General features: G+C 54.3%; 3 protein-coding genes across 5 annotated transcripts; all 3 read left to right on the top strand.

Annotated features, from left to right (window-relative positions):
• Positions 1-1,862: 1,862 nt before the first annotated feature.
• On the top strand, positions 1,863-3,060 carry Prr19 (proline rich 19). Its single transcript, XM_004670388.2, has 2 exons — positions 1,863-2,481; positions 2,562-3,060. The coding sequence occupies exons 1-2, from the start codon at positions 1,863-1,865 to the stop codon at positions 3,029-3,031; spliced, it is 1,089 nt and encodes a 362-aa protein (XP_004670445.2). The 3' UTR covers positions 3,032-3,060.
• Positions 3,061-8,705: 5,645 nt separating this feature from the next.
• Positions 8,706-25,145, top strand: Tmem145 (transmembrane protein 145). 3 transcript variants are annotated; one of them, XM_045134513.1, is made up of 16 exons: positions 8,706-8,825; positions 9,834-9,908; positions 10,038-10,115; positions 10,207-10,293; positions 10,397-10,498; positions 10,600-10,684; positions 10,812-10,883; positions 11,002-11,070; positions 11,821-11,901; positions 12,019-12,097; positions 12,225-12,318; positions 14,226-14,398; positions 16,353-16,473; positions 22,502-22,711; positions 23,911-24,052; positions 24,265-24,287. In XM_045134513.1, the coding sequence occupies exons 1-15, from the start codon at positions 8,706-8,708 to the stop codon at positions 24,046-24,048; spliced, it is 1,584 nt and encodes a 527-aa protein (XP_044990448.1). In that variant the 3' UTR covers positions 24,049-24,052; positions 24,265-24,287. The 3 variants fall into 3 exon arrangements, with proteins under 3 accessions (XP_044990448.1, XP_044990449.1, XP_044990447.1); XM_045134514.1 differs by lacking the exons at positions 23,911-24,052; positions 24,265-24,287 and adding an exon at positions 24,775-25,145; XM_045134512.1 differs by lacking the exon at positions 23,911-24,052 and having other exon boundaries at positions 24,265-25,145.
• Positions 25,146-29,831: 4,686 nt separating this feature from the next.
• Positions 29,832-101,916, top strand: Megf8 (multiple EGF like domains 8). Its single transcript, XM_045134472.1, is given in 43 exon segments — positions 29,832-29,911; positions 30,173-30,669; positions 50,667-50,830; positions 52,010-52,216; positions 52,937-53,117; positions 53,200-53,288; positions 53,966-54,381; positions 55,008-55,153; positions 55,283-55,405; positions 59,824-59,978; positions 60,162-60,281; positions 60,616-60,760; positions 60,841-61,004; positions 63,692-63,892; positions 64,228-64,428; positions 65,974-66,210; positions 67,945-68,063; positions 68,152-68,283; positions 68,379-68,492; positions 68,909-69,157; positions 69,578-69,777; positions 70,019-70,229; positions 70,336-70,585; positions 71,382-71,514; positions 74,516-74,763; positions 74,867-74,977; positions 75,120-75,238; positions 76,709-76,916; positions 77,918-78,098; positions 78,599-78,762; positions 79,265-79,409; positions 82,377-82,608; positions 83,612-83,735; positions 83,922-84,135; positions 85,266-85,480; positions 90,249-90,456; positions 90,633-90,792; positions 91,887-92,079; positions 94,345-94,515; positions 94,754-94,884; positions 95,208-95,340; positions 99,049-100,239; positions 100,241-101,916. Coding segments are annotated over 42 exon segments (8,376 nt in total). The 5' UTR covers positions 29,832-29,911; positions 30,173-30,476; the 3' UTR covers positions 100,319-101,916.
• The last annotated feature ends 5,956 nt before the right edge of the window (positions 101,917-107,872 follow it).

The raw sequence follows: 107,872 nt of genomic DNA, 5'->3' as shown, positions 1-107,872 counted from the left end.
TTTAGTCCGGGCTTGGCCTGAAACTCATGATCCTCCTGCCTCAGTTTCCCAAATGGGGTTACAGGCAGAGAAGGGGGTAACACAAATGCTGGGCCTCAGCCTCCCAAACGCTAGGATAAAAGGTTGTGTCACCACCTTCTTCTCCTTCTCTTCATCTTCCTCTTGCCCCCCCCCCTCACTGTAGCCCAGGCTGACCTGGAATTCACTTATGTAGGTGGCCTTGAACCCATGACAGTCTTCCTACCTTGGCTTCTCAAATGCTGAGATTAAAGGCGTGCACTACCACGTAAGGTCTCACTCTAGCCCAGGCTGACATGGAATTCACTCTGTATTCTCAGGGTGCCTTCACACCTGAGAACTCACATCCTCCTACCTCTGCCTCCCGAGTGCTGGGATTAAAGGTGTGCGCCACCACACCTGGCTATTAATGATATTTTTATTTATTTATTTGCAAGCAGAAAGACAGACAGGATGGGCACGCCAGGGCCTGCAATCACTGCAAACAGACTCCAGATGCTTGTGCTACTTTGTGCATCTGGTTTTACATGGGTACTAGGGAATTGAACTTGGGCTGTTTGGGTCTGCAGGCAAGCACTGTAACTGCTGAGCCATCTCTCCAGCCCATTTTCACATATTTAAAAAATATTATCTATTTATTTATATGAGAGAGAGGACGAAGCAGAGAGAGAGAGAGAGAGAGAGAGAGAGAGAATGGGTGTGCCAGGGCTTTCAGCTACTGCAAAGGAACTCCGGACACATGCGCCCCCTTGTGTATCTGGCTTACATGGGTCCTGGGAAATGGAACCAGGGTCTTTAGGCTTTGCAGGCAATTACCTTAAACACTAAGCCATTTCCCCAACCCCATTTTCACTTTTTTTTTATATCCTTGTTCCCAGTTTTTCTGTCCCCATTCCCTGACATCTTTTTTTTTTTAATATTTTTTTAATTAATTAATTTATTTGAGAGCGACAGACACAGAGAGACAGATAGAGGGAGAGAGAGAGAATGGGCGTGCCAGGGTTTCCAGCCTCTGCAAACGAACTCCAGACGCGTGCGCCCCCTTGTGCATCTGGCTAACGTGGGACCTGGGGAACCGAGCCTCGAACCAGGGTCCTTAGGCTTCACAGGCAAGCGCTTAACCGCTAAGCCATCTCTCCAGCCCCCCTTTTTTTTTTTAAGATTTTATTTTCATGTATTTATTTACTTGAGAGAGGGAGAGAATGGGCACGCCATGCCCTTTAGCCACTGCAAATGAACTTCAGATACATGTGCCACCATGTACATCTGGCTTACATGGGACCTGGAGCATCAAACCTGGGTCCTTGGGCTTCACAGGCAAGCGCCTTAACTGCTAAGCCATATCTCCAGCCCCCTGACATCTCTTCCAATTAGCCATCACTAACCTCATCTGGGACTCTTTGAATGGCCAAGCGTTTCCCAGTTGCTCACTGCCTACTTCCTTTCTCTCATTCTCACTTCATCTGTCATCCTTTTCTTCTTTTAATTTTTAATTTTTGTTTATTTATGTACTTTTGGTTTTTCAAAGTATGGTCTCACTCTAGCCCAGGTTGACTTGAAATTCACTACATAGTCTCAGGGTGGCCTTGAACTCATGGCGATCTTCCTACCTCTGCCTCCCGAGTGCTGGGATTAAAGGCGTCCGCTACCATTCCCAGCTCCTCTTTTTTTCAAGGTGGGGTCTTGTAGCCCAGGCTGACCTTGAACTCACAGCGATCCTCCTACTTCCATCTCCCAAGTGCCAGGATTAAAGGTGTGCGCCACCACACCTGGCTCATTCATCTTGTTTTGCTGTTCACCCTGACTTGCCTGAATTTAGTGACCACTTTTCCTTTCAGAACACCATGGATCCCCGGGGGCCAGCCCCTCAGCCTTTCCAGAAACCTGAGAAACATGGCCGCATCCGCCGTCGGAAGACCAGGCGGGAACGGAACAAGGCCCTGGTGGGCAGCCACCGATCATTGGCCCGTGAGGATGCTCTCATGTCCAGTCGGGAACAATCCATGGCCCTCCAGAATTCTGTGGCTCCTAAAGCTCCTAAGCTTGTGGTCATAACCCAGGGCAGGCTGAGCCGTGAGCACCGGGGTCTCTTCAACCATGAAGTGAAATCTCTGGATGTGACCCGACTGCTTAACAGTGGCTCCCTGGAACCAGGCACCCCTCTGCTGCCCACCAATTCCTCCCACAGCCCAGGCAGGGTCCAGGAACCAGCCTCCCAGCCAAGGGGCAAGGAAAACCAGGTGCGTGGAGGCTCAGGCCCAGACCCACCAAATTCCCTGGAGCCCCCTGTGTTGGGGCAATTGCTGGGGGATTTCCAGCACCAACTGATTCTGCCACAAGCCTTTCCCAGAAGGAACCTGGTACAGGAGGCCAGGGATGCCATCGTGGGGACATTGCAGGCTTGCCATGGTTGCGTGCCTGACCTTTCCCTGGTGCTCCGGGGCTACCAGCCACCCATGCCAGGTGAGCCTATCTCCTGACCCCTTTACCTACCTTCTTCTTCTCTTATGAGATGACTCCCACGTTTCTTTCCTGTGTACTAGAGACCAAGTCTAGCGTTCCCGGGAGACTAAGGATGACGCCCTCTTGGGTCACTAGTCCTGAGCAGGTTTCAAGCCAGGGGAAACAGACGCAGCAGGAGACACGGGAGCTCCCCTTCGCTCTGATGAATACCTCCAGCACTTCCCCTGCACACAGGGTTGGCCTGGTGCCACCTACGGGTCCCAGACCACCCCCGTTGCCCTCATTGCCTTCACCCCCTGGGACAACTTGGGGTCCCCCAACAGCCTTTGACCTGCTAAAAAGCATTTGGCTCATAGCCACTCCACCCCCTTCCCGGCCCTGGGATGTCTTTCCACCCCAGCCCCCGCCTCAGCCACTGTCACCCTTGTTGTCCCGAACAGCTGCCTTGGACTGGAGCCCCAGCTCCCCTGCCCCCCTGCCCAGCCTCTCCTGGATGGTGGCTCAGAACAGTCCGGAGGCCTGGTCCTTTCCCCCCATGAGACTGTACTGAGGGGACTGCGGCTAGGGCCGAGGGCAGATGTCCCCCACTCCCAGACACCCTAATAAAGTATTTTCTTCATGATTCTCTTAACTTTCACTGAGTGACTGGTTCAGAAGAGCAGCTCTCCTCAGGTCTGAGTCCTAGGGCAAAGGAGTACTGTCCCTTGTCACCCTCCTGGAGCCAGAGGAGGACCAGCAGGATGTGAAGTCTCACAGGTAACACCCGCTGTGGCAGCCCCAGGACGAGCGAGCGACCTGGAAGCCAGCCCAGCTGAAGGCACACAGGACCCGGCTGCAGGGTTCCATCAGGAACAGAGGAAGGGGTGGCGAGTCCTGGGGGTCGGGGAGTAATGACTTCATGGAAGAGCTGGCACAGAGCTTACTGTTTTCAGCTTGCTAGTGGGAGAATATTTAAGATGAGGGGAGCTGCGGGTGCAAGGTCTAACGAGGGATGACTCTACAGGGACGGTTCTCTTTCTCTGTCTTTGGTTTGTCAAGGTAGGGTTTCACTCTAGCCCTGGCTGACCTGGAATGCACTATTCACTATGGAGTCTCAGGGTGGCCTCAAACTCACAGTGATCCTCATGCCTCTGCTTCCTGAATGCTGGGATTAAAGGTGTGTGCCACCACCACACCTGGCTTACTTATATTTGAGAGGGAGGAAAATGGACCTCCTGCCCCTGTGAATGAACTCTAGATTCATGCACTGTTTTGTGCATCTGACTTTTCATGGGTACTGCGGAATCGAACCTGGGCCCACAGACTTTGTAAGCAAGTGCCTTTAACCACTGAGCCATCTTTCCAGCCCGTTTTTATTTTTGGTTTTAATTGCTTTTCTGGGGTTGGGGATGTAGCTCATTTGTTACAATGTTGGTCTAGTGTACAGAAAACCCTGGGTTCAATCCTCCACACCACATAAACCAGGCAATGTGGCACATGCCTATAATTACAGCACTTGGGAAATAAAGGCAGGAAAATCAAGAGTTAAAGCCTAGCTTTGGGGCTGGAAAGATTGCTTAGTGGTTAAGGTTAAGGTGCTTGCCTGGGAAGCCTAAGGACCCAGGTTCAATTCTCCAATACCCACATAAGCCAGATGCACATGGTGGCACATGTATTTGGAGTTTGTTTGCAGTGACTGGAGGCCCTTGCACGTCCATTCTCTCCCCGCCCCCACCTCTCAAATAAACAAAAATAAAATCCAGAGCTGGAGAGATTGCTTAGTGGTTAAGGTACTTGCCTGCAAAGCCTAAGGACCCAGGTTTGATTCCCCAGTACCCACGTAAACCAGATACACAAGGTGGTGCATGCATGCATGCATCTGCAGTTCATTTGCAGTGGCTAAAGACCTTGGTGTGCCCATTCTGTCTCTATCTATGTATCTGCCTCTCTCTCTCTCTCTCAAATAAATAAAATATAAAAATAAAATAAAATCCAGCTTCACTGTGGGTATGGTGGTGCACACTTTTATTCCCAATACTTGGGAGGCAGATATAGGAGGATCACTGTGAGTTCAAGGCCAGCCTTGGAGCTACAGAGTTCCAGGTCAGCTTGGGCTAGAGTGAGACCATATCTTGAAAAAAAAAAAAAATCCAAGTTGGACTACATAAGACCTTGTCTTAAAAGCAAAACACCTAAGCAAACAAATAAAATCAATCATTAAGCCACACATGGTGACACATGCCTAAATTCCCGGAACTCAGGAGGCAGAGGTTAAGAGGATTACCATGAATTCAAGGCCATCCTGAGACTACATAGTAAATTCCAGATCAGCCTGGACCAGAGTAAAACCCTACCTTGAAAAACAAAAACAAAAACAAATCAATCAAAAACAAAACACCTCCACATAAACATAAATAGGTAGATCTCCAACCAACCTTCCTGATAACAGACCCTGTGCTCTCCATTGTAAAGCTTTACATCTGCATTTATTTTTATTTATTTACTTACCTTTATTTATTTATTTATTTATTTTTTTTTGAGGTAGGGGCCCACTCTAGCTCCAGGCTGGCCTCGAACTCACAGTGATCCTCCTATCTCTGCTTCCCAAGTGCTGGGATTGAAGGCGTGCACCACCATGATAGTCCTGGTGCATTTATTGTTATTATTTATTTAGTTAGTTTTTTTGAAGTAGGGTTTCACTCTAGCCCAGGCTAACCTGGATTAAAGGTGTGCGCCACCATGCCCAGCTTCGTGCATTTAGTTTTAGACATTATTTTTTATACTTTTTTTATTTTAGAGAGAGAGAGAGAGAGAGAGAGAATTGGTGTGCCAAGGCCTCAGCCACTGAAATCAAACACCAGACACTTGTGCCTCCTAGTGGGCATGTGTGACCTTGCACTTGCCTCACCTTTGTGCGTCTAGCTTACATGGAATCTGGAGAGTCAAACATGGGTCCTTAGGCTTCACAGGCAAGCACCTTAACCACTAAGCAATCTCTCCAGCCCCTCCTGCATTTATTTTTTTAACAATATTGCTGGGTGTAGTGGCACACACCTTTAATTCCAGCACTTGGGAGGCAGAGGTAGGAGGATCGCTGTGAGTTTGAGGCCACCCTGAGACTACATAGTGAATTCCATTGTCAGTCTGCGGTAGAGTGAGACCCTACCTCAAAAAACCAAACTAACTCCAGATACATGAGCTACTTTGTCTATCTGGCTTTGTGTGGGTGCTGGAGTATCGAACTCAGGCCATTAGGCTTTGCAAACAAGTGTCTTCAAGCACTGAGTCATCTCTCAAGCCCTTTTTAACATATTTTATTTTTTTGTATATATATATATATATATATATATATATTTTTTTTTTTTTTTAATGAGAGAAAGAGGGAAAGAGAAAGAGAGAGAATGAATTGGTGTGCCAGGGCCTCCAGCCACTGCAACTGAACTACAAACTCATGCGCTCCCCTGTGTTCATGTGCGAACTTGCACGCGCATCACCTTTGTGTGTCTGGCTTACATGGGACTTGGAGCGTCAAACATGGGTCCTTAGGCTTCACAGGCAAGCGCCATAACCCCTAAGCCATCTCTCCAGTCCTAAATATTATTTATTTATTTATTTATTTGAGAGAGAGAAAGAGAGAAAAAGGGGAAGAGAACATGCACTCCAATGCAAATGAACTCCAGATGCGTGCGCCACCTTGTGCATCTGGCTCACGTGGCTAATGGGAAATCAAACCTGAGTCCTTTGGCTTTGCAGGCAAGCGCCTTAACTGCTAAGCCACCTCTCCAGCCCTACAGCCCTTTTTTCATGCATTTATATTTCCTTCTCAAAAGAAAAAAAAATAATTGGGGGAGGGGATGGGGCGAGGGATTTGAGGCAGCATTGTCCCTGTGGTAACCCTGGCTGACTTGGAACTAGCTATGCTGATCAGAATGCCCTCAAATTTGCAGAGATCCTCCTATCTCTGCCTCCTAAGTTCTGGGGTTTCTGGGGCAGCCTGCCACATTTGCCTTGCCTCGGGAAGTTGGTTTGTTTATGTTCTGGGGATTGATCCCCAGGGCCTAGAACATACTAGGTAAGCACAGCCCCACCCCCAGCTACATCCCTAGCCAAGGAAATTGTTTTATTTTTATTTTTAAATTATATATATATTTGTTTTCCTTACTTTTTGTTTCCTTTTTTTTTTTTTTTTGCTTTTCGAGGTAGGGTCTCATTCTGGCTCAGGCTGACCTGGAATTCACTGTGTAGTCTCAGGGTGGCCTTGAACTGACAGTGGTCCTCCTACCTCTGCCTCCTGAGTGCTGGGATTAAAAGTGTGCGTCATCACTCCCGGATTTCCTTAAAATTTTTTAAATTTATTTTTATTTGAGACAGAAAGGAGGGGGGGGAGAATGGGCACACCAGGGCCTCTAGCTGCTGCAAACAAACTCCAGACACATGTAGCTTATAACTGGAGAACCAAACCTGGGTCCTTAGATTTCACAGGCAAGCGCCTTAACTGCTAAACCATCTCTCCAGGTCCTGTTTATTTGTTTTCGAGCAGAGAAAGACAGAGATGACATGTCAGGGCTTCCTGCCCCTGCAAAGGAACTCCAGACACATGCACCACTTTATGTGTCTGGCTTTACATGGGTACTGGATAATCGAACCCTGTCATCAGGCTTTGCAAGCAAGCGCCTTTAACTGCTGAGCCACCTTCCCAGCCTAAGGAAATTGTTTTAAATGTGGTTTGGCGGAGGGCCTGGAGAGATGACTTAGCAGTTAAAGCACTTGCCTGAGAAGTCCAAGGACCCAGGTTCCATTTCGCATAGCCCCCTATGCAAGACAGATGCACAAAGTGGCACATATATCTGGAGTTCATTTCCAGTGGCTAGAGAGGACTGGTGAGATGGCTTAGTGATTAGCCCTGGTGTGCCCACTCTCTTTGTCTCTCTCAACTAACTAACTAAATAAATAAAAATAAAATAAAATAGTTGGGCATGGTGGCACACACCTTTAATCCCAGCACTTGGGAGGTAGGAGGATCACTGTGAGTTCAAGGCCTGCCTGAGATTACGAAGTGAATTCCACCCCAGCCTAGACTACAGACACCCTGCCTCAAAAAATAAAATAAAATTTGTTATTTGGGGAGTGGAGGTGAAGAGTGGAACTAGAAACGTTTGTTGAAGTCTGATTAGGTAAGAGGCTCAGTGACCCTGCCTGGGCCTCATGGTGGGGAATGGCAACGTGGGATTTGAACCCTGGAAGCTTAAGTCTGTGCTTCTGGGTATCCCACATCTCACAGCAACCCCGGTTTATACTCTGCTAGCAAGTGGGCCGGAAGGGAGCAGGCAGCTGGGTGTGGTGGCCATGGCCCACAGGGCTTTGTCACATCTGTGTGGTTGCACGACCTAGAACGAGTGTCTTGCCAGTTGCACGTGGTGGCGCAGCCTTTAAGCCCGGCACTCAGGAGGCAGAGAAAGGAGGACCAAACTGTGAGTTCGATGCCAGCCTGGGACTACGGTGTGAGTTCTAGGTCAGCCTGGGTTAAAGTGAGACCCTACCTTGAAAAACACTGAAAAAAAAAAAAAGGGGGTGGTGTTGGGAGGGATGGCTTAGCTGTTAAGGTGTTTGCCTGCAAAGCCAAAGGACTCGGGTTGGATTCCCCAGGACCCACATAAGCCAGATGCACAAGGGGGCGCATGCGTCCGGTGTTCTTTTGCAGTGGCTAGAGGCCTTGGCACGCCCATTCTCTCTCTCCCTCTGTCTTTCTCTGTCAAATAAATAAATATTAAAAAAAAAAGAAAGAAAGAGAAAAGAAAAATTAAAAACAAGCATCTTGCCCTTTGCCTACAGAATGTGCGGTGTCCGGAATGCTGACAACAGAGCGATGGGGAATGGAAGAACAATTTGGGGGCTAGATATGGGGGGGCCAGATGGGGGACGACGACGGTCAGGACAGGGCTCAGGATCTGGGGATTGTGGGGGAGGTCAGAGGTGGCCCCGCTTGGGGGCGAGGCGTGCTTGGGGCGTGGCGACCAGAAGACGATGGGTAAGGAAGGTTCCCTCCCCGGTGGGGAAGGGTCGGGGCGCCAGGTTGGTGGGTGCGGAGGAGGCGGAGGAGGAGGAGGCGGCGGGGGCGGGGACCGCAGCGGCCCCTTTAATCGGGGGCGCGCTCTGGCCAGCCCGCGCGCTCTCGCCCGCCGCCGTCTCCCGGGCCGAGCGGGGATCGGGAGCCGGAGCGGGGCCGGGGCCGGGGCCGGGGCGCCATGGAGCCCCCGCGCGCGCCCGCGCTGCGCCTCCTGCTGCCGCCGCTGCTGCTGCTGCTGCTGCCTCTGCCGCCCCGCGCCCGGGCCAAGTACGTGCGGGGCAACCTCAGCTCCAAGGAGGTGAGCGAGCCCTGCAGCCCCGGGGCCTCCCCAGCATCCCTCCCCACTCCCCACTCCCCCACACCGGGAGGATGCCGCCCCGCCTCCCTGCGCCCCCTCCAAGGCGGGGAGGGCCCCGCGGGCCACTTGGGGGTGGGGTGGGGGACATGGAGGAGCCGGGCCAGGCTCCAGGATGCAGGCTTGCTGGGGGATGGGGGCGGAGGATGGTGGTGGCATGATGGACGTCCAAGTCAGGGCTGGGTGGGGAGGGGTCGGTGGGGAGAATCGGAGTTGAGGGGGGGGCTGCTGCTGCTGGTGGTGGATAAATCGAGCAGAGGTGGTGCTGAAAAGGATAGCACCCTGTTCAACTCCACCCCCAGAGGCCAGGTCACCCCCCCCCCAAGCCTGCTCAGGGCCCCGCAGGAAGGTGAGGGAAGGAGGATGGGTCTCTGAGACCACCGCCAAGGGGTAGGATGCGGTGGGGTGGGGAGGGGGCTGCGATGGACAGGGTGTCTATATAATATAACCAGGGGGAGGTGGCCGAGTTGTGCGCATAGCCCTGCAGGGTCTTTCTCAGGGTGTATGGGAGACCTGGAGGAAGATGGGTATGAGAGGAAGGGGAGAAACTTGGGGGACATTTGAGAGAGACGGGGGGGGGAAGCACGCTAGGGTGTCCGGAGTCTTGGACACACACTGAAGGACTCTGGAAAGAATTCTGGAGGTGACTTGGTCACCTTGGGCCATTAGAGAAGCCGGGCACCCGAGGGCAGGGGAAAAAACGTTGAGGGTCTGTGGAGTCAAGGAGAGTCCTTGAAGGACTAAAAAGAAGGTCCAAGCCAGGCAAGGTGGCAAAAACCTTTAATCCCAGCACTCGGGAGGCAGAGGTAGGAGGATCGCTGTGAGTTTGAGGCCATCCCGAGACTACATAGTGAATTCCAGGTCAGCCTGGACCAGAGTGAGTCCCTACCTTGAAACACACACACACAAAAAAAAACCAACAAAAAGTCCAACTGGGGGTCCTTTTGCCAGGACTGGGTGTTCCTGACAAGATTTTGTTTCCTTTCGGATTATGGCCGACTGGACTTCCGTTTTCGCTACCCGGAGGTGAGTCTTCCTCTAAGCGCTGTCCAAGGGGAGGCTGGACACTCCCTTGCACACCGAACCCCCCCCCCCCCAAAGCAGAACCTACTTAGTTTCCCTTCCTTCTTCCCCCACAATTCCCTGGGTCTGCAGGTCAAGTGCTGTCAGAACATTTTGCTCTATTTTGACGACCCATCCCAGTGGCCGGCTGTGTACAAGGCAAAAGACAAGGTGAGGGCTTGGGAGGAGAGCTGAGGGCAAGGGACAGAGAGTTAGGGCTGGCCTGGCCGGAGAGGGACCCTTGTGCCCACCTTTGCCTTAGGACTGCATGGCCAAGGAGTCGGTGATCCGGCCGGAGAACAACCAAGTGATCAATCTCACCACCCAGTACGCCTGGTCAGGCTGTCAGGTGCGGCGGGGGGGGGGTGGGGGGGAAGCGGGCAGGGTGCTGCCAGCCCAGGGCCTGGAGGGCATGGAGGACGAGGCTCTTCAGTGTCCTGGCTCCTCCCCAGGTGGTGTCAGAGGAGGGGACCCGCTACCTGAGCTGCTCCAGCGGCCGCAGCTTCCGCTCCGTGCGCGAAAGGTGGTGGTACATAGCGCTCAGCAAGTGTGGGGTAAGGGGCTGGGGCGGCCGCCTGGGCCTTTTCCTCCTTGCCTTGCCGCTGACTCCCTGCCTGCCCCCCAGAGACCCCTTAGGCCTCCCCACTGTCCACAGGGAGATGGGTTGCAACTGGAGTACGAAATGGTGCTCACCAACGGCAAGTCCTTCTGGACGCGGCACTTCTCGGCCGATGAGTTCGGTGAGCAGAGGATATCTGGGGGCCCCGAGGGAGAGGCCTGGACCGCGCTGAGAGCCCAGAGTGGGTCGTGACCCAGGGACACCCCCACCCACACCAACAACTCTCTTTGTCCTCCGCGGAATCCTAGGAATTCTGGAGACAGATGTCACCTTCCTCCTCATCTTCATCCTCATCTTCTTCCTCTCCTGTTACTTTGGATGTGAGTCCAGTACATATGAGGGGCCGGGGGGGGGGTGTGTGGGTAGGAGAAGTTGGGGAACAGGGGTAGGGAAATGTCCCACCCCCAGCCTGTGAACAAACAGCCTTTGCCTTCACAGATTTGCTGAAAGGTCGTCAGTTGCTCCACACAACTTATAAAATGTTCATGGCTGCGGCGGGAGTGGAGGGTGAGCTTTGCGGTGTCCCAGCTGTTAGGTGTTTTGGTGCGGGAAGAGGGCCTTGGGGCTCAGAGCCTTGGGCAATGGAGGAGGGCTGGGCCTGGAGCCCTGGGTCTGAGGGAGGAGGGCTGGGCCTGGACCCCTGGGTCTGAGGGAGGAGGGCTGAGTCTGGACTTCTGGGTCTGAAGGAGGAGGGCTGGGTCTGGACCCCTGGGTCTGAGGGAGGAGGGCTGGGCCTGGAGCCCTGGGTCTGAGGGAGGAGGGCTGGGCCTGGACCCCTGGGTCTGAGGGAGGAGGGCTGAGTCTGGACTTCTGGGTCTGAAGGAGGAGGGCTGGGTCTGGACCCCTGGGTCTGAGGGAAGAGGGCTGGGCCTGGACCCCTGGGTCTGAGGGAGGAGGGCTGAGTCTGGACTTCTGGGTCTGAAGGAGGAGGGCTGGGTCTGGACCCCTGGGTCTGAGGGAGGAGGGCTGGGCCTGGAGCCCTGGGTCTGAGGGAGGAGGGCTGGGCCTGGACCCCTGGGTCTGAGGGAGGAGGGCTGGGCCTGGACCTTTGGGTCTGAGGGAGGAGGGCTGGTCCTGTGGGTCAGAGGAGCTCAGGCCTGAGAATTTGGTAGTACAGTGGGTGGTGTGAGCAGCCGGTCTGGATTCCTGACCGGGGATGGTGGCCCAGGTTTCAGTCCACCTGGATCCTGTTGCTAGCAGCCAGGACGTCCCAAAGTTGGCTTTTGTATCCTCTCTACCCTTCCTTCCCACCCCTAGTCCTGAGCCTCCTGTTTTTCTGCATCTACTGGGGCCAGTATGCCACGGACGGCATCGGCAACGAGAGCGTGAAGATCCTGGGTGAGGATGGGCTGAGGCCAGGGGAGGGGACGGGCCTGGGCTGGTGGCTGGCGGCCCCCCCCCCACCCCGCAGGAGCCCGGGCTTGAGCCGCCCTCTCTCCTCCTCCTCCTTCCCAGCCAAGCTGCTCTTCTCCTCCAGTTTCCTCATCTTCCTGCTCACGCTCATCCTTCTGGGGAAGGGATTCACGGTGACACGGTGCCCGGGCGGGTTGGGTTGGGCAGCTGGGCTGGGCCACCCCCGGGGAGGGGAGGTGGTGGCCATCCTGTCCCCTCCTCCTTGACGGGCCCCTACCCTGCTGTCTCCCCTCACGGCCGGCCGCCAGGGGCCGCATCAGCCACTCGGGCTCCGTGAAGCTGTCCGTGTACATGACCCTGTACACCCTCACCCACGTGGTGCTGCTCATCTACGAGGCCGAGGTGAGCGCCGGAGGCCCCCAGCCACCGTGCGCGGCCTGCATGCTCTCCCCCTTCTGTCCCACCTGTCCCAGGTGAGGGCGCCGGCCTTCTCTGAGCAGCGCTCCTCCTCCCCGCCTCAAGCTGTAAGCATCTGGTCCTGCTCCGGGTCCCCCGCTTCCTCACTGGTCACCCTGGACCCGTGTCCTCTTGGGGGAAAACTCAGGAGGGTCTGGCCTGTCTCCAGGTGCCCCTCAAAGGCTTTCCTGCCATGGATGTGACTTTGATCAAAAGAGTCTTCCCGGTCAGCCTTAGTTTCATTCTCTGTCATAGAAGGCCTCCCTCTCTTTCTCTTTTCTTTCTTTCCTTTTATTTATTTATTTAATTTATTTGAGAGCGACAGACACAGAGAGAAGGACAGATAGAGGGAGAGAGAGAGAATGGGCGCGCCAGGGCTTCCAGCCTCTGCAAAGGAACTCCAGACGCGTGCGCCCCCTTGTGCATCTGGCTAACGTGGGACCTGGGGAACCGAGCCTCGAACCGGGGTCCTTAGGCTTCACAGGCAAGCGCTTAACTGCTAAGCCATCTCTCCAGCCCTCTTTCTTTCTTTTTAAAAATATTTTTATTTACTTATTTATTTGACAGAGAAAGAGAAAGAGAGAGGGAGAGAATGGGCGCGCCAGGGCCTCCAGCCACTGCACACGAACTCCAGACGCGTGCACACTCTTTTGTATCTGGCTAACGTGGGTCCTGGGAAATCAAGCCCGCTAAGCCATTCCTCCAGCCCTCTTTGTCTTTTCTTTAACATCTTACCTATTTATTTCCAAGGAGAGAGAGAGATAGATAGGGGGAGAGAGAGATTGAGAGAGTATGGGTGCACCAGGGCCTCCAGCCACTGCAAACAAACTCCAGATGCATGCACTATTTTGTGCATCTGGCTTACATGGGTGCTGGGAAATCAAGCCCGAGTTGTTGTTAGGTTTTGCAGGCAAGTGCTTTAACTGTGGAGCCATCCCTCCAGCCCCCCCCCCCCCCGAAAAAATAGAGGCAGGGAATTACCATGGGAAATTGAAATTGTTTATAATCATGGAAATATATAGATAGATAGATATGTGTGTGTGTGTGTGTGTGTGTGCACACACACACACACACACACGTCTATATATATATAATGTTTATTCGAGTAGGTCCTAGTTGTAACCTAGGCTGACCTGGAATTCACTATGTAGTCTCAGGGTAGCCTGGAATTCATGGCAATCCTCCTACTTCTGCCTCCTGAGTGCTGGGATTAAAGACGTGTGCCACCATACCCAACTTAAAAAATATTTTTTTGTTTTTTTTGAGGTAGAGTCTTGCTGTAGTCCAGACTGACCTGGAATTCACTGTATAGTCTCAGGTTGGACTTAAACTCATGGCAATCCTCCTACCTTTGCCTCCCGAGTGCTGGGATTAAAGGCATGTGCCATCACACCCAGCTTAAAAAATATTTTTATTTCTTTATTTTCAAGGAGAGAGAAAGGGGGAGAGAGAGAGAAAGGGAATGGATGCGCCTGGGCCTCTTGCCACTGCAAATGAACTCCAGATGCATGCACCACTTTCTGCATCTGACTTTACGTGGGTACTAGGGATTTGAGCCTGGATTGCTAGGCTTTGCAAGCGGGCTCCTTTAACCACCGAGCCGTCTCTCTAGCCCAGGAAGGCATTGATGCATTGGGAAAAAGTCACATTCTGGGCACAGGGTGGCTGGTGTCATCTCTTGCTGTCTTTCACCTTCTCTGCCTCTACATGCCGCTGGCCCGTGGCTGACTGTCTGCCCTACTGCTTCTGTCCTGGCCCTGTTGTCCCTGCCCGCCCCTCGTGTGGGTACCTCGGGGGTGGGGTCCAGGGCGAGAGGCCAGAACGATGCTACAAACCCTGTCTTGTGGGTCCAGTTCTTTGATCCAGGCCAGGTGCTGTATACATACGAATCTCCGGCTGGTTACGGGCTCATTGGGCTCCAGGTGGCGGCCTACGTGTGGTTCTGCTATGCGGTGCTGGTCTCCCTGCGTCACTTCCCCGAGAAGCAGCCCTTTTACGTGCCCTTCTTTGCCGCCTACACTCTCTGGTGAGACGCGGCGGGGTCCCCAACCCGTCTGCTGCCCGCCTGCGCACAACCCAGGCCCCTCCTCAGCGAGGAAGATGGGCTTTCTAGTCAGGTGGCTGTCACCTGGAATCTGCCTCTTCCTAGCGTCACTATCGTGAAAATATTTAGTTGTTTATTTTTAATATTTTACTTATTTATTATTATTTATTTAAAAGAGAGAGAGAGAGAATGAATGGGTGTGTCAGGGCCTCCAGCCACTGTAAACAAACCCCGGATGTATGCGCCACCTTGTGCATCTGGCTTATGTGGGTCCTGGGGAATGGAACCTGGATCCTAAGATTTTGCAGGCAAGTGCCTTAACTGTTAAGCCAGTCCTCTTTTTTTTTTTAAATTTTTTTGTTTATTTTTATTTATTTATTTGAGAGCAACAGACAGAGAGAGAAAGAGGCAGATAGAGAGAGAGAGAGAGAGAAAATGGGCGCGCCAGGGCCTCCAGCCACTGAAAACCAACTCCAGACGCGTGCGCCCCCTTGTGCATCTGGCTAACATGGGACCTGGAGAATGGAGCCTCGAACCGTGGTCCTTAGGCTTCACAGGCAAGCGCTTAACCGCTAAGCCATCTCTCCAGCCCTCTTTTTTTTTTTTATCCAAAATTTATTTTTTTAATTGACAGCTTCCATAATTGTAGACAATAACCCATGGTAATGCCCTTCCTCCCACTTTCCCCTTTAAACTCCACTCGCCATCATATCCCCTCCCCCTCTCAATCAGTCTCTCTTTTATTTTGATGTCATGATCTTTTTCTCCTATTATGATGGTCTTGTGTAGGTAGTGTCAGGCACTGTGAGGTCATGGATATCCAGGCTAGCTTGTGTCTGGGAGGAGCACATTGTAAGGAGTCCTACCCTTCCTTTGGCTCTTACATTCTTTCCGTCACCTCTTCCACATTAGACCCTGAGCCTTGGAAGGTGTGATAGAGATGTTTCCTTGCTGAGCACTCGTCTGTCATTCTTCTCAGCACCATGGTGCCTTTTGAGTCACCCCAAGGTCACTGCCATCTGAAAAGAGAAGCTTTTCTAACCAGGCTGGAGAGATGGTTCAGTGGTCAAGGCGCTTGCCTGCAAAGCCAAAGGACCCAAGCTTGATTCCCCAGGACCCATGTAAGCCACATGCACAAGGTGGCACATGCGTCTGGAGTTTGTTTGCCATGGCTAGAGGCCCTGGTGCGCCCATTCTCTCTCAAGCAAATAAACTATAAGAATATGTACACACACACACACACACACACACACACACATATCCCTCAGTTGGGAGGGCTGGAGAGATGGGTCAGCTGTTAAAGGCACTTGCTTGCAAAGCCTGAAGGCCTGGGTTCAAGTCTCCAGTACCCACGCAAAGCCATATGCACAAAGTGGTGCATGCCTCTGGATTCATCTGCAGTGTCAAGAGGCCTTGGTACACACATTCATTCTCTTTCCTTTGCAAATAGATAAACACAAAGAAGCCTCAGTTAACAGTGTTCAACAATGTAACAGTAAAGTTGGCAGCTTCCAGGTCCAGATCTATAAATGGTGTGACCCCAGACAGGTCCACTGAGCTGCCTCTGCCCTGGCTGTCCTCGCCTGTTCATGGCGATGACATGGGGACTGCTTCCTGTTTCCGCTGTGAGAGACTTAAATGGGCTCCTGTTTGTCAGCTGTTCAGAAACAGACGTGGCATGCAATACATTCTTAATTGTTGTTACTATCTTTTTATTAATTCAGTCAGGGAACATCTGTCGATAGCCTATCAGATGCCAAAACTTGCAAGGGTGGGGTGGAACTGAGATAAATTTAACCCAGTGCCCTGTCCCCTCTCAACCTCTGGCTTGCTGAAGGTTCTAGTGCGTGGGCCTTGGGTGCGCGGGGAGGTGAGGTCACGGGGCAGGGCGGAGGGCAGAGGCAGCCGTCTATCTACCTCGTTCCTTCCCTTCCAGGTTCTTCGCAGTTCCCGTCATGGCCCTCATTGCCAACTTTGGGATCCCCAAGTGGGCGCGGGAGAAGATCGTCAATGGGATCCAGCTGGGGATCCACCTGTACGCCCACGGCGTGTTTCTGGTGAGAACGGCTGTGGAAATGGAGTGGGGTGGAGTGTGTAGGAAACTGAAGGCTGGAAGGCAGTTGAGGTTCCCATCCCCAAAGTATGCTGTTCAGAGGTTTTTTTTTTTTTTAAATATATTTTATTTATTTGAGAGCGAGAAAGAGACAAAAAGAGAGAGAGAAAATGGGTGTACCAGGGCCTCTTGCCACTGCAACTGAACTCCAGATGCATGTGCGACCTTGTGCGTCTGGCTTACATGGGTCCTGGGGAGTCGAACCGGGCCTTTGGCTTTGCAGGCAAACCCCTTAACCGCTAAGCCATCCCTCCAGTCTTGTCTTTTCTTTTTTTTTTTTTTTTTTTGAGGTAGGGTCTCAGATCAGCCTAGGCGGATCTGGAACTCACTATGGAGTCTCAGGGTGGCCCCAAGCCCACGGCAATCTTCCTACTTCTGCCTCCCGACCGCTGGGATTAAAGGCGTGCACCACCATGCCCTACTCAGAGTTCTTCTTTAAAATTACTTTTTACTTATTTGAAAGAGAGACAGGCAGATAGAGAATGGGTGCACCAGGGCCTCCAGCCACTGCAAACCAACTCCAGACGCATGTGCCACCTTGTGCGTCTGGCTTATGTGGGTCCAGGGGAATCAAATGGAGGAGGTCCTTTGGCATGGCAGGCAGACACCTGAACCACTAAGCCATCTCTCCAGCCCCTGTTCTGAGCTCTTGACACACGCCCCCTTTATTTTCATTTATTTAGGCAGGGTTGGCTGTGAACTAGTAGACTCCTGCCTCAGGAGGCTCCCAGGGCTGGGATTGGAGCCCTGCACCGCCATGCTTGGTTCTGTTTCCCCTTCATCGACTCCTTAGTCAATGGAAAGACAGGAACTGTCGGCCTGCTGGGTGCTCACCTCACTGTGTCCCCCAGTGCCCACCCTCTTCTGTCCATCTCCTGGCCTCTGTCCCCCAGCCCAGGTCTTCCCCTTGCTCTCTCCCACCCCATTGCCATCCTATCTCCTCTTTCCTTGTTTTTCTTCTTGGTTATTCGAGGTTAGGTTTTGCTCTAGCCTAGGTTGACCTGGAATTCACTATGTAGTCTCAGCCTGTCCTCGAACTCACGGTGATCCTCCTACCTCTGCCTCCTGGGCCCTGAGATTAAAGGCGTGTGCCAACACGCCCGGCTTCCATCACATTTCTTGTTAGCAACATCAGTTTTTGTTTGTTCCTGTTTCTCTCATTTAATTGCAGAGAGCAGCCCCAATAGTCGATACACAGAGGGGACGCTAAGGCCTAGACCAGGGAAGATGAAATGCCAGGTGCTCCATAGCCTCTGGGTGGCGGGGCAGGCACGCTGGAGCCCATCCTTCTTTTGCAGACCATCAGGTCTCATGTGGGAAGCAGAAGGGAGAAATAGGCATTACAAAGCCAGGTGTGCTGGTGCGTGCCTGTAATCCTAGCCCTTGGGAGGTGGTGCCAGGAGGATCAGGCATTCAAGGTCATCCTCACCTACATAGCCACTGGAGGCCAGCCTGGGGTATGTGAGACCCTGTCTCAAAAAAAAAAAAAAAAAAAAAAAGCCGGGCGTGGTGGCGCACGCCTTTAATCCCAGCACTCGGGAGGCAGAGGTAGAAGGATCGCCGTGAGTTCGAGGCCACCCTGAGACTACAGAGTTAATTCCAGGTCAGCCTGGGCTAGAGTGAGACCCTACCTCAAAAATACAACCCCCCCCCCCAAAAAAAAGCCAGGCGTGGCGGCACATGCCTTTCATCCCAGCACTCAGGAGGCACAGGTAGGAGGATCACTGTGAGTTCGAGGCTGCCCTGAGACTCCCTAGTGAGTTCCAGGTCAGCCTGGGCCAGAGTCAGACCCTACCTCAAAAAAACAAACAAAAAAAAAGGGCTAGGGAGATGGTTCACTTACTTGCAAAGCCTGCCAGGATTTGATTCCTTAGTGCCCATGTAAAGCCAGATGCACAAGTAAGGTATGTGTCTAGGTATCTGCAGTGGCAAGGGGCCCAGAGTGTCCACCCTCTCTCTTTCCCTCTCTCTCAATTCAAATAAAGAAATAAAAATTTAAAAATAAATAAATAAAGCCAGGTGTGTGGTACATGCCTTTAATCCCAGTACTCGGAAGGTAGACGTAGGAGGATTGTTCGAAGCCAGCCTGAGACTCCAGAGTGAATTCTGGGTCAGCCTGGGCTACAGCGGGACCCTATATTGAAAAACCAAAAAAGCAAAAAACAAGGCGGGGGCTGGAGAGATGTCTCAGTGGTAAATGATACTTGCTTGAGAAGCCTGACAGCCCTGGGTTCGATTCCCGAGTACCCACGTAAAGCCAGACGCACAAAGTGATGCATGCATCTGGAGTTTTTTTTTTTTTTTTTTTTTTTTTTTTTTTTTGCAGTGGCAGAAGACCCTGGTGTGCCTATACTTGAGCTCTCTGTCTCTTAAATAAATAAATAAATAAATAAATAAATAAATAAATAAATAAATAAATAAATAAAATATATTGCCAGGAGTGGTGGCGCACATTTTAAATCCCAGCACTCAGGAGGCAGAGGGAGGAGGAGGATCACTGTGAGTTCAAGGTCAGTCTGAGACTACCTAGTGAATTCCACGTCAGCCTGGGCTGGAGCAAGACCCTACCTCGGAAAACAAATAAACAAAACAACACACACACACACACACACACACACAAACCTGTACGTGGGGTGCCTGTGAGCAGGCAGGCCCCGTGAACTGCTTGGCCACCTCAGCAGCCTCGGGAGGCTGTCTGTACCAGGTTTTTGTTTCTAGCCTCTCATCTTTCCAGATAGGCAACTGTAATCCTTTTAGGCTGGTGAGGCTCGGGTGGTTTAATCAACGTGTCCCAGATCCTACACTTGGTGAGCGATGGAGCCAAGAGGTGTGCCACGGGCTCAAGGTGCCAGGCAAGGCGCCCTTGCAGGCAGTTTACCTTTAGCTCCTAACCCCAAAACGCTTAGCTCAGCTCAGCTCAGCGCTGCCGTGGTACCCCATTGTTCACTGCTTTGGGCTCCCTGTCTGCAAGCTGGCAGGCACCACTAACCACTCGGCTGCACGTTCACACACTTTCAGCAAAACCTCAGAGAGGCTGCTCTGGGTTTCTGGCTTCTGTCCTCATGGCCTACCAGGGACAGCCCCTCCCCCCACATTCAATACATCTATACGCACACTATATGTACACACACATACATATACACACATACATATCTGTCTGTCTTTCTTTTCGAGGTAGAGTCTCACTCTAGCCCAGGCTTACCTGGCACTCATCTGTAGTCTCAGGGTGGCCTTGAACTCACAGGGATCCTCTTACATCTGCCTCTGCTGGGATGAAAGACATGTGTCACCAAGCTCAGCTTCTCTCTCTCTCTCTCTTTTATTTATTTGAGACAGACAGAAAGCGGCAGAGAGTGAGAGAGATAGGAGAATGGGCGTGCAAGGGCCTCCGGCCACTGCAAACAAACTCCATATGCATGCACCACCTTGTGCATCTGGCTTACGTGGGTCCTGGGGAATTGAGCCTCGAACTGGGGTCCTTAGGCTTCACAGGCAAGCACTTAACTGCTAAGCCATCTCTCCAACCCCCTTCCTTCTTCCTTCCTCCTCCCTCCCTCCCTCCTTCCCTCCCTTTCTTTCTTTTGAAAGAGGGAGAGAGAGAGAGAGAGAGAGAGAGAGAGAGAATGGGCACACCAGGACCTCTAGCTACTGCAAACGAAATCCAGAGGCATGTGCCACCATGTGCATCTGGCTTATGTGGGTACTGGGGAATTGAACCTGGATCTTTTGGCTTCACAGGCAAGCACCTTACTGCTAAGCCGTCTCTCTGGCCCATGCTTTTCTTTTTTTTTTGAGTAGGTCTTGCTCCAGAGCAGGCTGACCTGAAATTCACTATGTAGTTCCAGGGTGGCCTCAAACTCACAGTGATTCTCCTATCTTTCAACCAATATTTATTGGGGGTCAGGCGATCCTCAAGATTCTCCAGGGAAAAAAAAAGTCAAAATCTTGCCAGGTGTGGCGGTGCACATCTTTAATCCTAGCACTCGGGAGACAGAGGTAGGAGGGTAGGAGGATCACCATGAGTTCGAGGCCACCCTGAAACTACATAGTGATTATTCCAAGTCAGCCTGACTAGAGTGAGACATTACTTCGAAAAACCAAAAAAAAAAAAAAAAAAAACCAAAAAAGCTAAAGAAAAAAAAAAGTAATCTTTTAATAATGTGTGCTTTCCAATATGTTTATGAATGATTGAACATGCATGGTTAGGGGAGTGTGCCTAAGAAATTGAAATTGAATTGAAGCCACATGTGGCTGCCTAGTAGCCATCATATTGGACAGCATGGGACACTGAAATTTAGTATTTATTAGAGAGACAGACACAGAGAGAGAGAATGGGTGCATGCACCACCATGTGCATCTGGCTTGCGTGGGTTAACTGAACCTGGGTTCTTAGGCTTCGTAGGCAAGTGTCATAACCACTAAGCTGTTTCCCCAGCTGAACACTGACCTTCTTTATAAAATATTTTTATTGGGCTGGAGTTGTTTTTTTTTTTTTTTTTTATCGCAGTGGCTGTATTCACTAGTGTGCTCATTCTGTTTCTCTTTGCTCGCAAATAAGACTTATAGAAAAAAATAGACATATATATGTATGTGTATATATATAAATATATATATATTTATATATATAAATATAAATATATATATGTGTGTGTGTATGTATACATATACATACATACATACATACATATATATATATATATATATATATATATATATATATATATATATAGGTTTTCGAGGTAGGGTCTCATTCTGTCTTCGGCTGACCTGGAATTCACAACGTAGTCTCAGGGTGGCCTCAAACTCATGGCAATCCTCCTACCTCGGCCTCTCAAGTGCTGGGATTAAAGGTGTGCGCCCCCACCCCTGGCTTAGAAAATATTTTTAAATTTAATTTTCATTTATTTGAGCAAGGGAGAGGTAGATAGATAGAGAAAGAATGGGTATGCCAGGGCCTCCAGCCACTGCAAATGAACTCGAGACACATGCATCACCTGTGCATCTGGCTTACTTGGGGAGTCCTGGGGAATTGAACCAAGGTCCCTTTGGCTTTGTAGGCAGACACCTTAACCGCTAAGCCATCTCTCCAGCCCTAAACAAGTCTTTAGGCGCACGCCTTTAATCCCAGCACTCGGGAGGCAGAGGTAGGAGGACTGCCATGAGTTCGAGGCCACCCTGAGACTACATAGTGAATGCCAGGTCAGCCCTACCTCGAAAAACAAACAAACAAATTTTATTTATTTATTGACTTGTGAGGAGACAGGCAGAGACAGACAGATTGTAGATATGGAGTGCCAGGACCTCCAGCCACCGCAAAGGAACTTGTGCAGCACTTTTGTGCATCTGGCTTTCCGTGGGTGCAGGGGAATTGAACCCAGGTCGTGAGGGTTGGCAAAGCAAGCATCTTTAATCGCTGAGTCATCTCCTCAGCCCAGGACACTGGCCTTCACCCATCAGTGACAGCCCAGTGGTCAGGGGTTACGGAGAGGCAGAGGAATGAAAATGAGGTGGTGGGGGGGGGAGGGAAAGGTCAGAACCCTGGGAGGCCACGCTGCCCACTTTTACCTACCTCTGAATGGCTTGGTTGCAGGGAAGCGCGTGGGTGGAGGGAAGTCAAATGTATGGGGCTCGCTTGGGGCCTGGGCATTGCCTCTCTAACCTGTCCGAGGTCTCCTGACCACACGCTGCCCACCTTTACCTACCTCTGAATGGCTTGGTTGCAGGGAAGCGCGTGGGTGGAGGGAAGTCAAATGTATGGGGCCCGCTTGGGGCCTGGGCATTGCCTCTCTGACCTGTCCGAGGTCTCCTGACCACACGCTGCCCACCTTTACCTACCTCTGAATGGCTTGGTTGCAGGGAAGCGTGTGGGTGGAGGGAAGCCCAATGCATGGGGCCCGCTTGGGGCCTGGGCATTGCCTCTCTGACCAGTCCGAGGTCTCCTGACCGCCACCTCCCCCCCACCCCACCCCAAGATCATGACCCGCCCATCTGCGGCCAACAAGAACTTCCCTTACCACGTGCGCACGTCGCAGATCGCCTCCGCGGGGGTCCCGGGAGGACCCGGCGGGAGCCAGCCCAGCGACAAGGCGTTCCCGCAGCACGTCTACGGAAACGTGACGTTCATCAGCGACTCGGTGCCCAACTTCACGGAGCTCTTCTCCATCCCCCCGCCCAGCTCCTCCGTAAGCCCCGAGGCCCCGGCACCCGAGGAGCTGCTGGCGCCGCCCTTGGAGTACTTGACCCCGGTCCCCGCTCCTCCTCCTCCTCCTCCTCCTCCTCCTCCACCATCATCACCACCATCATCATCTCCAGCCCACGGGACCCCCGGGAACCTCAGCCCACCCCCGGCCTTCCGCACGCCCCGCGCCCGTGCCCCGCCGCCCGCGCCCACCTGGCCCGCCTGGGTCACGGCGCTGCTGCGTACCCCGCCGCCGACACCCCGCGCCGTGCCCCCGCCGCCCGCCTTCCGCAGCCCGCCCGGCCCGGCTCCCCGGCCGCCGCCGCCGCCGCCGCCGCCACCACCGCCCGAATTTGCCCCGCGCACCCCGACGCCTCCCCTTGAGTACCTGGCCCCGCTGCCCAGGCGCCCCATCACCCACTCCTTCCCTGATTGACACGTGCGTCCATCCCTTAGGGTGCTGGGGGGGGGGTCCTGTGGAGGGAGGGAGGAAGGACCCCCCCACAACAGGGTCTCACGATGGCCTCTGACCCTGACCCCATTCTTCCCATCTCTAGTGTGTGTGTGTGTGTGGTGGGGGGTCCTCTGGAGGGAGGGGGAAGGGCCCCCCATCAGGGTCCCCATGGCTTGTGACCTTGACCCCACTCTTCCCATCGCTAGTGTGTATGGGGGTCCTCTGGAGGGAGGGGGAAGGGCCCCCCATCAGGGTCCCCATGGCTTGTGACCTTGACCCCACTCTTCCCATCGCTAGTGTGTATGGGGGTCCTCTGGAGGGAGGGGGAAGGGCCCCCCATCAGGGTCCCCATGGCTTCTGACCTTGACCCCACTCTTCCCATCGCTAGTGTGTATGGGGGTCCTCTGGAGGGAGGGGGAAGGGCCCCCCATCAGGGTCCCCATGGCTTCTGACCTTGACCCCACTCTTCCCATCGCTAGTGTATGGGGGGGTTCCTCCGGAGGGAGGGGGAAAGACCCCCACCAGGGTCCCCATGGCCTCTGACCCTGACCCCAATCTTCCCATCTCTAGGGTGGGGGTGGGCGTCCTCTGGAGGGAGGGAGGAAGGAAGGACCCCCCACACACACACACCAGGGTGCCATGATGGCCTCTGACCCTGACCCCACTCTGCCCATCGCTAGTGTGGGGGTGGGGGTCCTCTGGAGGGAGGGGGAAAGGCTTTCGTGGTCGCATCTTAAACCCCTCCCCAGGGTACTGGAAGCCTTCTGACCCTCACCACCCAGCAGGTCCTCTGGAGGGAGGGGGAAGAACCTTTGGGGTCGCATCTGTCTCCCCCCTCCCACGCCCGAGGATCCACGATGGCTTCTGACCCTGACGTCCCCCCTTAGGGTGGTGGGTGGTGGACCTCTGGAGGGAGGGAAGAAGGGCCTTCGGGGTCACATCCCCTGTTCCACCCCCCACTCCCTCCCCAGAGTCCCAGATGGTCTCTGATCCTGTCGTCCTCCCTTAGGGTGGTGGAGGGGGAGGGGGAAAGGGCCTTCGGGGTCACATACCCCTTAGGGCTCCGGATGGCCACTGACTGACCCTGACCCCCCGTCTCCCAGGCCGGGAAGCAGATGGAGGAGACCGCGGCGGCGGCGGCGGCGGCGGCCCCGAGGGGCCGCGTGGTGACCACGTCCGAGCCGGGCGCAGCCTCCCAGGCCCCTCCGCCCTACCAGCCTCTCGTGCCCGCGACGGCGGCTCCGCACCCGGGCTTCACGGAATACTTCAGCATGCACACGGCCGGGGGCCCCGTGCCCCGGCTCTGAGCATCCTGGCCCGCGACCCCCTCCTCCTCCTCCTCCTCCTCCTGCTGCTGCTGCCCACTAAAATGGGCAGCGCACTGGGCCTGGGCCCCCGCTGGGCTCCAGAAGCGCCCCATCACCCATCACCCCAGCTCTGGTCCCGGCCTTTAAGGCTCGGGCCGTGCCAGTCAGCACCCCCAATGTCCCTCCTACATCCCCCCCCCACACAAGGTGGGGTGCGCTGCGACCCTCCCCACCACCCCGCCCCCGTCCCCTCTCTCGTGCCAAATGGGGCCCGCTGGAGCCGCTCTCCCCATGCCCCCCCTTCAGCCCCTGCCCCGAAGGTCGCCGGAATCTGGGCTCCCGCTGTTCCGTGATCTCCGCCCCCCTGACCCCCTCCGGGACCTCTGACTCTTCCGGACCAGGAGAAGACCGATGGGAAGCCCCAAGGCAGCCGGGGGACTGACTCTGCAGGACTCCCAGACCCTCCTCGAGCCTTGGCTCTCCCCGATGGACGATCCCATCTGGAAGCTTGGTCAACACTCTGGAAACTTCCTCCCTTCCTGTGATCTCGAACCTGCGTCTCCGTCCGCCACCTCCCCTCCTCCCCGTCTCTGCATCCCAGGGGGCCTACTCTCGGGTCCCTGGCACAAAGACATTTTCTCCTCTTGCCAAAATAAAGAGGATTCCTTCGGTTTTTATTTAAGATATTTTTATTTGTTTGCAAGGAGAGGGAGACAGGACAGAATGGGTGCTCCTGGCTGGGCCTCTAGCTGCAGATGAACGCCAGATGCACGCACCACTTTGTGCATCCAGCTTTATGGTGACTTGAATACTGGTCTTTAGGCTTTTGTAGGCTAGTGCCTTAACTGCTAAGCCATCTCTCCAGCCCCTATATAATGTGATTTTTTTTTGGTAAATTTTTTAAAGATTTATTTATTAGAGGCAAAGAGAAGAAGAGAGAGATAAAGACTGAATGAGAATGGGTGCACCAGGGCCTCTAGCCACTGCAGATAAACTCCAGTCGCATGCACCACCATGTGCATCTGGCTTACATGGGAACTGGAGAATCGAACCTGGGTCCTTAAGCTTCGCAGTCATGCGCCTCAGCCACTAAGCCATTTCTGTAGCCCTAATGTGACTTTTAAAGACGTCTTATTTTGGATTTTCCTTAAATATTTATATTTATTTGCAAGAAGAAAAAGAGAATTCTTTTTTAAAAAATAATTTTTACTTTAAAAAAATTTTTTTTAATTTAATTCATTTTTTTATTAACAACTTCCATGATTATAAACAATATCCCATGGCAATGCCCTCTCTCCCCCCACTTTCCCCTTTGAAACTCCATTCTCCATCATATCCCCTCCCCCTCTCAATCAGTCTCCAGAGAGAAAATTCTTGCCACTGCAAAGAAACTCCAGATGCATGCATCACCTTGTGCACCTGGCTTTACGTGGGTACTGGAGAATGAAACCAGGCTGTTTAGGCTTTACAAGCAAGTGCCTTTAACCGCTGAGTCATCTCTTCAGCCCCCCCCCCCCTTTTTTTAGATTTTTTATTTTTTTGGTTTTTTGAGGCAGGGTCTCACTCCAGCCCAGGCTGACCTGGAATTCACTATGTATTCTCAGGGTGGCCTCGAACTCACGGCGATCCTCCTACCTCTGCCTCCTGAGTGCTGGGATTAAAGGCGTGTGCGCCACCACACCTGGCTATGGCTTTTACATTCTTTCTGCCACCTCTTCCACAATGGTCCCTGAGCCTTGGAAGGTGTGATAGAGATGTTTCAGTGCTGAGCACTCCTCTGTCACTTCTTCTCAGCACTATGGTGCCTTTTAGTTTTTATTTTTTTTATTTTTAGAGAGAGACAGAGAGAGAGAGAGGGAGAGAATGGGCACACCAGGGCCTCAGCCACTGCCGTTGAACTCCAGATGGTTGCGCCATGTAGTGAGTATGTGCAATCTTGCACTTGCCTCACCTTTATGCGTCTGGTTTACATGGGATCTGGAGAGTTGAACCTGGGTCTTTTGGCTTCATAGGCAAGCACCTTAACTGCTAAGCCATCTCTCCAGCCCTATGGTGGTGCCTTTTGAGTCATCCCAGAGGTCACCAACATCTGAAAAGAGAAGCTTCTCTAACAAAAAGTGAGAGTAGCATTAATATATGGTTATGAACATTAAGAGAAGCGCTTACCAGGCAGTTTGGTGAGCACAGTATATACATTTAGCCAGAAGCAAGCAGGTGTTATACCCCTAGGGCTCATGACCTCCTCCATCATGGGTTTTCAGTATCAGGCATGTATTGCCCCCTGTGGAGTAGGGTTCCAGTCCAATTAGAGAACAGTTGCTTTCTCCCGTAACAGACATGCCACTATTGCACCCATTGGCTCATTTGGCCTGGCTGGCCACACTTATGGCTTGCAGTGTCCATTGAGGTTTAGCTCCAGTGATGACTTCTCTCTCCCATAGAGCTACATGCAGCATAGCATTTCTGTTTGTTTGTTTTGTTTTTCTAGGCAGGGTTTCACTCTAACTTAGGCTGGCCTGGAATTCACTCTGCATTCTCAGGGTGGCCTCGAACTCTTGGCAATCCTCCTACCTCTGCCTCCCAAGTGCTGGGACTAAAGGCGTGCGCCACCATGCCTGGTGTAGGATAGCTTTTTCCAGCTTTCTTTCAGCTGGTGCATAGGGAGGAGGCTTTCAGCTTAGCTCCAGCAAGATTTCTCAGTGACCTTTCAGACCAAGTCTGTGGCAAGCCTGTAGAGTCTTCAGCAATAGGGTCTTACTATCTAGTCCTGGTGGGAAACCAAGAGCCTTGGCAGTAGCCTATAATGTTTTCGGGGCATCAGGGACCTCCCTGACCAACAACTTACTGGAAGGTATCCCATCCCTGGCAATGTAATTTTTCTAGTAACAACCTGTGGCTTCTGAGTGTGCCATTGTCCAAACAAGAACGTTTCCTTATGGTTTATTTATACCCTCTTAGATTTTGATTAACCCTCCCTCTGCCCTTCCTTTACTCAGTCTCTTCCCCTGCCCACTCTTCTTTTCTAGGCAGCCCTGTGGGCTTCTCTGTGGAGTCTATGAGTTTCCTGACGATGGGCTCTGACTTGGGTTCCAGTACCAGATAGGAGTTCTCCCCCACTGAGCAGGCCTAATGTCCAATCAGAGAACAGCTGGTTATCCACAGAGGCTGTGTGCCACTATTGCATGAATTGGTACTTGACCGTCTGGTTGATTTCCTATGTAGTCTGCAGGCTCCCCTGCTTATTCATTGCTGTTGGTGACCACTGTCCTCCAGTGGCCCCCACAGGACTTTCCAGCACCATGAGGACTAGCCAGGAGGGAAGGTCGTTTCTCTTTTGGATCCAGCATGATATTCTCATGTGCTGTGACCACAGCCAGTTGTGTCTTCAGCCACAGGGTCTTACCTTTTAGCTCTGGCAGGTAATCAAGTGTTTTGGCAATGGCCTGCATTGTTTTGGGGACCTCACGGGTCTCCCTGTCCAACAGCTCCCTGTGTGCGGCAGCCCAATTCCAGGCCTGGGGATTTACCAGCCAGAGTTCACGGTTTTAAAGTTGAACTTTCTCCATCTTCTGTCTGGACTGTCTCACCTCCCTCTTTGCTGGTGGTTATATCTTGTAGAATGCTAGTCAGAGTGAGTTTCTGTGGAACCAATTCATGTTGTCTCAATTTTTAGGTAGTCCCAGCCACAACCACCCTATCCCCTATCCTGCTAAGCAACCCCCCCCCCAAGTTCTGTCTCTCCCTTAACCTTCAAGTAACTCCTCCTCTCCCTTTATTTCTTCTCTCTCCTGGCCTCATTCTCGTTTTTTAAAAGATATATTTTTATTTATTTATTTGAGAGAGAAATAGGCAGGGAGAGAGAGGAGAGAGAAAGGAAAGAGAGAAAATAGGTGCCAGCCACTGCAAAGGAACTCCAGATGCGTGTCCCCCCCCCACCCCACATCTGGCTTATGTGGGTACTGGGAAACCAAATCTGGGTCCTTTGGCTTTACAGGAAAGTACCGTAACCTTTAAGCCATCTCTCTAGTCCCTCATTCTGGTTTTATGTTCCTTACCATCATTTACAGTCATCTACATCTGATCCCAGTTAGGAACCACAGAGGACAGAGTACATGCCCGTCCAAGTCCCTCCCCTTCCCCCACCTGTTTTTTTTTTTTTTTTTTTGAGGTAACCTCTCACTCTAGCTCAGGCTGATCTGGAATTCACTATGTAGTCCCAGACTGGCCTTGAACTCACAGTCATTCTTCTACCTCTGGGATTAAAGGCGTGCGCCACCATGCCCGGCTTGAGTTTTATTTTCCTTAAATATTTTATTATTTATTGAGAGAGAGAGACCGAGAATGTGCACATCAGGGCATCCAGCCACTGCATATGAACTCCAGGTGTATCTGCATGTGTATCTGGTTTACATGGGATCTGGAGATTGGAACCTGGGTCCTTAAGTCTTCATAGGCAAGTGCCTTAACTGTTAAACCATCTCTCCAGTCCTCCCCCTCCCTTTTTATTCTTTTATTTCCGAGGTAGGGTCTTGCCCTAGCTCAGTTAACCTGGACTTCACGCTGTAGTATCAGGCTGGCCTCAAACTCATCCTCCTGCGTGCTGGGATTAAAGGTGTGTGCCACCACACCTGCCTGGAAATTTTTTTTCCTATTTTATTTATTTGTTTTGAGACAGAGGGAGAGAGAGAGAGAGAAAGAGAGAGAGATACGGAATGGGCGCCCCAGGGCCTCTAGCCACTGCAAACGAACTCCAGACGCATGTGCCACCATGTGCATCTGCCTTATGTGGGACCTGGAGAATTGTACTTGGGTCCTTAGGCTTCGCAGGCATACGCCTTAACCACTAAGCCATCTCTCCACCCCCCTTTAAAAAATTTCAATTTACTTACTCATTTATTACAGACAGAGTGAGGGAAAGAGGGAGAAAGAGAATGGGAGCACCAGGGCCTGTAGCCACTACAAATGAACTCCAGATACATGCACCACCTTGCGCAGCTGGCTTACATGGGTCCTGGGGAATCGAACCTGGGTCATTAGGCTTTACAGATAAGACTTCTCTCCAGCCCCAGAACTAGCTTTCTTTATCGTCCTCACTAAACCCTCCGGCCCAACCAACCACCATGAACTCAGCACTGCGCACGCGCCATCCTCCCAGGCGCCCGCTATGCGCTTCACCGCTGCGCATGCGTCTGGGGAAGCCGACAGAGCGGAAGTCTCCCTTGGCGGAGGGGGCGGGGTCGCGCGCCGCGCAGTACTCCCGGGGCCGCTCTGGCCCGCCGCTCCGCCGCGTCTCGCCTCCTCCCGGCCGCTCTTCCTGGAAGGAGGCTGCGCGGCTTCGCGCGCGGGGCGCATGACCCTCCGCAGACCCCGTCCCTTTCAGGCCTCTCTGGCCCGGGGAGCGCCCTGGTCTCTATGGTCCATCCGGCCTGGAAGCGAGGCTCGGGTGCGTGCGAGAGCAGCTCGGGCCCGAGAACCTTGAAGACAGGCCCCGCCCCCGGCACCCGCTCGCGCCCCGCCCCCGGCTGGGGAGGTGGTGGTGGTGGTGGTGTTGGGGGGAGGTGTCTCCCCGGGAGTATCCGGGGCCTGAAGGGTCTCCCCCACACACCGGCCTGCACCCCTTACTGGGCGCCCCTGAGAACCCATCCATCCATCTGCCAGATCTGGTTTTGTGTTTTTTTGTTATTGTTTTGTTTTTGGCTTGCAGGGGCCACGAGTGTAGCAACTGGCCACACCATTGATGGGGTCGACCCCTCGCTGGGGAACTGTGTCTGTAGGGGACCCCTACGGTCCCCTGGAGGCCGGCCTCATCTCTAACCATCCCATACACAGGGCCTTGCATGGGTCGATGAGGCCCTGCCCTCGGCGTCCAGGGTCCACCGGCGGCCGCGGGGGCTGCGAGGCCATGCCGCGGCTCCCTTAGGGGTCGTCTGTGCGAGGCCCTCAGCCCCGGGGAGAGGGTCCCCCCCCAGACGGGTCTTCAAGGCCCTGTCCCGCAGAGAGACGCTGCGATGGCTTCGTACCGGGGTCCGGCCGGGGCCCTGGCTCTGGCTCTGGCCTGGGCAGTCCTGGGGCCGCTGTCCATCAGGGTCCAGGCTGGGGACTGCAAGGGGCAGCGGCAGGTGCTGCGGGAGGCGCCGGGCTTCGTGACGGATGGTGCGGGCAACTACAGCGTCAATGGCAACTGCGAGTGGCTGATCGAGGGTGAGTTGGGGCCGCCTGCGGGTCGCTCCGCCGCTTCATTCATTTGCGCACGCATCCGACTGGGGCCCTTTCCCAGGTTTTTGCTTCTCCGACGTTGGACAACCCTGGGTCGCAGTCAGCCCCGGGGTTCTCTGCCTTGGGAGGACGTCTGGTGGGAGAGATGCGTGCCGTCTGATTGACAGGAGCGTCATAGCCTGAGCAACTTAGAAACTCGGGCACAGAGGCCAGTCGTCTCGCTTAGAATTTAGGCTCTGCCAGCTTTGTGACTTCGGGCAGGCAGGTGACTCTCTCCTCCTGAGGTTGTCTCCCTAACTCCAGGATGGGGACTTGCAGTGGTACTTACCTCCTAGCTAAAATTAAAGGGCAGATAGTTCCCATGCCTGATGCCCCATATAGTGCATAAATGGCATGAGGGTTTCTACTGTTGTGTTTACTTCAGTAAAAGCATTTTAAAAAATGTTTTATTCATTTATTTGAGAAAGAGGCAGATAGATAGGAAGAGAGAGACAGCAAGAGAGAGAGGGAGAATGGGTGCACCAGAGCCTCTAGCCCTGCAAATGAAATCCAGACACATGCGCCCCTCGTGCATCTGGCTTACGTGGGTCCTGGGGAATTGAACCTGGGTCCATAGGCTTCAGGGACAAGTGCCTTAACCGCTGAGCCATCTCTCCAGCCCAGTTAAAAGCATCTTTTAAGTCATTCTTGTGCAAGGTGTTATACATTCCATCATGACACAGCAGAAGACCGCCCTCCCCCCCCCCCCAGCAGTCCCTAATGATTTAGGACTTAAAGACCAGTGGGAAAGACAGACAGATTGACAGGGACAGGTCAGAGTGGTCCCCAGGGAGAATCTAGAGGGCTCAAGGCATTCAGGGAGTTAGGTCAAGGAACCAATAGGAATCAAGCAGGACTGGATGAGAAGGGGGAGGGAGGCGAAGAACATTCCAGAAAGAGGGAACAGCCTGTGCAAAGGTCCCAGCCTTGTCCTTATGGGCTCCGAGGGAGTAGAGAAGCCCAGAGAAGACTTCTGACTGGGCCTGGGGTCTGGCCGAGGCTGGGTCATGGGTGGGAGGGAGCAGGACCGTGCAGTGCTTTTTGAGCAAGTGGAATCCAGTGTTTTAACTTCGAATGCAAGAAAAAGCTCGGAATGGTGGCAGGGCCCCGGGAGATTGTGAGTTTGAGACCAGCCTGGGCGATATTTTAAGACCCTGTCCTTTATCTGTTTATTTATTTAGATTTATTTTTATTTATTTGCAGGGAGATGTGTGTATGTGTGTGGGAGAGAGAGAGGGTGTGTGTGTGGCCGGGGGGGGGGGCGGGGGCGCGGGAACTGCGGCCCTACACACCACTTAGTGCATCTGGCTTTATACTTTATACTTCGAAATTGGAAATTGAACCCAGTATGGCAGGTGTTTCAAGTGCCCCTAACCACTGAGCCATCTCCCCAGGCCCCAACCCTGTCTTTTTTTTTTTTTTTGGTGGTAGGGTCTCTCTTAGCCCAGGCCTTGATCCTCCTACCTCTGCCTCCTGAGTGCTGGGATTAAAGGTGTGCGCCACCACGCTGGGCTCCTTGCCTTTGTGTGTGTGTGAGGCAGGTTCTCTTGCTGTAGCTTAGGATGGTTTCAAACTCAGGCCATTTCTCTTGCCTTCTTCTGAGTGCTGGGATTAGAGACCCCTGGTGTTTTGTTTTTGGTTTTTCATGTGTGCATGTGGGTGTAGGAGAGAATGGGCATGCCAGATCTTCCAGCCACTGCAAACGAACTCCAGACACATGTGCCCCCTTGTGCATCTGGCTTATGTGGGTCCTGGGGGATCGAACCTGGATCCTTTGGCTTTACACTAACCATTAAGCAATCTCTTCAGCCCTCCCCCACCCCCTTTTTTTTTCCAGACAGGGGTCTCTTATTGGCCTGGAGGTTGGTGCTTAGGCTTAACCTGGCTGGCCAGTGAGCCTTAGGGACTGTCTCTGCCTCCCCAGCATTGGGATTACAAGTCACCATGCCTGGCATTTTTGAGTACTGGGGATCCAACTTAGGTCTGATGAGGCAAATACGTTACCACTTGAGCTGTCTCCCCAACTTGAGACCCTGTCTTTTTATTTTATTATTATTATTATTATTAATTTTGTTTTCGTTTTTCAAGGTAGGGTCTCACACTTTTTTTTTTTTTTTTTTTTTTTTTGGTTTTTCGAGTCAGGGTCTCACTCTGGCTCAGGCTGACCTGGAATTCACTATGTAGTCTCAGGCTGTCCTTGAACTTTTGGCGATCCTCTTACCTCTACCTCCTGAGTGCTGGGATTAAAGGCATGTCTCACCATGCCCTGCTGAGACCCTGTCTTAAAAAAAGAAAAACAAGGGTCTGGCGAGAAGGCTTAGTGGTTAAGGTGCTTGCCTGCAAAGCCAAAGAACCCAGATTCAGTTCCTAGCACTCAACATAAAGCCAGATGCACAAGATGGCATATGTGTCTGGAGTTTGTTAGTAGTGTCTAGTGACCCTGGCATTCCCATTCTCTCTTCCTCTCTTTCTTCCTCTCTCTACCTCTTTCTCTCTCTAATAAATAATTCCTTTTGTTTTGTTTTTCAAGATGGGGTCTCACTCTAGCCCAGGCTTACCTGGAATTCACTATGTAGTCTCAGGCTGGCCTTGAACTCATGGTGATCCTCCTACCTCTGCCTCCTAAGTGCTGGGACTAAAGGTGTGCACCACCACACAGGACATTTTTTAAAATTTTTTTAAAGAAAAAGACCTAGGTCCCCACCTTTAATCTCAGCACTCCAGAGGCTTGAGTTCAAGGCTACCCTGGGGTTACTGAGTGATTCTGGGTTTACTGGCTTGAGTGAGACCCTACCTTGAAACAAACAAATAACAACGGAAAGGCATGGGGAGAAAGAAAAGAAAACCCTAGCAAACTACAGCCGGCAGAGCCAGAGGGTATAGGATCCTGTGAGTCAGGGACGCCTAGGGCAGTGGCTGGAAAAGTCCAGGAAGGCCTCACAGGGCGGTGGATGTGGGAAGTGGCTTCCAAGGAGAGAGAGAGAGAGGAGGTCATCCCATTACACACACGCATTGGGGAAAGATATATCATTGCTAGATTTTGAAAATTCTGTTCTGGCTGCGATAGTCGGCTGAACGTGACATCCAGCCCTCTGTGTGCTCAGTGGGAGCATCCTTGGGGCTGAGGCTGAGGGAGGCACAGGGGTCTGGCGGGCAGGGGATGAGGAGGAGTCCACTGGAGGAGCCACTGAAGCTGGGCGCCGAAGTACGTGTGGAAGTTTGCTGGGTTGTAAAAGTGCGAGCAGCCCCTGTGAAGTCATGAGGGAGGCTGGTATGTCTTAGGATCCTTGTTTTTGTTTTTCACTTACTTTATTTTTATTGACAACTTCCATAATTGTAAACGATATCCCATAGTAATGCCCTCCCTTCCCCCACTTTCCTCTTTGAAACTCCACTGTCCATCATATCCCCTCCCCATCTCAATCAGTCTCTCTTACGTTGCTGTCAAGATCTTTTCCTCCTCTTATGATGGTCTTGTGTAGGCAGTGTCAGGCGCTGTGAGGTCATGGATATCCAGGCCATTTTGTGTCTGGAGGAGCACGTTGTAAGGAGTCCTACCCTTCCTTTGGCTCTTACATTCTTTCTGCCACTTCTTCCAAAATGGACCCTGAGCCTTGGAAGTTGTGATAGAGATATTGCAGTGCTGAGCACTCCTCTGTCACTTCTCAGCACCATGGTGCTTTCTGAGTCATCCCAAGATCACTGCCATCTGAAAAGAGAAGGTTCTCTAGCCAAAAGTGAGAGTAGCATTAATATATGGGTATGAGCATTAAGAGAAGTGCTTACTGGCAAGTTTGATAAGCATAGTGTATATACATTTAGCCAGACAGCAGCAGACGTTACACCCATAGGGCTCATGACTACCCCTGTTTTAAGTTTTCAGTATCAGAGATGTATTTCCTCCTATGGAGCGGGCCTCCAGTTCAATTAGAGGGCAGTTGGTTTCCACCATAACATACGTGCCACTATTGCACCTTTTGGCTCATTTGGCCTGGCTGGCTACATATAAGGCTTGCAGTGTCCACTGTTGATTATCTTGACTGGTGATTTCTCCTCCCATTGAACTGCATGCAGAATGGCTTCTTCCAGGTTTCTGTCAGCTGGTCTACATGGAGGAGGTTTTCAGCTCAGCTCCAGCAGGATTTCTCAGTGGCATTGCAGCCCAAGTATGTAGAGTCTTCAGCAATAGGGTCTTACCATTTATTCCTGGTGGAAAACCAAGGGCCTTGGCAATGGCTTATTATGTTTTAGGTGTATCAGGAACCTCTCTGGCCAGCAACTCACTGAATGGTGTCCCATCCCTGGCACTGAAAATTTTCTAACAATATGGCTTCTGAGTGTTCCATTTTTTTTCTTTCTTTCTTTCAAGGTAGGGTCTTGCTGTAGCTCAGGCTGATCTGGAATTCACTATGTAGTCTCAGGGTGGCCCCGAACTCATGGTGACCCTCCTACCTCTGCCTCCTAAGTGTTGGGATTAAAGGCATGCACAACCATGCCTGGCGTTCTCTCTCTCTCTTTCTTTGACAGAGAGAGAATAGGTGTGCCAGGGTTTCCAGACGAACTCCAGATGCATGCACCACTTTGATCATCTGGCTTATGTGGGTCCTGGGGAATTGAACCAAGGTCCTTTGGCTTTGCAGGCAAGGGCCTTAACCGCTAAGCCATCTCTTCAGCCCTCTCCCTTTTTAAAAAGTATGTGTTTCCTTGGGGCTAGAGAGATGGCTGTGTGGCTAAAGACACTTGCAAGCAAATCTTTCTTGGTCCAGGTTCAGTTCTCCTGTGCCTACATGGACTTGGATGCATAAGGTGGCACATGCCTCTGGAATAAGTTTGCAGTGGCAGGAGACCCTGGTGCACCCAGGCTTTGCCTCCTCTCGGAATCTCCCTCTCAAGTAAATACATAAAAATAAAAAGGAAGGTTGGGGAGATGGTTCAGCGTAAAGCCAGGCGCATAAGGTGGCACGTGCGCCTGTAGTTTAGAGACCCTGGTGTGCACGCTCTTTCTCTTTCTATCTGCCTCTCCTTCTCAAATAAATGCATAATATTAAAAAACAATATGGTGACATCTTTAATTCCAGCACTTGGGAGGCAGAGGTAGGAGGATTGCCATGAGTTCAGGGCTACCATGAGACTACATAGTGAATTCCAGGTCACCCTGGGCTACAGTGAGACCCTACCTCAAAAAAAACCCCAAAAATCATGGAAAATGTTAATAAAAATTTGAGAAAAAAAACACAACAAAACAAATAAATAAATAAAGGAAATTATCTATTTATTCCGTGCGACACCTTCTTTGAGATGGGGGTCTTTTGTCACTCTAAGTAAACTGCCAAATTAAAAATGTCAGACTAGGGCTGGAGGAGTAGCTTAGTGGTTAAAGTGTTTGCCTGCAAAGCCAAAGGACCCAGGTTTGACTCCCCAGGACCCATGTAAGTCAGATGCACAAGGTGACCCATGCATCTGGAGTTCATATGCAGTGGCTGGAGGCCCTGGCACACCCATTCTCTCTCTTTCTCTCTCTCCCTCCCTCTTTCCCTCTGTCAAATAAATAAAAAATAATTTTTTTTGTAAAAAAGAAAATGTCAGAGTAACTGGACCGCGTTGGATTCTTCTGGCTTGGCACTTGGCCTTCCTGTTGGTGTATGCACACTACGGGTGTCTGCCCTACTTTGCATTTGGCTTGATATGGTTACTGGGTGCTGGGGAATTGGATCCTGGCCAGCAGGCTTGCAAACAAGCCTTTATCACTGAGCCATCCCCTCAGCCCCTGCTTCCAGCTTTCATGGGGGATCTGAGGAGCTCACGCATGCGTGGCAAATACTTTATCCATTGAGCCCCTTCCCAGCACCCTTCTGAATGGCTTTGAGCAGGAGCAGGACGTTGCTGTCTGGCAAAGTCGGGGAAGACTGGAGGCTTGCTGAGCTGTAAGAGGAGATGGGCGGTGAACTGCGGGACAGGGGCTAAGGGGCTGAGAGCCGTGACGGGGACATAGAGATGTTTGTGGAGGTTCACCAGTGGCTTTTCTTACAATTTTATTATTTATTTTTATTTGAGACAGAGAGAAAGAGAGAGAGGCAGAGAATGGGCACGCCAGGGCCTTTAGCCACTGCAAACGAACTCCAGACACATGCACCATGTTGTGCATCTGTGTTACGTGGGACCTGGAGAATTGAACCTGGGTCCTTCTCTCTAACCAGAGTTTCACCAATGAGCCAGGGAGCAGTTGGCTGAATTTCGGGTGTGTGGAAGCATCTTGAAGGACTGCAGCCTTCCCAGTGCCTGTCTCTTCTAAGACCCAGCCTCTGAGCTCGGGTGATGTGTCTGTGATCCCCGGACTCAGGGCATGAGGAAGAGGATTGTGAGTTCGATGCTAGCCTGGGATATATAGCAGACCTCGTCTCAAAATAAAGTAAACCAGGGGCTGGAGAGATGGCTTAGCAGTTAAGGCGCTTGCCTGCAAAGCTTAATGACCTGGGTTCAATTCCCTAGTACCCATGTAAAGCCAGATGCACAAAGTGGCGCATGCACCTGGAGCTTGACTCAAGTTCTCTCCCCCGCCCCTCCTCTCTCTGCTTGCAAATAAATAAATAAATAAATAAATAATACTATTAAAGAAAAACCAACAGGGCTGGAGGGATGGCTTAGCAGTTAAGAGGTTTGCCTGCAAAGCCAAAGGACCCAGGTTCGATTCCCCAGAACCCATGCTAGCCAGATGCACAAGGGGGGTGCATGCATCTGGAGTTTGTTTGCAGTGGTTAGAGGCCCTGGTGTGTCCATTCTCTCTCTCTCTTTCTCTGTCAAATAAATAAATAAATAAATACGCCAACAGCCTAAGTGGGTTATCTGCTCTTGGTGTTCTGTATAGCCCAGGATGGCCTTGAACTCATGACCCTCCTGCCTCAGCCTCCTTAGTACTGAGATTATAGGGCTGTGCCATCACCCAGGTGACCTTCATATTGCGTGTGTGTGTGGCTATTTGTGTGTATGTACATGGGCGTATAAGTATATGTGTGTAGGTGTGTGTGTGTAGGTGTGTGGCTGCTCATGTGTGTGTAGGTGTGTTTGAGGTACCCGTGCACTTGTATGTGGGGCTGGTTGTTGGTGTCTTCCTTCGCTGCTCCCTCGGTTTTATTACTAGTTTTATGATTTTGTCATTTGAGGCAGGGTCTCTCAGTGAACCTGGAGCTTACCGAGTTGGTTAGACCAGCTGCCCAGCGAGTCCTGCCATTCTCCTGCCCTCCTCGTGGTTGGCATTACAGGGCATCGGAGCTCCAGTCCTCATGCCATCTCCCCAAGCACCTGATCACTTTTTTTTTTTTTTTGGTTCTGAAGTAGGGTTTTGCTCTAACCCAGGCTGATCTGGAATTCACCATGTAGTCTCGGGATGGTGTTGAACTCACAGCGATCCTCCTACTTCTGCCTTCCAAGTGCTGGGGTTAAAGGTGTGCACCATCATGCCTGGCTGGATACTCTTTTATATATATATATATATATATTTTTTTTTTAATTATTTATTTATTTATTTGAGAGCGACAGACACAGAGAGAAAGACAGAGAGAGAGAGAGAGAATGGGCGCGCCAAGGCTTCCAGCCTCTGCAAACGAACTGCAGACGCGTGCGCCCCCTTGTGCATCTGGCTAACATGGGACCTGGGGAACCGAGCCTCGAACCGGGGTCCTTAGGCTTCACAGGCAAGCACTTAACCACTAAGCCATCTCTCCAGCCCTCTTTTTTTTTTATATTAAGTATTTTATTTATTTATTTGAGAGAGAGAGACAGATAGAAAGAGAGAATGGACACACCACGGTGTCTAGCCACGGCAAACAAACTCCAGATGCATGCGCCCCCTTGTGCATCTGGCTTACGTGGATCCTGGGGAATTGAACCAGGGTCCTGAGGCTTTGCAGGCAAATGCCTTAACTGCTAAGCCATTTTCCCAGCCCCACTTAAAAAAGAATATTTATTTGAGATATATTGAGAGAAACAGATAGTCTCTGGGTGCTTGAAGGCCTCTGGCCACTGCAAATGAGCCCCAGATGCTTGTGTCACCTTGTGCATCTGGCTTATGTGGGTCCTGGGGAATCAAACCAGGGTCCTCATGCTTTGCAGGCAAGTGTCTTAACCTCTAAGCTATCTTTCCAGCCCTGATTTTGTTTTTTGGGTTTTTTTTTCTCAATTTTTATTAACATTTTCCATGATTATAACAAATATCCCATGGTAATACCCTCCCTCCCCCCCCCACTATCCCCTTTGAAATTCCATTCTCCATCCTATCCCCTCCCCATCTCAATCAGTCTCTCTTTTATTTTGATGTCATCATCTTTTCCTCCTCTTATGATGGTCTTGTGTAGGTAGTGTCAGGCACTGTGAGGTCATGGATATCCAGGCCATTTTGTGTCTGGAGGGAGCATGTTGTATGGAGTCCTGCCCTTCCTTTGGCTCTTACATTCTTTCCTCCACCTCTTCCACAATAGACCCTGAGCTTTGGAAGGTGTGATCAAGATGTTACTCAGTACTCCAGTCACTTCTTTCCAGCACTGTGATACCTTCTGAGTCATCCCAAAGTCACTGCCATCTGAAAAGAGAAGATTCTCTTCCCAAAGTGAGAGTAGCATTAATATAAGGGTATAGATATTAAGAGAAGTGCTTACTGGCCAGTTTGATAAGTATAGTATATACATTTTCCCAGATATCAGCAGATGTTACACCCCTAGGGCTCATGACTACCCCTGTTGTAACTCTTCAGTATCAGGGATGTATTCCCCCCCCCATGGAGCGGGCCTCCAGTCCAATTGGAGGGCAGTTGGTTTCCACCATGACAGACAGGCCACTATTGCACCCATTGGCTCATTTGGCATGGCTGGCCAATTATAAGGCTTGCAGTGTCCACTGTTGAGTATCTTCACTGGTGGTATCTCTTCTATTGAACTACATGTAGAATGGCTTCTTCCAGCTTTCTGTCAGCTGGTCTCCATGGAGGAGGTTATCCTCTCAGTTCCAGCAGGATTTCTCAGTGGCCTTGCAGCCCAAGTATGTGGAGTCTTCAGCAATAGGGTCTTACCACCTATTCCTGGTGGGAAACCAAGGGCCTCGGCAATGGCCTATAATGTGTTGGGGGCTTCAGGGACCTCCTTGGCCAACAACTCACTGGAGGTATCCCATCCCTGGCACTGAAAATTTTCTAACAATGATCTATGGCTCCTGAGTGTTTCATTGTCCGAAACCGGAGGATTCCATATAATTTACTTGTTTTTGTTTTTGAGGTAGTGTCTCACTCTAGCCTAGGTTTGAGCTGGAAATCAAGTTGGTAGTCCCGGTGTGACCTTGAACTCACAGCAACCCTCCTCCTACTAATCAGCCTCCCGAAGGCGGAGAGTGAAGGTGTGTGCCAGCGTGCCCCGCTCCACCACCTTTTGTATCACGGTCGTCCCAGCCTCATGACAGCTTCGTGAATGAGAGCGTCTGCTTTGGGTGCAGGGCAGGTCAGTGGGTAGTGGCAGAGATGAGATTCCTGTCTGGGATGGTGTGGGGTGGAAACAGGAGACTTGAACTATGGAGAGAACACATGGTGAGCTGGCCTCCCACAGGCTCCTGACAAAGATGCCCTTGTTAGTCTAGGAACCAGGAATGGAGGTCGGTGTTCGGTGTAGGCTGGTGCGATTGTGGGAGGTCTGACCGAGTGGTTCCCGTATGAGCCCCAAACCACGGGTGAGGATCTGTGTGCAGTATCCTGGGGCGCTGCTCCGAGCCTGAGAGAGAGTGGCCAGCTGCTCTTCTTTTTAAAAAAAATGGTTATTTGGGGCCTGGAGAGATGGCTTAGTGATTAAGGTGCATGCCTGTGAAGCCTAAGGATCCAGGTTCGATTCTCCAGGTGCCACGTAAGCCAGATGCACATGGTGATGCCTGTGTCTGGAGTTCATTTGCAGTGGCTGGAAGCCCTCGTGCACTTCTTCTCTCTGTCTCTAATAGATAAAAATAAATAAATATTTTTAAAAAATGTTATTTTTGGTATTTTAATATTGTGTATGTGTGGTGTAATGTGTGTGTGTTGTATTCATGTGTGTGGGGTATGCATGTGTGTGTGTATGTGTGCTGTGTGTGGTGTGTACATGTGTGTGGGGTATGCATGTGCATGTGTTTGTGTGTGTGGTGTGTACGCATGTGTGTGTCCTCCTCTGCCTCTCTTCCTCCTCATTTCTCTGAGTCCGGTTCTCTCACTGGACCTGGAGCTTGCCATTGTTCAGTTAGACTAGGTGACCCGTGAGCCCCAGAAATGCTCCTGTGTGTACCCTGCCTCAGCGCTGGGCACACCGGTGTGCGTGGCAGCGCTCACCTTGTTACACGGGCTGGGGGCTGGGCTCAGGGCCTCAGGCTTGTGCAGTAAGTGCTTTGGCCACTGCTTCACCTTCCTAGACCCTCCCTGTGCTGTTTAAAATATTAAAAAGTATTTCATTTATTTGTAAGCAGAGAGAAAGATACTGAGAGAGAGAGAAAAAGAACGTGAGCGAGAGAGAGATAATGAGCACACCAGGGCCTCCAGCAACTACAAACGAGCTCCAGATGCATGTGCCGCCTTGTGCATCTGGCTTACATGGGTCCTGGGGAATCAAACCTGGGTCCTTAGGCTTTGCAGGCAAATAAATGCCTTAACTGCTAAACCATCTCTCCAGCCCAGGGACAGACTTAAGATTGTTAAAAGAGGCATGCACTTTTTAAAATTATTATTATTATTTTTAATTTTAGAGAGAGAGAGAAAGAGAGAAAGAGACAGACAGACAGAAAGAGAATTGGTGGTCCAGGGCCTCAGTCACTGCAATCGGACTCCAGATGCTTACGCCACCTAGTGGGCATGTATGACCTTGCGCTTGCCTCACCTTTGTGCATCTGCCTTTTAGGATCTGGAGAGTAGAACATGGGTCTTTAGGCTTCACAGGCAAGTGCCTTAACTGCTAAGCCATTTCTCCAGCCCTGGAGACATGTGCTTTTGAGCATCCTGGCTTTTGCTCAGCTATCTCTCCCTCTCTCTCTGTTTTTTGTTTTTTTTTTCATTTATTTTTATTTTACTTTTTTTGTTTTTTTGAGGTAGGGTCTCGCTCTAGCCCAAGCTGACCTGGAATCCAATATGTAGTCTCAGGGTAGCCTTGAACTCATGGCGATCCTCCTACCTCCGCCTCCCGAGTGCTGGGATTAAAGGCGTGTGCCGCCACACCTGGCTGCTCTCCTGGCTCTGATATTTGTCTGTTGGTGGACACCCTGGAACTGCAGTGTGACCAGACCCCTGTCAAAGCACTGTACCTCCCTCTCTTTCTTTGGTTTTGTTGAGGTAGGGGCTCACTGCAGCCCAGGCTGGCCTCAAACTCACAGTGTTTCTCCTACTTCTGCCTTGTACTCCCCTTTCTGAGAAAGATCAGATTATTAAAAAAAAAAAAAAAAGTAACATTACCAGAACATACTTCCCCTGAGACTTAAACTCAGTTGCAGCCACGCATGATGTTGCATGCTTGTAGTCTCAGCACTCAGGAGGCTGAGGCAGGAGAATTGCCATGAGTTTGAGGAAAGCCTGGGCTACAACATGAGACTGGGTCTAAAAACAAATCAAGACAAAGGGAACACCTTGTCAACCCTGTCATTTGGGTGTCAGAGGCAGAATAAGTCAAGGTCATTGTCAGCCACATGGTGTGTTCCTGACCTGCTTGAGCTACATGAAACCATGTTTCAAAAACAAACCCAGGAGCCAGGCATGGTGGCGCACACCTTTAATCCCAGTGCTCAGGAGGCGGAGGTAGGAGGATTGCCGTGAGTTCGAGGCCACCCTGAGACTACGTAGTGAATTCCAGGTCAGCCTGAGCTAGAGTGAAACCCTACCTTGAAAAACAAAAAACAAACAAAAAAATCAAGGTTGTAGAGATGGCCTAGCGATTAAGGCAATTGTTTGCGAAGCCTAAGAGCTCATTCTCAAATGTCAAGGTCCCACATAAGCCAGACAGTGATCCAAGTACGCAATGTCACACGTGTGCCACAAGGGGGCGCACACATTTGGAGTTCGTTTGTAGCAGCTGAAAGACCCTGGCGCCCATTCTCTTTCTCTTTTTTAAAATAAATAACAAAAAATTTAAAAATGTCCAGGGTTGGAGAGATGGTTAAACTGCATGCTTGTAGAGCCTAAGGATCCAGGCTCGAATCCCCAGTAACCATGTAAGCCAGATGCACGTGGTGGCATGTATCTGGAGTTTGTTTGCAGTGGCTGAAGGCTCTGGTGTGCCCATTCTCTCTCTCTCTCTCTCTCTCTCTCTCTCTCTCTCTCTAATAAATAAAACATTAAAAAAGTAAAAAATAAAATTTTTATTTTTATTTATTTGCAAGCAGAGAGAGAAGAGAGAGATGGACAATGGGTGCTCCAGGACCTCCAGCTGCTGCAAACAAACTCTAATGCATGTGCCACTTTGTGCATCTGGCTAAATGTGGGTACTGGGGGACCTAACCCCCAAGTCGTTAGGCTTTGCAGGCAGGGCACCGTAACCACTGAGTCACCTCTTCAGCCCTTATTATTATTATTTTTTTGAACAAGAGCAAGAGAGAGAGAGGATTGGCACGCCAGAGCCTCAGCCACTGTAATTGAATTCCAGACGCCTGTGTCACCTAGTACGCATGGGCCATCTTGCGCTTGCCTTATCTTTGTGCATCTGGCTTATGTGGGATCTGGAGAGAGATCAAACATGGGTCCTTAGGCTTTGCAGGCAAGTGCCTTAACTGCTAGGCCATCTCTCCAACCCTTACCTGTTTTTCTGAGACAGGATCTCAAGTAGCCTGGACTGTCCTGGAACTCACCAATGTAGCTGAGGATGACCTTGAACTCCTGATCCTCCTGATTTTACCTTCCAGGTGCTGGGATTCCAGGCGTCATTACATCTACCGTTCTGAACTTGATTTTTTTTTTTTTCAAGGTAGGGTCTCACTCTAGCCCAGGCTGACCTGGAATTCACTCTGTAGTCTCAGGGTGGCCTCAAACTCACAGCTATTCTCCTATCTCTGCCTCTGGAGTGCTGGGATTAAAGGCATGTGCTACCACACCCAGTTTTCTTTTCTTTTCTTTTCCCTTCCTTCCCTTCCTCCCTTCCTCCCTCCCTCCCTCCCTCCCTCTCTCTTTCTTTCTTTCTTTTTTTTGATCTCTTTTGGAGATATAGTCTCGCTCTAGCCCAGGCTGCCTGGAACACACTCTGTAGTGTCAGGCTGGCCTCAAACTCACAGCAATCCCCCTACCTCTTCCTCCTGAGTGCTGTGACTAAAGGCATGCGCCATCACACCCGGACGAACTTGATTCTAAGTGCTTCTGTCTCTCTCTGTGCCTAATCAGTAAACCTGCTAACTTTTCTTTCTTTTTTTAAAGGTTTACTTATTTATTTGAGAGTCAGAGAGAGAGAGAGAGAGAGACAGACAGACAGACAGACAGACACAAACAGAAAGGGCGCACCAGGGCCTCCAGCCACTGCAAAGGAACTCCAGACGCATGTGCCAGCTTGTGCATCTGGCTTATGTGGGTCCTAGGGAATCAAACCTGGATCCTTTGGCTTTGCAGGCAAACGCCTTAACAGCTAAGCCATTCCTCCAGCCCTAATTTTTCTTTATTCTGTTATGTCCTGAAATTTTTTTTTTTTTTTTTCTGAGCTAGGGTCTTGTTCTAGCCCAGGCTGACCTGAAATTCAGTAATTCTGTGTAGTTTCAGACTGTCCTCTAATTCAGTGATCCTTCTACCTCTGACTGCCTCTATGAGTGTTGAGACTGAGGGTGTAGCCACTATGCCTGGCTTTTTTAAAGTGTTCCCTCCCTCCCCCCACCGCCACACCAGGCAGGAGCTCATTCTAGCCCAGGCTGACCTGGAACTCACTCTGCAGTATCTGTCACCTTGTGCATCTGGCTTATATGGGTTCTGGGGAGTTGAACCTGGGTCCTTAGGCTTCTCAGGCTATTTCTTAACCACTAGGCCATCTCTTTAGCCCTGAAATACCTTGTTGGATGTTCGATGTTGCATTTGTTTATTTGAGTTTTGGAGGTAGGGTCTCACTCTGGTTCAGGCTGACCTGGAATTCACTATGTAGTCTCAGGGTGGCCTTGAACTCATGGTGATCCTCCTGTCTCTACCTTCTGAGTGCTGGGATCAAAGGCGTGTGCCACTACACCGGGTTTCTTTTTTTTTGTGGTTGATGTTGCTTTTTTTTTTTTTTTTTTTTGAGGTAGTGTCTCACTCTAGCCCAGGCTGACCTGGAATTCACTATGAAGTCTCAGGGTGGCCTCAAACTCACTTACCTCTGCCTCTGGAATGCTGGGATTAAAGGCGTGAGCCGCCATGCCCGGCTCTTTTTTTTTTTTTTTAATTAATTAATTTTTTCGTAACAACTTCCATGATTGTAAACAATATCCCATGGTAATGCCCTCTCTTCCCCCACTTTCCCCTTTGAAACTCCACTCTCCATCATATCCTCTCTCCCCTCTCAATTAGTCTCTCTTTTATTTATTTATTTTTTTTAAATTTTATTTATTTATTTATTTGAGAGTGACAGACACAGAGAGGAAGGCAGATAGAGAGAGAGAGAGAGAATGGGCGTGCCAGGGCTTCCAGCCTCTGCAAACGAACTCCAGATGCGTGCGCCCCCTTGTGCATCTGGCTAACGTGGGACCTGGGGAACCGAGCCTCGAACTGGGGTCCTTAGGCTTCACAGGCAAGCGCTTAACCGTTAAGCCATCTCTCCAGCCCTCTCTCTTTTATTTTGATGTCATGATCTTTTCCTCCTTTTACGATGGTCTTGTGTAGGTAGTGTCAGGTGCTGTGAGGTCATGGATATCCAGGCCATTTTGTGTCTGGAAGAGCACGTTGTAAGAAGTCCTACCCTTCCTTTGGCTCTTACATTCTTTCCGCCACCTCTTCTGCAATAGACTCTGCGACTTGGAAGGTGTGATAGAGATGTTTCAGTGCTGAACATTCCTGTCACTTCTGCTCAGCACCATGGTGCCTTCTGCCATCTGGAAAGAGAAGATTCTCTACCAAAAATGAGAGTAGCACTAATATATGGGTATGAAGATTAAGAGAAGTGCTTACTGGGCAGTTTGATAAGCATAGTATATACATTTAGCCAGATAGCAGCAGATGTTACAATCCTAGGGCTCATGACTACCCCTGTTGTAACTTTTTGGTATCAGGGATGTGTTCCCACCTATGGAGCGGACCTCCAGTCCAATTAGAGGGCTGTTGGTTTCCACCATGACAGACGTGCCACTATTGCACCCGGTGGCTCATTTGGCCTGGCTGGCCGATTATAAGGCTTGCAGTGCCCACTGTTGAGTATCTTCACTGATGGTATCTCTTTCTCCCATTGAACTACATGTAGAATGGCTTCTTCCAGCTTTCTGTCAGCTGGTCTACATGGAGGAGGTTATCAGCTCAGTTCCAGCAGGATTTCTCAGTGGTCTTGCAGCCCAAGTATGTGGAGTCTTCAGCAACAGGGTCTTACCATCCATTCCTGGTAGGAAACCAAGGGCCTCGGCAATGGCCTGTAGTGTTTTGGGGGCATCAGGGACCTCCCTGGCCAGCAACTCATGGAAGGTATCCCATACGGAGGTTCTTCACATAGTGTGTCAGGTACCTGCTGGACCTGTGTAGAGGTCCTGAGGCCTAAGAACCCCTTCCCAGGCTGCACTGCTCAATGTTAGGTTACGTTGGTCGGTGATGGAACTGGCCTGGGATCATAGAGCCCAAGAGAGGAGTAGAAGGGCCCATCCACAATCTGATGTGCGCACACAGTGGGTCTTTGGGACACTCAAGGACCCTCAGCAGGACAGGGGCAGTGCTAGAATCCAGGTCTTCCCATCTTCCCAGCCCAGATGACCCCTGTGATGTGCAGTGACCTCATGAGGTCCTCCATGCCAGATGTGGAATGAGAGAACGTGCTGGAACTAGGACCAGGCAGGGAGCAAGCATAGTAGTGTGTCAAGCTCTCACCATGGTGTGCTGAGCCCTATTGTGAGCACTCTATGGGCATCGTCACCTCTGTGGGCATGGTCAGGTGCCAGCTGTGGCTGGTTGATTTTTTTTTTCAATGTCTTTCTCTCTCCTACTCTCTTTTTCTTTCTGGAGCTGAAACCCAGAACCTTGGCCGGCTCGCATGCTAGGCAAGTGTTCCACCTCTGAGTCCCTCATTTCTCAGTAATGTATTCTGAGCAAGCACCCTACCACTGAGCCATGCCCCAGCCCTCACTGTGGATCTAGACAAGTGCTCTACCTCTGAGCCACGCCCCCAGCCCCTCACTGTGGATCTAGACAAGTGCTCTACCACTGAGCCACGCCCCAGCCCCTCACTGTGGATCCTAGACAAGTGCTCTACCTCTGAGCCACGCCCCAGCCCCTCACTGTGGATCTAGACAAGTGCTCTACCTCTGAGCCACGCCCCCAGCCCCTCACTGTGGATCTAGACAAGTGCTCTACCTCTGAGCCACGCTACCAGCCCCTCACTGTGGACTCTAGACAAGTGCTCTACCTCTGAGCCATGCCCCCAGCCCCTCACTGTGGATCTAGACAAGTGCTCTACCTCTGAGCCACGCCCCCAGCCCCTCACTGTGGACTCTAGACAAGTGCTCTACCTCTGAGCCACGCCCCCAGCCCCTCACTGTGGATCTAGACAAGTGCTCTACCTCTGAGCCACGCCCCCAGCCCCTCACTGTGGATTCTAGACAAGTGCTCTACCTCTGAGCCACGCTCCCAGCCCCTCACTGTGGACTCTAGACAAGTGCTCTACCTCTGAGCCACGCCCCCAGCCCCTCACTGTGGATCTAGACAAGCGCTCTACCACTGAGCCACGCCCCCACCCCTCACTGTGGATCTAGACAAGTGCTCTACCACTGAGCCACGCCCCAGCCCCTCACTGTGGATCTAGACAAGTGCTCTACCTCTGAGCCACGCCCCAGCCCCTCACTGTGGATCTAGACAAGTGCTCTACCTCTGAGCCACGCCCCCAGCCCCTCACTGTGGATCTAGACAAGTGCTCTACCTCTGAGCCACGCCCCCAGCCCCTCACTGTGGATCTAGACAAGTGCTCTACCTCTGAGCCACGCCCCCAGCCCCTCACTGTGGACTCTAGACAAGTGCTCTACCTCTGAGCCACGCCCCCAGCCCCTCACTGTGGATCTAGACAAGTGCTCTACCTCTGAGCCACGCCCCCAGCCCCTCACTGTGGATTCTAGACAAGTGCTCTACCTCTGAGCCACGCTCCCAGCCCCTCACTGTGGACTCTAGACAAGTGCTCTACCTCTGAGCCACGCCCCCAGCCCCTCACTGTGGATCTAGACAAGTGTTCTACCTCTGAGCCACGCCCCCAGCCCCTCACTGTGGATCTAGACAAGTGCTCTACCTCTGAGCCACGCCCCCAGCCCCTCACTGTGGATCTAGCCAAGTGCTCTACCTCTGAGCCACGCCCCCAGCCCCTCACTGTGGATCTAGACAAGTGCTCTACCTCTGAGCCACGCCCCCAGCCCCTCACTGTGGATCCTAGACAAGTGCTCTACCTCTGAGCCACGCTCCCAGCCCCTCACTGTGGACTCTAGACAAGTGCTCTACCTCTGAGCCACGCCCCCAGCCCCTCACTGTGGATCTAGACAAGTGTTCTACCTCTGAGCCACGCCCCCAGCCCCTCACTGTGGATCTAGACAAGTGCTCTACCTCTGAGCCACGCCCCCAGCCCCTCACTGTGGACTCTAGACAAGTGCTCTACCTCTGAGCCACGCCCCAGCCCCTCACTGTGGATCTAGACAAGTGCTCTACCTCTGAGCCACGCCCCCAGCCCCTCACTGTGGATTCTAGACAAGTGCTCTACCTCTGAGCCACGCCCCCAGCCCCTCACTGTGGATCTAGACAAGTGCTCTACCTCTGAGCCACGCCCCCAGCCCCTCACTGTGGATCTAGACAAGTGCTCTACCTCTGAGCCACGCTCCCAGCCCCTCACTGTGGATCTAGACAAGTGCTCTACCTCTGAGCCACGCCCCCAGCCCCTCACTGTGGACTCTAGACAAGTGCTCTACCTCTGAGCCACGCTCCCAGCCCCTCACTGTGGATCTAGACAAGTGCTCTACCTCTGAGCCACGCCCCCAGCCCCTCACTGTGGATCCTAGACAAGTGCTCTACCTCTGAGCCACGACCCCAGCCCCTCACTGTGGATCTAGACAAGTGCTCTACCTCTGAGCCACGCCCCCAGCCCCTCACTGTGGATCCTAGACAAGTGCTCTACCTCTGAGCCACGACCCCAGCCCCTCACTGTGGATCCTAGACAAGTGCTCTGCCTCTGAGCCACGCCCCCAGCCCCTCACTGTGGATCCTAGACAAGTGCTCTGCCTCTGAGCCACGCCCCCAGCCCCTCACTGTGGACTCTAGACAAGTGCTCTACCTCTGAGCCACGCCCCTAGCCCCTCACTGTGGATCTAGACAAGTGCTCTACCTCTGAGCCACGCCCCCAGCCCCTCACTGTGGATCTAGACAAGTGCTCTACCTCTGAGCCACGCCCCCAGCCCCTCACCGTGGATTCTAGACAAGTGCTCTGCTGCTGAGCCAAGAGGCAAGAGTTAGAAACTAGGATATGGTACATGGTGAGACACTATTTACAAAAAAAGAGTCTATTTGTGGTGCAGAGGATAGAATCTGGGGCTGTTCAAATGTTAGGCAAGTGCCTTACCACTGAGCCTGTATCTCCAACCTTGATCTACACATCTCTTTTTAAAAATTTTTAAAATTTATTTGAGAGAAAAGAGGCACACAGAGAGAGAGTGCAAGCGAGTGTGTGTGAGAGAGAGAATGGGCACACCATGTCCTCCAACCACTCCAAATGCGTGTGCCACCATGTGCATCTGTCTTACATGGGTCCTGGGGAATCAAATCTGAGTCTGAGTCCTTAAGCTTCGCAGGCAGGTGTCTTGACCGCTAAGCCATCTCCCTAGCCTTACCCATCTCTTAAATTCACTCTAGTATCACTGCGTCCCCACGTTACAGGTTAGGAAACTAAGCAGGAGAGGGTGTTCTGAATGCTTGGTCCCCAGATGATGGCGCTCGGGGAGATGCAGCCTTGCTGCTGCAGGTGTGGTGTTGGGGTGGGCTTTGGGGTGTTACAGCCAGCTCCCCCTCTGGAGCTTGGCTTCCTCTGGCTGCTGTGGCAGAGGTGCCTCTGTTCTGTCCCCCCGTCCCCTGCCATCACGAAGCTTCCCCTCGAGACTGTAAACCAAAACAAACTTTTCTCCCATCAGCTGCTTTTGATCCCAGCAGCAACAAGAAGATAACTACGGGGTTGGAGAGAGAGCTTAGAGGTTAAGGTGCTTGCTTACAAAACCAAAGGATCCAGGTTTGATTCTCTAGGATCCACCTAAGCCAGATACCCAAGGGTGCACATGCATCTGGGATTCATTTGCAGCGGCTGGAGGTCCTGGTGCTCCCATTCTCTCTCTCTCTCCCTCTCAAGTAAAAAATTAAAAATAGCTCTTCAAAGGCAGAGCCAAGATTTGAGGCCTGGCATTGCAGCTTGAGTCTGAGCCCAGGTTGGGCCAGGGCAAAGGGGGAACTGTGACAGTTTTAAGATTAGTTCTTTATTCATTGGGAGGAAATGGGGCACGTAGCTCGGCACACCTCATCTGGAGCCTGTGCCCAGACAGCACAGATGACTGTCGGGCGCTGCAGCTCCGGGACTGCCCAGAGGGTCTGGTGAGTTTGCCTAGCTGATTGGTGGTGCTGGGCAGCTCCGTCACAGGACGGACGCCGTGACTCCTCTCTGAGCTCCCGTCCCTCCGGCTGTCTCAGCTGTGTGGCACTTTGAGCCCCTGCATCGTCTGGAGCGAGACTCGAGCTCCGTGGGCGGGCTGCGCGGATGCCTGGGGGGAAGGGTCCTGTGTGAACCTGACCCCTTGCTCGCCTGCAGCCCCCAGCCCCCAGCACCGCATCCTGCTGGACTTCTTCTTCCTGGACACGGAGTGCACCTACGACTACCTGTTCGTGTACGACGGCGACTCTCCTCGCGGCCCCCTGCTCGCCAGTCTCAGCGGGAGCACCCGGCCGCCCCCCATCGAGGCCTCCTCGGGCAAGGCGAGTGCCCACGGGCGGGGGCCATGTGACTGCAGACCCTCGGGGAAGTGTGAGGGGGAGGTGCCAGCGACAGGGATCAGGAGGGGCAGGAAAAGAGGCAGAGGGCATCAGAGAGACATTAACTAGAGGACGTTGGAAAGTGAGAGACAGGCGTGGTGGCGTACGCTGTCGTTCCAGCGCCCTAGCGGCTGAGGCAAGAGGATCCCCAAGAGCTCAAGGTCAGCCTGGACTACATAGTGGCTTCAAGGCCAGCTTTAATACATAGTGAGACCCTGCCTCAAAGCACACGTACGGGCCTGGTGTGGTGGCACACGCCTTCAGTCCCAGCACTCGGAGGGTGAGGTAGGAGGCTTTATGTGAATGAGTTCCAGGCCATTCTGAGCTAGGGTGAGACCCTGTCTCAAAAAGCTAAAACACAGGTAGGAGGATTGTGAATTCAGAGCCACCCTGAGACTACATAGTGAATTCTAGGTCAGCCTGGGCTAGAATGAGACTCTATCTCTAAAAACAAAAACAAACAAACAAACATAAAAGCCCAACACACACACACACACACACACACACACAGAAATGCTGTGAGGCTGAGGATCGCCATGTTCAAGGCCGCCCTGAGATTACAGAGCCAGCCTGGGCTACAGTGAGACCCTGCCTTGAAAAACCAAAAACAAACAAAAAACAACAAAGAAAGGCAGCAAGGGCCTAGAGATGTGGTTTGCTTGGTCAGAGTGCTGACCTAACACATGCCTGAGAGCGTGGGCTCAATTCCTCGGCCATAGGAACCAGGCGTGGGGTGCACTCGGCGGGGAAGACAGGAGGATCACCAAGAGTTCGAGGCTGTCTGGGTTACACGGTTGGGCTAGAGTGAGACCCTGCCTGAAAAAAAACTACAAAAGGAAGAAAGACCAGGAAAAAAAAAAAAAGGTGGGAGGGACATACCTTTAATCCTAGCACTCGGGAGGCAGAGGTAGGAGGATCGCTGTGAGTTTGAGGCCACCCTGAGACTCCATAGTGAATTCCAGGTCAGCCTGGGCTACAGCGAGACCCTACCTCAAAAAAACCGAAAAAAAAAGAAAAGAAAAACCAAAATAAGTAAAAGAAAGAAAGGCAGGCAGTGCACCGCTCTGGGGTTTGAGCCCCCTCGGGGCCAGTCTGCCCACTGTTCCCCCGCTGTGCCTGCAGATGTTGCTCCACCTCTTTAGCGATGCCAACTACAACCTGCTGGGCTTCAATGCCTCCTTCCGCTTCTCCCTGTGCCCGGGGGGCTGCCACGGCCGCGGCCAGTGCCGGCCTCCGGGACTGTGCGAGTGTGAGCCCGGCTGGGGGGGCCCGGACTGCAGCCTGCCGGAGTGCTCGGCCTACTGCGGCAGCCACGGCACCTGCGCCTCGGTGAGCCGTCCCCCGCTGCGCCCCGCGTCCGTGACTCCTGCCTCTGCGCGGGACCTCCATCCTTCCCACGGGAGCCCGTGCCCTCTCCTTCCAGATCCCACCCCCACCCGTGACCCCGGTCCCGCCCCAGCTACTGGCCTCTCCTCCTGACCGCCCCTCTGGCTGTGTCCTCGTCAGGGTGCCTGGCCCCCTCCTTGCACCCAGCCCCAGCCGGGCTTCGTGGCTTTGGACCCTCTGCCAGGACAGCCGCAGCCCAGGCTGTCGCCAAGCTCAACATGCCGCGCCACAGCTTCCCCAGCGCTGGGGCTCGGCGTGCGCCCCGTGCCCAGCTCCCTGTCCGGGTTTCTGACCTCGTGACCCTGGCCTTGCACCCCCGCCACCCGTGCACCCCCAGCTCGGATCTGTGTCACGCCCCGAGCCCCACCCCGCCTGACCGCTCCGATCTGAGCTGCCCCAGCCCAGGTGGAGCGTGGACTCACTAACGGGCCTCTTTCTGTCTGTCTGTCTGTCTGTCGTTGCCTTTCTCATGGCTCTTTCCCCTTTTCTGTTGTTCTGTCTCCGTGCCCCTTTGGTGGACCCTGCGTTCCATTTCTTTCGCTTCCTCTCCTCCTTCCTGTCTGCCTGTCTCTTTCTTCCCATCTCTGTCTCTTTCTGCCCCGTCTGTTGTGGCTCCCTGTCCCATCCTCCCCTGGCCTTTTTGTCTGTCCCCCCCCCCCCCAGCCGCTGGGCCCGTGCCTGTGCGAAGCTGGCTTCCTGGGGCGCGCCTGTGACCTGCACTTGTGGGGGAACCAGGGGGCCGGCTGGTGGCACAACGTCAGCGCCGGGGACCCCGCCTTCTCCGAGCGGGTCGGAGCAGCCGGCGCCTTCCTGTCCCCGCCAGGGCTGCTGGCCGTGTTTGGAGGTGAGCCGACGGGCGCGCGCACGGAGGGCTCGGGGGCCGGGCAGTGTGTGGCCAGAGCTTGAGACCGTCCACCTCTCCACAGGCCAGGACCTCAACAGGGCCCTGGGCGACCTCGTTCTGTACAACTTCTCCGCCAACACCTGGGAGCGCTGGGACCTGAGTCCTGCTCCGGTACGGCTCCTCCTCAAGACACCCCGGCGCCCTCTTTCCCTTCTTTATCACTTGTTGTTTTTATTTTTTTTTTTTGAGGCAAGCCCAATAGACTAACCCCTTTTTTTATGAGCGAAAGAGAGAGAGAAAAAGAAAGAGAGACCATGCGTTGGTGCACCAGGGCCTCCGGCCACTGTCATGGAACTCCAGATGTGTGCACCACCTTGTGTGCATGCATCTGGCTTACGTGGGATCTGGGGAGTCTAACATGGTTCCTCAGGCTTCGCAGGCAAGCTTCTTTACCACAAAGCCATCTCTCCAGACCTTTTTTTTTTACTTAAAATTTTTTTATTGATTTATTTGAGAGAGAGAATGGGCATTCCAGGGCCTCGAGCCGCTGCAAATGAACTCCAGACGCATGCGCCCCCTTGCGTTGAAGCTGGGTCCTTTGGCTTTGGAGGCAAGCTCCTTAGCTGCCAAGCCGTCCCTGCAGCCCTCCTTTTCCCGGGTGAAACGTGTTTCCCTGTCAAGCCCAGGCCGACCTTCGCCTCTCCCTCCTCCTGCTTCGGCTTCTGGGTGCCGGGGTCACACGGGCGCACCACCACACCCCTCCAGTCTCCTTTCCCCTTTCTGCCAGTCTGTCTTTCTGTCCCTGTCTGGCTCTGCTGTCTCCAAGCGTCATCTTCTGTTTCCCACAGGCCGCTCGGCATTCCCATGTGGCCGTGGCCTGGGCTGGTTCCCTGGTGCTGATGGGTGGTGAGCTGGCCGATGGCTCGCTCACCAACGACGTGTGGGCCTTTAGTCCACCCGGTGGAGGCCACTGGGAGCTTCTCGCCCCACCTGCCTTCAGCTCCACGGGGCCCCCGGGCCTGGCAGGCCACGCGGCTGCCCTGGTGGACGATGTGTGGTTGTACGTGTCCGGTGGCCGCACCCAGCATGACCTGTTTTCCTCCGGCCTGTTCCGTTTCCGCCTGGACAGCACCAGTGGGGGCTACTGGGAGCAGGTGATCCCAGCAGGTGGGCGTCCTCCTGCTGCCACTGGCCACTCCATGGTGTTCCACGCCCCCTCCCGTGCCCTGCTGGTCCACGGGGGACACCGGCCCTCCACAGCCCGGTGAGTGACCTGTCCAGCCCAACACCCCAGGAACCTTAATCATCATTATTTTATTTTATTTATTTATTTATTTGAGAGAGAAGGAGGCAGAGAGAGAGAGAGAGAGAGAGAGAGAGAGAGAGAGGATGGACACGCCAGGACCTCCAGCCACCGCAAACAAACTCTAGACACGTGTGCCCCCTCGTGCATCTGGCTTACATGGGTCCTGGGGACTTGAACCGTGGTCCTTTGGCTTTGTAGGCAAATGCCTTAACCACTAAGCCATCTCTCCTTAATCTTTAGATGTCTTTGCCACTAACAGTCTCCTCCAGCCAGTCATCGCTTCCTTTTCCCTCTGCTGCCTGCTCATTGGTCCACTCACCTTTGCACATGCTCTCTGCTCCTCTCCTTAATCTCCTCACCAGTCGCCTCCCCACACACTCTCGCCCACTGAGCCAGCTCTTGCCAGGTTGTGCAAGCCACCGGATTTGTGGGTCAGACCTGGGTCTTGACCTCGGTCAGTGTCTTCTTAGGAGGGGACACACACCTGGTCATTGTCAGCCCAACCCTGGGCGATGTCCTAGTTCCTCAGAGGACAGACGAAAGCCCTTCCAGCCTTCAGCCCTGGCCCTGCCTCTCTCCCAAAGGTTCTCTGTGCGGGTGAACTCCACCGAGCTCTTCCATGTGGATCGGCGTGTGTGGACCACCCTGAAGGGCCGGGACGGGCTTCAGGGCCCGCGGGAGAGAGCCTTCCACACGGCCAGTGTCCTGGGCAACTACATGGTGGTCTACGGTGAGGAGACCCCTGACCCTGCCTGCCTGCCTGTCGGCTGGGGGCCGGAGCCCACCCGAGCTGAGGCTTCCGCCACGGGCGTCCTGGCCTCCCCCGGCTCATCAGCACCGCCTCTGCCTCCTCTCCCAGGGGGCAACGTGCACACGCACTACCAGGAAGAGAAGTGCTACGAAGACGGGCTCTTCTTCTACCACCTGGGCTGCCACCAGTGGGTGTCGGGGGCGGAGCTTGCCCCGCCAGGAACCCCGGAGGGTGAGTGGCCGCGTGCTTCCTCTGGCTTCTTGAGGGACCCGGGGAGTCCTCAGACCTGGCCTCGGGTTGCCGTAGCGAGCCCGACGCCTTGTTGGAGTGGCCGTGGAGGCCAGCGTGGGCTGGGCAGGTTGCGTGGTGTTCCTGCGGAGGCAGGTCCAGCAGCATGGGACCTAGGCTGTTTTTTTTTAAATTAATTAATTTAGTGGTTGCTCGTTTGTGTGGTATGCGTGAGGTGTCTGTGGGTTCACTGTGTTTGGGTACGGGGGTCTGCTTGTGGTGTGGTCACCAGAGAGCCACATCAAGCGTCTTCCTCAGTTACTCTCCATCTTATTTAGGCCTTTAAAAAAATGTTTGTTTATTTATTTATTTTTGGTTTTTTGACCCAGGCTGATCTGGAATTTACTCTGTAGCCTCAGGTGGCCTTGAACTCACAGCGATCCTCCTCCCTCTGCCTCCCGAGTGCTGGGATTAAAGGCGTGTGCCACCACGCCTGGCTATTAGAGAGACAGAGAGAATGGGCAAATGGACACACCAGGGCCTCCAGCCACTTTAGACAAACTCCAGATGCATGTGCCACCTTGTGCTTCTGGCTTATGTGGGTATTGGGGAATCAAACCTGGGTTCTTTGCAGGCAAGTGCCGTAACTGCTAAGCCATCTCTCCAGCCCCTATTTATTTGGTTTTTGTTAAGATAGAGTCTCACTATAGCTCAGGCTGACCTGAAATTGACTATATAGTCCCAGGTTGGCCTCAAACTCATGGTGACCTCCTGCCTGTGGCTCCTGAGAGCTGGGAGTAAAGGTATACTCCTCTACCCCTGGGCTCCATCTTTTTTTTTTTTTTTCCAAATTTTTATTAACAACTTCTATGATTATAAATTATCCCATGGTAATACCCTCCCTCCCCCCACTATCCCCTTTAAAACTCCACTCTCTATCATATCCCCTCCCCCTCTCAGTCAGTCTCTCTTCTATATTTATTTATTTATTTATTTATTTATTTTGGTTTTTCGAGGTAAGGTCTCACTCTAGCCCAGGCTGACCTGGAATTCACTATGGAGTCTCAGAGTGGCCTCGAACTCACTGCGATCCTTCTACTTCTGCCTCCCGAGTGCTGGGATTAAAGGCGTGCGCCACCACGCCCAGCTCTCTCTTTTATTTTGATGTCATGATCTTTTCCTCCTATTATGATGGTCTTGTGTAGGTAGTATCAGGCACTATGAGGTCATGGATATCCAGGCCATTTTGTGTCTGGAGGAGCATGTTGTAAGGAGTCCTGCCCTTCCTTTGGCTCTTACATTCTTTTCATCTTATTTTTTGAGAGGGGTCTCTCACTGAATCCAAAGCTCACCACTTCAGCTAGACTAGCCTAGTAAGCTCCGGGGATCTGCCTGTCTCTGCCAAACCAGCGCGGGGATTAGGGGCTCTTTCGTGGGTGTTGGGGATCTGAGTTCAGGTCCTCATGCTCATATGGCAGCTTGTGCTTTGAAGAGTGGACTCTCTCCAGCCCCAGGATGAGGCTTTGCTAGTTTGCAGCTGTCCCAGGTGGCTGTGTAAGAAGCAGTGACCTCTTTACGGTCACAGTTCAAGAGGCAGAACCAAGATGACCATCTGCAAACCACCCTCTGTACAACCATCTCTGGGGGTCTGTATGCCCCGCTCCCCTCATCTGTGAAATGGGGTCGTAGTAAGGCAATTGCCACCAGGCTGTCGTGAGAGGAAGGAAGCTCGAGGTGGGGAATGAAACTTCAGTACTCCAGTGAACACTTGTCTTTCTTTTCGGTGGGGGTTCTTTAAAACAGCAACTATGATTTTCTGGGGTGCACACTCCTATCGAGACTCTTGGTTGTAGGTGACGGAAACCCAGCCAACTCGTGTAAGCACAAAGGAGGAATTTTTCCTTTTTGGATCACTGAGTAGAAGCAGGAGGCTGGGCTGGGCCTCACACATAGCCTCAGCCATTATTATTTTGTGTGTGGGTGTGTGTGTTTATTATTTTTATTGACAATCTCTGTAATTGTAAACAATATCCCAAGGTAAGCATCTGCCTCCTTGCACTTTCCCCTTCAATCTCCACTCTCCATCATACCCCCCCCCCCAGTCTTTCTTTTATTTTGACGTCATGATCTTTTCCTCCTAGTATGAGGGTCTTGTGTAGGTAGTGTCAGGCACTGTGAGGTCATGGATATCCAGGCCATTTTGTGTCTGGAGGAGCACGTTGTAAGGATCCTACCCTTCCTTTGGCTCTTACATTCTTTCTGCCACCTCTTCCGCAATGGGCCCTAAGCCTTGGAAGGTGTGATAGAGATATTTCAGTGCTGAGCACTCCTCTGTCACTTCTTCTCAGCACCATGGTGCCTTCTGAGTCATCCCAAGGTCACTTCCATCTGAAAAGAGAAGGTTCTCTACCAAAAGTGAGAGTAGCATTAACATAAGGGTATGAAGATTAAGAGAAATGCTTACTGGGCAGTTTGGTGAGCATAGTATATACATTTAGCCAGACAGCAGCAGACGATACTCCCTTAGGGCTCATGACCACCCCTGTTGTAGGTTTTCAGTATCAGGGATGGATTCTCTCCTATGGAGCGGGTCTCCAGTCCAATTAGAGGGCTGTTGGTTTTGGTTTCCACCATAACAGATGTGCCACTATTGCACTCATTGGTTCATTTGGCCTGGCTGGCCAAATATAAGGCTTGCAGTGTCCACTGTTGGGAATCTTCACTGGTGATTTCTCTCTCTCCCATTGAACTGCATGCAGTGTGGCTTTTTCCAGCTTTCTGTCAGCTTGTCTGCATGGAGGAGGTTTTCCACTCAGTTCCAGCAGGATTTCTCAGTGGCTTTGCAGCCCATATATATGGAGTCTTCAGCAATAGGGTCTTACTATCTATTCCTAGTGGGGAACCAAGGGCCTTGGCAATGGCCTGTAATATTTTTGGGGCATCAGGGACCTTCCTGGCCAAGAACTCACTGGAAGGTATGCCATCCCTGGCACACTTCAGCCATTTTTGAAAATATTTTATTTTTATTTATTTATTTGAGAGAGGGTAAGAGGCAGAGAGAGAGAGAGAGAATGGGTGTGCCAGGGCTTCCAACCACTGCAGATGAACTCCAGATGCATGCACCACCTTGTTCATCTGGCTTACATGGGTACTGGTGAATTGGACTGAGGTCCTTTGGCTTTGTAGGCAAGCACCTTAGCCGCTAAGCCATCTCTCCAGCACCCACCCCTCCCCGCCCAGCCATTTTTGTCTGTGGTTCTCTGCTGCGTTCACGTCCATCTCTGTCCGCTTTGCCTCTTGTGTCCGGTCACCAGCAGCGTCTGGGTTATGTTTGCATCCTAAAATGTCCACAGCAGTGTGGCTCAGCGCTGTGATCCCAGCGCTCAAGAGGCTGAGGTAGTGGAATCATGAGTTTGAGGCCAGCCTGGGCTACGCAATCTTGTGTCCAAAACAGCCTCCAAACCAAAGCTAAAGGAAACTAAAGTGACCAGAGGGAGGAGACCAGCTCCGTCCCAGGAGCCACTGGAGCAGCCCTTTACCTTATAGCTGTTGTGACTGGCAGGCCCCAGTGAACTAAGGCCCTCTCTGCGGCAGAAGTGGGACGGCTCTGCTCATGCCTCTGGGACTAAGGAGTGGGCTGTCACCGGAGAGGAGGCCAGCACTGGACAGAGAATTGCACCTGAGACCAAGGCAGCCCTCCCGGAGCTTTCCTGTACCTCTGGCTCCTCACGTGGGAATGAGGGTTCCGTTTATAGGGCGAAACCTGTGACTTAGAGAACTCAAGTCTCCCGCCCCAGGCCACATGGCTAGTAGTCTGTGATTTGTTTATTTACTTATTTATTTATTTATTTTTTTCGAGGTAGGGTCTCACTCTTGCCCAGGCTGACCTGGAATTCACTATGTAGTCTCAGGCTGGCCTCGAACTCGTGGTGATCCTCCTACCTCAGCCTCCCTAGTGCTGGGATTAAAGGCGTGTGTATTTATTTTATTGTACTTATTTGAGAGAGAGAAAGGGAGAGAGCGGGAATGGACACACCGGGGCCTCCAGCCACTGCAAAGGACCTCCAGACCCATGCACCACCTTGTGCATCTGGCTTATGTGGGTCTTGGGGAATCGAACCAAGCTCCTTTGGCTCTTCAGGCAAGTGCCTTAACCGCTAAGCCATCTCTCCAGCCCTGATCTCTGATTTGAACCCAGACGTCATGCGTCGCCTGAAAGATGATTTGAACAGGAGCTTTGGGGCTCAGGGAGAAGAGAGGGAGTCGCGGGCAATGCAGGGCCAGGCAGGTTGGAGGGGTTCCGTGGCCAGGCGCACTTGGGGAGGTCCGCCAGCCCCTGGCCGGGGAGCGGGGAGGCGAGGCCGGGACCGGGCGCCGGGCGTCGGTCGGGCCGGCGCTCTGCAAGGCGCGCGCTCTCCTAGGCCGGGCGGCGCCCCCGGGCGGGCGGTACTCGCACGTGGCAGCGGTGCTGGGCGGCAGCGTCCTGCTGGTGGCCGGGGGCTACAGCGGCCGGCCTCGAGGGGACCTGATGGCCTACAAGGTGCCCCCCTTCGTGTTCCAGGCACCTGCCCCAGATGTGAGCACTGGGGCTTCGGGGCGAGGGTGGCCGAGGGAGGCGGTGGCATGTTCTCCATGGGGGCGAGGGGAGGTAGGGAGGGCACCCACCGGCCGCGCGCGGAGCGGGGGCGGGCCTCGGGTGCCCAGCGAGCGGTCGGGGTCCCCCGGGGCGATCGCGCTCTCTGTGCCCGGCTCCCTGCAGTACCACTTGGACTACTGCTCCATGTACACGGACCACAGCGTCTGCTCGCGAGACCCCGAATGCAGCTGGTGTCAGGGGGCCTGCCAGGCCGCACCCCCTCCCGGGACCCCGTCAGGGGCTGTGAGTGACGCCCCGGGTGCTCTGTCTTCTGGCATGGAGACCCTCCCTCTACAAAACGGCCAGGCTCTTGTCCCCATTGTCTGCCCCCCCCCCAGATGCTCATCGCCACCTCCTGACCGCCACAGGCTCCCCCCTACCATTCCGTCCTTGGAGGTTTATGTCTGTCCACCCCACAAGCCCTCGTCCTTCATCTCCCGTGTACCCACCTTCTTCCACGTCCGCGTTCTCCAGTTAGCTAGTCTCCTACCCCGGGACTCCTGTATCCACGGGCGGATCTCAGGTTCCTCGAACCTGGGTGGATGGTGAGGCCTGACACCCCGCCCCCCCCCTGCAGTGTCCAGCGGCCAGCTGCCTGGGCCTGGGCCGCCTGCTGGGTGACTGCCAGGCCTGCCTGGCCTTCAGCAGCCCCGCCACCCCTCCCCGGGGGCCCGGCGCCCTGGGCTGGTGCGTGCACAATGAGAGCTGCCTCCCCCGGCCCGGTGAGTGTCCCCAGGTGGTGGGGGAGGGGCTCGGAACGTCCCACAATGACCCCCCAGTCCCCCTGCCCATGTGTTCTCAGAGCAGGGCCGCTGCCGAGGGGAGCAGATCTCGGGCACCGTGGGCTGGTGGGGGCCGGCGCCCGTCTTCGTCACCTCCCTGGAGGCCTGCGTCACCCAGAGCTTCCTCCCTGGCCTGCACCTGCTCACCTTCCAGCAGCCGCCCAATGCCTCCCAGCCGGACAAGGTGGGCCCCGGAGAGGCTCATGCTCTGAGGCCTAGGCTCTTCAGCACATAGGCATACTATTCTCTTTTGTTTTGTTTTCTTGTCTTTTTGCTCTCTTTCTGTGTGGTGCTGGGGATGGAACTTAGGACTTTGCATGCTAAATGGCAGTCTACCACTGAATCCTATCCTTTGCTTTCAGTAGCTGGCTTTGGAAAGTTCTATACTTCCAAGGATCTGATTTCCCTTATGGATCTCTTGGAAAAAAAAGAAAAAATAAAGCCAGGTGTGGTGGTGTCCACTTGTAACGCTGGCACTCGCTCGTAAGGCTGAGGTAGAGCAATCTCAGCATTCCAGGCCTGCGCAGAAACAGTAAAACCCTGCCTCATACTAGAACAAAACGGGCTGGACATGCGGGTCAGTGGTTTAGGCACTTGCTTGCAAAGCCTTAAGGCCTGGGTTCATTTCCCCACTGCCCACGTAAAACCAGATGCACAGAGAGGGGCACATGCGTCTGGAGTCTGTTTGCAGTGGCAGGAAGCCCTGGCGTGCCCATCTCTCTCTCTCTCTGGTTGCAAATAACTAAATAAAAATGTTAAATTACAAAACAAAACAAAATGCAGGCTGGCAAATGGTTCAGTGGGCAGAAGCTCTTGCTTCAAGCATGAGCACCAGAGTTCCACTGCCAACCCCGACATAAAACGTGGGGCACGTGCATGGGACAGCTGGCGCCAGTGATCTGAACACCTGGGAAGCTGGGGTAAGAGGATCATCATGAGTTCAAGGCCAGCCTGGGCTACAAAGTGAGTTCCAGGTTCTTCTGGACTACAGTAAGACCTTGCTTCAAAAAAAGCAAAAAGGCCAAGCCTAATTTTTTCTTTTTCACTTTTCTAGTTTTTTTTTTTTTTTTTTTGAGGTAGGGTCTCACTCTAGCCCCGGCTGACCTGGAATTCAGTTTGGCCTCGAACTCATGGTGATCCTCCTACCTCTGCTTCTAAGCGCTGGAATTAAAGATGTGTGCCACCACTCCTAGCTTCCCTCTTCTCTTTTTAATATTTTACTTGTTTATTTATTCAATTATTTGAGAGAGAGATAGAGGAAGATAGAGAGAGTGGGTGTGCCAGGACCTCTAGCCACTGAACATAAACTCCAGACCCATGCACCACCTTGTGCATCTGGCTTATGTTGGTCCTGGGGAATTGAACCTGGGTCCTTAGGCCTTTCAGGCAAGTGCCTTAACCACAGAGCCATCTCTCCAGCCCGATTTGTTTTATTTGAATCAAGGTCTGGTTATGTAATCTAGACTGACTTTGAGCTCTGTACCAAGCCCAGGTTGGCCTCAGTCCTCCAGCCTTAGCCCCCAGAGTGTGGGGTTTGTAGGTGTGTTCAGCCAAGCCTGACTCCTACAATTTATTTAAATAGTCTCCCCGTGGAGAATACTCTCCCATTACAGAACCACATTAGCAAAATAAGTCACATACTGTGTCTGACATTTGGGATATTGTGTCTGGCCTTAGAAAGGTTTAGGGTGAGAGTTCTGGGATTAAAGGTGTGAGCCACCACCATGCCTATTAAAATCTTTTTTAAATGTTTATTTTTATTTATTTACTTCACAAAGAGAATTGGTGCACCAGGGCCTTCAGCATTGCAAATAAACTCCAGATGCATGTACTACCTTGTGCATCTGGCTAACATGGGACCTGGGGAATTGAACCTGGGTCTTTTGGCTTTTTAGGCAAACATGTTAACCACTAAGTCTTCCCTCCAGCCCTGGCTTATTTTTATTTTATTTTTATTTTTTTCTCAGTTTTTATTAGCATTTTCCATGATTATAAAAAATATCCCATGGTAATACCCCCCCCCACTTTCCCCTTTGAAATTCCATTCTCCATCATATTACCTCCCCATCTAATCATTCTACTTACATATATACAATACCACCCTATTAAGTACCCTCCTCCCTTCCTTTCTCTTCCCTTTATATCTCCTTTTTTACTTACTGGCCTCTGCTACTGAGTTTTTTCCTGCTTATTTTTATTTTTATCTTTTTGCTTTTTGAGGTAGGGTCTGCCTCTAGCCCAGGCTGACCTGGAATTCACTATGTAGTCTCAGGGTGGCCTTCAACTCAGTGATTCTCCTCCTACCTCTGCCTCCTGAGTGCTGGTATTAAAGGCGTGTGCCACCATGCCCTGCTTGTCTTGGAGTTTTAATATCAACTAGATATAAGGATTTTTTGTATTGGTTCAGTTTGGCCTTGACACTTCTTTTTAAAAAAAATATTTTTTTGCTTATTTTTATTTATTTATTTATTTGAGAGTGACAGAAAGAGGCCGAGAGAGAGAGAGAGAGAGAGAGAGAGAGAGAGAGAGAGAGAAAGAAAATGGGTGCACCAGGACCTCCAGCCACTGCAAACGAACTCTAGATGTGTGCGCCCCTGTGCATCTGGCTAAACGTGGGTCCTGGGGAATCGAGACTTGAACCGGGGTCCTTAGCCTCACAGGCACGCGCTTAACCGCTGAGCCATCTCTCCAGCCCGGCCTTGACCCTTCTCCCAGAGGGACAGTTGGATAACTGCCTAAGCCTTGCTCCTTTCTGCCTCAGTTTCTCATTTGGTGAAGGAGGTTGTATTGCCTTGTCTTCGGTTCTTCTGTGGCCGGCAGGGCGTGGGGACAGAAGGACTCACGCGTGTACCCCATCCCGGGCCCGCACAGGTCTCAATTGTCCGCAGTACGACAATCACCCTGACGCCCAGCCCAGAGACGGACGTGTCCTTGGTCTACCGTGGCTTCATCCACCCGCTGCTGCCGGGCGGGCCGGGCGGGCCGGGGGCCGACGATGTGGCTGTGTGGGCCCGGGCGCAGCGCCTGCACGTACTGGCCCGCATGTCCCGCGGCCCGGACACCGAGAACATGGTGAGAGAGCCTGCGCTGTTGGTTCTGGGCTAAGGTGGGCCTGGGGTGTGGTGAGGATGCAACGGGAGACGATGGGGAGCATTCGGGCATGGGATATACTCCTAGGGGAGGAAGAGGGGGTGGGGCTGTCAGCAGTGAGCAGAATGTGGGGTTGTAGGAGGTTTGAGTTACCAGATGAGGTTACCCAGCGGAGAAAGGTCCTGGGGAGGGGGTCTTGGACCATCTCACAGACCAAGAAGCTCTGAGGCCTCTTGTTTCCAGGAGGAAGTGGGGTTCTGGGCATCTGAGGAAGGGGTGTGAAGAGTTCTGAGGCGCTGCCTGTCGCCCTACCCCAGGAGGAGGTGGGGCGCTGGGTGGCCCAGCAGGAGAAGGAGACCCGGAGGCTGCAGCGCCCCGGCTCCGCTCGCCTCTTTCCCGTGCCTGGGCGAGGCCACAAGTATGCAGTGGAGATCCAGGGCCAGCTCAACGGCTCAGCGGGCCCTGGGCACAGCGAGCTCACTCTGCTGTGGGATCGGACGGGAGTGCCAGGTGGCAGCGTGAGTACCCACCCCGCCCTCACCATTATCCCTGGGCATTGGCCTCAGATCCTCTGGGCTTTCTGCTTTGCAGGTCCCAGACTCTTGACTCCCTAGATCCTGACCTTGATTGAGTCCTAGCCTCTCACCTCTAGGCCTCACCCTGAACCCTCCAGATCCCAGATCCCAGCCTGTCCTCAGTGATCTGATCTCATATTCCTTTATCTTTATCTTTTTTTTTTTTTGGTTTTTTGAGGTAGGGTCCCACTCTAGCCCAGGCTGACCTGGAATTCACTATGGAGTCTCAGGGTGGCCTTGAACTCATGGTGCTCCTCCTACCTCTGCCTCCCCGGTGCAGGAATGAAAGCCGTGCGCCACCGTGCCCGGCTTCTTCTTCTTCTCCTCTTCCTCCTTCTTCTTTGAAATATTTATTTATTTGAGACATAGAGAGGGAGAGTGAGAATGGGCGTGCCAGGGCCTCTAGCCACTGCAGTTGAACTCCAGACACATGTGCCACCTTGTGCATCTAGCTTACGTGGGACTTGGAGAATTGAACCTGGGTCCTTAGGCTTTACAGGCATACACCTTTAAGCGTAAGGCATCTCTAGCCCTGATCTTATATTCTCTTTTTTAAAACTTTCTCTTTATTTATTTGAGTGAGAGAGAAAGAAGTGGGGGGGGGGGAGGAAGAGAATGGGTGCACTAGGGTCTCCAGCCACTGCAAACGAACTCCAGAAGCATGCGCCACCTTGTGCATCTGGTTTACATGGGTCCTGGGGAATTGAACTGAGGTCCTTTGGCTTTGCAGGCAAATGCCTTAACCACTAAGCCATTTCTCCAGCCCTGATCTCATATTTTTTACTGGGTAGTGCTGGAGATGGAACCTGCTAGGGCCTTCAGCAAGCTAGACAAGTAAGTGCTCTACCTCTGAGCCACACCCCAGCCCCTCACTGTGGACTCTAGACAAGTGCTCTACCTCTGAGCCATGCCTCCAGCCCCTCACTGTGGACTCTAGACAAGTGCTCTACCTCTGAACCACGCCCCCAGCCCCTAATGTGGATCCTAGACAAGTGCTCTACCTCTGAGCCATGCCCCCAGCCCCTCACTGTGGATCTAGACAAGTGCTCTACCTCTGAGCCACGCCCGCAGCCCCTAATGTGGATCCTAGACAAGTGCTCTACCTCTGAGCCACGCCCCCAGCCCCTAATGTGGATCCTAGACAAGTGCTCTACCTCTGAGCCACGCCCCCAGCCCCTCACTGTGGATCCTAGACAAGTGCTCTACCTCTGAGCCACGCCCCCAGCCCCTCACTGTGGACTGTAGACGAGCGCTTTACACACATTCCCCATTCTTGTTCTGACCCCTGTGTCCGTGCTTGGACTTCGAGTCTCTAAGTTCCTTTGGACTCAAGCCCCTTTCCCACACTTGATCTTAGCCAAAAGGCTGAGAAGCGATTCAAGCCCCTTTCCTAAATCTCCCTTATAGTTCTTACCCCATCTTCAGACCCTGAACCCCAGTCATCACCTTCCGTGTGGGCTCCTGGTGCTCATGTGCTCTGTCCCGCAGGAGATCTCCTTCTTCTTCCTGGAGCCCTATCGCTCCTCCGCCTGCGCCTCCTACTCCTCCTGCCTGGGCTGCCTGGCTGACCAGGGCTGCGGCTGGTGTCTCAGCACTGCGACCTGCCACCTGCGCCAGGGAGGGGCCCACTGCAAGGATGACCGGGCCGGCGGGTCCCTGCTCGTTCTGGTGCCTGCCCTTTGCCCGCTCTGTGAGGAGCATCGCGACTGCCACGCCTGTACCCAGGTGCCTGCCAGGAGGAGATCTCAAGATGGAAGCAGCCAGGACAAGAACAGGGAGAGGACCCCCTAGAGCTGGCCCAGGCAGCAGAGGGGCCCCGGTTGAGAGGAAGCACCCGGGGCGTCCATCCTCGGGCTCTAAGAGCCAAATGGGCCGTACAGGAAATGGGGCTGGAAAAATGGGAGCCAGGCCGTGCCGCACAGGTCTGATAAAGCGCTGAACTTCTCTCCAGCCGGCAGAGGGCATCACCCAGGCCGGCCTCTGGAGCGGGAGCAGGCCCCCAGGCTTACCAGCCCCAGTGGTTCAGTGAGAACTGCCCATCTTCTGTCCCTCCTCTTTCTGCTGAGCCCCAAGGGGGAAGGACCTGTATGCTTCTGTCCCGCCTGCCCCAGAGTCACCTCTCATTGGCTCTAATCAGGCCTTTTGAGTCAATTTCTTTTTTTTCTCTTCTTTTTTTTAAAATTTGAGGTATGGTCCCACCCTTGCCCATGCTTATCTGGAATTCACTCTGTAGTGTCAGGGTGGCTTTGAACTCACAGTGTTATTGCCACCTCTTCCTCCCAAGTGCTGGGGTTGAAGGCGTGTGCCACCACACCAAGCAAATTTATTTATTATTTTTAGTTTTCTGAGGTAGGGTTTCACTTTAGCCCAGGCTCAGGGTGGCCTCAAACTATATATATTTGCAAGCAGAGAGAAAGAGAGAGCACAAGAGAGGGGAGGGGCCAGCGCGAGAATGGGACTGGGTGCGCCAGGGCCTCTTGCTGTTACAAACTCCAGATGCAAATGCGCCACTTTGTGTATCTTGGTTTACGTGGGTACTGAGGAACTGAACCCAAAGAACCTGAAAAAACCTTAGACAAGATTTCTAAATATTTTATTTTATTTATTTGAGAGAGAGAGGGAGGAGGAGGGGAGAGGAAGGAGAGGCATAGAATGGGCATGTCAGGGCCTTTATCCACTGCAGATCAACTCCAGACACATGTAGCCCATTGTGTATCTGGCTTACGTGGGTCCTGGGGAATCAAACCTGAGTCCTTTGGCTTTGCAGGCAAGTGCCTTAACTGCTAAACCATCCCCCAGTCCACGCTTTAAAAAAATTATTTTTATTTATTTTAATTATTTTTATTTATTTATTTGAGAGCGGGAGGGAGAGAGAATGGGTGCACTGGGGCCTCCAGCCATTGCATACAAACTCCAGACACATGCTCCATCTTGTGCATCTGGCTTACAGGTCCTGGGAAGTCCTTAGGCTTCGCAGGCAAGCATCATCTTTCCAGCCCAACTTTTTTTTTTTTTTGAGCCAGGGTCTCTCTAAGTAGCCTGGGCTGGCCTCCAACTCATAATCCTCCTGTCTCAGCCTCCCCAGGTCTGGGGTGACAGGCATGTGCCATCAGGACATGGGTTTCCAGTTGGGTCTTGTGCAGGCTCCTAGTCTGGTCCTGAGGATGGGAGGTTGTGTGGCTTCTCACCCGTCTCTGGGCCACAAAGAATGCATCTACTCCCACGCCCTAACAGAGGTCTACTGTTGCCCAAAGAAGCGGGGGGGGGGGGGGTGAGAGCTGGGTGGACAGCACGCAGATTTCTGTGCCTAAAGGCGGGGTACAGTGAGGCAGGTGCTAGCGAGGAGGTGGATGGAGAGGCAGGGAGGCGGCTGCTTGTTGAGCACGGGATGGGCCGGGCTCTGGGGCCCACGGAGTAAGGTGAGCGTGGGCTCTGATTCCTTCTCCTGCCCCTGCTCAGGACCCCTTTTGCGAGTGGCACCAGAGCACCAACCGCAAGGGAGATGCAGCGTGCAGCCGGCGGGGCCGAGGTCGGGGCGCCCTGAAGAATCCAGAAGAGTGTCCCCCACTCTGCAGCCAGTGAGCCCGGCTCAATCTCGGGATGCCCGGGTGGATGTGGTCGGCGGGGAGTGGACTGCGGTGACACAGCCCTGCTTCCTGCCCCCAGACGTCTGACCTGTGAAGACTGCCTGGCCAACTCCAGCCAGTGTGCCTGGTGCCAGTCCACCCACACCTGCTTCCTGTTTGCCGCCTACCTGGCGCGGTACCCACACGGAGGCTGCCGCGGCTGGGATGACAGGTGCGCCCTGCGAGCCCCGGGCTGATGGAAAGGGGGCCCCCAGCTAGAGGGTGGTGGGGGCTGGACTCCGACCCCTGCCGTGTGTCACCACACAGCGTGCACTCGGAGCCGCGGTGCCGCAGCTGTGGCGGCTTCCTGACTTGTCACGAGTGCCTGCAGAGCCACGAGTGCGGCTGGTGCGGCAACGAGGACAACCCCACCCTGGGCCGGTGAGGGGCGGGGCGGGGCGGGGATGAGCTGGGGGCGGGACCAGGGGCGGGGTGAGAGGGGCGGGGCAAGGGCCTGGCGAGGGGGCGGGGCTGGGCGAGAGGGCGGGGATTGGTGAGAGGGCTGGTGAAGGGGCGGGGCCGGAGAGAGGGCGGGGCTGGGCGAGAGGGCGGGGATTGGTGAGAGGGCTGGTGAGGGGCGGGGCCTAGCTAGGGGGCGGGGCCGGGCGAGAGGGAGGGGCGCTGGCTCACCCTGCGATTCTAATGGCCTGTTTCTCTGCCCTGTCCCCCGTTCCTGTGACCCTTCCCTTTGCAAACGTCCACATACCTCTGCTTTCATTCCCTCCCCTCTCCCTGTCCGTCTCCCCTCGCACCTCTGTCTCTGTCCCCATCCCCCTTTTCCATCTCCCGCCCCCCAGGTGCCTCCAGGGGGACTTCTCAGGGCCCCTGGGTGGGGCAAACTGCTCCCTGTGGGTGGGGGAAGGCCTGGGGCTCCCTGTAGCCCTCCCCGCCCGCTGGGCTTACGCCCGCTGTCCAGACGTGGACGAGTGCCGCCTGGGCCTGGCCCGTTGTCACCCGAGGGCCACCTGCTTGAACACGCCTCTCAGCTACGAGTGTCACTGCCAGCGTGGCTACCAGGGCGACGGCGTCTCGTACTGCAACCGCACGTGAGTGAGGCGCGGGCTGCTGTGGACACTGGCCCGGGGTGGGGGCTTGAGAGGACGGGAAGACACCCCGGCGCTGGGTCCTGTGGACTAGCGCCTCAGTGCAGTGGTGGGGTCCCCAAGGAGACCCTCGTTACTGTGGACATGGGACGTTCGTGGACAGTGGGCCATAGTCTTTAGCATTGCCATGGAGATGGACGAGGACCCAGTTGAAATAGGGTTTTCACAATGGTGCTATGGGGTTGCTGTGGAGACAGGCATCACTCCAGGTGATGCAGTTGCCTTGGAGACAGTTACCCACACAGCCCAGGACCATGGAAGCAGTCACTTGTGAGGACGTGGCACCGGGCGGAGATGACCGGATGCTCTGGGGACGCTGGGCCTACCCGGCCCTTTCTTCCTTCTCCCATCGTGCTCCTTCAGGTGCCTGGAGGACTGTGGTCACGGTGTATGCAGTGGTCCCCCGGATTTCACCTGCGTGTGTGACCTGGGCTGGACATCCGACCTGCCCCCGCCCACCCCTGCTCCGGGACCCCCTGCCCCCCGTTGCTCCCGAGACTGTGGTTGCAACTTTCACAGTCACTGCCGCAGGAGGGGGCCTGGTTTCTGTGACGAGTGTCAGGGTGAGCAGCTGGTCCAGGCCTGTGGGGCCTCCTTCCTTCTCAGGGCTCCAGAGTCTTCCGCCGCCCCTCGCCCCTCTCCCCTCTTCTCTTGCGTTGTGGGGTACCCATGCCGCGCCCTTGGTATATGCCTTGGTTTCACTCCTTTGAAGCAGCTGGGGAGGGTTTCTGTGCTCAGCAGAGCCGGTGGGTCTGGGTGCTTTCCTGTCCTTGCCCCTGACTTTGTCCCCTGGGGCTTCCACAGACTGGACGTGGGGGGAGCACTGTGAACGGTGCCGGCCCGGCAGCTTTGGCAACGCCACGGGCTCCGGCGGCTGCCGGCCCTGCCAGTGCAACGGGCATGGGGACCCACGCCGCGGCCACTGCGACAACCTCAGCGGGCTCTGCTTCTGCCAGGACCACACCGAAGGCGCCCATTGCCAGCTCTGCTCCCCAGGCTACTATGGGGATCCCCGGTGAGCCAGGGGCCCTGCAGGGCTGGGCAGAGCGGGCTTAGGGGCCCTGTGGGCTGGGTGGGAGGGATTTCATGTTTTACACTTCATCTCTCCTCCACCTGCACAGGGCCGGTGGCTCTTGCTTCCGGGAGTGTGGGGGCCGTGCCCTCCTCACCAACGTGTCCTCCGTGGCTCTGGGCTCCCGCCGGTTTGGAGGGCTGCTGCCTCCGGGTGGTGGGGCAGCGAGAGCTGGGCCTGGCCTGTCCTACTGTGTGTGGGTCGTCTCAGCCACGGAGGAGCTGCAGCCCTGCGCCCCTGGGACCCTCTGCCCCCCACTCACCCTCACCTTCTCCCCGGACAGCAGCACCCCCTGCACGGTGAGTGTTGAAGGGGGCTGGGTTCCCTCAGCCCACAAGCCCGAGCTATGTTCCCCCGCAGCCGGGATCCCCGTAGACCAGGAATGAGCAGTTCTCAACCTCACGCGTCAGTGCTGAACTGTGCGATGAGAAAGAGGCTCCCAGGAAGAATGCTGATCGATTAGTCATGTCTGTTGTACGCACAGAAATAGGTGGGCTCACCTTGGGAGGCAGAGGTAGGAGGATTGCCATGAGTTTGAGGCCACCCTGAGACTACATAGTGAATTCCAGGTCAGCCTGGGATATAGCAAGATCCTACCTCGAAAAACCGTAAAAGAACAAGAAGAAAGAAATAGGAGGGTCCTCCATGCTACAACATGGTGGTCTGCCCTGGATGTTGAAATTGCCTGCACCCCAGATTGCCCCCTCCCTCCCTCCCTGATGTATGGTCTCACTACATAGCTTAGGCTGAGTGTGAACTCACAATCATGTCCCAGCCTTTCACGTAGCTTGGGTTACAAGTGCATGCCATTGCACCCAGTCCTGTACTGTCCTCTTGAGGCCATCCTCTTCCCAGACCCCCAAGCACCCCTCTTTCTTACCCTAATGGTTCCACACGCGCACACACACACACACACACACACACACTCACTCTCTTTTGAGGTAGAGTCTCATGCTAGCCCAGGCTGACCTGGAATTCCCTCTGTAGTTCCAGGCTGGCCTCAAACTCACAGCGATCCTTCTACCTGTGAGTGCTGGGATTAAAGCATGCACCACCTCGCCCGGCGGCTCCCTAACTCTAAATCTGTCCTTTCAGTTGAGCTACGTCCTGGCCTTTGATGGATTCCCACGCTTCCTGGACACTGGCGTCGTTCAGTCCGACCGCAGCCTCATAGCTGCCTTCTGTGGTCAGCGGCGGGACAGGCCCCTCACTGTGCAGGCCTTGTCTGGTACGGGGGCTGGCCAGTGGGACCTCCTTGTCTTGGGCTTTCCCGCCCTGGTGTTGGGGTGGAATTCAGGACTCCTCCAGCGCTGGCAAATGCAATGCTGCTACTGAGCATTTTCCCCCTTTTCCCTCTACCCCTCCTTTTTCTGAGGGCTCACTCTGGCCCAAGCTGCCCTGGAATTCACTCTGTAGCCCCAGCTGACCTTGAACTCACAACAGTCCTCCTACCTCAGCCTCCTGAGTGCTGGATCACAGGTGTGGTGGCTCATGCCTGGCTTCTCTCACTCCTTTGTGTGTGTGTGTGTGTGTGTGTATATGTTCATGTGTGTTTGTTCATGTACATTCATGTGAATGTGTGTGCATTTATGTCCATGCATGTGTGAGTGCATGTGGCGTCCATGTATGTTCATGTGAATGGGAGTGTGTGTGGTGTGTGCATGTACAAGTATGTGCATGTATGTTCGTGTGTGTGCATGCATGTTCATGTGAATGTGTGTGTGTGTGTGTGTGTACATGAAGGCCAGAGATTGGCATTAGACGTCTTCCTCTGTTGCTCTCCACCTTATTTTTTAAAATTAAAAAAAAATTTTTTTAAAATATTTTTTGTTTATTTTATTTATTTATTTGATAGTAACAGAGAGAGAAAGAGGCAGACAGGGAGAGAAGAGAGAGAATGGGCGCGCCAGGGCCTCCAGCCACTGCAAACGAACTCCAGAGGCGTGCGCCGCCTTGTGCATCTGGCCAACGTGGGTCCTGGGGAATCGAGCCTCGAACCGGGGTCCTTAGGCTTCACAGGCAAGCGCTTAACCGCTAAGCCATCTCTCCAGCCCCTTATTTTTTTTGTTCGTTTGATTTTTTGTTTTTTCAAGGTGGGGTCTCACTGTAGCCCAGGCTGACCTGGGATTCACTATGGAGTCTCAGGGTGGCCTCGAACTCACGCAATCCTCCCGAGTGCTGGGATTAAAGGCATGTGCCACCACGCCCGGCTTTCCAGCCCCTTATTTTTTAAAATTTTTAATTATTTATTTGAGACAGAGAGAGAGAGAATATGGGTGTGCCAGGGCCTCCAGCCACTGCAAACGAACTCCAGACACATGCGCCCCCTGTGCTTCTGGCTAATGCGGGTCCTGGGGAAGCAAACCGGGGTCCTCTGGCTTTGCAGACAAACACCTTAACTGCTAAGTCATCTCTCCAATGCAAACGTTGCTCTTTTACTGAGGCAGTGGAACTGAACGGGCCTCTGGCCTCTCTCAGGGAGCCACACGTGTGTGTGTGTGTGTGTGTGTGCGCGCGCGCGTCTGTGCGTGTGTGCGTACGTGTGTGTGTGTGTGTGTGTGTGTGTGTGTGTGCGTGCGTGTGTGTGTGTTGGGGAAGGGACAGGGTTTCTTTCTGGGGGAGCAGTCAGCCGGGCACAGGAGACCTCAGGCATGGGGAGAGTCGCTGCTCTGGCTAGAGGAGGAGCAGATGCCACATCCCGAGAGCAAGGTGGACGGCTCTGGGTTGAGGTCCGCGGAATGGCGAGGGCGGAGGGCGGGGGCGCCTGATGTCTTGCTGTGTAGTCCAGGCTGGCTTTAAACTCCTAGCAATCCTCCTGCGTCAGCTTCCCAGGTGCCAGGATTCAAGGAGCATGCTACCATGCCTGGCCATCTTTCCCTTCCCTTTCCCTTCTCCTTTTTTCCCTTTCCCCTTTCCTTTCTTTTAGACAGACAAGGTCTTGTGCAGGCCAGGCTGGCCTCAAATTCATACATAGCCCAAGCTGGCCTTGAACTCCTGATCCTCCTGCCTCCAGGTCCTGAGTGCTGGGGTTACAGTCACGTGCCACCGTAACAGGCAGAAATGCTCTCTTTCTAAGCCATGCGTCTCACATAAAAGCAGTAGAGAGCTGCGGAGGGTTTGATGCTCGCCTGTGCCGGGGTCAAGTCCATGTTTGTAAGGATCTCATGTACTGGCTTGGACAACAGCCAAGGAAGTGGCAAGCAGTGGATATGTAGAGAAAGTTAGGCTCTATGTTTATTTTTAATTTTTTGGTTTTTTGAGGTAGCCCAGGCTGGTTTTTTGAGGTAGCCCACTCTAGCCCAGGCTGACCTGGAGTTCACTCTGTAGTCTCAGGGTAGCCTCAAACTCACGATGATCCTCCTACCTCTGCCTCCCGAGTGCTGGGATTAAAGGCGTGCGCCACCATGCTTGATATTCTATGTTTATTTTTTGATATTTTTGTGTGATGCCAAGGATTGAACCCCTAGCCTTGTACATGAGAGGTGTGTGCTGTACCACAGAGCTACAGCCCAAGACAGCAATTTAGGTCTAAAGTGCATGGGACAAGGGCCAGGGATATGCCTAAGTGGGTAGAGTGCTTACCACACAGGCATGAGGACCTGAGTTTGGGTCCCCAGAACCCATGTAAAATAATGTTAAGAGCCGGGTATGGCGGGACATGCCTTTAATCCCAGCACTCGGGAGGCAGAGGTAGGAGGATTGTTGTGAATTCAAGACCACTTTAAAACTACATAGTGAATGCCAGGTCAGCCTGGGCTAGAGTGAGACCCTACCTCGAAAGTCAAACACACAAGACACCTGTGACCCAAGCTTTAGGAAGGCACCACGGAGGGCCCCCTGGTATAGCCCAGTTGGTGAACTCCAGGTTCAGCGAGGTATTCTGTCCCAAAGAATGAGACAGAGGGCTGGTGGGATGGCTTAGTGGTTAAGGCGTTCGCCTGCAAAGCCAAAGGACCCAGGTTTGATTCCCCAGGACCCACGTAAGCCAGGGCTTGGAAGGTACAAGCAGGTTGATCAGCAGGTCAGGGTCATCCTTGGCTGGTTCAAGGCCCACCTGGGTACATGAGACCCCATCTTACACAGAAACAAAACAAACAAGCCCAAAACGTGAAACGGATGGGAGATCTGCCTTCTGGATGGCGGGGTGTCTGGCTCCCCGGGGTTGGCTCCGCCACCTGTGGAGCAGTCCCTGGACGGGCTCTGACCGGCCTCCCCTGCCTGCCCCACAGGGCTGCTCGTGCTGCACTGGGAGGCCAACGGCTCCTCATCTTGGGGCTTCAATGCTTCGGTGGGCTCCGCCCGCTGTGGGTCAGGGGGCCCGGGGAGCTGCCCTGTCCCCCAGGAGTGTGTGCCCCAGGATGGGGCCGCCGGTGCTGGGCTTTGCCGGTGCCCCCAGGGCTGGGCTGGCCCCCACTGCCGCATGCCTCTGTGTCCTGAGAATTGCAACGCTCACAACGGGGCCGGGATCTGTAACCAGGTACGGGCGGGACAGCTTCCATCCATCCGTCCGTCCGCCTGCCCATCAGATGGGACAGGAGCAGTGTTTAGGGCTCCCCTGAGTCTCTCCCTCCTGTCCTCAGAGCCTGGGCGTGTGCATCTGTGCTGAGGGCTTTGGAGGCCCAGACTGTGCCACGAAGCTGGACGGTGGACAGTTGGTCTGGGAGACAGTCATGGACAGCCGCCTCTCAGCTGTGAGTCGGGGCTCCTGGCTCTGTCCCATGGGTGGCTCTGCCACTTCCACTCTAAAGACCACTCTGAGAACCCCCCACCCAGGCGCAGTACTTTGTCTTGACCTTCAGCTGACCCTGACCCTGACCCTTATCCCCATTGCAGGACACCGCGAGCCGCTTCCTGCACCGCCTGGGACACACAATGGTGGAGGGACCGGATGCCACCTTGTGGATGTTTGGAGGCCTGGGCCTACCCCAGGGGCTGCTGGGAAACCTGTACAGGTGAGGACTACTCTTGGGAGGTGAGCTACCTGAGTAAGAAAAGCTTACCGGGCTGGAGAGAGATCTCAGCTGTTAAGGCGCTTGCCTGCAAAGCCTAAGGATCCAGGTTCGATTCTTCAGTACCCATGTAAAGCCAGATGCACATGGTGGTGCATGTGTCTGGAGTTCATCTGTAGTGGCTAGAGGCCCTGGTGCACCCAATCTTTATCTGCCCTCCCCCCAGATAGATAAATAATTTTTGTTCTCTTTTGTTTTCGAGGCAGGGTCTCACTCTAGCCCAGGCTGACCTGGAATTCACTAGGCAGTCTCCAGGTGGCGCGATCCTCCTACCTCTGCCTCCCAAGTGTTGGGATTGAAGGTGTGCGCCACCACGCCTGGCCAAATAAATAATTTTTAAACACTTTTAAAAAGCTTACTGAACCAGGCATGGTGTTGTGCATGCCGTTAATCCCAGTGCCTGGTGAGCTGAGGCAGGAGGAGCACTGTGAGTTCAAGGCCAGCTGAGCTACGCAGTGAGACCCTGCATCAAAAACACAAAGGGGGCTGGAGAGATGGCTTAGCGGTTTAGTGCTTGCCTGTGAAGCCTAAGAACCCCGGTTCGAGGCTCGGTTCCCCAGGTCCCACGTTAGCCACAAGGGGGCGCACGCGTCTGGAGTTCGTTTGCAGAGGCTGGAAGCCCTGGCGCGCCCATTCTCTCTCTCTCCCTCTATCTGTCTGTCTCTCTGTGTCTGTCGCTCTCAAATAAATAAATAAAAATAAAAAAAAACCCAAAATACAAAGGGCTGGGGAGATGGCTCCAAGGTAAAAGGCGCTTGCTCTGAAAGCCCGCCAACTATGCAGAGTATCGGATCCCAGCACCCCTGTAAATCCAGACGCAGAGCGGCACATGCGTCTGTGATCGCAGTGTGCCTACGACAGTGGCGGGCGGTGCCCCAGCAGCAAACAAGAGACCCTGTCTCAAGGTAGAGGGGAGGGACTGGCACCCACGCTCACCGTGGCATGCATGTGCCCCCCCCCATAGGAATATAAAGGAAAGTCAATCTTACTTTAGGGACTGCTTGAGACATCTGTTACCCAAGAAGTTACTTTAATGGTGTGTAGAAAAACTCTTAGGTGGGGAACACCCCCTAAAGGTGTTGGCACTTGTCACAGGAGGGCTACCTGTGGACACCCTGGGGGTGTACTGTTTGACTGGTGCTGCCCCAGGACTGTTGAGAAAATTATCACAGGGCCGGGCGTGGTGGCGCACGCCTTTAATCCCAGCACTCGGGAGGCAGAGGTAGGAGGATTGCCGTGAGTTCGAGGCCACCCTGAGACTACAGAGTGAATTCCAGGTCAGCCTGGGCCAGAGGGAGACCCTCCATCGAAAAGCTAAAACAAAGAAGGTTGTTACAGGAAAGGTCACCCAGGGACGCTGGTCATCCAGCGGTGGCTGGACGATGAAGCCGCTGTGTTGCACCTTGGCCCCAGGTATTCAGTGAGTGAGCGGCGGTGGACACAGATGCTGGCCGGAGCGGAGGACGGCAGCCCGGGCCCATCCCCCCGCTCCTTCCACGCGGCCGCCTACGTACCTGCTGCCCGTGGAGCTATGTACCTGTTGGGGGGTCTCACGGCTGGGGGTGTCACTCGTGACTTCTGGGTCCTTAACCTCACCACTCTGCAGTGGCGGCAAGAAAAGGTGAGTTTCTGTCTCCATCTCCGCTCTGCTCCCACACCGGGTCTGACCCAAGTAGCAACAGCATCCGCCTCTGAGCGTTGTCCTCACAGGAAACTGCATCTGCCCAGGGTTCCGGCTGAAGTGCCAAGATTGAGGAATAGGGCCGTGGCTCAGCGGTAGAGCACTTGTCTAGAGTCCACAGTGAGGGGCTGGGGGCGTGGCTCAGAGGTAGAGCACTTGTCTAGATCCACAGTGAGGGGCTGGGGCCATGGCTCAGCGGTAGAGCACTTGTCTACAGTCCACAGTGAGGGGCTGGGGGCGTGGCTCAGCAGTAGAGCACTTGTCTAGAGTCCACAGTGAGGGGCTGGGGGCGTGGCTTAGAGGTAGAGCACTTGTCTAGGATCCACAGTGAGGGGCTGGGGGCGTGGCTCAGAGGGAGAGCACTTGTCTACAGTCCACAGTGAGGGGCTGGGGGCGTGGCTCAGAGGTAGAGCACTTGTCTAGAACCCACAGTGAGGGGTTGGGGGCGTGGCTCAGACGTAGAGCACTTGTCTAGAGTCCACAGTGAGGGGCCAGTTGCGTGGCTCAGAGGTAGAGCACTTGTCTAGAATCCACAGTGAGGGGCTGGGAGTCAGTTTTGCTCACTGGAGATTGCATGGTCAGCATACACCAGCTGCATTCTGAGCACCATAGTGGGTGGGGAGCTGTAGCACTGAGTTTCACTGACTGACCTGGGTCACATTAGTTCCCAAGCTGATCCCTGGCTCAGGGCCTGTGGCACTGGTTGGCCAGGCTGGCGCCCGGCCGCTCCCAACCAGAGAGAGCCGAGGAATGGAGGCTTTGCAAAGACATACCAGGTGGCTGGGCCTGAAGACGCGGGCGTGCAAGCAGCAAGGCGGCTGGCTGTGGAAGGCGGGGCTGAGCGGCTGTGGGCGCTCGCCTCTCCTCGGCTGAGCCTTCCTTCTGCCCAGAAGGCGAGTCCCTCCTGGCTGTCTGGGTGACCTTGGGCTTCTGTCTTCCAGGCCCCTCAGAACATGGAGTTGCCAGCCGTTGCTGGTCACACCCTTACTGCCCGCCGAGGCCTGTCTCTGCTCCTGGTGGGTGGCTACTCCCCGGAAAACGGCTTCAATCAGCGGTTGCTGGAGTACCAGCTGGCCACTGGCACCTGGGTTTCCGGAGTCCAGAGTGGGACACCCCCAACAGGTGGGCCTTCCACAAGCGACACCTGGGCTTTGCCTAGACTTCTTGTCACCTCCCACATTCAAGTCACTGCCCACTGCACCTTCCTCTCCCTCCTGTCACTTCCTACCCCCACCCAGATGCCCTGGCAAAGTTCATTCGCTCTGTTGAGCCCCAGACACCATGGCGAACGGCACTTCCCGTCCAGTCCGGCTGCCATCTCCGCTCCTCCGGTTCTAAGATGACCACCCCGCAGGGGCTCATTTCTCCTCTCTCCTCCTGTCGCCTCTGAGTCCTTCCCCTCCCTCCTTGTCTTTCCTTCTATGTTCTCTGATCCCTGTCATCCTGCCCCCCTCCTACAAGCCTGTGGGAACTCCCCAACACTTCTGACTTCTCCAGGGCTGTCTTCTGGAACCAGGAGAGGGGGGGGGGCAGGCCTGAGGGTTTCCCCGGCGAGGGGTGTGGTCTGCGTTAGAGGACTCAGCCTTCCTCCTCACCTCTGCAGTCTTTCTGATCCCTCCCAGGTCTCTACGGTCACTCTGCCGTCTACCACGAGGCCACCGACTCCCTGTACGTGTTCGGGGGCTTCCGTTTCCACGTGGAGCTGGCGGCCCCGTCGCCGGAGCTCTACTCCCTACACTGTCCCGATCGCACCTGGAGCTTGCTGGCCCCTTCTCAGGGGGCAAAGGTTAGAAACTATGGCTCAGATAGATGGCTGTCGCATCAGGAGGGAGGTGGCCCGCGTTCCATCGCTGAAGGAGGTCAGAGGCGTGGGCTCGGCCCCACTCTGTCCCGCCCGGCAGATCCCGTGCACACCCCTGTGGCTCCTTGTCCCTCCTGCGTGTAGAGCCAAGAGGACAGGGCAGGCGAGCAGAGGACCGGCTGTGTTGGTGGGGACAGTTGCACGTGTGATCTACACGCGTCCCTAAGGCCAGCCCTGTCAGGGGGGGAGGAGAACAAGGCCGGGTTCCCGGGGAGTGGCATGGGCTGGGAAGGTTTCTGGGAAAGGAGATAACTCGGGGCTGTTCTGAAGGATCCCAGGGTTTCCTCAAAAAGAAGTGAGCTTTGAGGGAGGTGAGGATGGGATGAGCTGGTGGAGGCCACGGAAGGGCACTGGGGGGGGGGGTGCAGCAAGCCTGGGGGATGTGGGTGCTGGGCTCTGACCGCCGTCCTATGGCGTCTCCCCGCAGCCCCGCCCCCGGCTCTTCCACGCTGCCGCCCTGCTAGGGGACACTATGGTCGTGCTCGGCGGGCGTTCGGATCCTGACGCGTTCAGCAGTGATGTTCTGCTCTACCAGGTCAACTGCAATGCCTGGCTCCTGCCCGACCTCACCCGTGAGTCCCAGTTGCTCTCCCAGGGAGGCCGGGGATGCCCACGAGAGCCTTGTTTCTGCCCTGCATGTGCCCCTGCATCACGCAGGCCTCTGGACACATCAAAAGTCCCCTCCCGCTCCATGCCAGCCCGTGTTATCTTAAGACCATGGATGGCTATCCTTCCTTGTTTCTTCTTAGGAAGCCTGGTTTCCATCCTGAATGTAAAATTAATATTTATTGTACGTAGTTTATAAAACAAGAACAGCATCACTCTCTAGGGCCAGTTGCTGGTATATGGGTGTTCCCATCCAGGTCTGTGGTTCATGACTTAGTAGTGGGCTTAAAGATTGGAAGCACGAGACTGGGGAGATGTGGCTCAGTATCAAAGACACTTGCTTACAAAGCCTGCCAGCCCGGGTTCAGTTCTCCAGTACTCACAGAAAGCCAGCCGCACAGTGTGGCACACACATTTAGAGTTTGTTTCCATCAGCAAGAGCCCTAGTGTACTCACAACCATTCCTTCTCAGATAAAAATGCTTTTAAAGGGCTGGAGAGATGGCTTAGCGGTTAAACGGTTGCCTGTGAAGCCTAAGGACCCCGGTTCGAGGCTCGGTTCCCCAGGTCCCACGTTAGCCAGATGCACAAGGGGGCGCACGCGTCTGGAATTCGTTTGCAGAGGCTGGAAGCCTGGCGCGCCCATTCTCTCTCTCTCCCTCTATTTGTCTTTCTGTGTCTGTCACTCTCAAATAAATAAATTTAAAAAAAAATGCTTTTAAAAGAGAGCCTGGCTGGAGGTGGTGGCACACACTTTAATCTCAGCACTCAGGAGACAGAGGTAAGAGGTTCTTGCTATGAGTTTAAAGTCAGCCTGGGACTACAGAGTGAGTGGCAGGTCAACCTAGGCTAGGGTGAGACCCTACCTCGACAAAGCCAACAACAAGGGCTGGGTACAGTTAAGGCACTTGCCTGTGCAGCGTAAGGACCTAATTTGGACTCTCCAGAACTCATGTAAACCAGATACATGCACATGGCGGCGCATGCATCTGGAGTTTGTGTGCAGTAACTAGAGGCCCTGGTGTACCCATTCCTTCTCTCTAATAAATAAATAAATAAAACAAAATGAAAGAATTGGAAGCAGCTCTGTAATAAAAACAAACAACAGAAACCAAAAAAAAAAAAAAAAGAAAAAAGAAAGAAAGAAAAAGGAAACAAGTTTTAGAATCTATTTAATTTGTAAAATTGTAAGTAGTTAGCAATACAGAAAGTACTGAAGTATGACTTAAGCTTTTTTCTTTCAAGGTAGGGTCTCATTCTAGTCCAGGCTGACCTGGAATTCACTATGAGGTCTCAGGGCGGCCTGGAACTCATGGAGATCCTCCTACCTCTGCCGCCCGAGTGTGCCACCATGCCTGGCTTACTTAAGTTTTATGAATCTCAAAAAATAGTGCCATTTGTTAATCTTTATATCCCTAGCATGTGACATACAGTGATTATGTGTTAATGGAAGAATGTGGGAGAGTCTAGATTCTAGACTCCTGGTAGCTTAGAACAGGAAAGGAATTTTATTTTGTAATAGGCAAAAGGTTGATACATATATCTTGCTTTCTGGGGACAGGGAAGGATAGAATCTAGGGCTTCACACGTGGGGTAAGTGCTCTACCTCTGAGCCACGCCCCCAGCCCCTCACTGTGGATCTAGACAAGTGCTCTACCTCTGAGCCACGCACCCAGCCCCTCACTGTGGGTTCTAGACAAGTGCTCTCCCTCTGAGCCACGCCCCCAGCCCCTCAGTGTGGATTCTAGACAAGTGCTGTACCTCTGAGCCACGCCCCCAGCCCCTCACTGTGGACTCTAGACAAGTGCCCTACCTCTGAGCCACACCCCCAGCCCCTCACTGTGGATCCTAGACAAGTGCTCTACCTCTGAGACACGCCCCCAGCCTATACCTGACCTTTTAGTTTAATTAAGTTTTGTTTTGTTTCTGATTTTTCGAGGTAGGATCTCACTCTAGCCCAAGTTGACCTCCAGCCACTGTAAATGAACTCTAGACACATGAGCCACCTTGTGCATCTGTCTTATGTGGGTGCTGGGGAATCGAATCTAGGTCCTTTGGTTTGTAGGCAAACTCCTTAACCTGTAAACTATCTCTTCAGCCCAAGTTTAAGAATCTTTTGAGAATTATTTATTTACCTGTGTGTGTATATGTGCATGCATGCATGCATGTGTGCATGGATCTGAGTCTCTTGCCACTGCATGCAAATGCCCATTGGGCTTTTTGTGCGTGGCTGGGGAACTGAGCCATGGCTGGCAGACTTTGTAAGTAGGAACTTGTAACTGCTGAGCCATCTCCCCAGCTCTGTTCTTTTGTTTTGTTTTGTTTTGTTTTTTCGAGTTAGGGTCTCACAGTAGCCCAGGCTGACCTGGAATTCACTATGTAGTCTCAAGGTAGCCTTGAACGCATGGTGATCCTCCTACCTCTGCCTCCTGAGTGCTGGGATTAAAGGCGTGCGCCACCACAGCCCAGCTCTGTTCTTTTTTTTATCGTTTGCTTTTTGCAGTATGTGGGCTACGTGTGCTAAGCCAGCGTGCTCTCACTGAGCCACACCTCCAGCCTCCCATTCTGTTTTTCCTCCTTCCCTTCCCCTTTTTCCTGTTTGTTCACTTGTCTGCCTCAGCCTTTTCTTTCTTTTCTTTTTTTAATATTTTATTTATTTATTTGATGGGGGGGGGCAGAGAGAGAATGGGCATGCCAGGCACTCCAGCCACTGCAAATGAAATCCAGATGTGTGCATCCCCTTGTGCATCTGGGTCCTGGGGAGTCAAACCTGGGTTCTTTGGCTTTGCAGGTAAACGCCTTAACTGCTAAGCCATCCCTCCAGCCCATGCCTCTGCCTTTTCTGACTGTCCTCTCTGGATAGCCCTCCCAGGAAAGTCTCTACCCTGCTTCTCCTGCTCTTTAGCTCTCTGAACACCCTGTCTTTTTCCTCAGGCCCGGCCTCTGTGGGGTCCCCGATGGAGGAGTCTGTGGCCCATGCAGTGGCAGCAGTGGGGAGCCGCCTGTATATCTCTGGAGGATTTGGGGGAGTGGCCCTGGGCCGTCTGCTGGCACTGACCCTGCCCCCTGACCCCTGCCGCCTGCTGCCCTCATCTGAATCTTGTAACCAGTCAGGGGCCTGCACCTGGTGCCATGGTGCCTGCCTGTCCGGGGACCAGGCCCACAGGTAATAGCGGCTGACCATCGTCACATGGTACTGGTGCCCGCTGAGGGGTTGGACAGAGGGAGGCCTGGGAGCCATCACAGACAAGACGTCCCTGCAGGAACAGCGCTGGGTTTGGTGATGGGTGCTCCCCCAGGCCTGCAGGAACAGCGCTGGGTTTGGTGATGGGCGCTCCCCCAGGCCTGCAGGAACAGCGCTGGGTTTGGTGGTGGGCGCTCCCCCAGGCCTGCAGGAACAGCGCTGGGTTTGGTGGTGGGCGTTCCCCCAGGCCTGCAGGAACAGCGCTGGGTTTGGTGGTGGGCGCTCCCCCAGGCCTGCAGGAACAGCGCTGGGTTTGGTGGTGGGCGCTCCCCCAGGCCTGCAGGAACAGCGCTGGGTTTGGTGGTGGGCGCTCCCCCAGGCCTGCAGGAACAGCGCTGGGTTTGGTGGTGGGCGCTCCCCCAGGCCTGCAGGAACAGCGCTGGGTTTGGTGGTGGGTGCTCCCCCAGGCCTGCAGGAACAGCGCTGGGTTTGGTGGTGGGTGCTCCCCCAGGCCTGCAGGAACAGCGCTGGGTTTGGTGGTGGGCGCTCCCCCAGGCCGGCAAGTCCCAGCAGGAGCATCAGCTGCTTCCTAAAAATCTGGAAAATTGTGAACTTCAGGCACCCCCATAGATGTGGGGCAAGGGGTTATGGACCGTGGGTGGCAGGGAGCCATGGAAGGCTAAAGTGGAAGAGGCGGGACAGGTCTGGGCAGAGAGATCCCTGGAGCCCCGGCTAGTGTCAAAGTGGTGAGAGGAGGTGACCCGCTGGCTGTGCCCAGGAGGAGGAGGAGGAGGAGAGGAGTGGGAGGGGCCTACTGGGTGATGGTGGCGGCCATGGGCCCGCCCACCACCGGCGGGTGGGGTGTGAGGACCAGGGTCAGGAGGTCCAGCTTGGCAGATGGTGTTGGGGGGGGAGACTCAGGACCACGTGGAAAAGCCACAGGATGGGGCCTGGATGAGAGTAAGTCAGGCCTCATGCCCTCTAGGCTAGGCTGTGGGGTACCCCCCTGCGCCCCAATGCCTCGCTCCCCCGAGGAGTGTCGAAGACTGCGGACCTGCAGCGAGTGCCTGGCCCGCCATCCCCGGACCCTGGAGCCTGGAGAGGGAGAGGTGAGTGGCCGCTGGAAGTCCGCGGGTCCCGGCGTCCACTCTGGTCTGCCGCCCCGCCCCTGGCCATGTATCCCAGCGTCGCCGGAGCCACGGAGCCTGCCCCCTGTGGGTGGGTAGGTAGGAAGGGCTGTGTAAGGGTGGAAGCTGGGGACCCGCCGACCCCACCCAGCAAGCTTCCCCTGCCAGGCGTCTGCGCCCCGCTGTAAGTGGTGCACCAACTGCCCCGAGGGAGCCTGCATCGGGCGCAATGGGTCCTGCACCTCGGAGAACGACTGTCGGATCAACCAGCGGGAGGTCTTCTGGGCCGGGAACTGCTCCGAGGCCGCGTGCGGGGCCGCAGACTGCGAGCAGTGCACGCGGGACGGCAAGTGCATGTGGACGCGGCAGTTCAAGAGGACGGGTGAGCCGGGGACGGGCTCCTGGTGGAGGTCGGCCTGGGCCCTGGGTCTGAGGGCTAGGGTAGGGACCTCTGGGTGTGAGAAGATTGGGGTTGGGACCACTGGGTCTGAGGGAGGAGGACTGTGACTGGACCCCAGGGTCTAAGGGGGCAGGGCTGAACCTGGACCCCTGGGTCTGAGGGAGGAGGGCTGAACCTGGACCCCTGGGTCTGAGGGAGGAGGGCTGAACCTGGACCCCTGGGTCTGAGGGAGGAGGGCTGAACCTGGACCCCTGGGTCTGAGGGAGGAGGGCTGAACCTGGACCCCTGGGTCTGAGGGAGGAGGGCTGAACCTGGACCCCAGGGTCTGAGGGAGGAGGGCGGAGCCTGGACCCCAGGGTCTGAGGGAGGAGGGCTGAACCTGGACCCCAGGGTCTGAGGGAGGAGGGCGGGGCCTGGACCCCCGGGTCTGAGGGAGGAGGGCTGAACCTGGACCCCAGGGTCTGAGGGAGGAGGGCTGAACCTGGACCCCAGGGTCTGAGGGAGGAGGGCTGGGCCTGGATCCCTGGGTCTGAGGGAGGAGGGCTAGGATAGGGACCTCTAGGTCTGAGGGAGGAGGGCTAGGATAGGGACCTCTAGGTCTGAGGGAGGAGGGATGAGGTCTGCACTCCTGGGTCTGAGGGAGGAGGGCTAGGATAGGGACCTCTAGGTCTGAGGGAGGAGGGATGAGGTCCGCACTCCTGGGTCTGAGGGAGGAGGGCTAGGATAGGGACCTCTAAGTCTGAGGGAGGAGGGATGAGGTCCGCACTCCTGGGTCTGAGGGAGGAGGGCTAGGATAGGGACCTCTAGGTCTGAGGGAGGAGGGATGAGGTCCGCACTCCTGGGTCTGAGGGAGGAGGGCTAGGATAGGGACCTCTAGGTCTGAGGGAGGAGGGAGGAGGTCTGCACTCCTGGGTCTGAGGGAGGAGGGCTAGGATAGGGACCTCTAGGTCTGAGGGAGGAGGGATGAGGTCCGCACTCCTGGGTCTGAGGGAGGAGGGCTAGGATAGGGACCTCTAGGTCTGAGGGAGGAGGGATGAGGTCCGCACTCCTGGGTCTGAGGGAGGAGGGCTGCAGACTTGACTGGGTCCTGCTCCCTGTGCCGCCACCCCCAGGGGAGACGCGCCGCATCCTCTCGGTGCAGCCCACCTATGACTGGACGTGCTTTAGCCACTCTCTGTTGAACGTGTCCCCGATGCCAGTGGAGTCGTCCCCACCCCTGCCCTGCCCCACCCCCTGCCACCTCCTCTCCAACTGCACCTCGTGCCTGGCCTCCAAGGGTGCTGACGGAGGCTGGCAGCACTGCGTGTGGAGCAGCAGCCTCCAACAGGTACCGCCCTGCCAGCCTGCCTGGCGCTGCCCCGCCCTGGCCCTCCTCCTCCTCCTCCTCCTCCCTCCCCCTCCTTCCTCTGCCGTCTCTCCTGCTCATGACCCCTGTGGCCTTCTCACTGCGGGCTCGGGCCCTGTGTCCCTGCCACTCTCGACTGGGGTCCAGTGGGACAGAGCCGGGGGGACTGGGAGGCGCGGCTCACACAGGGCAGGCCGCGCCCTTGCTTGCACCCGTGGCTTGGAGATGGGCTGCTGCAGGTGGGATGGTCATGCAGAGTTCTGCGTCTGGACAGTCTGCCACTTCACTGCCCAGCATGTCCTGTGTTTCCACAAAGTCCAAAGATGTGTCCCCCTCGCGTCATTTAGCTTGTCCCAGTGACAGACAAAGGCATTTGTCCCGACGTATCCCAGTGTGTAGGACAGGGCAAGCCTCTGATTTCCACTGCTGTGCATCCCTTGATTATGCAGGGCCCAGCGGCATGCTGACGCTGAGCGGTAACCCGTCCACTGTGACCGGTTCAGCTGCCTCTTCTCTCACTAGACGGCAGTGCCAGGGAAAACGGGACACTCGTCATTAGAAAGAATTTCCAGCCACGCTTGGTGTGGTGGCTTATGCCTTTAATCCCAGCACTCGGGAGGCAGAGGTAGGAGGATTGCTGTGAGTTCGAGGCCACCCTGAGACTCCATAGTGAATTCCAGGTCAGCCTGGGCTATTGTGAGACCCTACCTGGAAAAAAAAAAATTTGATCCTGACGCGTGATGCCAGAAAGCAGCAGCCTGGGGGAGGTGGGCTGTGGGCTCTCTAGAGCTGGCATCCACTGGGTGACCGGCCTCGGTTCTGGCCTCACCCCTGCCACCTCCCAGCTGTTTGGCTGGCCGAGGGACCGCCCCTTTCGGAAGCCTCGGGGTGTTTGTGCAGAGTCCTGTCACACCGGTGGACCGTTCCGCTGGGAGAGGAGACCTGTGAGGGGGAGTTTAGTCACAGCGTGGAGCAGTGCCTCCGGTTGAGCGAGGGGTCACTTGCTGTGACAGTGAGCACTGACGCAGGCCTGCGCCAGCCAGCTGTTCCCGACCACCCGGCTCCAGTCTCCCAGAGAGTCCTGTGGGGGCTCCCCGGGGAGTCAGTGCATCCGAGGCCCGGCGTGTTGGTCAGTGCCCCGCATGAGGAAACACCCAACAGAAGCAAGGCCAGGTAGCCGGGCGTGGCGGGAGGCAGACGTAGGAGGATCACTGTGAGTTCGAGGCCACCCTGAGACTACATAGTGAATTCCAGGTCAGCCTGGGCCAGAGCGAGACCCTAACTCGAAATGCCCCACCAAAAAACAAAACAGCAGCAGCAACAACAACAAAACCCCAAAAAACAAAAACCAAAACAAAGCCAGGTGTGGAAGGAACAATGGGCACCAGTGTGGGGGGCTCGCAGCCTGAGGGTACGTCATGGCAACGAGAGCGGGAGGCAGCTGGCCAGTCACCTCTGCGGTCAGGAAGCAGAGTGATGACGTTACCGCTCAGCTTGTTTTCAGCTTGCTGTTCAGTCCAGAGGCCCCCCAGCCAAGGGAGAGGGGTTGCTCACAGTTGGGGCGGGCCTTCCTTCACACCTCAGTTAACCCAGTCTGCAAACTCATTCACAGACACACCTAGAGGCTTGTCTCCTGGGTGACTCTAGGTCCTGTCCGGTGACAGTCACCATTAACCAGCAAAGTCTACAACAAGCAGAGGCCTTTTGTCTGCCAGCCAGGATCTTTCTAGCAATATAAGTTTTCACATATTCTTAACTTTTATATATTTATTTATTTTTGGTGGTACTGGGCCTTCTGCATGCCAGTCAAGTACTTTTTTAAAAAATGTTTTATTTTTCTTTATTTATTTGAGAGAGAGAAATAGGCAGAGAGAGAGAGAGAGCGTGAAAGGAAAGAGAGAGAATGGGCATGGCAGGGACTCTGGCCACTGTAAATGAACACCAGATGCATGTGCCCCCCTGTACATCTGGTTTACATGGGTCCTGGGGAATTGAACCTGGGTCCTTTGGCTTAGCAGGCAAGTACCTTAAATGCTAAGCCATTTCTCCAGCTCCAGTCAAGTATTGTTAACAACTGAGCTATGTCCCAGCCCTCCTGAAAAAATACTTGGAAATCCCACAGTTGATGCTTGCGGGGACACCAGAGTGCTTCTTAGTGGCACCATGCCACAGGTCTTCTGTGCCTGCCTGGCTCAGATGCCTAAAGACAGCAGGCAGCTCAGGAGGCCAGGGAGCAGCCCGGGGCAAGGCAGGAGAATGTGGGGCCAGAGAATTGGAGGGCACAGCCTGCCCCCGTGGGGCAAAGTTAATGCTGCCGTGACAGCCACGGGACTTTTTCCAGATCTCCTGAATTCTATGGGATTTCCTAATTTTACGTATGTGTTTATTTTTAATTCTTAAAATATTTTTGTTCATATTTTAAAAAATTGTTTCAAGTTTTGTTCATTTATTTGAGAAATGGAGAGAGAAAGAGGCAGAGAGAGAGAGAGAATGGACACTCCAGGGTCTCTAGCCACTGCAGATGAACTCCAGATACATGCACCACCTTGTGCATCTGGCACAAGAACCCTGGTTTACATGGCTACAGGGAATCGAACCTGGGCCCTTAGGTTTCACAGTCAAGCTCCTTAACCACTAAACCATCTCTCCAGCCCCTTTGTCTTTTTAAAAAATTTTTTACAATTTTATTTATGCATTTGAGAGAAAGAGGCAGAGAGAGGGAGAAGGAGAAAGAAAGTGAGAGAAAATGGGCGTGCCAGGGCCTCCAGCCACTGCAAACAAACTCTAGATGCATGCGTCGCCTTGCGCGTCTGACTTATGTGGGTTCTGGGGAATTGAACCTGTCTGGGTCCTTTGGCTTCACAGGCAAGCACTTCAACCACTGAACCATCCCACCAGCCTCCCCCCTTGTTTGTATTTTTTTTTTCTTTTTTCTTTTTTTATTTTTCTACCTGTTTGTATTTTTGAGGTTGTGTCTCACTGTGTAGCCCTGCCTCACCCCTCCCCTGTGCAGGGATTGCAGGCATGGGACGCCACACCCAGCTCTCCACACTTCCATTCACGTGCCTTCCCACAGCATGGGGCGTCAGTGTGTTGGGCACTGTGACATTTGCCACCAGGCAAGTCACAGCCAATGGTGCCATCCAGGAAGGAGGACTCCCTTCTCAGGTCGCCTCGCCATCTGCCAGAAGACGCTCCAACTTTAGATCTTGAGGACCAGCTTGGTAGAGTGCTTCGAATATGTATATATATGACTTTTATTTATCTATTTGCGAAAAAGGCAGATAGATAGATAAGAGAGAGAGAGAGAATGGGTGCACCAGGGCCTCTAGCCCCTACAAACAAGCTCTAGATGCTTGCACCACCTTGTAGTTCCTGGGGAATCGAACCTGGACCCTTTGAGTTTACAGACAAGTGCCTTAACCACTAAGCAATCTTTTCAGCCCCTTTATTTATTGATTTATTTTTGGATGTAGGGTCTCACTGTAGCTCAGGCTGACCTGAAATGCACTATGTAGTGTCAGGGTGGCCGCATCTGGGCTGGGAGGGGCAAAAGGGACTCACTGCAAGCACCTTCAGGACATGGAGTGTTCTTTCTCCCTCCCTCGCTTCTCCTTCCCTCCCTTTTGGTCTGGCCTTGAACTCTCAACTTTCCTGCCCTTAGGCTCCCAAGTGTGGGATTACAGGCGCCATCACACCCAGCTCCTTTTTAGGACATAGGTTGAAAGTTGAGCAGGGGTTCATGCAGTCTTGACCTAGAGCCCTGGAAGCTGCCCCCTGCCTCTCTGCCTTGTCCCGCCACGCTGAGGTCCTGCTTCCTCCCTGCCCCTCAGGTCGTCTTCATCTGCTTGTCCCCGTGTCCCTCCTGCCCAGTTCTGCATGATCTTCCACTTCCACAACACCTGGTCCCACACCCATTTTATTTGTGTGTGTGTGTGTGTGTGTGTGTGTGTGTGTTGGTGCATACACCACTCTCTGCATCTGATTTTACATGGGTGCTGGTGAACTGAACCTGGGTCAGCAGGCTTTGCAAGCAAGCATCTCTTAACTATGGATCCATCCCCCCAAATTTGGAGACAGGTCCTCATGTAGCCCAGGCTGGTTTCGAACTCCCTATGTAGCTGAGGAGGACCTTGAACCCCTGTTCCTCCTGCCTCTGCCTCCTGGGACGAACAGGCCTGTGCCACCGTGCCTGGCTCGTCGAGTTCCACCGTCAAGGCAGGGGTCTCACTTTAGCCCTGGTTGACCTGCAGCTCACTTTGTAGTCCCAGGACGGCCTCGAATTCAGGCGATCCTCCAACCTCACCTCCTGAGCACTGGGACTGAAGGTGTGTGCCGCATCTGGCCACCTGCAGTCTTTATATGTATATTTATATATATATTTATTTATATATATAAAATATTTATATATATATATATATATATTTTTTTTTTGAGGTAGGGTCTCACTCTAGCTCAGGCTGACCTGGAATTCACTGTGTAGTCTCAGGGTGGCCTCGAACTCGCGGTGATCCTTCTACCTCTGCCTCCCAAGTGCCGGGATTAAAGGCGTGCGCCACCACGCCCGGCTTTTCCTCCTGCGGTCTTGATGCTTGGTCACAAAAGCTCTCAGGGGCCGTGAGACGGCTCGGCCAGTGTCCTCCAGCTAGAGCCAGGGAAGGCAGGGCCTGGGAGAAGCGGCTGCCCTCCGCGAAGGCCAGCACTGTGTACTCGACTTCTATCCTTGCCTCTTCCCCCCCACTCCCCACAGTGTCTGAGCCCCTCCTACCTGCCCCTGCGCTGCATGGCTGGAGGCTGTGGGCGGCTGCTGCGCAGCCCCGAGAGTTGCTCCCTGGGCTGCGCTCAGGCCACCCAGTGTGCCCTGTGCCTGCGACGCCCGCACTGCGGCTGGTGTGCCTGGGGCGGCCAGGATGGAGGAGGCCACTGCGTGGAGGGCGGCCTCAGCGGCCCCCGTGACGGTGAGAGGAGCTCCGGGGCGCGGCCAGAGGGCTCTCGGGGGGGTTTGGCCACAGGACGTGCCAACACGGGGCGGGGGGGGGGGGCTAGGCGGTGGGGCCCAGAGGTGGGGGCGAGGGTCCGAATGGCGGGTGCGCCAGGGGTCCCCCGAGTGAAGTCCTATGTTTCCTGGGGTCAGGGCTGACATGTGGACGTCCTGGGGCATCCTGGGCTTTCCTGTCCTGTCCCCCTGAGGATGAGTGTGCAAACGGGCACCACGACTGCAACGACACCCAGAACTGCCACGACCAGCCCCACGGCTACGCGTGCACGTGCAAGACTGGCTACACCCCGGACAAGTGAGGGGCCGGGCGCAGGGGGTTCACCCCGGACAAGTGAGGGGCCGGGCGCAGGGGGTTCACCCCGGACAAGTGAGGGGCCGGGCGCAGGGCTACACCCCGGACAAGTGAGGGGACGGGCGCAGGGGGTTCACCCCGGACAAGTGAGGGGGCCGGGCGCAGGGGGTTCACCCCGGACAAGTGAGGGGGCCGGGCGCAGGGGGTTCACCCCGGACAAGTGAGGGGGACGGGCGCAGGGCTACACCCCGGACAAGTGAGGGGCCGGGCGCAGGGGGTTCACCCCGGACAAGTGAGGGGGCCGGGCGCAGGGGGTTCACCCCGGACAAGTGAGGGGGACGGGCGCAGGGCTACACCCCGGACAAGTGAGGGGGACGGGCGCAGGGGGTTCACCCCGGACAAGTGAGGGGGACGGGCGCAGGGGGTTCACCCCGGACAAGTGAGGGGGACGGGCGCAGGGGGTTCACCCCGGACAAGTGAGGGGGCCGGGCGCAGGGGGTTCACCCCGGACAAGTGAGGGGGCCGGGCGCAGGGGGTTCACCCCGGACAAGTGAGGGGGCCGGGCGCAGGGGGTTCACCCCGGACAAGTGAGGGGGACGGGCGCAGGGCTACACCCCGGACAAGTGAGGGGGCCGGGCGCAGGGGCTTCACCCCGGACAAGTGAGGGGGACGGGCGCAGGGGGCTTCACCCCGGACAAGTGAGGGGGCCGGGCGCAGGGGGCTACACCCCGGACAAGTGAGGGGGACGGGCGCAGGGGCTACACCCCGGACAAGTGAGGGGGACGGGCGCAGGGGCTACACCCCGGACAAGTGAGGGGATGGTGGGCAGACAGGTGGGAGGCACTCGGAGAACCAGAACCAGGAGGGATGCCGGTGAGATTTAGAAGACAAAGCCCATGTGAGGAAAGGGTGCTCAGGGTGCAGGGGTAGAGCTGCTTCAGGAAGCAGAGGACAGTGGTCTGGGAGGTGGAGGGATGGATCTCGGGCTAGCTTCTAGATGTAGGTGCCACAGCCCAGGGGAAAGGGGCATGTTGACAGGATAGTGGGACCGTGGATGAGCACGGTGCCACCTGCCCTGACCTCCCGTCTTCCCGCAGCATGACGGGCCTGTGTCGTCCCGTGTGTGCCCAGGGCTGTGTCAATGGCTCCTGTGTGGAGCCCGATCACTGCCGCTGTCACTTCGGCTTTGTTGGCCGCAACTGCTCCACGGAGTGTCGCTGCAACCGCCACAGCGAGTGTGCTGGTGTGGGGGCCCGGGACCACTGCCTGCTGTGCCGCAACCACACTAAGGTGGGGCCCCAGGACCCTGAGTGCGAGAGCAAGCCTCCTCTAGACAGTGCTGGAGAACTCAGGGTGACTGTCATGCTAGACAAGTGCTCTGCCTCTGAGCCACGCCCCAGCCCCTCACTGTGGATCTAGACAAGTGCTCTACCTCTGAGCCACGCCCCCAGCCCCTCACTGTGGATCTAGACAAGTGCTCTACCTCTGAGCCACGCCCCCAGCCCCTCACTGTGGATCCTAGACAAGTGCTCTACCTCTGAGCCACGCCCCCAGCCCCTCACTGTGGATCCTAGACAAGTGCTCTGCCTCTGAGCCACGCCCCCAGCCCCTCACTGTGGATCTAGACAAGTGCTCTACCTCTGAGCCACGCCCCCAGCCCCTCACTGTGGATCCTAGACAAGTGCTCTACCTCTGAGCCACGCCCCCAGCCCCTCACTGTGGATCTAGACAAGTGCTCTACCTCTGAGCCACGCCCCCAGCCCCTCACTGTGGATCCTAGACAAGTGCTCTACCTCTGAGCCACGCCCCCAGCCCCTCACTGTGGGTTCTAGACAAGTGCTCTACCTCTGAGCCACGCCCCCAGCCCCTCACTGTGGATCCTAGACAAGTGCTCTACCTCTGAGCCACGCCCCCAGCCCCTCACTGTGGATCCTAGACAAGTGCTCTACCTCTGAGCCACGCCCCCAGCCCCTCACTGTGGATCCTAGACAAGTGCTCTACTTCTGAGCCACGCCCCCAGCCCCTCACTGTGGATCCTAGACAAGTGCTCTACTTCTGAGCCACGCCCCCAGCCCCTCACTGTGGATCCTAGACAAGTGCTCTACCTCTGAGCCACGCCCCCAGCCCCTCACTGTGGATCTAGACAAGTGCTCTACCTCTGAGCCACGCCCCCAGCCCCTCACTGTGGATCCTAGACAAGAGCTCTACCTCTGAGCCACGCCCCCAGCCCCTCACTGTGAATCTAGACAAGTGCTCTACCTCTGAGCCACGCCCCCAGCCCCTCACTGTGGACTCTAGACAAGAGCTCTACCTCTGAGCCTCGCCCCCAGCCCCTCACTGTGGATCCTAGACAAGAGCTCTACCTCTGAGCCACGCCCCAGCCCCTCACTGTGGACTCTAGACAAGTGCTCTACCTCTGAGCCACGCCCCAGCCCCTCACTGTGGATCTAGACAAGTGCTCTACCTCTGAGCCACGCCCCCAGCCCCTCACTGTGGATCTAGACAAGTGCTCTACCTCTGAGCCACGCCCCAGCCCCTCACTGTGGACTCTAGACAAGTGCTCTACCTCTGAGCCTCGCCCCCAGCCCCTCACTGTGACTCTAGACAAGTGCTCTACCTCTGAGCCTCGCCCCCAGCCCCTCACTGTGACTCTAGACAAGTGCTTTACCTCTGAGCCCAGTGCTTGTGACTCATTTTAAGTCCTAAGAAGCTGTGCACAGGGAAAGGTTGCAGAGCCCTATTCTGGGTAAAATCTGGGGTCATAATAGAATGGAGGAGGAGCCAGAAAGGGAGGCCTGTGAAGGTAGGGCTTTTGTTTATTTTTTATATTTTAATTTTCTTTTATTTGCAAGCAGAAAAAGAGGAAAGAGCAGAGAAGTGCGCCAGGGTGTCCAGCCACTATAAATGAACTCCAGATGTGTATGCCACTTTATGCATCTGGCTTTATGTGGGTCCTGGGGAATCAACTCAGGTCATTAGACTTTGTAGGCAAGCATCTTAACTGCTGAGCTATCCAGCCCTTCATTTTATTTTACTGTACTGAACTGTACTGTACTCTACTTTTTTATTTTATTTTATTCAGGCAGGGCCTCTCTCTAGTCCAGGCTGACCTGTAATTCACTGTGTATTCTCAGGGTGGCCTCGAATTTAGTGATCCTCCTACCTTAGCATCCCAAGTGCTGGGATTAAGGGCATGTGCCACCAGGCCCAGCAGGAGGGGCTTTAATTTTTTTTTTAATCTATGAGAGAGAGAGAATGAGCACTCCAGGACCTTTTGCTACTACAAATGAACACATGTCCCACTCTGTGGGACTGGCTTTGCGTGGTACTGGGAGTGAAGCCTTAGCCGGCAGGCTTTGGAGGCAACTGCCTGAGCTGCTTCCCCATCCCCAGCAGGGTAGGAGGCTTTTGAATCCCGAACTCAGTACCGAGAGTGAGCCAGTAAAGCGGGTGAATGGCAGCGAGGCATGTGTGGTCCACGTGACGTCCCCATCCCTTGTGTCCCCCGCCCCTTGCTTCCCCAGCCCTTCTGACTGCTCTGACCTGGGTTTCCAGGGCAGCCACTGTGAGCAGTGCCTCCCACTGTTTGTGGGTTCAGCTGTGGGTGGTGGGACCTGCCGGCCCTGTCACGCCTTCTGTCGGGGCAACAGCCACGTATGCGTCTCCAGGAAGGAGCTGGAAATGGCCAGGAGAGAGCCAGAGAAGTATTCACTGGATCCTGAGGAGGTGAGAGGCTGGAATCTGGACCCCTGGGTCTGAGGGGAAAGGGCTGAGTCCTGGATTTCTGGTCTGAGAGGAGGGCTCGGGTGTGGACCCCTAGTCTGAGGGCGGAGGGCTTGGGTGTGGACCCCTGGTCTGAGGGCGGAGGGCTGGGTCGAGAGAGATTGTCGGGGCTGAGGACTGAGGGCGGAGGGCTGCTCCGTGTCTGTGTCTTCGCGAAGTCACCCTCCCCTTGCCCGGCCAGATCGAGAGCTGGGTGGCCGAGGGGCCCAGCGAGGACGCAGCCGTGTGTGTGAACTGTCAGAACAACAGCTACGGCGACACGTGCGAGAGCTGCCTGCACGGCTTCTTCCTGCTGGACGGGAAGTGCACCAAGTGAGCGCGCCGGCCTCCCCCCTGCTGGCAGTGAGCGGTGGGCAGAGTCAGTCCCGAGGGAGGCCCAGACCCGGCCGGGAGGGGGAGCAGTGCGTGGGCTCCCGTGAGAGGCTCCCTCACTCCCTCCATCCGACCCGAGGCCTCAAACGAGCTGCTGGGAGGCGCTGACGGCCAGAGGGGCTGCCGAGGGGAGAAGCCCTGACCCCCCGACTTCTCCCCGAGCGTCCAGGAGCTCTGGAGTCCGTCCGTGCTCACTGTCCCCTGGGGGCTCTGTCCACTCCAGAGCTCCTCACAAGTCCATACCGCACCGTGCTCCCCCTCAGGTGCCAGTGTAACGGCCACGCGGACACCTGCAACGAGCAGGACGGGACGGGCTGCCCGTGTCAGAACAACACCGAGACGGGCACGTGCCAGGGCAGCTCCCCTAGTGACCGTCGAGACTGCTACAAGTACCAGGTGCGCCGGAGGAGCCAGTGACAGGGCGGGGTGACCACAGGCCCAGAGGGCCAGGGCTGGACTCGCAGCGTGGGTTTGGGTCTGTGGTCCAGAGGGAAGGTCATCTCACCGGGTTGCATTTGAGCCACACTTGGCTCTGGGCACTGAGCCGTGGTGCTGAGGCCCCTGGCGTGGGCCTTGGGGAGCTCTGACCGACAGCCGCCGTGTGCAGGCCAACAATGGAAGAAACCCATCTCATAGCAGCTTGAGGGAAAAGCAAACGTATTGATGCTGAAAGCAGGTCCGATTGCGTATGATGGCACGCGTCTGCCATCCGGCTATTCAGGTGGCTGAGGCAGGAGGAGCTGGCATTTAGTGCTAGCCTGGGCTACAGAGTGGGACCCCATCTCAAAAACAGCCACGAGGGCCGGAGATGCAGCTCCATTGGTGGAGAGCTTGCCTAGCATGTAGGAAGCCTGGGTTACACCCCCAGCACCCCAGAAACTGGAGTGCGGTGGTGCAGGGCGTTGGGAGGTGGAGGCAGGATGATCCAAAGTTTCAGATTGCCAGGAGAGGTGGCGCACACCTTTAATCCCTGCACTTAGAAGGCCAAGGTAGGAGGATTGCTGTGAGTTCGAGGCCAGCCCGAGACTACATAGTGAATTCTACGTCAGCTGGGCTAGAGAGAGACCACACCTCAAAAATCCAAAACAAAAGTTTAAGATTTTTCTCAGCCACATAGTGAATTCATTGCCAGCCTGGGATACGTGAGAATCTGTCTCAAAACAACAAAAAAAGCCAGGCATGGTGGCACGCTCCTTTGATCCCAGCACTCAGGAGGCAGAGGTCGGAGGATCACCGTGAGTTCGAGGCCAGCCTGAGACTACATAGTGTATTCCAGGTCAGCCTGGGCTAGAGTCAGATACTTCCTCAAAAACAAAACAAAAACAAATAAGCAAACAAACAAAACGCAAGGGGCTGGAGAAACGGCTTAGTGGTTAAGGCACTTGCTTGTAAAGCCTATGGATCCAGGTTTGATTCTCCAGGACCCACGTAAGCCAGATGCACAAGGTGGCGCACGCATGTAGAGTTTGTTTGCGGTGGCTGGAGGCCCTGGCGTGCCTATTTTCTCTCTCTCTCTTCTCCTTCCCTCCATTTGTCTCTAATAAATAAGTTAAAGATTAAAAAAAAAACAACAACACCTGAGGTAGGGCTGGGAAGATGGCTCAGTGGTTGAAGACATTTGCTTGCAAAACTTTCAAGCCAGGGCTCAGTTCCCAAGCCACCACCTAAGGCAGACACAAAAAGTAGCACAAATGTCTGGCATTTGTTTGTGTGACAAGAGACCCTGGTGTACCCCTACACCTGCACACACACCTGCACACACACACACACACACACACACACACGCAAGTAAGTAAAAATTTAAGAAAGGGGCCAGAGAAATGGCTTAGCGATTAAGGCACTTGCCTGCAAAGCCAATTAACTCAGGTTCAATTCCCCAGTACCCATGTAACACATGCCCATGGAGTTTGTTTGCAGTGGCTGGAGGTCCTGGCACACCCATTTGCACCTCCCCCCACCCCCGTGCCTCTTCTCTCTCAAATAAAAATAATTAAAAATTTTTTTGAGCCGGGCGGTGGTGGCACACACTCCCAGCACTCGGGAGGCAGAGGCAGGAGGATCACAGTGAGTTCAAGGCCACCCTGAGACTACACAGTGAATTCCAGGTCAGCCCTACCTTGAAAAACAAAACAAAACAAAACAAAATTTTTTTAAACCCTAAAAAGGGGCATTGGTGATTGAGGAAGATCCCATCATTGGCTGTGGTCTCCATATGCACACACACATGCACATGCACGCACACGTGTGCCCACATTCGTGTGAGCACACATGTACACACACACGCAAAATACATCGTCTGAAACAAATATGTTCCCGTTAAGTCTACTTCCATCTTCTTTGGCAGAGCGGCTCCTGGGGCACTTGTGTTGGTCACCGGCTGCCGTGCCCCAGGCTCCTCCCATGAGGAGGACATCTCATGCTCCCTCCTTGGGGTGCAGTTCCTCCCTCCCACCTTCTACTTCAGGCCTAAGGGGAAGAGAATTCTCTGGCTCTCCCTCCTCCTCTCTACAGAATGAGGACGTTCACCAAGTTACAACTCCACTCAAAATGTAACAGTTTTTGAATTTTTTCATTTATTTCCAAGCAGAGAGAGGAAAACAGAGACAGAAACAGAAAGAACGGTCACGCCAGGGCTGCTGCAAATGGACTGCAGATGCATGCACCACTTTGTGCATCGGACTTTACGTGGGTACTGGGGAGTCGAACCCAGGACATCTGTCAGGTTTTGTAAGCAAAAACCTTTGACCACTGAGCCCTCTGTCTAGCCCTGCAACAGTTTTATAAGCCTTCCTGAACTAGAAATTTTACCTTCCTGATGTACAGTCAAAATGCCCATTAGAGGCCTTGGGGTGTGGCTCAGTGGTAGAGTGCTGGCCTGGAATCCATGGGAGGGGCTGGAGGTGAGGCTCAGTGGTAACCAGCATGTGTAAGGACCTGGGTTCTGTTCCTAGCGCCAGAAAAAGAAGGTTGGGTGATTTTTGTTTGTTGTCTTGCTTTTTTTTTTTTTTTTTTCCAAGGTAAGGTCTTACTCTAGCCCAGGCTGACCTGGAATTCACTATGTAGTCTCAGGCTGGCCTCAAACTCAGTGATATTCCCACCTCTGTGTCCCAAGTGCTAGGACTAAAGGTGTATGCCACCATGCCCAGCTGTTTTTTGTTGGTTTTTGGTTTTTTTAAAATGAGGTAAGTCTCACTGTAGTTCATGCTAACCTGAAATTCACTATGTCATCTCAGGCTGGCCTTGAACTCACAGCATTCCTCCTACACCTCTGTCTCCTGGATGCTAGGGTTAAGGAATGGTGGGATTAAAGGCATTTGCCTCCATGCCTGCTTGCTGGCTTGCCTTTTTTTTTTTTTTTAATCACTTAAAAAAAATTTTTTTTTTTGAGAGTGAGGGAGAGGGAGAATTGACACGCCAAGGCCTCAACTACTGCAATTGAACTCCAGATGCTTACACCACCTAGTGGGCATGTGTGACCTTGCACTTGACTGACCTTTGTGCGTCTGGCTTACGTGGGATCCGGATAGTTGACCATGAGTCCTTAGGCGTCACAGGCCAGCGCCTTAACCGCTAAGCCATCTCTTTAGCCCTTGCTTGTCTTTTGAGACTGGTCTTGCTACATAACCCAGGTTAGCTTCGAACCAAGTTCCTCCTGCCTCAACCTCCCCAAGTCTCCACGACTGGAGGGCTTAGCAGCCTTCAGATCAGTGCAGACCTCCTCCAGCAGCTCTGTTGCTGCTCCCGAGTAGCCCTTCTTTGAGTCCAGCTGGTGGACTATGCCCAGTGCTTTGTGTATGGTCTCAGCAGCCTCCCAGTTGGCCTCGGTTCCCGCTTGTCTGTAGATGACTCGATTCAAAGTCAGTGAGGTGAAGTCACTAGGTCTAGAGCCAGAACCCCACAGTGCCCTTCCCCACCGCGTGCCGGAGAGGCAGAGGCCTTCAGGAATGCTCCTCATAGGGTGAGAGTCACAAGGACTGGCCTGGGGTACTGGTCGGAGCTCAGGGCAGAGGCTGTTGGCATTGGGCACAGAGTATCAGTCAGCCCCACACTGAGCTCCACTCTGATGGCCACTCCCACCCCTGCCCTGCCCTGCCTTGCCCGCAGTGCGCCAAGTGCCGAGAGTCATTCCACGGGAGCCCGCTGGGCGGCCAGCAGTGTTACCGTCTCATCTCGGTGGAGCAGGAGTGCTGCCTCGACCCCACGTCCCAGACCAACTGCTTCCATGAGCCCAAGCGCCGGGCACTGGGCCCTGGCCGCACCGTGCTCTTCGGCGTGCAGCCCAAGTTCACCAACGTGGACATTCGCCTGACACTGGACGTGACTTTTGGTGCTGTGGACCTCTACGTCTCTACCTCCTACGACACCTTTGTGGTCCGCGTGGCCCCGGACACAGGCGTCCACACCGTGCACATCCAGCCACCTCCAGCCCCGCCACCTCCCCCGCCCCCCGCAGATGGCGGGCCCAGGGTGGCTGGCGACCCAGGGGCTCTGGGCGCCGGCAGTGGGCCAAGCACCCCAGTGGAGCCTCGGATCCGGGAGGTGTGGCCCCGAGGCCTGATCACCTATGTGACCGTCACCGAACCTTCTGCAGTGCTGGTGGTCCGCGGCGTGCGGGACCGCCTGGTGATCACCTACCCGCACGAGCACCACGCCCTCAAGTCCAGCCGCTTCTACCTGCTGCTGCTGGGAGTGGGCGACCCCAGCGGCCCGGGGGCCAACGGCTCCGCCGACTCGCAGGGCCTGCTCTTCTTCCGGCAGGACCAGGCGCACATCGATCTGTTTGTCTTCTTCTCCGTCTTCTTCTCCTGCTTCTTCCTTTTCCTGTCACTGTGCGTGCTCCTCTGGAAAGCCAAGCAGGCCCTGGACCAGCGGCAGGAGCAGCGCAGGCACTTGCAGGAGATGACCAAGATGGCCAGCCGACCCTTTGCCAAAGTCACCGTCTGCTTTCCCCCAGACCCTGCCGGGCCAGCCCCTGCCTGGAAGCCAGCGGGGCTCCCGCCGCCTGCTTTCCGCCGCTCCGAGCCCTTCCTGGCGCCTTTGTTGCTGACCGGGGCTGGGGGGCCCTGGGGACCCATGGGCGGGGGCTGCTGTCCTCCAGCCATCCCTGCCACCACGGCTGGCCTTCGGGCCGGACCCATCACCCTCGAGCCCACGGAAGATGGTATGGCCGGTGTGGCCACGCTGTTGCTCCAACTCCCCGGAGGGCCCCACGCGCCCAACGGCGCCTGCCTGGGGTCGGCCCTGGTCACGCTGCGGCACAGGCTGCAGGAGTACTGTGGGGGCGGCGGGGGCGCGGGGGGGCGGCGGGCACGGGGCGGGGGCAGGCCGGAAGGGACTGTGGAGCCAGGACAACCTCACCAGCATGTCCCTCTGACCTGCCGAGGGCCCCGCTCCACTCTTACACTCTTAACCACGTCGCCCGGTGTGGCCACCCTGGACTGGAGTCCCCCCCTCCCCCAACACTCAGAGACGTGTGGCTCTCCTTCCCCGGGACCCCTCCCTCGTTCCGCATTCATCAGCTATTTATTGGAACTACTGCTTCGTGCCGGGCACAGCCGCGGGCACAGAGCAAGACAGGAGGTGAGAGAGGAGGTTCCCTGGCAGAGTTTGTGGAAGGGGACGCACACGCGCGCGCGCGCACACACACAGGGTAGTTTCAAGGAGGATGAAAATGTTGGCGACGTTCCGACAGGATGTGGCAGTCAGGAACCTGGGGGTCAAATCAGCCGGGCCTACCGAGATCGAGCAAGACTGAGCAGGACAAGAACTTTCCTAGCGACGAGTTTAGTTTTTGGAAAGGAATTCCAAGCAGAGGGAATGGCAAGGTTAGCTCTCCGGCGTCTGGAATCCGTTTATTTATTGCAAGGACCAGAAGCCTGCTCATTTCCAGGCCGAAGCGAGGCAGGACCCTGTGGGTCCTAGAGTTTGGAGTTTTATTCTCAGGACCGTGGGAAGCTGTTGGGTGGCCCTGTAGGGAGAGACCAGTGCCCGTCTGAGCAGCCCCGCAGCTCGGGAGGGGAGAATGACTTCGAGAGCAGGAGGGGCTGCCCGGGTGTGGCGGTGGTGGCCCAGGGGGGCAGGGGATGGTCAGGGCCACATGCAGGATGAGTGCCAGGATGTGGTGATGGTGCGGGTGTCAGCGTGAGGAAGACGATGTATCCCAGGTGACCTCACTCCATGGGGCCTGTGCGCCTGCGCAGCCTTGCGTGCCTGCATCACCTTGTGCGTCTGGCTTACGTGGGACCCGGAGATTCCAACATGGGTCCTTAGGCTTCGCAGGCAAGCGCCTTAACCTCTAAGCCATCTGTCCAGCCCAGGGGTACTTACTGGGGTGGGGCTAGTGGCGAAGATGGCAGAGTCCAGTTTGGGCAGAAAAATACCCCGTGGGCATCCCCAGTCGGGTCTGGCCGAGGGTGCGCGGGGCACCTCCGTGAGTGTTTCAGCCGCAGGGATTGGTAGTGGTGGCGAGGACCGTGGCTGAGAAGGTACCAGCCGATGTGCCCTCACCCGGGGGGCGAGTGGGAGCAGATGGCTGCCGCTCTCTGCCCTGGATCAAGGGGCAAAGCTCGGTGGCTTGAGACCACGGTAAGTCAGAAAGTTCAGGCTTGTTTGAAGGGAGCCCCAGGGGAGAGAAATCTGCCTGAAAGCCCCCCCAAACCTGACCCCAGGGCAGCGTGGGGTGTCACTGGCCAGTTGTCAGCGCTGCCCCCAGACTTCAGCGCTCTCCCCACACCCACCCGAGTTTTGGGTTTCCGAGCTAGTCTACCCACAGCCCCCCAATCCTAGACCGCTTCCTGAACTTGGGGATCCCCCAAGGCTCCAGCTCCCAGCTGCTGCATTGGTCCTGGGTGTGGGGCTGGGGGGGAATCCCAGTCCGAGAAGCCCCTCCCTGGGTGCACGAAAGCGCGGCAGGGCCACGTCTGCAGGGCAGGAGGGGAGCGGCCGGAGGAGCAAATAAAGCCTGTGGGAAGACTCGCGCGTCCTGGCTGCGTCTGTACGGGAGAGGGAGGAATGGAGACCAATGTCGTCATACTGGTCCCTTTTTTTTTTTATTTTCTGGTTTATGGAGGTGGGGGTCTCACTCTAGCTCAGGCTGACCTGGAATTCACTATGTAGTCTCGAGCTGGCCTCGAACTCACGGCCATCCTCCTACCTCTGCCTCCCGAGTGCTGGGATTAAAGGCGCCCGCTGCCACGCCGGGCTCGGTTGCACTAAGCCATGTGACCCGAGTCTGGCTCCTGGCAGCCCCTCTGTGGTGGCGCAGGATTACCACAATAGGAGTTCTTACTCCCCAAAAGAGAGCAAGTGAGCCAGACGTGGTGGCTCACGCCTATAATCCCGGTACTCGGGAGGCAGAAGCAGGAGGATTGCCTGGGTTTAAGGCCAGCCTGGGCTAGAGTGAGATCCTGCCTCAAAAAAAAAAAAAAAGACGTAGGGGGCTATGGGAAGGATTTTTCTTTTTACCTTTTTTTTTTTATTGACAACTTCCATAATTATAGACAATGGACCATGGTAACGTTTTTAATTTTAGAATTTTTTTTTCTTCTTTATGCGAGAGAAAAGAGAATGAGCATGCTACTCTTTCCTCTGCAAATGAACACCCTGCACATGCGCCACTTTGTGCATCTGGCTTAACATGGGTACTGGGGATTTGAACCCCAGCTGGAAGGCTTTGTAAGGAAGCGCCTTTAACCACTGAGCCATGTCCAGGCCAGTACTTTTGACCCTTCCCTCACCCCTGCCCCAGTTTGGCTCAGGAGGAAAATAGACTGGGTTCAAGGCTTGGGGTCTCTGCTGAACTTTGTTGAGAGAAGAGCCTGGGGATTTCTACAGAAGCTACCATATTTCAACAGGCAGAATGGAGTCAGGGAGTTGGCAGTGTTGGCGAAGGCAGCAGCTTGGAAGATAAGACGCAGGGAGGCGTGGCAATGATACACTTTCTCAAATTTGAGTATGCTCAAGGTCAAAACCAAAAGCAGGGCTGGAGAGATGGCTTAGCAGTTAAGGCACTTGCCAGCAAAGCCTGAGGACCCAGGTTCAATTCCCCAGATCCCACATAAGCCAGATGTACAAGGTGGCACATGCATTTGGAGTTCATTTACAGTGGTTAGAGGCCCTGTCATACCCACACCCATTATACCCATTCTTTCTCTCTCTTAAAAAAAAAAAAAAAAAAAAAAAAAACAACACCAGGCAACACTTGGGAGGCAGAAGTAGGAGGATTGCTGTGAGTTTGAGGTCACCCTGAGACTACATAGTGAATTCCAGGTCAGCCTGGGCTACAGAGAGAGCCTGCCTTGAAAAACAAGCAAACGCATTGCAGAGGCCGGGCGTGGTGGCGCACGCCTTTAATCCCAGCACTCGGGAGGCAGAGGTAGGAGGATCGCCAAGAGTTTAAGGCCACCCTGAGACTACACAGTGAATTCCAGGTCAGCCTGGGCTAGAGAGAGACCCTACGTCGAAAAACAAAAATTAAAAACAAAACAAAACGCATTGCAGGATTTTCTCTCATGCCCTGGGCAAGCAAAAGCAAGAACTTTCCATCCTCCATGCTCTGGGCATAAGCCTTGCCATAAATGCTCATTAACAGCCCCCCCCCCCGCACCAGCCAGGAAGCATAGGAGTGGCTTCAACGAACAGGTGAGAACAAACCAGTATTGGACTTGGGAGTGTGAGCCTCTCACTCGGCCTATGAATAACACGGTATTTCCAGATTTTTGCGGACAATTGGATTTTCAGGCATCACCGGCCCCATATGAGTTTCCCCCTTGTGAGCTGATGGCAGTACCCACCTTCTAACACGTGACCGTGAACTTGGCACAAACAGTCATTTAGTTGAGTGGCAGTTGCCATTTGAAACATGGCCATCTGGTCATCGGCGGGTCACCCTCCCAGGAGGAGCCCTTCCCTTAGCAGGTGGACGTGGCTAGTAGCTGTCGTGAGGGGTCAGGCAGAAGAGGCATAATGAGCAAGGAGTTCAAGTCCGCCCACTGCCGCTGGGCATGAGGCAGCACTGGCACTGGAGAGCTGATGAGTAGTGGGCACCCGCCTAAGGTGAAGGGGCTTACCCTGACCAGGGCCGAGTTCCTGGGTATCCTCTGAGTTACGACCGGGTGTCCTGATACCACGTCCTTTCTAGTAGTCACCTTCATAAGCGCAGCTGCAGTCAGAGACCTACTTGACTCCCCACTGATGTAGTCACGCCCCCAGCCCCTCACTGTGGACTCTAGACAAGTGCTCTACCTCTGAGCCACGCCCCCAGCCCCTCACTGTGGATCTAGACAAGTGCTCTACCTCTGAGCCACGCCCCCAGCCCCTCACTGTGGATCTAGACAAGTGCTCTACCTCTGAGCCACGACCCCAGCCCCTCACTGTGGATCTAGACAAGTGCTCTACCTCTGAGCCACGCCCCCAGCCCCTCACTGTGGACTCTAGACAAGTGCTCTACCTCTGAGCCACGCCCCCAGCCCCTCACTGGGGATCTAGACAAGTGCTCTACCTCTGAGCCACACCCCCAGCCCCTCACTGGGGATCTAGACAAGTGCTCTACCTCTGAGCCACGCCCCCAGCCCCTCACTGTGGACTCTAGACAAGTGCTCTACCTCTGAGCCACGCCCCCAGCCCCTCACTGGGGATCTAGACAAGTGCTCTACCTCTGAGCCACGCCCCCAGCCCCTCACTGTGGATCTAGACAAGTGCTCTACCTCTGAGCCACGCCCCCAGCCCCTCACTGTGGATCCTAGACAAGTGCTCTACCTCTGAGCCACACCCCCAGCCCCTCACTGTGGACTCTAGACAAGTGCTCTGCCTCTGAGCCACGCCCCCAGCCCCTCACTGTGGATCTAGACAAGTGCTCTGCCTCTGAGCCACGCCCCCAGCCCCTCACTGTGGATCTAGACAAGAGCTCTACCTCTGAGCTACGCCCACAGCCCCTCACTGTAGATTCTAGACAAGGGCTCTACCTCTGAGCCACGCCCCCGGCCCCTCACTGTGGGTTCTAGACAAGTACTCTACCTCTGAGCCACGCCCCCAGCAACTCACTGTGGATCTAGACAAGTGCTCTACCTCTGAGCCACGCCCCCAGCCCCTCACTGTGGACTCTAGACAAGTGCTCTACCTCTGAGCCACGCCCCCAGCCCCTCACTGTGGACTCTAGACAAGTGCTCTACCTCTGAGCCACGCCCCCAGCCCCTCACTGTGGATCCTAGACAAGTGCGCTACCTCTGAGCCACGCCCCCAGCCCCTCACTGTGGGTTCTAGACAAGGGCTCTACCTCTGAACCACGCCCCCAGCCCCTCACTGTGGACTCTAGACAAGTGCTCTACCTCTGAGCCACGCCCCCAGCCCCTCACTGTGGATCTAGACAAGTGCTCTGCCTCTGAGCCACGCCCCCAGCCCCTCACTGTGGATCTAGACAAGAGCTCTACCTCTGAGCTACGCCCACAGCCCCTCACTGTGGATCTAGAAAAGGGCTCTACCTCTGAGCCACGCCCCCAGACCTTCACTGTGGATCTAGACAAGTGCTCTACCTCTGAGCCACGCCCCCAACCCCTCACTGTGGATCCTAGACAAGTGCTCTACCTCTGAGCCACGCCCCAGCCCCTCACTGTGGGTTCTAGACAAGTGCTCTACCTCTGAGCCACGCCCCCAGCCCCTCAGTGTGGATCTAGACAAGGGCTCTACCTCTGAGCCAAGCCCCCAGCCCCTCACTGTGGATCTAGACAAGTGCTCTACCTCTGAGCCACGCCCCCAGCCCCTCACTGTGGACTCTAGACAAGTGCTCTACCTCTGAGCCACGCCCCCAGCCCCTCACTGTGGATCCTAGACAAGTGCTCTACCTCTGAGCCACGCCCCCAGCCCCTCACTGTGGATCCTAGACAAGTGCTCTACCTCTGAGCCACGCCCCCAGCCCCTCACTGTGGATCTGGACAAGTGCTCTACCTCTGAGCCACGCCCCCAGCCCCTCACTGTGGATCTGGACAAGTGCTCTACCTCTGAGCCACGCCCCCAGCCCCTCACTGTGGATCTGGACAAGTGCTCTACCTCTGAGCCACGCCCCCAGCCCCTCACTGTGGATCTGGACAAGTGCTCTACCTCTGAGCCACGCCCCCAGCCCCTCTACCGCTGAGACATTTGCTCAACTTGTTTTTTCTTCTCTCCTTTTTTGTAAATAATGGGGTTGATGGCGCACGCCATTAATCTCAGCACTTGGGTGGCAGAGGTAGGAGGATCACCATCAGTTTGAGGCCTGCCTGAGACTACAGAGTGTGTTTCAGGTCAGTGTGGGCTAACATGAGACCCTACCTCGAAAAATCCTCCTGTCTCAGCCTCCTGCACGTCAGTATGACAGGTAGCCTCCCACACCTGGCTACTCATAGCGTTTTCACACACGAGGAACCGCTTCTCCTCAGAGGAGAAAACGGGCTCAGAAAGGTTCATGAATCACCAAAACAACACAGCATGTCAGCGGCAAGAGCCTGGATCCCAGGTCTGTCCATTGTTGAGCCTTAAACGGCCTCTAATTGACTTGTTACTTTTGTTTAATGATGAGTAAATGTTTTGTTAGCTACTACTTCCTAATTAGCAGATGTTACCATGAAAGCTGCCCGCGCGGCGGTTTCTGATGGGAGTTAGTGAGATGAGAGTTGAGGTAGCCAAGAACGGTGGTGTCATCAGAACACGGTAGCCGTAGTGGACCACGGTGTAAAAGGCCCATTTTGTCTGGAGGCTGATTTAAGAACCTCTTACAGAAATCAGAGACAAGTGGGGCCAGGTGGTTTTGAATGCCTTTAATCTCAGCCCTTGGAAGGCAGAGGGAGAGGAGAATTCCTGTGAGTTCAAGGCCATCCTGGGACTATAGATTGAGTGCCAAGTTAGCCTGGGCTAAAACGAGGCCTTACCTAAAAAAAAAAAAAAAGAAAGAAAGAAAGAAAGAAAAGAAAAAAGAAAAGAGGGCTGGAGAGATGGCTTAGCAGTTAAGCGTCTGCCTGTGAAGCCTAAGAACCCTGGTTCGAGGCTCTATTCCCCAGGACCCACGTTAGCCAGATGCACCAGGGGGCGCACGCGTCTGGAGTTCGTTTGCAGAGGCTGGAGGCCTTGGCGCGCCCATTCTCTCTATCTGCCTCTTTCTCTGTTTGTTGCTCTCAGATAAATAAATAAAAAGAAAAGAAAAGAAAAAAAAAGGAAAAGAAAAGAAACAGAGCCAGGTGTGGTGGTGTATGTCTTTAATCAGCACTCAGGAGGCAGAGGTAGGGGGATTGCTGTGAGTTCGAGGCCAGCCTGAGACTACATAGTGAATTCTAAGGCAAAAAATAAATAAATACATAAAGGAAAAAAAGAAAAGTGTTTGTTGAGCTGTTTAATCTTTTTTTAATTTAATTTAATTTATTTGAAAGAGAGAAAGAGGCAGAGAGAGAAAGAGAGAGAGAATGGGTATGCCAGGGCCTCCAGCCACTGCAAAGGAACTCCAGATGCATGTACCCCCTTGTGCATCTGACTTAGGTGGGTCCTGAGGAATCGAACCTGGGTCCTTTGGCTTTGCAGGCAAATGCCTTAACTGCTAAGCCATCTCTCCAGCCCCAATCTTTATAATTCCTTTCAGCTCCAGAAAGACTGAAGATGGCTCATTGTCTGCTTTGGAGACAAAAGCTCACTGAACATATGGGTGGAAGTTAGGTGTAGGCCGAGTCTTGTACATACTGAGCCAGAAGAGTAGGGTATTCTGTGCAGTGCCTGGGTTTTGCCAAGATAAGCTTTGTATCTTGTTGTTGTTGTTGTTTTGGTTTTGTTTTTTGAGGTAGGGTCTCACTCTGGCCCAAGCTGACCTGGAATTCACTATGGAGTCTCAAGGTAGCCTTGAACTCATGGAGATCCTCCTACCTCTGCCTCCCAAGTGCTGGGATTAAAGGCATGCACCACCATGCCTGGC

The sequence above is a fragment of the Jaculus jaculus genome, chromosome 14 (genome assembly GCF_020740685.1).
Source record: "Jaculus jaculus isolate mJacJac1 chromosome 14, mJacJac1.mat.Y.cur, whole genome shotgun sequence".
NCBI lineage: Eukaryota > Metazoa > Chordata > Mammalia > Rodentia > Dipodidae > Jaculus > Jaculus jaculus.
The sequence above is the reverse complement of the archived record's forward strand: the minus strand, read 5'-3'. Positions and strand labels throughout refer to the sequence as shown.

Coding starts and splice junctions, on each gene's coding strand:
- Tmem145 (XM_045134512.1), top strand. CDS start 8,706: ATGGAGCCCCCGCGCGCGCCCGCGCTGCGCCTCCTGCTGCCGCCGCTG. Junction 9,909..10,037: donor TCCGTTTTCGCTACCCGGAG/GTGAGTCTTCCT, acceptor CTGGGTCTGCAG/GTCAAGTGCTGTCAGAACAT. Junction 10,116..10,206: donor TGTACAAGGCAAAAGACAAG/GTGAGGGCTTGG, acceptor CCTTTGCCTTAG/GACTGCATGGCCAAGGAGTC.
- Prr19 (XM_004670388.2), top strand. CDS start 1,863: ATGGATCCCCGGGGGCCAGCCCCTCAGCCTTTCCAGAAACCTGAGAAA. Junction 2,482..2,561: donor CTACCAGCCACCCATGCCAG/GTGAGCCTATCT, acceptor CCTGTGTACTAG/AGACCAAGTCTAGCGTTCCC.